At 52.1% G+C, this 136737-nt stretch overlaps 56 non-coding genes across 56 annotated transcripts; 37 read left to right on the top strand and 19 right to left on the bottom strand.

The window, feature by feature from the left end:
- The first annotated feature begins 1540 nt into the window (after positions 1-1540).
- On the top strand, positions 1541-1631 carry trnar-ucu (transfer RNA arginine (anticodon UCU)). The gene is given in 2 exon segments: positions 1541-1577; positions 1596-1631. It is a non-coding gene; the product is annotated as a tRNA-Arg (tRNA).
- A 417-nt stretch (positions 1632-2048) lies between these two features.
- On the top strand, positions 2049-2122 carry trnan-guu (transfer RNA asparagine (anticodon GUU)). Its single transcript has one exon. It is a non-coding gene; the product is annotated as a tRNA-Asn (tRNA).
- A 1397-nt stretch (positions 2123-3519) lies between these two features.
- On the top strand, positions 3520-3610 carry trnar-ucu (transfer RNA arginine (anticodon UCU)). The gene is given in 2 exon segments: positions 3520-3556; positions 3575-3610. It is a non-coding gene; the product is annotated as a tRNA-Arg (tRNA).
- A 1899-nt stretch (positions 3611-5509) lies between these two features.
- On the top strand, positions 5510-5600 carry trnar-ucu (transfer RNA arginine (anticodon UCU)). Its single transcript is given in 2 exon segments — positions 5510-5546; positions 5565-5600. It is a non-coding gene; the product is annotated as a tRNA-Arg (tRNA).
- A 417-nt stretch (positions 5601-6017) lies between these two features.
- Positions 6018-6091, top strand: trnan-guu (transfer RNA asparagine (anticodon GUU)). Its single transcript has one exon. It is a non-coding gene; the product is annotated as a tRNA-Asn (tRNA).
- Positions 6092-6176: 85 nt separating this feature from the next.
- Positions 6177-6250, top strand: trnat-agu (transfer RNA threonine (anticodon AGU)). Its single transcript has one exon. It is a non-coding gene; the product is annotated as a tRNA-Thr (tRNA).
- Positions 6251-7504: 1254 nt separating this feature from the next.
- trnar-ucu (transfer RNA arginine (anticodon UCU)) lies at positions 7505-7595 on the top strand. The gene is given in 2 exon segments: positions 7505-7541; positions 7560-7595. It is a non-coding gene; the product is annotated as a tRNA-Arg (tRNA).
- Positions 7596-8012: 417 nt separating this feature from the next.
- On the top strand, positions 8013-8086 carry trnan-guu (transfer RNA asparagine (anticodon GUU)). The gene has a single exon. It is a non-coding gene; the product is annotated as a tRNA-Asn (tRNA).
- Positions 8087-8171: 85 nt separating this feature from the next.
- On the top strand, positions 8172-8245 carry trnat-agu (transfer RNA threonine (anticodon AGU)). Its single transcript has one exon. It is a non-coding gene; the product is annotated as a tRNA-Thr (tRNA).
- A 1671-nt stretch (positions 8246-9916) lies between these two features.
- On the top strand, positions 9917-9990 carry trnan-guu (transfer RNA asparagine (anticodon GUU)). The gene has a single exon. It is a non-coding gene; the product is annotated as a tRNA-Asn (tRNA).
- Positions 9991-10076: 86 nt separating this feature from the next.
- On the top strand, positions 10077-10150 carry trnat-agu (transfer RNA threonine (anticodon AGU)). The gene has a single exon. It is a non-coding gene; the product is annotated as a tRNA-Thr (tRNA).
- Positions 10151-11404: 1254 nt separating this feature from the next.
- On the top strand, positions 11405-11495 carry trnar-ucu (transfer RNA arginine (anticodon UCU)). The gene is given in 2 exon segments: positions 11405-11441; positions 11460-11495. It is a non-coding gene; the product is annotated as a tRNA-Arg (tRNA).
- A 418-nt stretch (positions 11496-11913) lies between these two features.
- On the top strand, positions 11914-11987 carry trnan-guu (transfer RNA asparagine (anticodon GUU)). Its single transcript has one exon. It is a non-coding gene; the product is annotated as a tRNA-Asn (tRNA).
- An 86-nt stretch (positions 11988-12073) lies between these two features.
- trnat-agu (transfer RNA threonine (anticodon AGU)) lies at positions 12074-12147 on the top strand. The gene has a single exon. It is a non-coding gene; the product is annotated as a tRNA-Thr (tRNA).
- Positions 12148-14044: 1897 nt separating this feature from the next.
- Positions 14045-14118, top strand: trnat-agu (transfer RNA threonine (anticodon AGU)). The gene has a single exon. It is a non-coding gene; the product is annotated as a tRNA-Thr (tRNA).
- Positions 14119-21211: 7093 nt separating this feature from the next.
- On the top strand, positions 21212-21284 carry trnav-uac (transfer RNA valine (anticodon UAC)). The gene has a single exon. It is a non-coding gene; the product is annotated as a tRNA-Val (tRNA).
- Positions 21285-24554: 3270 nt separating this feature from the next.
- trnaf-gaa (transfer RNA phenylalanine (anticodon GAA)) lies at positions 24555-24627 on the bottom strand. The gene has a single exon. It is a non-coding gene; the product is annotated as a tRNA-Phe (tRNA).
- Positions 24628-26791: 2164 nt separating this feature from the next.
- trnaf-gaa (transfer RNA phenylalanine (anticodon GAA)) lies at positions 26792-26864 on the bottom strand. The gene has a single exon. It is a non-coding gene; the product is annotated as a tRNA-Phe (tRNA).
- Positions 26865-29010: 2146 nt separating this feature from the next.
- On the bottom strand, positions 29011-29084 carry trnaf-gaa (transfer RNA phenylalanine (anticodon GAA)). The gene has a single exon. It is a non-coding gene; the product is annotated as a tRNA-Phe (tRNA).
- A 3323-nt stretch (positions 29085-32407) lies between these two features.
- Positions 32408-32479, bottom strand: trnaq-cug (transfer RNA glutamine (anticodon CUG)). Its single transcript has one exon. It is a non-coding gene; the product is annotated as a tRNA-Gln (tRNA).
- Positions 32480-34555: 2076 nt separating this feature from the next.
- On the bottom strand, positions 34556-34627 carry trnaq-cug (transfer RNA glutamine (anticodon CUG)). Its single transcript has one exon. It is a non-coding gene; the product is annotated as a tRNA-Gln (tRNA).
- A 2054-nt stretch (positions 34628-36681) lies between these two features.
- trnaq-cug (transfer RNA glutamine (anticodon CUG)) lies at positions 36682-36753 on the bottom strand. The gene has a single exon. It is a non-coding gene; the product is annotated as a tRNA-Gln (tRNA).
- A 2076-nt stretch (positions 36754-38829) lies between these two features.
- trnaq-cug (transfer RNA glutamine (anticodon CUG)) lies at positions 38830-38901 on the bottom strand. The gene has a single exon. It is a non-coding gene; the product is annotated as a tRNA-Gln (tRNA).
- Positions 38902-40975: 2074 nt separating this feature from the next.
- Positions 40976-41047, bottom strand: trnaq-cug (transfer RNA glutamine (anticodon CUG)). The gene has a single exon. It is a non-coding gene; the product is annotated as a tRNA-Gln (tRNA).
- A 2079-nt stretch (positions 41048-43126) lies between these two features.
- trnaq-cug (transfer RNA glutamine (anticodon CUG)) lies at positions 43127-43198 on the bottom strand. The gene has a single exon. It is a non-coding gene; the product is annotated as a tRNA-Gln (tRNA).
- An 876-nt stretch (positions 43199-44074) lies between these two features.
- Positions 44075-44147, bottom strand: trnaf-gaa (transfer RNA phenylalanine (anticodon GAA)). Its single transcript has one exon. It is a non-coding gene; the product is annotated as a tRNA-Phe (tRNA).
- Positions 44148-46200: 2053 nt separating this feature from the next.
- On the bottom strand, positions 46201-46273 carry trnaf-gaa (transfer RNA phenylalanine (anticodon GAA)). Its single transcript has one exon. It is a non-coding gene; the product is annotated as a tRNA-Phe (tRNA).
- Positions 46274-50714: 4441 nt separating this feature from the next.
- On the top strand, positions 50715-50786 carry trnaa-agc (transfer RNA alanine (anticodon AGC)). The gene has a single exon. It is a non-coding gene; the product is annotated as a tRNA-Ala (tRNA).
- A 399-nt stretch (positions 50787-51185) lies between these two features.
- Positions 51186-51267, top strand: trnas-uga (transfer RNA serine (anticodon UGA)). Its single transcript has one exon. It is a non-coding gene; the product is annotated as a tRNA-Ser (tRNA).
- A 400-nt stretch (positions 51268-51667) lies between these two features.
- On the top strand, positions 51668-51739 carry trnam-cau (transfer RNA methionine (anticodon CAU)). The gene has a single exon. It is a non-coding gene; the product is annotated as a tRNA-Met (tRNA).
- Positions 51740-53290: 1551 nt separating this feature from the next.
- Positions 53291-53362, top strand: trnae-cuc (transfer RNA glutamic acid (anticodon CUC)). The gene has a single exon. It is a non-coding gene; the product is annotated as a tRNA-Glu (tRNA).
- Positions 53363-54100: 738 nt separating this feature from the next.
- On the top strand, positions 54101-54172 carry trnaa-agc (transfer RNA alanine (anticodon AGC)). The gene has a single exon. It is a non-coding gene; the product is annotated as a tRNA-Ala (tRNA).
- Positions 54173-54571: 399 nt separating this feature from the next.
- On the top strand, positions 54572-54653 carry trnas-uga (transfer RNA serine (anticodon UGA)). The gene has a single exon. It is a non-coding gene; the product is annotated as a tRNA-Ser (tRNA).
- Positions 54654-55053: 400 nt separating this feature from the next.
- Positions 55054-55125, top strand: trnam-cau (transfer RNA methionine (anticodon CAU)). Its single transcript has one exon. It is a non-coding gene; the product is annotated as a tRNA-Met (tRNA).
- Positions 55126-56682: 1557 nt separating this feature from the next.
- On the top strand, positions 56683-56754 carry trnae-cuc (transfer RNA glutamic acid (anticodon CUC)). Its single transcript has one exon. It is a non-coding gene; the product is annotated as a tRNA-Glu (tRNA).
- A 738-nt stretch (positions 56755-57492) lies between these two features.
- Positions 57493-57564, top strand: trnaa-agc (transfer RNA alanine (anticodon AGC)). Its single transcript has one exon. It is a non-coding gene; the product is annotated as a tRNA-Ala (tRNA).
- Positions 57565-57963: 399 nt separating this feature from the next.
- trnas-uga (transfer RNA serine (anticodon UGA)) lies at positions 57964-58045 on the top strand. The gene has a single exon. It is a non-coding gene; the product is annotated as a tRNA-Ser (tRNA).
- Positions 58046-58445: 400 nt separating this feature from the next.
- Positions 58446-58517, top strand: trnak-cuu (transfer RNA lysine (anticodon CUU)). The gene has a single exon. It is a non-coding gene; the product is annotated as a tRNA-Lys (tRNA).
- Positions 58518-60059: 1542 nt separating this feature from the next.
- Positions 60060-60131, top strand: trnae-cuc (transfer RNA glutamic acid (anticodon CUC)). Its single transcript has one exon. It is a non-coding gene; the product is annotated as a tRNA-Glu (tRNA).
- Positions 60132-60875: 744 nt separating this feature from the next.
- Positions 60876-60947, top strand: trnaa-agc (transfer RNA alanine (anticodon AGC)). The gene has a single exon. It is a non-coding gene; the product is annotated as a tRNA-Ala (tRNA).
- Positions 60948-61346: 399 nt separating this feature from the next.
- On the top strand, positions 61347-61428 carry trnas-uga (transfer RNA serine (anticodon UGA)). Its single transcript has one exon. It is a non-coding gene; the product is annotated as a tRNA-Ser (tRNA).
- Positions 61429-63498: 2070 nt separating this feature from the next.
- trnae-cuc (transfer RNA glutamic acid (anticodon CUC)) lies at positions 63499-63570 on the top strand. The gene has a single exon. It is a non-coding gene; the product is annotated as a tRNA-Glu (tRNA).
- A 744-nt stretch (positions 63571-64314) lies between these two features.
- On the top strand, positions 64315-64386 carry trnaa-agc (transfer RNA alanine (anticodon AGC)). The gene has a single exon. It is a non-coding gene; the product is annotated as a tRNA-Ala (tRNA).
- Positions 64387-64785: 399 nt separating this feature from the next.
- On the top strand, positions 64786-64867 carry trnas-uga (transfer RNA serine (anticodon UGA)). Its single transcript has one exon. It is a non-coding gene; the product is annotated as a tRNA-Ser (tRNA).
- A 399-nt stretch (positions 64868-65266) lies between these two features.
- Positions 65267-65338, top strand: trnam-cau (transfer RNA methionine (anticodon CAU)). The gene has a single exon. It is a non-coding gene; the product is annotated as a tRNA-Met (tRNA).
- Positions 65339-66981: 1643 nt separating this feature from the next.
- Positions 66982-67053, top strand: trnae-cuc (transfer RNA glutamic acid (anticodon CUC)). The gene has a single exon. It is a non-coding gene; the product is annotated as a tRNA-Glu (tRNA).
- Positions 67054-81312: 14259 nt separating this feature from the next.
- trnar-ucu (transfer RNA arginine (anticodon UCU)) lies at positions 81313-81403 on the bottom strand. The gene is given in 2 exon segments: positions 81313-81348; positions 81367-81403. It is a non-coding gene; the product is annotated as a tRNA-Arg (tRNA).
- A 1748-nt stretch (positions 81404-83151) lies between these two features.
- On the bottom strand, positions 83152-83225 carry trnat-agu (transfer RNA threonine (anticodon AGU)). Its single transcript has one exon. It is a non-coding gene; the product is annotated as a tRNA-Thr (tRNA).
- Positions 83226-83311: 86 nt separating this feature from the next.
- Positions 83312-83385, bottom strand: trnan-guu (transfer RNA asparagine (anticodon GUU)). The gene has a single exon. It is a non-coding gene; the product is annotated as a tRNA-Asn (tRNA).
- Positions 83386-83803: 418 nt separating this feature from the next.
- Positions 83804-83894, bottom strand: trnar-ucu (transfer RNA arginine (anticodon UCU)). The gene is given in 2 exon segments: positions 83804-83839; positions 83858-83894. It is a non-coding gene; the product is annotated as a tRNA-Arg (tRNA).
- A 1240-nt stretch (positions 83895-85134) lies between these two features.
- On the bottom strand, positions 85135-85208 carry trnat-agu (transfer RNA threonine (anticodon AGU)). Its single transcript has one exon. It is a non-coding gene; the product is annotated as a tRNA-Thr (tRNA).
- Positions 85209-85293: 85 nt separating this feature from the next.
- On the bottom strand, positions 85294-85367 carry trnan-guu (transfer RNA asparagine (anticodon GUU)). Its single transcript has one exon. It is a non-coding gene; the product is annotated as a tRNA-Asn (tRNA).
- Positions 85368-85785: 418 nt separating this feature from the next.
- trnar-ucu (transfer RNA arginine (anticodon UCU)) lies at positions 85786-85876 on the bottom strand. Its single transcript is given in 2 exon segments — positions 85786-85821; positions 85840-85876. It is a non-coding gene; the product is annotated as a tRNA-Arg (tRNA).
- Positions 85877-87349: 1473 nt separating this feature from the next.
- On the bottom strand, positions 87350-87459 carry trnal-caa (transfer RNA leucine (anticodon CAA)). Its single transcript has 2 exons — positions 87422-87459; positions 87350-87388 (listed from the first exon to the last, which is right to left on the bottom strand). It is a non-coding gene; the product is annotated as a tRNA-Leu (tRNA).
- A 5742-nt stretch (positions 87460-93201) lies between these two features.
- On the top strand, positions 93202-93275 carry trnan-guu (transfer RNA asparagine (anticodon GUU)). Its single transcript has one exon. It is a non-coding gene; the product is annotated as a tRNA-Asn (tRNA).
- Positions 93276-94629: 1354 nt separating this feature from the next.
- trnar-ucu (transfer RNA arginine (anticodon UCU)) lies at positions 94630-94720 on the top strand. Its single transcript is given in 2 exon segments — positions 94630-94666; positions 94685-94720. It is a non-coding gene; the product is annotated as a tRNA-Arg (tRNA).
- The last annotated feature ends 42017 nt before the right edge of the window (positions 94721-136737 follow it).

The raw sequence follows: 136737 nt of genomic DNA, 5'->3' as shown, positions 1-136737 counted from the left end.
TATTTTTGTACTGTCCAGTGTGCATTGACCAGCGCAAAACATACCCTGAACAGCTTTCACTCAGGGCATACACTCTATAGCCATATTTGTCAGGTTTATTCGGAGAGTAACATTTTAGTGAAGATCTCCCCTTGAAAGCTATTGTCATTTCATCTAAAGAAAGCTCCTTGATTGGACTGTAAACTGCTGCAAATTTGGGAATAATCAAATCTATTATTGGGCGGACTTTGAACAGTTTATCGTGCCCGGGCTCGCCTGTTCTCACATAATCATTATTGTTGACAAAATGAAAGAACGAAAGAATGATTTCAAATCTGTTTCTTGACATTACATTTCCAAATCCAGGCGTTTGTGTAAGCCAAAATGTTCCCCAGTAATCCTCGATTTCAGGTTTCTCAACAAGGCCCATGGAGAGATGCAAAGCGAAGAAAGCTTTCATTTCGGTGACTGATACATCATACCACTCAAGAAATCTTGAATGTGGCTTCAGAATCATAGGTGCCATACACTGATGTGCATATCTATTTGTCTCATCAGTAATGAAAGTCCAAAACTGATCGGTCAGAAAGAGTGACAGAATATCAAATGGATTAGCATCCGTCAGATCCATCTCTCCTGTGTAGCCAACTGGGTCTTCAAAAGGTTTGATCCATGCCTCAAATACCTCGACCTCTCTCAGCATGTCCCAGCTCTCATCCACCGGGCAAGTTTTACTGCAGCCACTGGTTCCACTGGTTCCTCGCCTCCGTCTGTCCTTTGCACCTGTCCGTTGTTTCGAAGTCCCTTCATCTCCACTTGGAAATCCATCGTCACTCTCGGGGAGATAATTTCCTTCAGAGTCAGAATCTGCTGTAAATTGTATGCCACGTGTACTTCCTCCAGCCATTTTCTTCCTTACCGGATCTGCCCTAGATCATACCTGGCTAATAAGAGGAAGTTGCACCGAACCGACCAATGACTGAAGTGATTCATTTTCTACTATTATTTCATAAATTTCCTTGTACGATAAAGTCGCATTTCTGCGACTTTGGTGCTTAAAGGGTTAACCCATTTTGCATTTGTGGCTGACAAAACTTTCCAAGAGATCACCACAAGTCTGAGTTCCACAACATGCTGCCTTTATGCATTGCCTACTAGATTTTTAAAGTCTATGGTGAGCAGTCTGTTGGCTCCAATCAATCAAAAAGTCAACATTTTGCTTGGATCTGGAATTTTCCCAAGATCCTTAAAACTGCAGTCATTAAGCCTCTCTTAAAGAAGAGCAGTCTTGATGCCACAGTGCTAAATAATTACCGGCCCATCTCAAACCTACTACTACTCAGTTGTCCATTCAAGCATGCAAATTATTTACAATGACAGAAAATGCGCTGCTGTTACAAATTGGAATAAGATGGAAAAGTCTCCCTGCACACACAGATTAACTGCACTCTTTTCACTTTTTGATTCTCAGTTTGTTGGCAAGGAATGACTGATATGGACCCATTTTGGATGAAAACCGTGTTTTGCGTTTGTGGAAATGAGCATCATGGAAGGATGTATGGGCTCTGTGGCGCAATGGATAGCGCATTGGACTTCTAGGCATAATTTGCAAGGGCATTCAAAGGTTGTGGGTTCGAGTCCCACCAGAGTCGCTAATGGTGAGAGAACATATTAGTTTTTTACAATGGAAAATCTGCTCGCTTTACTATCTGATGAAAGGCACTGCTGAACCAGGTTCAATTGCCAAGTGTGCTTGAAAAAGTAAGCAAATACATCGGCATTATGTCAAATAACATTATCTTGCAATTTTTCCTCAATATCCAGATTAACTACAGTATATTGAGTGCGCAATAAATTGGCGAGAGTCGATTGATTGAAAGACTTCCAGTTTTTTTATAGCTACATTGGTACAGGGGATTTAGCTCAAAGGTAGAAAGATTGATGCCCTCGCTCTCCATTAAACACAGTTGATTGGACAGGGGCTTAACTTTCGAATGTTGCTGGCTCGCTTTAAAAAAAAAGATATTGCGGCTTGTTGAGTCGCAAATATTTTATTGAGCGGGCTGTTTGTCTCTGTGGCGCAATTGGCCAGCGCGCTCGGCTGTTAACCGGGAGGTTGGTGGTTCGAGCCCACCCAGGGACGATTGGAAGAGCTATCGCAGGCAAAATCTATGAGGTAACATTGGTCACTGAATATCTAGCTGAAACAGGTTAAAGTAGCATTTATGAGGCGCTGTGTCTTAGATGGTCAAAGTGCCTGTCTAGTAAACAGAAGATCCTGTTCAAATCCCAGCAGTGCCTTCATGATAGCCTTTCAAGCAAATCAGTTGTTTACATGTACAGAAAAACTTATCACCCGAAAGAGCTCTTACATTTTGCAATTAGAGATTGAAAAGTATCCCTGAGTAAATGCACTCTTTTCACTCCTTGTTTCTCAGTTTGATGGTAAGGATTGATTGATTGATTGATTGATTGATGTAGACCGTTTTCGGATGACTGTTTTGCTTTTGTGAAAAAGGGGAATCAGACAAAAGTTGCAAAGGCATTCAAAGGCTGTGAGTTCGAGACCCACCAGAGTCACTGTTGTAACCCCTGTTATCTACATTGGTAAATAGGAAAGCCTGCTTGTGTTATTAACTGATGAAAGGAACTGCTAAACTTGGTTCAATTACCACAGAATCCCAGTGTGCTATAGGCTGGCCACTGCTTGGTAGGAGTTTCCCGTACGTGAGTGACTGTTCCTTCCTTCCTTCACGTCCCGCTCAACCTCGTCTTCTTCTAAAGAGTTTGGCGCTGTCCTCAGAAGCTTTGGTCTTACTCAGCACCTGAGTGGCCCCACCAAGGGGAAAGGGCACACTCTGGACCTGCTAATGACAAAGCGGGTTAATATTTCAAATTACAGTGTGGTAAATGTTACTTTGATGGTTTCTGTATTTCTCCAGGTGCAATGAGTTTGCAGTCTTCTTTGCAAGACTCAGTTCAGAACATTAAAAATACCATTATTTGCAGATAACAAGCACGCAGCCAGCTAGACAACTGGAGTTAACCCATTTTGCATTTGTGGCTGACAAAACTTTCCAAGAGATCACCACAAGTCTGAGTTCCACTACATGCTGCCTTTATGCATTGCCTACTAGATTTTTAAAGTCTATGGTGAGCAGTCTGTTGGCTCCAATCAATCAAAAAGTCAACATGTTGCTTGGATCTGGAATTTTCCCAAGATCCTTAAAACTGCAGTCATTAAGCCTGTCTTAAAGAAGAGCAGTCTTGATGCCACAGTGCTAAATAATTACCGGCCCATCTCAAACCTACTACTACTCAGTTGTCCATTCAAGCATGCAAATCATTTACAACGACAGAAAATGCGCTGCTGTTACAAATTGGAATAAGATGGAAAAGTATCCCTGCACACACAGATTAACTGCACTCTTTTCACTTTTTGATTCTCAGTTTGTTGGCAAGGAATGACTGATGTGGACCCATTTTGGATGAAAACCGTGTTTTGCGTTTGTGGAAATGAGCATCATGGAAGGATGTATGGGCTCTGTGGCGCAATGGATAGCGCATTGGACTTCTAGGCATAATTTGTAAGGGCATTCAAAGGTTGTGGGTTCGAGTCCCACCAGAGTCGCTAATGGTGAGAGAACATACTAGTTTTTTTACAATGGAAAATCTGCTCGCTTTACTATCTGATGAAAGGCACTGCTGAACGAGGTTCAATTGCCAAGTGTGCTTGAAAAAGTAAGCAATTACATCAGCATTATGTCAAATAACATTATCTTGAAATTTTTCCTCAATATCCAGATTAACTGCAGGATATTGAGTGCGCAATAAATTGGCGAGAGTCGATTGATTGAAAGACTTCCAGTTTTTTATAGCTACATTGGTACAGGGGATTTAGCTCAAAGGTAGAAAGATTGATGCCCTCGCTCTCCATTAAACACAGTTGATTGGACAGGGGCTGAACTTTCGAATGTTGCTGGCTCGCTTTAAAAAAAAAGATATTGCGGCTTGTCGACTCGCAAATATTTTATTGAGAGGGCTGTTTGTCTCTGTGGCGCAATTGGGCAGCACGCTCGGCTGTTAACCGGGAGGTTGGTGGTTCGAGCCCACCCAGGGACGATTGGAAGAGGTATAGCAGGCAAAATCTAGAGGTAATATTGGTCACTGAATATCTAGCTGAAACAGGTTGGAGCAGCTTTTAAGAGGCGCTGTGGCTTAGATGGTCAAAGTGCCTGTCTAGTAAACAGAAGATCCTGTTCAAATCCCAGCAGTGCCTTCATGATAGCCTTTCAAGCAAATCAGTTGTTTACATGTACAGAAAAACTTATCACCCGAAAGAGCTCTTACATTTTGCAATTAGAGATTGAAAAGTATCCCTGAGTAAATGCACTCTTTTCACTCCTTGTTTCTCAGTTTGATGGTAAGGATTGATTGATTGATTGATTGATTGATTGATTGATTGATGTAGACCGTTTTCGGATGACTGTTTTGCTTTTGTGAAAAAGGGGAATCAGACAAAAGTTGCAAAGGCATTCAAAGGCTGTGAGTTCGAGACCCACCAGAGTCACTGTTGTAACCCCTGTTATCTACATTGGTAAATAGGAAAGCCTGCTTGTGTTATTAACTGATGAAAGGAACTGCTAAACTTGGTTCAATTACCACAGAATCCCAGTGTGCTATAGGCTGGCCACTGCTTGGTAGGAGTTTCCCGTACGTGAGTGACTGTTCCTTCCTTCCTTCACGTCCCGCTCAACCTCGTCTTCTTCTAAAGAGTTTGGCGCTGTCCTCAGAAGCTTTGGTCTTACTCAGCACCTGAGTGGCCCCACCAAGGGGAAAGGGCACACTCTGGACCTGCTAATGACAAAGCGGGTTAATATTTCAAATTACAGTGTGGTAAATGTTACTTTGATGGTTTCTGTATTTCTCCAGGTGCAATGAGTTTGCAGTCTTCTTTGCAAGACTCAGTTCAGAACATTAAAAATACCATTATTTGCAGATAACAAGCACGCAGCCAGCTAGACAACTGGAGTTAACCCATTTTGCATTTGTGGCTGACAAAACTTTCCAAGAGATCACCACAAGTCTGAGTTCCACTACATGCTGCCTTTATGCATTGCCTACTAGATTTTTAAAGTCTATGGTGAGCAGTCTGTTGGCTCCAATCAATCAAAAAGTCAACATGTTGCTTGGATCTGGAATTTTCCCAAGATCCTTAAAACTGCAGTCATTAAGCCTGTCTTAAAGAAGAGCAGTCTTGATGCCACAGTGCTAAATAATTACCGGCCCATCTCAAACCTACTACTACTCAGTTGTCCATTCAAGCATGCAAATCATTTACAACGACAGAAAATGCGCTGCTGTTACAAATTGGAATAAGATGGAAAAGTATCCCTGCACACACAGATTAACTGCACTCTTTTCACTTTTTGATTCTCAGTTTGTTGGCAAGGAATGACTGATGTGGACCCATTTTGGATGAAAACCGTGTTTTGCGTTTGTGGAAATGAGCATCATGGAAGGATGTATGGGCTCTGTGGCGCAATGGATAGCGCATTGGACTTCTAGGCATAATTTATAAGGGCATTCAAAGGTTGTGGGTTCGAGTCCCACCAGAGTCGCTAATGGTGAGAGAACATACTAGTTTTTTTACAATGGAAAATCTGCTCGCTTTACTATCTGATGAAAGGCACTGCTGAACGAGGTTCAATTGCCAAGTGTGCTTGAAAAAGTAAGCAAATACATCGGCATTATGTCAAATAACATTATCTTGCAATTTTTCCTCAATATCCAGATTAACTGCAGGATATTGAGTGCGCAATAAATTGGCGAGAGTCGATTGATTGAAAGACTTCCAGTTTTTTATAGCTACATTGGTACAGGGGATTTAGCTCAAATGTAGTAAGATTGATGCCCTCGCTCTCCATTAAACACAGTTGATTGGACAGGGGCTGAACTTTCGAATGTTGCTGGCTCTCTTTAAAAAAAAAGATATTGCGGCTTGTCGACTCGCAAATATTTTATTGAGAGGGCTGTTTGTCTCTGTGGCGCAATTGGGCAGCGCGCTCGGCTGTTAACCGGGAGGTTGGTGGTTCGAGCCCACCCAGGGACGATTGGAAGACGTATAGCAGGCAAAATCTAGAGGTAATATTGGTCACTGAATATCTAGCTGAAACAGGTTGGAGCAGCTTTTAAGAGGCGCTGTGGCTTAGATGGTCAAAGTGCCTGTCTAGTAAACAGGAGATCCTGGGTTCAAATCCCAGCAGTGCCTTCATGATAGCCTTTCAAGCAAATCAGTTGTTTACATGTACAGAAAAACGTATCACCCGAAAGAGCTCTTTTACATTTTTTAATTAGAGATTGAAAAGTATCCCTGAATAAACAGAGTAAATGCACTCTTTTCACTCCTTGTTTCTCAGTTTGATGGTAAGGATTGATTGATTGATTGATTGATTGATTGATGTAGACCGTTTTTGGATGACTGTTTTGCTTTTGTGAAAAAGGGGAATCAGACAAAAGTTGCAAAGGCATTCAAAGGCTGTGAGTTCGAGACCCACCAGAGTCACTGTTGTAACCCCTGTTATCTACATTGGTAAATAGGAAAGCCTGCTTGTGTTATTAACTGATGAAAGGAACTGCTAAATTTGGTTCAATTACCACAGAATCCCAGTGTGCTATAGGCTGGCCACTGCTTGGTAGGAGTTTCCCGTACGTGAGTGACTGTTCCTTCCTTCCTTCACGTCCCGCTCAACCTCGTCTTCTTCTAAAGAGTTTGGCGCTGTCCTCAGAAGCTTTGGTCTTACTCAGCACCTGAGTGGCCCCACCAAGGGCAAAGGGCACACTCTGGACCTGCTAATGACAAAGCAGGTTAATATTTCAAATTACAGTGTGGTAAATGTTACTTTGATGGTTTCTGTATTTCTCCAGGTGCAATGAGTTTGCAGTCTTCTTTGCAAGACTCAGTTCAGAACATTAAAAATACCATTATTTGCAGATAACAAGCACGCAGCCAGCTAGACAACTGGAGTTAACCCATTTTGCATTTGTGGCTGACAAAACTTTCCAAGAGATCACCACAAGTCTGAGTTCCACTACATGCTGCCTTTATGCATTGCCTACTAGATTTTTAAAGTCTATGGTGAGCAGTCTGTTGGCTCCAATCAATCAAAAAGTCAACATGTTGCTTGGATCTGGAATTTTCCCAAGATCCTTAAAACTGCAGTCATTAAGCCTGTCTTAAAGAAGAGCAGTCTTGATGCCACAGTGCTAAATAATTACCGGCCCATCTCAAACCTACTACTACTCAGTTGTCCATTCAAGCATGCAAATCATTTACAACGACAGAAAATGCGCTGCTGTTACAAATTGGAATAAGATGGAAAAGTATCCCTGCACACACAGATTAACTGCACTCTTTTCACTTTTTGATTCTCAGTTTGTTGGCAAGGAATGACTGATGTGGACCCATTTTGGATGAAAACCGTGTTTTGCGTTTGTGGAAATGAGCATCATGGAAGGATGTATGGGCTCTGTGGCGCAATGGATAGCGCATTGGACTTCTAGGCATAATTTGTAAGGGCATTCAAAGGTTGTGGGTTCGAGTCCCACCAGAGTCGCTAATGGTGAGAGAACATACTAGTTTTTTTACAATGGAAAATCTGCTCGCTTTACTATCTGATGAAAGGCACTGCTGAACGAGGTTCAATTGCCAAGTGTGCTTGAAAAAGTAAGCAAATACATCGGCATTATGTCAAATAACATTATCTTGCAATTTTTCCTCAATATCCAGATTAACTGCAGGATATTGAGTGCGCAATAAATTGGCGAGAGTCGATTGATTGAAAGACTTCCAGTTTTTTATAGCTACATTGGTACAGGGGATTTAGCTCAAATGTAGTAAGATTGATGCCCTCGCTCTCCATTAAACACAGTTGATTGGACAGGGGCTGAACTTTCGAATGTTGCTGGCTCGCTTTAAAAAAAAAGATATTGCGGCTTGTCGACTCGCAAATATTTTATTGAGAGGGCTGTTTGTCTCTGTGGCGCAATTGGGCAGCGCGCTCGGCTGTTAACCGGGAGGTTGGTGGTTCGAGCCCACCCAGGGACGATTGGAAGACGTATAGCAGGCAAAATCTAGAGGTAATATTGGTCACTGAATATCTAGCTGAAACAGGTTGGAGCAGCTTTTAAGAGGCGCTGTGGCTTAGATGGTCAAAGTGCCTGTCTAGTAAACAGGAGATCCTGGGTTCAAATCCCAGCAGTGCCTTCATGATAGCCTTTCAAGCAAATCAGTTGTTTACATGTACAGAAAAACGTATCACCCGAAAGAGCTCTTTTACATTTTTTAATTAGAGATTGAAAAGTATCCCTGAATAAACAGAGTAAATGCACTCTTTTCACTCCTTGTTTCTCAGTTTGATGGTAAGGATTGATTGATTGATTGATTGATTGATTGATTGATTGATTGATTGATGTAGACCGTTTTTGGATGACTGTTTTGCTTTTGTGAAAAAGGGGAATCAGACAAAAGTTGCAAAGGCATTCAAAGGCTGTGAGTTCGAGACCCACCAGAGTCACTGTTGTAACCCCTGTTATCTACATTGGTAAATAGGAAAGCCTGCTTGTGTTATTAACTGATGAAAGGAACTGCTAAATTTGGTTCAATTACCACAGAATCCCAGTGTGCTATAGGCTGGCCACTGCTTGGTAGGAGTTTCCCGTACGTGAGTGACTGTTCCTTCCTTCCTTCACGTCCCGCTCAACCTCGTCTTCTTCTAAAGAGTTTGGCGCTGTCCTCAGAAGCTTTGGTCTTACTCAGCACCTGAGTGGCCCCACCAAGGGCAAAGGGCACACTCTGGACCTGCTAATGACAAAGCAGGTTAATATTTCAAATTACAGTGTGGTAAATGTTACTTTGATGGTTTCTGTATTTCTCCAGGTGCAATGAGTTTGCAGTCTTCTTTGCAAGACTCAGTTCAGAACATTAAAAATACCATTATTTGCAGATAACAAGCACGCAGCCAGCTAGACAACTGGAGTTAACCCATTTTGCATTTGTGGCTGACAAAACTTTCCAAGAGATCACCACAAGTCTGAGTTCCACTACATGCTGCCTTTATGCATTGCCTACTAGATTTTTAAAGTCTATGGTGAGCAGTCTGTTGGCTCCAATCAATCAAAAAGTCAACATGTTGCTTGGATCTGGAATTTTCCCAAGATCCTTAAAACTGCAGTCATTAAGCCTGTCTTAAAGAAGAGCAGTCTTGATGCCACAGTGCTAAATAATTACCGGCCCATCTCAAACCTACTACTACTCAGTTGTCCATTCAAGCATGCAAATCATTTACAACGACAGAAAATGCGCTGCTGTTACAAATTGGAATAAGATGGAAAAGTATCCCTGCACACACAGATTAACTGCACTCTTTTCACTTTTTGATTCTCAGTTTGTTGGCAAGGAATGACTGATGTGGACCCATTTTGGATGAAAACCGTGTTTTGCGTTTGTGGAAATGAGTCGCTAATGGTGAGAGAACATACTAGTTTTTTTACAATGGAAAATCTGCTCGCTTTACTATCTGATGAAAGGCACTGCTGAACGAGGTTCAATTGCCAAGTGTGCTTGAAAAAGTAAGCAAATACATCGGCATTATGTCAAATAACATTATCTTGCAATTTTTCCTCAATATCCAGATTAACTGCAGGATATTGAGTGCGCAATAAATTGGCGAGAGTCGATTGATTGAAAGACTTCCAGTTTTTTATAGCTACATTGGTACAGGGGATTTAGCTCAAAGGTAGAAAGATTGATGCCCTCGCTCTCCATTAAACACAGTTGATTGGACAGGGGCTGAACTTTCGAATGTTGCTGGCTCTCTTTAAAAAAAAAGATATTGCGGCTTGTCGACTCGCAAATATTTTATTGAGCGGGCTGTTTGTCTCTGTGGCGCAATTGGCCAGCGCGCTCGGCTGTTAACCGGGAGGTTGGTGGTTCGAGCCCACCCAGGGACGATTGGAAGAGGTATAGCAGGCAAAATCTATGAGGTAATATTGGTCACTGAATATGTAGCTGAAACAGGTTGGAGCAGCTTTTAAGAGGCGCTGTGGCTTAAATGGTCAAAGTGCCTGTCTAGTAAACAGGAGATCCTGGGTTCAAATCCTAGCAGTGCCTTCATGATAGCCTTTCAAGCAAATCAGTTGTTTACATGTACAGAAAAACGTATCACCCGAGAGAGCTCTTTTACATTTTTTAATTAGAGATTGAAAAGTATCCCTGAATAAACAGAGTAAATGCACTCTTTTCACTCCTTGTTTCTCAGTTTGATGGTAAGGATTGATTGATTGATTGATTGATTGATTGATGTAGACCGTTTTTGGATGACTGTTTTGCTTTTGTGAAAAAGGGGAATCAGACAAAAGTTGCAAAGGCATTCAAAGGCTGTGAGTTCGAGACCCACCAGAGTCACTGTTGTAACCCCTGTTATCTACATTGGTAAATAGGAAAGCCTGCTTGTGTTATTAACTGATGAAAGGAACTGCTAAATTTGGTTCAATTACCACAGAATCCCAGTGTGCTATAGGCTGGCCACTGCTTGGTAGGAGTTTCCCGTACGTGAGTGACTGTTCCTTCCTTCCTTCACGTCCCGCTCAACCTCGTCTTCTTCTAAAGAGTTTGGCGCTGTCCTCAGAAGCTTTGGTCTTACTCAGCACCTGAGTGGCCCCACCAAGGGCAAAGGGCACACTCTGGACCTGCTAATGACAAAGCAGGTTAATATTTCAAATTACAGTGTGGTAAATGTTACTTTGATGGTTTCTGTATTTCTCCAGGTGCAATGAGTTTGCAGTCTTCTTTGCAAGACTCAGTTCAGAACATTAAAAATACCATTATTTGCAGATAACAAGCACGCAGCCAGCTAGACAACTGGAGTTAACCCATTTTGCATTTGTGGCTGACAAAACTTTCCAAGAGATCACCACAAGTCTGAGTTCCACTACATGCTGCCTTTATGCATTGCCTACTAGATTTTTAAAGTCTATGGTGAGCAGTCTGTTGGCTCCAATCAATCAAAAAGTCAACATGTTGCTTGGATCTGGAATTTTCCCAAGATCCTTAAAACTGCAGTCATTAAGCCTGTCTTAAAGAAGAGCAGTCTTGATGCCACAGTGCTAAATAATTACCGGCCCATCTCAAACCTACTACTACTCAGTTGTCCATTCAAGCATGCAAATCATTTACAACGACAGAAAATGCGCTGCTGTTACAAATTGGAATAAGATGGAAAAGTATCCCTGCACACACAGATTAACTGCACTCTTTTCACTTTTTGATTCTCAGTTTGTTGGCAAGGAATGACTGATGTGGACCCATTTTGGATGAAAACCGTGTTTTGCGTTTGTGGAAATGAGCATCATGGAAGGATGTATGGGCTCTGTGGCGCAATGGATAGCGCATTGGACTTCTAGGCATAATTTGCAAGGGCATTCAAAGGTTGTGGGTTCGAGTCCCACCAGAGTCGCTAATAGTGAGAGAACATACTAGTTTTTTTACAATGGAAAATCTGCTCGCTTTACTATCTGATGAAAGGCACTGCTGAACGAGGTTCAATTGCCAAGTGTGCTTGAAAAAGTAAGCAAATACATCGGCATTATGTCAAATAACATTATCTTGCAATTTTTCCTCAATATCCAGATTAACTGCAGTATATTGAGTGCGCAATAAATTGGCGAGAGTCGATTGATTGAAAGACTTCCAGTTTTTTTATAGCTACATTGGTACAGGGGATTTAGCTCAAAGGTAGAAAGATTGATGCCCTCGCTCTCCATTCAACACAGTTGATTGGACAGGGGCTGAACTTTCGAATGTTGCTGGCTCTCTTTAAAAAAAAAGATATTGCGGCTTGTCGACTCGCAAATATTTTATTGAGCGGGCTGTTTGTCTCTGTGGCGCAATTGGGCAGCGCGCTCGGCTGTTAACCGGGAGGTTGGTGGTTCGAGCCCACCCAGGGACGATTGGAAGAGGTATAGCAGGCAAAATCTATGAGGTAATATTGGTCACTGAATATCTAGCTGAAACAGGTTGGAGCAGCTTTTAAGAGGCGCTGTGGCTTAGATGGTCAAAGTGCCTCTCTAGTAAACAGGAGATCCTGGGTTCAAATCCCAGCAGTGCCTTCATGATAGCCTTTCAAGCAAATCAGTTGTTTACATGTACAGAAAAACTTATCACCCGAAAGAGCTCTTTTACATTAGAGATTGAAAAGTATCCCTGAATAAACAGAGTAAATGCACTCTTTTCACTCCTTGTTTCTCAGTTTGATGGTAAGGATTGATTGATTGATGTAGACCGTTTTTGGATGACTGTTTTGCTTTGTGAAAAAGGGGAATCAGACAAAAGTTGCAAAGGCATTCAAAGGCTGTGAGTTCGAGACCCACCAGAGTCACTGTTGTAACCCCTGTTATCTACATTGGTAAATAGGAAAGCCTGCTTGTGTTATTAACTGATGAAAGGAACTGCTAAATTTGGTTCAATTACCACAGAATCCCAGTGTGCTATAGGCTGGCCACTGCTTGGTAGGAGTTTCCCGTACGTGAGTGACTGTTCCTTCCTTCCTTCACGTCCCGCTCAACCTCGTCTTCTTCTAAAGAGTTTGGCGCTGTCCTCAGAAGCTTTGGTCTTACTCAGCACCCGAGTGGCCCCACCAAGGGCAAAGGGCACACTCTGGACCTGCTAATGACAAAGCGGGTTAATATTTCAAATTACAGTGTGGTAAATGTTACTTTGATGGTTTCTGTATTTCTCCAGGTGCAATGAGTTTGCAGTCTTCTTTGCAAGACTCAGTTCAGAACATTAAAAATACCATTATTTGCAGATAACAAGCACGCAGCCAGCTAGACAACTGGAGTTAACCCATTTTGCATTTGTGGCTGACAAAACTTTCCAAGAGATCACCACAAGTCTGAGTTCCACTACATGCTGCCTTTATGCATTGCCTACTAGATTTTTAAAGTCTATGGTGAGCAGTCTGTTGGCTCCAATCAATCAAAAAGTCAACATGTTGCTTGGATCTGGAATTTTCCCAAGATCCTTAAAACTGCAGTCATTAAGCCTGTCTTAAAGAAGAGCAGTCTTGATGCCACAGTGCTAAATAATTACCGGCCCATCTCAAACCTACTACTACTCAGTTGTCCATTCAAGCATGCAAATCATTTACAACGACAGAAAATGCGCTGCTGTTACAAATTGGAATAAGATGGAAAAGTATCCCTGCACACACAGATTAACTGCACTCTTTTCACTTTTTGATTCTCAGTTTGTTGGCAAGGAATGACTGATGTGGACCCATTTTGGATGAAAACCGTGTTTTGCGTTTGTGGAAATAAGCATCAAGGAAGGATGTATGGCCTCTGTGGCGCAAAGGATAGCGCATTGGACTCATAGGCATGATTTGCAAGGGCATTCAAAGGTTGTGGGTTCGAGTCCCACCAGAGTCGCTAATGGTGAGAGAACATACTAGTTTTTTTACAATGGAAAATCTGCTCGCTTTACTATCTGATGAAAGGCACTGCTGAACGAGGTTCAATTGCCAAGTGTGCTTGAAAAAGTAAGCAAATACATCGGCATTATGTCAAATAACATTATCTTGCAATTTTTCCTCAATATCCAGATTAACTGCAGTATATTGAGTGCGCAATAAATTGGCGAGAGTCGATTGATTGAAAGACTTCCAGTTTTTTTATAGCTACATTGGTACAGGGGATTTAGCTCAAAGGTAGAAAGATTGATGCCCTCGCTCTCCATTAAACACAGTTGATTGGACAGGGGCTGAACTTTTGAATGTTGCTGGCTCTCTTTAAAAAAAAAAGATTGCGGCTTGTCGACTGGCAAATATTTTATTGAGCGGGCTGTTTGTCTCTGTGGCGCAATTGGGCAGCGCGCTCGGCTGTTAACCGGGAGGTTGGTGGTTTGAGCCCACCCAGGGACGATTGGAAGAGGTATTGCAGGCAAAATCTATGAGGTAATATTGGTCACTGAATATGTAGCTGAAACAGGTTGGAGCAGCTTTTAAGAGGCACTGTGGCTTAGATGGTCAAAGTGCCTGTCTAGTAAACAGGAAATCCTGGGTTTAAATCCCAGCAGTGCTTTCATAATAGCCTTTCAAGCAAATCAGTTGTTTACATGTACAGAAAAACTTATCACCCGAAAGAGCTCTTTTACAATTTGCAATTAGAGATTGAAAAGTATCCCTGAATAAGTACCCTGAAGAGTAAATGCACTCTTTTCACTCCTTGTTTCTCAGTTTTTTGGTAAGGAATGATTGATGTAGACCGTTTTCGGATGACTGTTTTGCTTTTGTGAAAAAGGGGAATCAGGCAAAAGTTGCAAAGGCATTCAAAGGCTGTGAGTTCGAGACCCACCGGAGTCACTGTTGTAACCCCTGTTATCTACATTGGTAAATAGGAAAGCCTGCTTGTGTTATTAACTGATGAAAGGAACTGCTAAACTTGGTTCAATTACCACAGAATCCCAGTGTGCTATAGGCTGGCCACTGCTTGGTAGGAGTTTCCCGTACGTGAGTGACTGTTCCTTTCTTCCTTCACGTCCCGCTCAACCTCGTCTTCTTCTAAAGAGTTTGGCGCTGTCCTCAGAAGCTTTGGTCTTACTCAGCACCTGAGTGGCCCCACCAAGGGGAAAGGGCACACTCTGGACCTGCTAATGACAAAGCGGGTTAATATTTCAAATTACAGTGTGGTAAATGTTACTTTGATGGTTTCTGTATTTCTCCAGGTGCAATGAGTTTGCAGTCTTCTTTGCAAGACTCAGTTCAGAACATTAAAAATACCATTATTTGCAGATAACAAGCACGCAGCCAGCTAGACAACTGGAGTTAACCCATTTTGCATTCGTGGCTGACAAAACTTTCCAAGAGATCACCACAAGTCTGAGTTCCACTACATGCTGCCTTTATGCATTGCCTACTAGATTTTTAAAGTCTATGGTGAGCAGTCTGTTGGCTCCAATCAATCAAAAAGTCAACATGTTGCTTGGATCTGGAATTTTCCCAAGAGCCTTAAAACTGCAGTCATTAAGCCTCTCTTAAAGAAGAGCAGTCTTGATGCCACAGTGCTAAATAATTACCGGCCCATCTCAAACCTACTACTACTCAGTTGTCCATTCAAGCATGCAAATCATTTACAACGACAGAAAATGCACTGCTGTTACAAATTGGAATAAGATGGAAAAGTATCCCTGCACACACAGATTAACTGCACTCTTTTCACTTTTTGATTCTCAGTTTGTTGGCAAGGAATGACTGATGTGGACCCATTTTGGATGAAAACCGTGTTTTGCGTTTGTGGAAATGAGCATCATGGAAGGATGTATGGGCTCTGTGGCGCAATGGATAGCGCATTGGACTTCTAGGCATAATTTGCAAGGCTCACCCTCACGCTGGACACAGCGCCAGATGATATATTTGGTCGGACTCCGGTCCCTTCCTCGTCTCTGAGTTTGTCAGCCGGCGCGAACCCCTGTGGTGAGTGCTGGGCCGTTCCCTTGGTACTCCAGTCAGAGTACCAAGGGCACGGACTTCCAAGGTATAGTACCAAGGGCACGGACCTCCAGGGGGCTGAACCAAGGGTGTGTAGCCCGTGTTGGGGTGCTTAAGTGTGGGTCCCCGGGTTCGAAGGGAGAGCCTGGTCCCCGGTGGTCATCCCCGGAGTCCCAGAGCCCGCGACCCGGAGAAGAGTGGCCCGTCCCCAGACTGAGTTTGGGGGAATGCGGGGTGCTCTGGAGGTGCTCCATGGGTTCCAGGGGGTATTCAGCGGAGGCCATGCCCGGCCGGAGTGGCCCTTCCCCGGGGTGAGTCTGGAGGAGTGGGGGGTGGCTCTGGAGGTGCTCCGGGGGCTCCAGGGGTTCCAGGGGGTGCTGCGGAGGCCACGCCCAGCCAGAGTTGCCCTTCCCCGGGGTGAGTCTGGAGGAGTGGGGGGTGGCTCTGGAGGTGCTCCGGGGGTTCCAGGGGGTGCTCAGTGGAGGCCATGCCCAGCCAGAGTGGCCCTTCCCCGGGGTGAGTCTGGAGGAGTGGGGGGGTGGCTCTGGAGGTGCTCCGGGGGCTCCAGGGGTTCAAGGGGGTGCTCAGTGGAGGTCATGAGTAGTCTGTTGGCTCCAATCAATCAAAAAGTCAACATGTTGCTTGGATCTGGAATTTTCCCAAGAGCCTTAAAACTGCAGTCATTAAGCCTCTCTTAAAGAAGAGCAGTCTTGATGCCACAGTGCTAAATAATTACCGGCCCATCTCAAACCTACTACTACTCAGTTGTCCATTCAAGCATGCAAATTATTTACAACGACAGAAAATGCGCTGCTGTTACAAATTGGAATAAGATGGAAAAGTATCCCTGCACACACAGATTAACTGCACTCTTTTCACTTTTTGATTCTCAGTTTGTTGGCAAGGAATGACTGATGTGGACCCATTTTGGATGAAAACCGTGTCTAGGCATAATTTGCAAGGGCATTAAAGGTTGTGTGTTCGCGTCCCACCAGAGTCGCTAATGGTGAGAGAACACATTTTTTTTTTACAATGGAAAATCTGCTCGCTTTACTATCTGATGAAAGGCACTGCTGAACGAGGTTCAATTGCCAAGTGTGCTTGAAAAAGTAAGCAAATACATCGGCATTATGTCAAATAACATTATTTTGCCATTTTTCCTCAATATCCAGATTAACTGCAGTATATTGAGTGCACAATAAATTGGCGAGAGTCGATTGATTGAAAGACTTCCAGTTTTTTATAGCTACATTGGTACAGGGGATTTAGCTCAAAGGTAGAAAGATTGATGCCCTCGCTCTCCATTAAACGCAGTTGATTGGACAGGGGCTGAACTTTCGAATGTTGCTGGCTCGCTTTAAAAAAAACATATTGCGGCTTGTCAAGGTGCAAATATTTTATTAACCGGGCTGTTTGTCTCTGTGGCGCAATTGGCCAGTGCGCTCGGCTGTTAACCGGGAGGTTGGTGGTTCGAGCCCACCCAGGGACGATTGGAAGAGCTATTGCACGCGCAAAATCTATGAAGTAACATTGGTCACTGAATATCTAGCTGAAACAGGTTAAAGTAGCATTTAAGAGGCGCTGTGGCTTAGATGGTTAAAGTGCCTGTCTAGTAAACAGGAAATTCTGGGTTTAAATCCCAGCAGGGCTTTCATAATAGCCTTTCAAGCAAATCAGTTGTTTACATGTACAGAAAAATTTATCACCCGAAAGAGCTCTTTTACAATTTGCAATTAGAGATTGAAAAGTATCCCTGAATAAGTACCCTGAAGAGTAAATGCACTCTTTTCACTCCTTGTTTCTCAGTTTTTTGGTAAGGAATGATTGATGTAGACCGTTTTCGGATGACTGTTTTGCTTTTGTGAAAAAGGGGAATCAGGCAAAAGTTGCAAAGGCATTCAAAGGCTGTGAGTTCGAGACCCACCAGAGTCACAGAATCAGAGACCCCCCCCACGGCCCATGGACAAGGGTGGGTGGGGGTGTATCACAGACCCCCCATCGACGAGGGACCCCCCGTAGATGGAGGCTTTGTATCGCTGACCCCCCCGTGGACGGAGGAGGGGTCTCGCTTTACTCTCTCTCTCTCTCTTTTTCTCTCTACTTCTTCATCATAAGGACACAATTGTTATATTTATTATTATTATTTTTTTCATCATTATTTAAAATAAAATAAAAATTGACACCATAGCAAGGCAAGGGCGGCAACGGCAGCGATCGTAAGGTCGACAGATACTTAGGTCCGAGCGCAGCGCGGGCAGTAGCTGAGGGCGCACTTGCCACACACGTGTACGAGGCACCCTCGGCACACGTTCGTCGTTTTAGTGTCCTTGCTCCTGGGGCATATTCGGCACCTCTTCTTCTTCGCGGGTACAGCCGCACGCGGGTTCTCTTCTTCCTCTCCCCCCCCTCTCTCCCCTCTCCTCTCCCCTCTCCCCTCTCTTCTTCCCTCTTCCGAGATGTCCCCGATGACGCCGGGGCGCGGGTCCTCCTCCCCCCTCCCGCGACGAGCGCGCTCCCCAGCTGCTCCATGAACAGCCTGCGTCTGTGGCGTTTGCCGACCATCCACGTCGGGTTCAGCTCCCGCCACAGGACGAAAGCGTTGTACGCGGACACGTCGATCATGTTGTGGAACAGGACGAGGGGCCAGCGGCAGGTTTTCCTCCTGCAGCTGTAGGTACCCGTCACCTTGTCCAGGTTGTCCACGCCTCCCTTGGTGCGATTGTAATGCAACACGGCCGCCGGTTTGCTCGGAGGATCGCCGTCTCCGTAGTTGGCGCGGCACCGTGGTGAGGATCAGCACGTTCTTGCTCTTCTTCGCCAGGTAGGACCGAGGGGACTCCGTTTGTCGCCGTAGCCGTGGAAGAGGTCCCCGGCGCGGTCTCGCCCAACGTGAACGCGAAGACGGAGGACGCGACCGCCCTGCGCTTCGTGTCGACCAGTTCCCGCGGGATCTCGCTCCTGTTGGCGCGCAGCGTCCCCAGCAGGGTGAGGCCGTCCCTCTCGAAGAATAGCCTTCGGGCGAGCTCGTACGAGGTGAAGAAGTTGTCGCACGTGACGTTGCGGCCCCCCCCGACCCCCAGTCCCAGTGCCTCGGAGAGATCGAGCATGACCCGCGTGGCCAGGCTCTTCTCCGGAGGCGCGCGCTTATCGGATTTCCCGGTGTAAACCTGCATCTTCCAGGCGTAACTGGACAGCGAGTCGCACGCGACCCACAGCTTGATTCCGTACTTCGCAGGCTTTGAGGGAAGGGGCAGCGACCTGTCGAAGAAGAAAGAAGAAAGAAGAAGAAAGAAGAAGAAGGGAAAAAAAAAAAAAAAATAATGAAGGAAAAACAAGAACACAAGATCAACAAATATTATTTAATTTGAATTTAATTTGTTATTAATTATGTATTTAATTATTCAATGATTTATTTAGTTTATCATTTCCATAAACAGTGCACCTGTGCCATCACGTATGTGTCTCCTCTGAACAACTGCAGGACCAACCGGTGGTTTGGGAGAAACAGACAGGTCAAAGAAGACACAGAAATGATCAGACAGAGCAACATTGATCACATTATCATTTGAAATATTTACCCCCTTTGTAAATATGAGATCTAGAGTGTGTCCTTTGCTGTGGGTGGGGCCTCTCACATGCTGAGTAAGACTGAAGGTTTCAAGGACAGCATCAAGCTCTTTAGCGTTTCTGTCACAAATATTATCAACATGCACATTGAAATCACCTGTAATGACCGAACCATCAAAGTCTGTGCATACGACTGAAAGCATCTCAGTAAAATCATCAATAAAACTTTGGCAGTGCTGGGGAGGCTTGTATAAAACAATGAAGAGAATGGATGGAGACCGTTTTAGCTCCATTTTAAAGGATACATACTCAAATGATGAAAACACCCTAAAAGACAACCTGCGGGTAATTATTTCATCTCTAAAGACAGCACAGACTCCACCCCCTTTTTGTTTTCTCGTGTTTCAGATTCAAACTTAAAGTTGGGTGGAGCAGATTCTATCAGAACTACATTTCCTGTGTTTTTGTCAAGCCATGTTTCAGTTAAAAACATAAAATCAAGATTATAAGAAGAAATAAAATTATTAATTAAGAGAGATTTGTTACATAAGGATCTGACATTTAGCACAGCAAGTTTCAGACTAGTTTCAGTGGGACTGGGCTTTATCTTTTCACAGGGAATATGAATCACATTTCTCAGATTGGGCCTGACTCGCATTTTGTTTTTCCATCTGTGTGATGATGTGACTACAGAAATAGCACTAGGGGGGGCTCTTTTTACATAGGGCCCTGGGTTGGTTTGCTTTTTAATGTGACAATAAGTCCCGGCAACGCTGAGACCCAGTGCATCCTAGCTATGGGAGATACCAGGTGAAAGGCGAGGTTGGATGGGTGGTGGGGCTTTTGTAGCCAAGGAGAGTTTGGGACCAGGTGAGAGGCGAGGGGGATGGGAGGTGGGGCTTTTGTTGGTGTAGTCGGCTTGTGCAGGGAAGAGTTGATAAGTTTTGACATAGCCCTTGCTATATTGGGCGTGAGTGGAGCCATCTTAATGCCTGATTTGATCAGACTTTCAAAATGGCTGGGAAGGCCCATGGGTGAGAGTGGAGATGAGAAGGAGAATGATGAATCTTTAGTGGGAGTAGATGTTGCAGGGGGAACCCAGGGCTGGTGTGAAGGCAGGGGCGTTGACAGGGATGTTGTTGGGCTTGTCACAGATGGGTCCAAGGCCTTTGAAAATTGTTCCTTTTCTGGAGGCGGTGGAGGTGAATGTGGAGCAGCTGGAGCTGAATCCTTTGCTGCTGGTGGTGGAGCAGCTGCTGATGAATCCTTTGGTGGAGGCTGAGGTTGTGGTGCTTTTGATGTTGAAACATTGGCTCGGTCTCTGGCTGATGGAGCAGGAATTCTTCTCTCATTCCTCTCTTCTCTAACTATCTGCTCAGGACCCTGTCCAGGCCCAGTCCAATGCCTCAGAGCGTGGAGCAGGTTCTCTGTCAGCACCCTCACTCCATCTCTGCATAGGTGGGGGCCATTTCTCTTAAACAGGTCCTCTCGTTTCCAGAAAAGATAGAAGTTCTCAATGTAGTGTAGTCCTCTCGGGGCACACTCTTTGGACAGCCATGTGTTCAGCTGAAGAAGCCGGCTAAACTTGTTTATCCTCCTGTCGATGTTTGGAATAGGCCCACTTATGAATGTTTTGATTTCCATTTCATCAAGCACGTCGAATAACTTCAAGAAGTCTTTTTTCAAAACTTCAGTCTGTTCCCGCCGCATGTCCACTGCACCCACGTGCACAATCAGCTGTTTAGCTCCTCCATGCTTAGCCATAATATTTGGAAGGAGTGACGTTATCTCAGAAACAGTGGCGCTTGGAAAAGAATGTGTGTTTATCTTTTCATGCGTCACGTGACTTATCGCGCCGTCTCCAACCAAAACAATCTGCGTGACCTTGGCTCCTGGCACAGATCCTCCTCGCTGTATTTTGGCCACGTCATCTTTCCTTTTTTCATTTGATTCCATCTCTGAAAGTGGTAAAAATCTGTTTGTGAGCTGTATTTTAGGTGACTTCACGTTATCTTTGTATCGTTTAGGCTTTGCTCCAAGTTTGTTCCAAGAAACAGCCAATTTACTCAACACGGCAAATCAAAGAGAGCAGCCATGTAGGATGCAGGCACATGCTCTGTGGTTTTATTGTGTAGAGGTCATCACATCTGCTTTACACGCAGAAGGTCCTGGGTTCGATCCCCAGTGAAACCAGCTGTGTGTTTCGTGCAAACTCTCATTGACTTTGAGCATGCTGTTGGTGCTTTAAAGCTCCATGACTTTACTGTGCCCCTCTTGCTTACTGAAATAAAAGCTTCATCTGTTGAGCTCATATTGTGTTCAATAGCTACAGCGTACCTATCTTTCATTCAGTCCTCTAATTCTTTCAACAAGGTTTAAAGAGGTGCTCAAAGTTCAAGTAGCCGCGGTGTGTGACCTAGCAAAGTCGATGTCAGACACTGTAATATTTTCTGGTCCCCTGCCCAATTGGATCAATGCTGAATTGTACAGCCGTCTCTCAGCATTCAACAACTGGTTATCCAGATGGTGCCCTCAAAACAACGTTGTCTTTATTGATAACTGCAGTGCGTTTTGGGGAAAGCCTGGGCTCATACGCAGGGATGGCATCCATCCGACTTCGGAGGGTACATCCCTATTAGTTCGGAATTTGACCGATACTCTTAGTCGTGTTAAGTGACCATCTAGGGATGAGCCCCGGGCGCAGAGCAGCAGTTTAAGACGCTCCTCTGTCGCTGAACTCTCGCCTGTTCTGTTACATGTGAAGTGTTCAGATTCAAGACAGATAGAGACTGTGTGTGTCCCTCGTGTTCCTCGTACAAATAATGCCAAAAAGTCACATCTCAGAAAAAATATTTCAGGCGTCAGACCAAATAACTTAAGGAAAATAACAATCACAAATGACACAAATATACAAATGAATAAACACGTAAAATATGGACTGCTAAACATTCGAGCAATTTCCTCCAAATCGCTCTTAGTTAATGAATTAATTAGTGACTATAACATAGATCTTCTAGCTCTAACTGAAACGTGGCTTCAACAAGACGACTACGTCAGACTAAATGAGTCCACCCCACCCACCCATGTTAACTTTCAGACTGCCAGGAGCACAGGCCGAGGTGGTGGTGTGGCAGTGATCTCACACTCAAGCCTACTCATGAGCCCTAAAACTAACAATGCATTTCACTCATTTGAAAGCCTTATGCTGTCGATCACATGTCCAAATATGAGAAACCAAAAAGGAGTTTTGTTCATAGTTATCTACCGACCTCCTGGTCCCTACTCAGAGTTTTTAACAGAGTTTTCTGACTTTATATCAAACTTAGTGTTAGCCTGGGATAAAATAGTTATAGCTGGAGACTTTAATATCCACGTGAACATGAGTGATGACGCTCTCAGTAATGCCTTCAGCGCCTTGTTAGACAGCATTGGTTTCACTCAGAATGTAAATAAACCGACTCACACTCACAAGAATACTCTGGATTAGTGACCTCATTGTCCTCCCTCAAAACCCTATATTGTCAGATCATTTCCTAATTACCTTTCAGTTTATTCTTAAAGATCATCCAGTCCCACAAAATAAAGTTATAATGAAAAGGACAATATCTGAAAAATCTATCTCAAAATTCAAAGAAATAATAGAGCCAATATTCAGTGACATGTCATGTGATCCTGCTGAGAACAGCTTTAGTCCCAGTTTAAGTGATCAATTTGTCGACTTGACCATGAATTCTCTGAAGTCTGCTCTTGACGTTGTCGCGCCGTTAAAACAGAAGGTCATTAGGCCAAAGCGCCTCCCCATGGTACAACCAAGAACTGCGTTCACATAAACAAAGAGTTAGAAAGTTAGAGGGATTATTTCGTCGCTCTCACACCGAAGAATCCCTAAAAGCATGGAAAAGTTGCCTGCTGTCCTATAAGCAGGCTCTGCGTAAGGCCCAAACCAGATATTATTCAAATCTAATAGAAGTCAACAAAAGTAACACTAAATTCCTTTTCAGCACTGTAGCTAGGCTAACAAACTGGTCAGACAAAACCAGGTTCACTTCTCGTTCCTATTGGTTTAGAATATACTTAGCAGAACGTTGTCCAGATTACCAATGCATTGAGATCATTTAGAAATGATTCCCCTCGCAAGTTCTGATTGATTGGCTTCAACGAAGATTACTGTCAGAGGATTATAGTGGTCATTTCTTTGTTTCATTTCTTGCTTATAATAAGTCCTATAAAAGTCCTGTCTCTCCAAGTCAAAGGATTCCTTCAACACGTCAATGCTTTTCATTTGAGTTTCTTTTGCAATGCGGTGAAACGTTTACGCCTTTTGTAATCCAGGCGTTGAATCATAAGCTTGGTCATGAGAAAACCAGCTCCAGATTTTAACAGCTTTGTTTAGTTTGTATGCTTTGGTTAGCTCCTTTCAGGGCGTAAGCACAGATTTTACCCAAAGATTCTTCATGTTTCTGCACTTTTTCAAAAGAGTAACGCTGCTCTCGGGGCACTCAAGGTTCCACTGAGATTTGAACTCGGATCGCTGGATTCAAAGTGTGCTAACCATTACACCATGGAACCGCAGACTTCTCCTTGGAAGGATAACGGTGATCCAAAGCTACAAGTCTTTACATCAATCATCCCTTGCCCAAAAAATGAGAAACAAGGAGTACAAACAGTGCAAACAATCTTGATGTGCAGCAATACTTTTCCCTCTCTTAATGCAAAGTGTAGCAGCAGTAAACTTGAGGGAGAAAGGTATGGGTTTGAGGGCTCTTCTTGTGGGCTTTACTGTCCTTGTAAATATTTTTCATAGACAAAAGAGTAGGCATTTCCTTTTTACTAAACAGGCCCTTTGACCAAGGAAGCCCCAGCGCCGTAATGATTTCCTTACATAATTACATACAGTGGTTACTTCTGGGATTGAATTTCTTGCTTGCTCTGGCAAGGTGAGCAGTCGTCCCTGGGTGGGCTCGAACCACCAAACTTTCGCCTACCAGCAGAATGCGCTAGCCGATTGCGCCACAGAGGCGAGAATCTTGACATACCCATAAAAGGGTTACACCTCTAATTGCAATTAGAAATGAAGAAAAACTCTGGATTCAGAGCGCTAACCGCTATACCGTTGAACCACACCTTTCTACAGGATGTCCTGTTTTGAAAATAAGTATGACATTTGATCATTGGGCTATATCAAAGAGAGCAGCATTGAAGTAGGCAAACTTCTGCTTCATGGTTTCATTGTGTGGTGGTCATCACATCTGCCCTACACGCAGAAGGTCTTGGGTACAACATTCAGCAAAACCAAACATGTTACCAAACATGTTCATGCTAACAATGTTCCAACGAAAGCATGCTGTTTATGTTTTATAGATCCTTTCCAGGCCATTTATGTCCTGATCTCGCAAAATATCCAAAAGACCCAGCATTCCTATTCATTGTATTTTTGAGCAAAGACTAACATTCAGGTACACCTGCCGAAACCCGGGATTGAACCAGGGACCTTTAGATCTTCAGTCTAACGCTCTCCCAACTGAGCTATTTCGGCTACTTTATTGACAAATTAGGCAAGGGAGCGAAACGTGTGGCATAACGTAGCGAGAAAATGAACTAGTTCTGTGTGTCCTTTTTTCTTTTCTTTCGATTAAACATAAGACAATACAGGACACGACCAGGGAGCAAAAATCGAAATAAAAAGAACATAAATGGCACTAAACATAAAATAAAAACAAAATCACATTTAAATGAAAATAGGGGTCCTACTTGGTCCAAAGTCGATCAAATTAGTGCTTATCCAAATTAAGCCTGAATGTCACTGTTTTCCATTCATCCAATGTCTAATGTCTGTTACTATGTCAGTCAAGTCTTTGATCGTTGGCGTGGTTGGTGTCGAGCATTTCTTTGTGATGGCCTTTTTCTCTACAGCCAAAAGTATGTTCCAAGGGTATCCATTTATTGTGTCCGTGGCAGGAGTGTTGAGGCCCAAGTACATAGTTTTAAATTTGAGTGGGATGGCAAAGTCAAAAACAGTCTGCAGTGCCCTGTGAATTTCAGTCCATTATTTTTGAGCAACAGCACAGCCCCAAAACACCTGATAGTGGTTTGCCTGCTGGGTTCTCCAGCAGTTAGCATTTCCTTGTGAATAATGGGCACTTTGACATGGTGTGGTGAAAAAAACATATTTTTCCCCTTCAGGCATGTGATTTTGTGGTCTTCCTCAGGGCTGTTCCTACATTTCCACACTCTTGGTCAGACAAAACCAGGTTCACTTCTCGTTCCTATTGGTTTAGAATATACTTAGCAGAACGTTGTCCGGATTACCAATGCATTGAGATCATTTAGAAATGATTCCCCTCGCAAGTTCTGATTGATTGGCTTCAACGAAGATTACTGTCAGAGGATTATAGTGGTCATTTCTTTGTTTCATTTCTTGCTTATAATAAGTCCTATAAAAGTCCTGTCTCTCCAAGTCAAAGGATTCCTTCAACACGTCAATGCTTTTCATTTGAGTTTCTTTTGCAATGCGGTGAAACGTTTACGCCTTTTGTAATCCAGGCGTTGAATCATAAGCTTGGTCATGAGAAAACCAGCTCCAGATTTTAACAGCTTTGTTTAGTTTGTATGCTTTGGTTAGCTCCTTTCAGGGCGTAAGCACAGATTTTACCCAAAGATTCTTCATGTTTCTGCACTTTTTCAAAAGAGTAGCGCTGCTCTCGGGGCACTCAAGGTTCCACTGAGATTTGAACTCGGATCGCTGGATTCAAAGTGTGCTAACCATTACACCATGGAACCGCAGACTGCTCCTTGGAAGGATAACGGTGATCCAAAGCTACAAGTCTTTACATCAATCATCCCTTGCCCAAAAAATTAGAAACAAGGAGTGCAAACAGTGCAAACAATCTTGATGTGCAGCAATACTTTTCCCTCTCTTAATGCAAAGTGTAGCAGCAGTAAACTTGAGGGAGAAAGGTATGGGTTTGAGGGCTCTTCTTGTGGGCTTTACTGTCCTTGTAGGCTTTACTGTCCTTGTAAATCTTTTTCATAGACAAAAGAGTAGGCATTTCCTTTTTACTAAACAGGCTCTTTGACCAAGGAAGCCCCAGCGCCGTAATGATTTCCTGGTTTCCTTACATAATTACATACAGTGGTTACTTCTGAGATTGTATCTCTTGCTTGCTCTGGCAAGGTGAGCAGTCAACCCTTGGTGGGCTCGAACCACCAACCTTTCGCCTATCAGCAGAACGCACTAGCCGATTGCGCCACAGAGGCGAGAATCTTGACATACCCATAAAAGGGTTACCCCTCTAATTGCAATTAGAAATGAAGAAAAACTCTGGATTCAGAGCGCTAACCGCTATACCGTTGAACCACACCTTTCTACAGGATGTCCTGTTTTGAAAATAAGTATGACATTTGATCATTGGGCTATATCAAAGAGAGCAGCATTGAAGTAGGCAAACTTCTGCTTCATGGTTTCATTGTGTGGTGGTCATCACATCTGCCCTACACGCAGAAGGTCTTGGGTACAACATTCAGCAAAACCAAACATGTTACCAAACATGTTCATGCTAACAATGTTCCAACGAAAGCATGCTGTTTATGTTTTATAGATCCTTTCCAGGCCATTTATGTCCTGATCTCGCAAAAGATCCAATAGACCCACCATTGCTATTCATTGTATTGTTGAACAACGACTAACGTTCAGGTACACCTGCCGAAACCCGGGATTGACCCAGGGACTTTTAGATCTTCAGTCTAACGCTCTCCCAACTGAGCTATTTCGGCTACTTTATAGACAAATTAGGCAAGGGAGGGAAACGTGTGGCATAACGTAGCGAGAAAATCAACTAGTTCTGTGTGTCCTTTTTTCTTTTCTTTCGATTAAACATAAAACAATACAGGACACGACCAGGGAGCAAAAATCGAAATAAAAAGAACATAAATGGCACTAAACATAAAATAAAAACAAAATCACATTTAAATGAAAATAGGGGTCCTACTTGGTCCAAAGTCGATCAAATTAGTGCTTATCCAAATTAAGCCTGAATGTCACTGTTTTCCATTCATCCAATGTCTAATGTCTGTTACTATGTCAGTCAAGTCTTTGATCGTTGGCGTGGTTGGTGTCGAGCATTTCTTTGTGATGGCCTTTTTCTCTACAGCCAAAAATATGTTCCAAGGGTATCCATTTATTGTGTCCATGGCAGGAGTGTTGAGGCCCAAGTACATAGTTTTAAATTTGAGTGGGATGGCAAAGTCAAAAACAGTCTGCAGTGCCCTGTGAATTTCAGTCCATTATTTTTGAGCAACAGCACAGCCCCAAAACACCTGATAGTGGTTTGCCTGCTGGGTTCTCCAGCAGTTAGCATTTCCTTGTGAATAATGGGCACTTTGACATGGTGTGGTGAAAAAAAACATATTTTTCCGCTTCAGGCATGTGATTATGTGGTCTTCCTCAGGGCTGTTCCTACATTTCCACACTCTTGGTCAGACAAAACCAGGTTAACTTCTCGTTCCCATTGGTTTAGAATATACTTAGCAGAACGTTGTCCAGATTACCAATGCATTGAGATCATTTAGAAATGATTCCCCTCGCAAGTTCTGATTGATTGGCTTCAACGAAGATTACTGTCAGAGGATTATAGTGGTCATTTCTTTGTTTCATTTCTTGCTTATAATAAGTCCTATAAAAGTCCTGTCTCTCCAAGTCAAAGGATTCCTTCAACACGTCAATACTTTTCATTTGAGTTTCTTTTGCAATGCGGTGAAACGTTTACGCCTTTTGTAATCCAGGCGTTGAATCATAAGCTTGGTCATGAGAAAACCAGCTCCAGATTTTAACAGCTTTGTTTAGTTTGTATGCTTTGGTTAGCTCCTTTCAGGGCGTAAGCACAGATTTTACCCAAAGATTCTTCATGTTTCTGCACTTTTTCAAAAGAGTAACGCTACTCTCGGGGCACTCAAGGTTCCACTGAGTTTGAACTCGGATCGCTGGATTCAAAGTGTGCTAACCATTACACCATGGAACCGCAGACTCCTCCTTGGAAGGATAACGGTGATCCAAAGCTAGAAGTCTTTACATCAATCATCCCTTGCCCAAAAAATTAGAAACAAGGAGTGCAAACAGTGCAAACAATCTTGATGTGCAGCAATACTTTTCCCTCTCTTAATGCAAAGTGTAGCAGCAGTAAACTTGAGGGAGAAAGGTATGGGTTTGAGGGCTCTTCTTGTGGGCTTTACTGTCCTTGTAAATATTTTTCATAGACAAAAGAGTAGGCATTTCCTTTTTACTAAACAGGCCCTTTGACCAAGGAAGCCCCAGCGACGTAATGATTTCCTGGTTTCCTTACATAATTACATACAGTGGTTACTTGTGGGATTGAATTTCTTGCTTGCTCTGGCAAGGTGAGCAGTCGTCCCTGGGTGGGCTCGAACCACCAAACTTTCGCCTACCAGCAGAACGCGCTAGCCAATTGCGCCAGAGAGGCTAGAATCTTGACACACCCATAAAAGGGTTACCCCTCTAATTGCAATTAGAAATGAAGAAAAACTCTGGATTCAGAGCGCTAACCGCTATACCGTTGAACAACACCTTTCTACAGGATGTCCTGTTTTGAAAATAAGTATGACATTTGATCATTGGGCTATATCAAAGAGAGCAGCATTGAAGTAGGCAAACTTCTGCTTCATGGTTTCATTGCGTGGTGGTCATCACATCTGCCCTACACGCAGAAGGTCTTGGGTACAACATTCAGCAAAACCAAACATGTTACCAAACATGTTCATGCTAACAATGTTCCAACGAAAGCATGCTGTTTATGTTTTATAGATCCTTTCCAGGCCATTTATGTCCTGATCTCGCAAAATATCCAATAGACCCAGCATTCCTATTCATTGTATTTTTGAGCATAGACTAACATTCAGGTACACCTGACGAAACCCGGGATTGAACCAGGGACCTTTAGATCTTCAGTCTAACGCTCTCCCAACTGAGCTATTTCTGCTACTTTACCGATGTATTAGGCAAGGGAGGGAAACGTGTGGCATAACGTAGCGAGAAAATGAACTAGTTCTGTGTGTCCTTTTTTCTTTTCTTTCGATTAAACATAAAACAATACAGGACACGACCAGAGAGCAAAAATCGAAATAAAAAGAACATAAATAGCACTAAACATAAAATAAATACAAAATCACATTTAAATGAAAATAGGGGTCCTACTTGGTCCAAAGTCGATCAAATTAGTGCTTATCAAAATTAAGCCTGAATGTCACTGTTTTCCATTCATCCAATGTCTAATGTCTGTTACTATGTCAGTCAAGTCTTTGATCGTTGGCGTGGTTGGTGTCGAGCATTTCTTTGTGATGGCCTTTTTCTCTACAGCCAAAAGTATGTTCCAAGGGTATCCATTTATTTTGTCCATGGCAGGAGTGTTGAGGCCCAAGTACATAGTTTTAAATTTGAGTGGGATGGCAAAGTCAAAAACAGTCTGCAGTGCCCTGTGAATTTCAGTCCATTATTTTTGAGCAACAGCACTGCCCCAAAACACCTGATAGTGGTTTCCCTGCTGGGTTCTCCAGCAGTTAGCATTTCCTTGTGAATAATGGGCACTTTGACATGGTTTGGTGAAAAAAACATATTTTTCCCCTTCAGGCATGTGATTTTGTGGTCTTCCTCAGGGCTGTTCCTACATTTCCACACTCTTGGTCAGACAAAACCAGGTTCACTTCTCGTTCCCATTGGTTTAGAATATACTTAGCAGAACGTTGTCCAGATTACCAATGCATTGAGATCATTTAGAAATGATTCCCCTCGCAAGTTCTGATTGATTGGCTTCAACGAAGATTACTGTCAGAGGATTATAGTGGTCATTTCTTTGTTTCATTTCTTGCTTATAATAAGTCCTATAAAAGTCCTGTCTCTCCAAGTCAAAGGATTCCTTCAACACATCAATGCTTTTCATTTGAGTTTCTTTTGCAATGCGGTGAAACGTTTACGCCTTTTGTAATCCAGGCGTTGAATCATAAGCTTGGTCATAAGAAAACCAGCTCCAGATTTTAACAGCTTTGTTTAGTTTGTATGCTTTGGTTAGCTCCTTTCAGGGCGTAAGCACAGATTTTACCCAAAGATTCTTCATGTTTCTGCACTTTTTCAAAAGAGTAACGCTACTCTCGGGGTACTCAAGGTTCCACTGAGATTTGAACTCGGATCGCTGGATTCAAAGTGTGCTAACCATTACACCATGGAACCGCAGACTGCTCCTTGGAAGGATAACGGTGATCCAAAGCTACAAGTCTTTACATCAATCATCCCTTGCCCAAAAAATGAGAAACAAGGAGTGCAAACAGTGCAAACAATCTTGATGTGCAGCAATACTTTTCCCTCTCTTAATGCAAAGTGTAGCAGCAGTAAACTTGAGGGAGAAAGGTATGGGTTTGAGGGCTCTTCTTGTGGGCTTTACTGTCCTTGTAAATCTTTTTCATAGACAAAAGAGTAGGCATTTCCTTTTTACTAAACAGGCCCTTTGACCAAGGAAGCCCCAGCACCGTAATGATTTCCTGGTTTCCTTACATAATTACATACAGTGGTTACTTCTGGGATTGTATCTCTTGCTTGCTCTGGCAAGGTGAGCAGTCGTCCCTGGGTGGGCTCAAACCACCAACCTTTCCCCTATCAGCAGAATGCGCTAGCCGATTGCGCCACAGAGGCGAGAATCTTAACATACCCATGAAAGGGTTACCCCTCTAATTGCAATTAGAAATGAAGAAAAACTCTGGATTCAGAGCGCTAACCGCTATACCGTTGAACCACACCTTTCTACAGGATGTCCTGTTTTGAAAATAAGTATGACATTTGATCATTGGGCTATATCAAAGAGAGCAGCATTGAAGTAGGCAAACTTCTGCTTCATGGTTTCATTGTGTGGTGGTCATCACATCTGCCCTACACGCAGAAGGTCTTGGGTACAACATTCAGCAAAACCAAACATGTTACCAAACATGTTCATGCTAACAATGTTCCAACGAAAGCATGCTGTTTATGTTTTATAGATCCTTTCCAGGCCATTTATGTCCTGATCTCGCAAAATATCCAATAGACCCAGCATTCCTATTCATTGTATTTTTGAGCAAAGACTAACATTCAGGTACACATGCCGAAACCCGGGATTGAACCAGGAATAACGTAGCGAGAAAATGAACTAGTTCTGTGTGTCCTTTTTTCTTTTCTTTTGATTAAACATAAAACAATACAGGACACGACCAGGGAGCAAAAATCGTAATTAAAAGAACTTAATAGTTACATAAAACATAACATAACATAAAATAAAATAAAAACAAAATCACATTTAAATGAAAATAAGGGTCCTACTTGGTCCAAGTCAATCAAATTAGTGCTTATCCAAGTTAAGCCTGAATGTCACTGTTTTCCATTCATCCAATGTCTAATGTCTGTTACTTTGTCAGTCAAGTCTTTGATCGTTGGCGTGGTTGGTGTCGAGCATTTCTTTGTGATGGCCTTTTTCTCTACAGCCAAAAGTATGTTCCAAGGGTATCCATTTATTGTGTCCATGGCAGGAGTGTTGAGGCCCAAGTACATAGTTTTAAATTTGAGTGGGATGGAAAAGTCAAAAACAGTCTGCAGTGCCCTGTGAATTTCAGTCCATTATTTTTGAGCAACAGCACAGCCCCAACACACCTGATAGTGGTTTGCCTGCTGGGTTCTCCAGCAGTTAGCATTTCCTTGTGAATAATGGGCACTTTGACATGGTGTGGTGAAAAAAACATATTTTTCCCCTTCAGGCATGTGATTTTGTGGTCTTCCTCAGGGCTGTTCCTACATTTCCACACTCTTGGTCAGACAAAACCAGGTTAACTTCTCGTTCCCATTGGTTTAGAATATACTTAGCAGAACGTTGTCCAGATTACCAATGCATTGAGATCATTTAGAAATGATTCCCCTCGCAAGTTCTGATTGATTGGTTTCAACAAAGATTACTGTCAGAGGATTATAGTGGTCATTTCTTTGTTTCATTTCTTGCTTATAATAAGTCCTATAAAAGTCCTGTCTCTCCAAGTCAAAGGATTCCTTCAACACATCAATGCTTTTCATTTGATTTTCTTTTGCAATGCAGTGAAACGTTTACGCCTTTTGTAATCCAGGCGTTGAATCATAAGCTTGGTCATAAGAAAACCAGCTCCAGATTTTAACAGCTTTGTTTAGTTTGTATGCTTTGGTTGGCTCCTTTCAGGGGGTAAGCACAGATTTTACCCAAAGATTCTTCTTGTTTCTGCACTTTTTCAAAAGAGTAGCGCTGCTCTCGGGGCACTCAAGGTTTCACCGAGATTTGAACTCGGATCGCTGGATTCAGAGTCCAGAGTGATAACCATTACACCATGGAACCGCAGACTCCTCCTTGGAATGATAACGGTCATCCAAAGCTACAAGTCTTTACGTCAATCATCCCTTGCCAAAAAAATGAGAAACAAGGAGTGAAAACAGTGCAAATAATCTTGATGTGCAGCAATACTTTTCCCTCTCTTAATGCAAAGTGTAGCAGCAGTAAACTTGAGGGAGAAAGGTATGGGTTTGAGGGCTCTTCTTGTGGGCTTTTCTGTCCTTGTAAATATTTTTCATAGACAAAAAGTAGGCATTTCCTGTTTAATAAACAGGCCCTTTGACCAAGGAAGCCGCAGCGCCATAACGATTTCCTGGTTTCCTTACATAATTACATACAGTGGTTACTTCTGGGATTGTATTTCTTGCTTGCTCTGGCAAGGTGAGCAGTCGTCCCTGGATGGGCTCGAACCACCAACCTTTCGGTTAACAACCGAACGCGCTAGCCGATTGCGCCACAGAGACGAGAATCTAGGCATATGCATAAAAGACTTGTGCATCTAATTGCAATAAGAAATGAAGAAAAACTCTGGATTCAGAGCGCTAACGGCTATACCGTTGAACCACACCTTTCTACAGGATGTCCTGTTTTGAAAATAAGTATGACATTTGATCATTGGGCTATATCAAAGAGAGCAGCATTGAAGTAGGCAAACTTCTGCTTCATGGTTTCATTGTGTGGTGGTCATCACATCTGCCCTACACGCAGAAGGTCTTGGGTACAACATTCAGCGAAACCAAACATGTTACCAAACATGTTCATGCTAACAATGTTCCAACGAAAGCATGCTGTTTATGTTTTATAGATCCTTTCCAGGCCATTTATGTCCTGATCTCGCAAAATATCCAATAGACCCAGCATTCCTATTCATTGTATTTTTGAGCAAAGACTAACATTCAGGTACGCATGCCGAAACCCGGGATTGAACCAGGAATAACGTAGCAAGAAAATGAACTTGTTCTGTGTGTCCTTTTTTCTTTTCTTTTGATTAAACATAAAACAATACAGGACACGACCAGGGAGCAAAAATTGTAATTAAAAGAACTTAATAGTTACATAAAACATAACATAACATAAAATAAAAACAAAATCACCTTTAAATGAAAATAGGGGTCCTACTTGGTCCAAAGTCGATCAAATTAGTGCTTATCCAAATTAAGCCTGAATGTCACTGTTTTCCATTCATCCAATGTCTAATGTCTGTTACTATGTCAGTCAAGTCTTTGATCTTTGGCGTGGTTGGTGTCGAGCATTTCTTTGTGATGGCCTTTTTCTCTACAGCCAAAAGTATGTTCCAAGGGTATCCATTTATTGTGTCCATGGCAGGAGTGTTGAGGCCCAAGTACATAGTTTTAAATTTGAGTGGGATGGCAAAGTCAAAAACAGTGTGCAATGCCCTGTGAATTTCAGTCCATTATTTTTGAGCAACAGCACAGCCCCAAAACACCTGATAGTGGTTTGCCTGCTGGGTTCTCCAGCAGTTAGCATTTCCTTGTGAATAATGGGCACTTTGACATGGTGTGGTGAAAAAAAACATATTTTTCCACTTCAGGCATGTGATTATGTGGTCTTCCTCAGGGCTGTTCCTACATTTCCACACTCTTGGTCAGACAAAACCAGGTTAACTTCTCGTTCCCATTGGTTTAGAATATACTTAGCAGAACGTTGTCCAGATTACCAATGCATTGAGATCATTTAGAAATGATTCCCCTCGCAAGTTCTGATTGATTGGTTTCAACAAAGATTACTGTCAGAGGATTATAGTGGTCGTTTCTTTGTTTCATTTCTTGCTTATAATAAGTCCTATAAAAGTCCTGTCTCTCCAAGTCAAAGGATTCCTTCAACACATCAATGCTTTTCATTTGATTTTCTTTTGCAATGCGGTGAAACGTTTACGCCTTTTGTAATCCAGGCGTTGAATCATAAGCTTGGTCATAAGAAAACCAGCTCCAGATTTTAACAGCTTTGTTTAGTTTGTATGCTTTGGTTGGCTCCTTTCAGGGGGTAAGCACAGATTTTACCCAAAGATTCTTCTTGTTTCTGCACTTTTTCAAAAGAGTAGCACTGCTCTCGGGGTACTCAAGGTTCCACCGAGATATGAACTCAGATCGCTGGATTCAGAGTCCAGAGTGCTAACCATTACACCATGGAACCGCAGACTCCTCCTTGGAGTCTTTACGTTAATCATCCCTTGCCAAAAAAATGAGAAACAAGGAGTGAAAACAGTGCAAATAATCTTGATGTGCAGCAATACTTTTCCCTCTCTTATTGCAAAGTGTAGCAGCAGTAAACTTGAGGGAGAAAGGTATGGGTTTGAGGGCTCTTCTTGTGGGCTTTTCTGTCCTTGTAAATATTTTTCATAGACAAAAGAGTAGGCATTTCCTGTTTACTAAACAGGCCCTTTGACCAAGGAAGCCGCAGCGCCATAATGATTTCCTGGTTTCCTTACATAATTACATACAGTGGTTACTTCTGGGATTGTATTTCTTGCTTGCTCTGGCAAGGTGAGCAGTCGTCCCTGGGTGGGCTCGAACCACCATCCTTTCGGTTAACAGCCGAACGCACTAGCCGATTGCGCCACAGAGACGAGAATCTAGGCATATCCATAAAAGATTTGTGCCTCTAATTGCAGTAAGAAATGAAGAAAAACTCTGGATTCAGAGCGCTAACCGCTATACCGTTGAACCACACCTTTCTACAGGATGTCCTGTTTTGAAAATAAGTATGACATTTGATCATTGGGCTATATCAAAGAGAGCAGCATTGAAGTAGGCAAACTTCTGCTTCATGGTTTCATTGTGTGGTGGTCATCACATCTGCCCTACACGCAGAAGGTCTTGGGTACAACATTCAGCGAAACCAAACATGTTACCAAACATGTTCATGCTAACAATGTTCCAACGAAAGCATGCTGTTTATGTTTTATAGATCCTTTCCAGGCCATTTATGTCCTGATCTCGCAAAATATCCAATAGACCCAGCATTCCTATTCATTGTATTTTTGAGCAAAGACTAACATTCAGGTACACATGCCGAAACCCGGGATTGAACCAGGAATAACGTAGCGAGAAAATGAACTAGTTCTGTGTGTCCTTTTTTCTTTTCTTTTGATTAAACATAAAACAATACAGGACACGACCAGGGAGCAAAAATCGTAATTAAAAGAACTTAATAGTTACATAAAACATAACATAACATAAAATAAAATAAAAACAAAATCACATTTAAATGAAAATAAGGGTCCTACTTGGTCCAAGTCAATCAAATTAGTGCTTATCCAAGTTAAGCCTGAATGTCACTGTTTTCCATTCATCCAATGTCTAATGTCTGTTACTATGTCAGTCAAGTCTTTGATCGTTGGCGTGGTTGGTGTCGAGCATTTCTTTGTGATGGCCTTTTTCTCTACAGCCAAAAGTATGTTCCAAGGGTATCCATTTATTGTGTCCATGGCAGGAGTGTTGAGGCCCAAGTACATAGTTTTAAATTTGAGTGGGATGGCAAAGTCAAAAACAGTCTGCAGTGCCCTGTGAATTTCAGTCCATTATTTTTGAGCAACAGCACAGCCCCAACACACCTGATAGTGGTTTGCCTGCTGGGTTCTCCAGCAGTTAGCATTTCCTTGTGAATAATGGGCACTTTGACATGGTGTGGTGAAAAAAACATATTTTTCCCCTTCAGGCATGTGATTTTGTGGTCTTCCTCAGGGCTGTTCCTACATTTCCACACTCTTGGTCAGACAAAACCAGGTTAACTTCTCGTTCCCATTGGTTTAGAATATACTTAGCAGAACGTTGTCCAGATTACCAATGCATTGAGATCATTTAGAAATGATTCCCCTCGCAAGTTCTGATTGATTGGTTTCAACAAAGATTACTGTCAGAGGATTATAGTGGTCATTTCTTTGTTTCATTTCTTGCTTATAATAAGTCCTATAAAAGTCCTGTCTCTCCAAGTCAAAGGATTCCTTCAACACATCAATGCTTTTCATTTGATTTTCTTTTGCAATGCAGTGAAACGTTTACGCCTTTTGTAATCCAGGCGTTGAATCATAAGCTTGGTCATAAGAAAACCAGCTCCAGATTTTAACAGCTTTGTTTAGTTTGTATGCTTTGGTTGGCTCCTTTCAGGGGGTAAGCACAGATTTTACCCAAAGATTCTTCTTGTTTCTGCACTTTTTCAAAAGAGTAGCGCTGCTCTCGGGGCACTCAAGGTTTCACCGAGATTTGAACTCGGATCGCTGGATTCAGAGTCCAGAGTGATAACCATTACACCATGGAACCGCAGACTCCTCCTTGGAATGATAACGGTCATCCAAAGCTACAAGTCTTTACGTCAATCATCCCTTGCCAAAAAAATGAGAAACAAGGAGTGAAAACAGTGCAAATAATCTTGATGTGCAGCAATACTTTTCCCTCTCTTAATGCAAAGTGTAGCAGCAGTAAACTTGAGGGAGAAAGGTATGGGTTTGAGGGCTCTTCTTGTGGGCTTTTCTGTCCTTGTAAATATTTTTCATAGACAAAAAGTAGGCATTTCCTGTTTAATAAACAGGCCCTTTGACCAAGGAAGCCGCAGCGCCATAACGATTTCCTGGTTTCCTTACATAATTACATACAGTGGTTACTTCTGGGATTGTATTTTTTGCTTGCTCTGGCAAGGTGAGCAGTCGTCCCTGGATGGGCTCGAACCACCAACCTTTCGGTTAACAACCGAACGCGCTAGCCGATTGCGCCACAGAGACGAGAATCTAGGCGTATGCATAAAAGACTTGTGCATCTAATTGCAATAAGAAATGAAGAAAAACTCTGGATTCAGAGCGCTAACCGCTATACCGTTGAACCACACCTTTCTACAGGATGTCCTGTTTTGAAAATAAGTATGACATTTGATCATTGGGCTATATCAAAGAGAGCAGCATTGAAGTAGGCAAACTTCTGCTTCATGGTTTCATTGTGTGGTGGTCATCACATCTGCCCTACACGCAGAAGGTCTTGGGTACAACATTCAGCGAAACCAAACATGTTACCAAACATGTTCATGCTAACAATGTTCCAACGAAAGCATGCTGTTTATGTTTTATAGATCCTTTCCAGGCCATTTATGTCCTGATCTCGCAAAATATCCAATAGACCCAGCATTCCTATTCATTGTATTTTTGAGCAAAGACTAACATTCAGGTACGCATGCCGAAACCCGGGATTGAACCAGGAATAACGTAGCAAGAAAATGAACTTGTTCTGTGTGTCCTTTTTTCTTTTCTTTTGATTAAACATAAAACAATACAGGACACGACCAGGGAGCAAAAATTGTAATTAAAAGAACTTAATAGTTACATAAAACATAACATAACATAAAATAAAAACAAAATCACCTTTAAATGAAAATAGGGGTCCTACTTGGTCCAAAGTCGATCAAATTAGTGCTTATCCAAATTAAGCCTGAATGTCACTGTTTTCCATTCATCCAATGTCTAATGTCTGTTACTATGTCAGTCAAGTCTTTGATCTTTGGCGTGGTTGGTGTCGAGCATTTCTTTGTGATGGCCTTTTTCTCTACAGCCAAAAGTATGTTCCAAGGGTATCCATTTATTGTGTCCATGGCAGGAGTGTTGAGGCCCAAGTACATAGTTTTAAATTTGAGTGGGATGGCAAAGTCAAAAACAGTGTGCAATGCCCTGTGAATTTCAGTCCATTATTTTTGAGCAACAGCACAGCCCCAAAACACCTGATAGTGGTTTGCCTGCTGGGTTCTCCAGCAGTTAGCATTTCCTTGTGAATAATGGGCACTTTGACATGGTGTGGTGAAAAAAAACATATTTTTCCGCTTCAGGCATGTGATTATGTGGTCTTCCTCAGGGCTGTTCCTACATTTCCACACTCTTGGTCAGACAAAACCAGGTTAACTTCTCGTTCCCATTGGTTTAGAATATACTTAGCAGAACGTTGTCCAGATTACCAATGCATTGAGATCATTTAGAAATGATTCCCCTCGCAAGTTCTGATTGATTGGTTTCAACAAAGATTACTGTCAGAGGATTATAGTGGTCGTTTCTTTGTTTCATTTCTTGCTTATAATAAGTCCTATAAAAGTCCTGTCTCTCCAAGTCAAAGGATTCCTTCAACACATCAATGCTTTTCATTTGATTTTCTTTTGCAATGCGGTGAAACGTTTACGCCTTTTGTAATCCAGGCGTTGAATCATAAGCTTGGTCATAAGAAAACCAGCTCCAGATTTTAACAGCTTTGTTTAGTTTGTATGCTTTGGTTGGCTCCTTTCAGGGGGTAAGCACAGATTTTACCCAAAGATTCTTCTTGTTTCTGCACTTTTTCAAAAGAGTAGCACTGCTCTCGGGGTACTCAAGGTTCCACCGAGATATGAACTCAGATCGCTGGATTCAGAGTCCAGAGTGCTAACCATTACACCATGGAACCACAGACTCCTCCTTGGAAGGATAACGGTCATCCAAAGCTACAAGTCTTACATCAATCATCCCTTGCCAAAAAAATGAGAAACAAGGAGTGAAAACAGTGCAAATAATCTTGATGTGCAGCAATACTTTTCCCTCTCTTAATGCAAAGTGTAGCAGCAGTAAACTTGAGGGAGAAAGGTATGGGTTTGAGGGCTCTTCTTGTGGGCTTTTCTGTCCTTGTAAATATTTTTCATAGACAAAAAGTAGGCATTTCCTGTTTAATAAACAGGCCCTTTGACCAAGGAAGCCGCAGCGCCATAACGATTTCCTGGTTTCCTTACATAATTACATACAGTGGTTACTTCTGGGATTGTATTTCTTGCTTGCTCTGGCAAGGTGAGCAGTCGTCCCTGGATGGGCTCGAACCACCAAACTTTCGGTTAACAACCGAACGCGCTAGCCGATTGCGCCACAGAGACGAGAATCTAGGCATATCCATAAAAGACTTGTGCATCTAATTGCAATAAGAAATGAAGAAAAACTCTGGATTCAGAGCGCTAACGGCTATACCGTTGAACCACACCTTTCTACAGGATGTCCTGTTTTGAAAATAAGTATGACATTTGATCATTGGGATATATCAAAGAGAGCAGCATTGAAGTAGGCAAACTTCTGCTTCATGGTTTCATTGTGTGGTGGTCATCACATCTGCCCTACACGCAGAAGGTCTTGGGTACAACATTCAGCGAAACCAAACATGTTACCAAACATGTTCATGCTAACAATGTTCCAACGAAAGCATGCTGTTTATGTTTTATAGATCCTTTCCAGGCCATTTATGTCCTGATCTCGCAAAATATCCAATAGACCCAGCATTCCTATTCATTGTATTTTTGAGCAAAGACTAACATTCAGGTACGCATGCCGAAACCCGGGATTGAACCAGGAATAACGTAGCAAGAAAATGAACTTGTTCTGTGTGTCCTTTTTTCTTTTCTTTTGATTAAACATAAAACAATACAGGACACGACCAGGGAGCAAAAATTGTAATTAAAAGAACTTAATAGTTACATAAAACATAACATAACATAAAATAAAAACAAAATCACCTTTAAATGAAAATAGGGGTCCTACTTGGTCCAAAGTCGATCAAATTAGTGCTTATCCAAATTAAGCCTGAATGTCACTGTTTTCCATTCATCCAATGTCTAATGTCTGTTACTATGTCAGTCAAGTCTTTGATCGTTGGCGTGGTTGGTGTCGAGCATTTCTTTGTGATGGCCTTTTTCTCTACAGCCAAAAGTATGTTCCAAGGGTATCCATTTATTGTGTCCATGGCAGGAGTGTTGAGGCCCAAGTACATAGTTTTAAATTTGAGTGGGATGGAAAAGTCAAAAACAGTCTGCAGTGCCCTGTGAATTTCAGTCCATTATTTTTGAGCAACAGCACAGCCCCAACACACCTGATAGTGGTTTGCCTGCTGGGTTCTCCAGCAGTTAGCATTTCCTTGTGAATAATGGGCACTTTGACATGGTGTGGTGAAAAAAACATATTTTTCCCCTTCAGGCATGTGATTTTGTGGTCTTCCTCAGGGCTGTTCCTACATTTCCACACTCTTGGTCAGACAAAACCAGGTTAACTTCTCGTTCCCATTGGTTTAGAATATACTTAGCAGAACGTTGTCCAGATTACCAATGCATTGAGATCATTTAGAAATGATTCCCCTCGCAAGTTCTGATTGATTGGTTTCAACAAAGATTACTGTCAGAGGATTATAGTGGTCATTTCTTTGTTTCATTTCTTGCTTATAATAAGTCCTATAAAAGTCCTGTCTCTCCAAGTCAAAGGATTCCTTCAACACATCAATGCTTTTCATTTGATTTTCTTTTGCAATGCGGTGAAACGTTTACGCCTTTTGTAATCCAGGCGTTGAATCATAAGCTTGGTCATAAGAAAACCAGCTCCAGATTTTAACAGCTTTGTTTAGTTTGTATGCTTTGGTTGGCTCCTTTCAGGGGGTAAGCACAGATTTTACCCAAAGATTCTTCTTGTTTCTGCACTTTTTCAAAAGAGTAGCACTGCTCTCGGGGTACTCAAGGTTCCACCGAGATATGAACTCAGATCGCTGGATTCAGAGTCCAGAGTGCTAACCATTACACCATGGAACCGCAGTCTCCTCCTTGGAAGGATAACGGTCATCCAAAGCTACAAGTCTTACATCAATCATCCCTTGCCAAAAAAATGAGAAACAAGGAGTGAAAACAGTGCAAATAATCTTGATGTGCAGCAATACTTTTCCCTCTCTTAATGCAAAGTGTAGCAGCAGTAAACTTGAGGGAGAAAGGTATGGGTCTGAGGGCTCTTCTTGTGGGCTTTACTGTCCTTGTAAATATTTTTCATAGACAAAAGAGTAGGCATTTCCTGTTTAATAAACAGGCCCTTTGACCAAGGAAGCCGCAGCGCCATAACGATTTCCTGGTTTCCTTACATAATTACATACAGTGGTTACTTCTGGGATTGTATTTCTTGCTTGCTCTGGCAAGGTGAGCAGTCGTCCCTGGATGGGCTCAAACCACCAACCTTTCGGTTAACAGCCGAACGCGCTAGCCGATTGCGCCACAGAGACGAGAATCTAGGCATATCCATAAAAGACTTGTGCATCTAATTGCAATAAGAAATGAAGAAAAACTCTGGATTCAGAGCGCTAACGGCTATACCGTTGAACCACACCTTTCTACAGGATGTCCTGTTTTGAAAATAAGTATGACATTTGATCATTGGGATATATCAAAGAGAGCAGCATTGAAGTAGGCAAACTTCTGCTTCATGGTTTCATTGTGTGGTGGTCATCACATCTGCCCTACACGCAGAAGGTCTTTGGTACAACATTCAGCGAAACCAAACATGTTACCAAACATGTTCATGCTAACAATGTTCCAACGAAAGCTTGCTGTTTATGTTTTATAGATCCTTTCCAGGCCATTTATGTCCTGATCTCGCAAAATATCCAATAGACCCAGCATTCCTATTCATTGTATTTTTGAGCAAAGACTAACATTCAGGTACACCTGCCGAAACCCAGGATTGAACCAGGAATAACGTAGCGAGAAAATGAACTAGTTCTGTGTGTCCTTTTTTCTTTTCTTTTGATTAAACATAAAACAATACAGGACACGACCAGGGAGCAAAAATCGTAATTAAAATAACTTAATAGTTACATAAAACATAACATAACATAAAATAAAATAAAAACAAAATCACATTTAAATGAAAATAAGGGTCCTACTTGGTCCAAGTCAATCAAATTAGTGCTTATCCAAATTAAGCCTGAATGTCACTGTTTTCCATTCATCCAATGTCTAATGTCTGTTACTATGTCAGTCAAGTCTTTGATCTTTGGCGTGGTTGGTGTCGAGCATTTCTTTGTGATGGCCTTTTTCTCTACATCCAAAAGTATGTTCCAAGGGTATCCATTTATTGTGTCCATGGCAGGAGTGTTGAGGCCCAAGTACATAGTTTTAAATTTGAGTGGGATGGAAAAGTCAAAAACAGTCTGCAGTGCCCTGTGAATTTCAGTCCATTATTTTTGAGCAACAGCACAGCCCCAAAACACCTGATAGTGGTTTGCCTGCTGGGTTCTCCAGCAGTTAGCATTTCCTTGTGAATAATGGGCACTTTGACATGGTGTGGTGAAAAAAACATATTTTTCCCCTTCAGGCATGTGATTTTGTGGTCTTCCTCAGGGCTGTTCCTACATTTCCACACTCTTGGTCAGACAAATCCAGGTTAACTTCTCGTTCCCATTGGTTTAGAATATACTTAGCAGAACGTTGTCCAGATTACCAATGCATTGAGATCATTTAGAAATGATTCCCCTCGCAAGTTCTGATTGATTGGTTTCAACAAAGATTACTGTCAGAGGATTATAGTGGTCATTTCTTTGTTTCATTTCTTGCTTATAATAAGTCCTATAAAAGTCCTGTCTCTCCAAGTCAAAGGATTCCTTCAACACATCAATGCTTTTCATTTGATTTTCTTTTGCAATGCGGTGAAACGTTTACGCCTTTTGTAATCCAGGCGTTGAATCATAAGCTTGGTCATAAGAAAACCAGCTCCAGATTTTAACAGCTTTGTTTAGTTTGTATGCTTTGGTTGGCTCCTTTCAGGGGGTAAGCACAGATTTTACCCAAAGATTCTTCTTGTTTCTGCACTTTTTCAAAAGAGTAGCGCTGCTCTCGGGGCACTCAAGGTTCCACCGAGATTTAAACTCGGATCGCTGGATTCAGAGTCCAGAGTGCTAACCATTACACCATGGAACCGCAGACTCCTCCTTGGAGTCTTTACGTCAATCATCCCTTGCCAAAAAAATGAGAAACAAGGAGTTAAAACAGTGCAAATAATCTTGATGTGCAGCAATACTTTTCCCTCTCTTAATGCAAAGTGTAGCAGCAGTAAACTTGAGGGAGAAAGGTATGGGTTTGAGGGCTCTTCTTGTGGGCTTTTCTGTCCTTGTAAATATTTTTCATACACAAAAGAGTAGGCATTTCCTGTTTACTAAACAGGCCCTTTGACCAAGGAAGCCGCAGCGCCATAACGATTTCCTGGTTTCCTTACATAATTACATACAGTGGTTACTTCTGGCATTGTATTTCTTGCTTGCTTTGGCAAGGTGAGCAGTCCTCCCTGGATGGGCTCGAACCACCAACCTTTCGGTTAACAGCCGAACGCGCTAGCCGATTGCGCCACAGAGACGAGAATCTAGGCATATCCATAAAAGACTTGTGCATCTAATTGCAATAAGAAATGAAGAAAAACTCTGGATTCAGAGCGCTAACGGCTATACCGTTGAACCACACCTTTCTACCGGATGTCCTGTTTTGAAAATAAGTATGACATTTGATCATTGGGCTATATCAAAGAGAGCAGCATTGAAGTAGGCAAACTTCTGCTTCATGGTTTCATTGTGTGGTGGTCATCACATCTGCCCTACACGCAGAAGGTCTTGGGTACAACATTCAGCGAAACCAAACATGTTACCAAACATGTTCATGCTAACAATGTTCCAACGAAAGCATGCTGTTTATGTTTTATAGATCCTTTCCAGGCCATTTATGTCCTGATCTCGCAAAATATTAAATAGACCCAGCATTCCTATTTATTGTATTTTTGAGCAAAGACTAACATTCAGGTACACCTGCCGAAACCCGGGATTGAACCAGGGACCTTTAGATCTTCAGTCTAACGCTCTCCCAACTGAGCTATTTCGGCTAATTTTTCAGCAAATTAGGCAAGGGAGCGAAACGTGTGGCATAAAGTAGCGAGAAAATTAACTAGTTCTGTGTGTCCTTTTTTCTTTTCTTTCGATTAAACATTAAACAATACAGGACACGACCAGGGAGCAAAAATCGAAATAAAAAGAACATAAATAGCACTAAACATAAAATAAAAACAAAATCACATTTAAATGAAAATAGGGGTCCTACTTGGTCCAAAGTCGATCAAATTAGTGCTTATCCAAATTAAGCCTGAATGTCACTGTTTTCCATTCATCCAATGTCTAATGTCTGTTACTATGTCAGTCAAGTCTTTGATCGTTGGCGTGGTTGGTGTCGAGCATTTCTTTGTGATGGCCTTTTTCTCTACAGCCAAAAGTGTGTTCCAAGGGTATCCATTTTTGTGTCCATGGCAGGAGTGTTGAGGCCCAAGTACATAGTTTTAAATTTGAGTTGGATGGCAAAGTCAAAAACAGTCTGCAGTGCCCTGTGAATTTCAGTCCATTATTTTTGAGCAACAGCACAGCCCCAAAACACCTGATAGTGGTTTGCCTGCTGGGTTCTCCAGCAGTTAGCATTTCCTTGTGAATAATGGGCACTTTGACATGGTGTGGTGAAAAAACATATTTTTCCCCTTCAGGCATGTGATTTTGTGGTCTTCCTCAGGGCTGTTCCCACATTTCCACACTCTTGGTCAGACAAAACCAGGTTCACTTCTCGTTCCCATTGGTTTAGAATATACTTAGCAGAACGTTGTCCAGATTACCAATGCATTGAGATCATTTAGAAATGATTCCCCTCGCAAGTTCTGATTGATTGGCTTCAACAAAGATTACTGTCAGAGGATTATAGTGGTCATTTCTTTGTTTCATTTCTTGCTTATAATAAGTCCTATAAAAGTCCTGTCTCTCCAAGTCAAAGGATTCCTTCAACACATCAATGCTTTTCATTTGATTTTCTTTTGCAATGCGGTGAAACGTTTACGCCTTTTGTAATCCAGGCGTTGAATCATAAGCTTGGTCATAAGAAAACCAGCTCCAGATTTTAACAGCTTTGTTTAGTTTGTATGCTTTGGTTGGCTCCTTTCAGGGGGTAAGCACAGATTTTACCCAAAGATTCTTCATGTTTCTGCACTTTTTCAAAAGAGTAACGCTACTCTCGGGGCACTCAAGGTTCCACTGAGATTTGAACTCGGATCGCTGGATTCAAAGTGTGCTAACCATTACACCATGGAACCGCAGACTGCTCCTTGGAAGGATAACGGTGATCCAAAGCTACAAGTCTTTACATCAATCATCCCTTGCCCAAAAAATGAGAAACAAGGAGTGCAAACAGTGCAAACAATCTTGATGTGCAGCAATACTTTTCCCTCTCTTAATGCAAAGTGTAGCAGCAGTAAACTTGAGGGAGAAAGGTATGGGTTTGAGGGCTCTTCTTGTGGGCTTTACTGTCCTTGTAAATATTTTTCATAGACAAAAGAGTAGGCATTTCCTGTTAACTAAACAGGCCCTTTGACCAAGGAAGCCCCAGCGCCGTAATGATTTCCTGGTTTCCTTACATAATTACATACAGTGGTTACTTCTGGGATTGTATTTCTTGCTTGCTCTGGCAAGGTGAGCAGTCGTCCCTGGGTAACACCTCTAATTGCAATTAGAAATGAAGAAAAACTCTGGATTCAGAGCGCTAGCTGCTATACCGTTGAACCACACCTTTCTACAGGATGTCCTGTTTTGAAAATAAGTATGACATTTGATCATTGGGCTATATCAAAGAGAGCAGCATTGAAGTACGCAAACTTCTGCTTCATGGTTTCATTGTGTGGTGGTCATCACATCTGCCCTACACGCAGAAGGTCTTGGGTACAACATTCAGCAAAACCAAACATGTTACCAAACATGTTCATGCTAACAATGTTCCAACGAAAGCATGCTGTTTATGTTTTATAGATCCTTTCCAGGCCATTTATGTCCTGATCTCGCAAAATATTAAATAGACCCAGCGTTCCTATTTATTGTATTTTTGAGCAAAGACTAACATTCAGGTACACCTGCCGAAACCCGGGATTGAACCAGGGACCTTTAGATCTTCAGTCTAACGCTCTCCCAACTGAGCTATTTCGGCTAATTTTTCAGCAAATTAGGCAAGGGAGCGAAACGTGTGGCATAAAGTAGCGAGAAAATGAACTATTTCTGTGTGTCCTTTTTTCTTTTCTTTCGATTAAACACTCTACACTCTTGGTCAGACAAAACCAGGTTCACTTCTCGTTCCCATTGGTTTATCTTCTTTACCATGAAATCAACTCTTACCTTCTCAAAGCCTTCCCATATGGTCTAGCGGTTAGGATTCCTGGCACTCATCCAGGGGCCAGCCGTGGATAGTGGGCGTAGAGCGCCAGCCAATCAGAATGAGCCTGTGTGCCATGTGCCACTGTGATGAAGGCCAACCAATCAGAATGCAGAGATTCGTGTTCGTTCACAAATTCATCTCAAGAAACCAGAGTTCAATTCCTGCTGTGCCCAGAAGAAGAGGAACGTTTCAAAGGATCAAAACATTAAATGTATAAAGTTTATGAGTTGGTGTGTCAGTTTGCACTTGTTAAAAGGTCAGATCATGAGAAGGACTCACATGCAGCTGCTGGTACTGATTTGCAATTTTAATAAAATCACAAATTGATCACAAATAGTGATTTCTGCTTCACCTTAAGAGATTTACCCACGTCACACCTTCTGCATAAATAAACTTGGAGTGGGTCAGAAAACTCCAGGTGTTTAGTCCGCAGGGGTCAGAGGTCACACTATCACATCTCTAACACTGCAGCACTGAACTGTACTATTGTGTTCAGTTTATGTTCTGCAGAGAAATAAAACAATGACTCATATTGTTAATGATATGATATCTCAATCATTTAAAGAATATTGTTGTATTGTTATATTGGAAAGAAAACACAAAAAAACATGTACTTTTAAGAATATTTATTGACAGGGAAAATACCAGAAATATTAAGTTTAATTTATTTACACTTCAGACAGCATTCATTACTTGACAGTAGTATTTACATTAAATATACAGATATATACAGTCCAGGGAAGTATGTGTGGATGTGAGGACTGTGCGGGGCCTGCTTCAGCACCAGTTTGCAGAACCTGCACGTTCTCCCTGGGGCAGAACCTGCACGTTCTCCCTGGGGCAGAACCTGCACGTTCTCCCTGGGGCAGGTGACTCCTCTCTCTTCCTCTTCTGTTGCTTCCTTTCCTCCTCTCTCTGTCTTGTGGCCTCCAGCTCCCTCTGGAAGAACTCTGTGTCCACAATGTCCTTAAAGGTGGTGTTTCTTCAGGGCTGCTGCTCAGGGCGTCCTGAGAAAGAGACGGTGATGGTCAGAGCTGTAGGAGACGAGGTGATGGTCGTGGTGACGACAGTTGTCGTGGTGACGACAGGCAGAGTTGTGGTGCTGCCAGAGTGTCTGTGTTTGCTCCAGCTTTTTCGGGCTGATGTTGAGTGAAGATGATGCATTTAATAATTTGATGTGATGATGATGTAATGACAAATATGTAGTTTTGTGGTCGGGTGTAGCGCGCTGTTGGCTGATTGGCTCAGGGGCAGTGGAGGGGGAGGCGGCCTGTTGTGACGACTGCGGCTGAAGCTTCACTGGAGGAGGAACTACAGAACAAAACAGATGAATGTTTTAGTGATAAGCAACACGTGTGCACATGAAATACAACACATGACACACATTTAGAACCACTGCACTGGCTGTGAAACTACAGTCAGCATGAAGCATTCATCTGTTCACTCTGTGATGGTTTGACTGAGACAGACACAGACACACATGGAGCATGAAGCATTCATCTGTTCACTCTGTGATGGTTTGACTGAGACAGACACAGACACACATGGAGCATGAAGCATTCATCTGTTCACTCTGTGATGGTTTGACTGAGACAGACACAGACACACATGGAGCATGAAGCATTCATCTGTTCACTCTGTGATGGTTTGACTGAGACAGACACAGACACACATGGAGCTCACTCACTTTGGGTTGTCTCTTCTCCAGGAGCATCAGATGCAGAATGTGTGGGACGAGCTGCATCTGAAACAACCAAAACACCACAATATAGGTTTATGTTTGTTTAGATTATTCTATTAAAATGTCAGACCTGGAGCTGAAGTACTTCCAGACTCGGGCAGAACAAACCTCAGCTCCTGTGGAAGTGGCACTGGAGGCTTAAGGGGCAGCACATCTGCAGCAGCTGAAGAGAGGAAAGAAATATATGATACGTTTGATCAACTTTGATCTTACAGTGAATAAGCAACAAGTAAAAGCTCTTACATCCTGTGGTTCCTCCAGAACAGTTGCTGTAAGAGAAGAAGAAGAATAATGAGTCATATTTAGCTGTTAGTAACAACGCACACTTACATTTGACCTGTTGTTTATATCATAAGTAAGTTTATATTGCTGTTTTATTTAGCAATGTTAGTGTGAATGAGCAGAAGAAGCTCTCACTCATTCATATTGAACACCAGATAATATGACTTACTCTCATCACAGGTGCATGAATTCAGAGCAGGACCTGAACAGGGTCAGGAACAACTGAACTCATGCACAGGACAGAACGTGTCCCAAAGTGTCTTTCATGGCAGGACATCTGTGTGTGAACTTCTGTAAACCTGAGGATGATGGAGCTCAGCAGCGACTGGTGCAGACACGGCTGGAATAAAAGACAAACCTTTTTAACACATGATAAATCCAAAATGGAGCTTAAGCGTTACAGACACATTACACACATCCACGTGTTGTTTGGACGGAGATGCTGAGCATTGTCCTCTCCAGCGCGTCCTCTTCAGCCACTACTAAAGGAAAAGACATGAAATGAAACAGAAGTGACTGCTCCTCTACACGGTGTGACTCTGTGTGACTCCACACAAACCAAGAACACATGATTTATGTAGTTATACTCACCCAAGGGCTCACGAGGAGAGGTGGTGGGGACACGAGTGGGTGGAAAAGAGGACAGGGCAGAGGAGGACAGGAGAGAGGAGGACAGGACAGAGGAGGACAGGGCAGAGGAGGACGGGGCAGAGGACAGGACAGAGGAGGATGGGGCAGAGGAGGACAGGAGGAATTGTTGAGTCATTCATATGGATTTTGGCTCTTGTTTACAGTCTGTTGCTAGGTAACAGTTGTGGAATGTCCTCCACATTAACATGAAGTGAAGGCATTTCCCCCATTGTGGGAAAAAGTCTCTCTTACTTGTGATGAATTGTTGAAGCTACAACTACTTTTATGCACAATAAGAGACAACACAACACACAGATCACGTAATATTGCACCTTATATAAAACTGCACAACTGCAAACCTTTAAATGTAATAAACTTTAACTTCACAGGGCTGAATATCACACAAAACTGACAGAAAAGTCGCGTTTAGTTGTTCAACAGAGACATGGAAGTAGCAGTGACTTTATGTGACTAAAAACACAGTTTCAAAAGTGCAAAACACAAGACGAACTTTACCTGAAAACGTCTTCAAATGCCCGTTATAAATGCCACAAAATACGAGTGTTCTGGGGCAGTAAAATGTCCATAAGAAGGTGAAAACAGGAGCAGATCTAGTGCTAAACTTGTCCAGGTCGCACTGAATGAATGACGTCACTCTGCATTCAAACATGGCGCGCTCTCGCCACAGCGCCGCCGCTGGCCAAAAGTATATTACATCCGTAGTGGTTTAACACTACCATAGGAAATGAATGGGATTCTGTTTAGGGCTGTTTAGCTAAAGAATCCAGGTGGCCCGGGTTCAACTCCCGGTATGGGAATATCTAGTCTGTCCTGCTGGAACACTTGTAGCTGCATTATGTACAAGACTCGCTGTGGTTACGAGTACATTCAAGCTGGACGGAGGTGAAGAGAGGCATAGCAACATGGTATCGATTTGGGCGCAGCATGCGAAAATTCGTAATCAACCTTTAGCTTTTCTATGCATCTATAGACTAGCAGGTTGGTTGGTGTTTCTTTTTGGAGCATTTCTCTTAGACAAAGTGGGTCAGCGGTAGAGCGCATACTTTGCTTCATTTGGGATCAGTCATGTTTTCCAGCAATTCTTGACTGGACAAGCATATCTTGATTTTTTTTTATTGGTCTCACGCTTTCACTGTAATTTTCCAAAGATGCAGTATTGTGGTGGCCAGGTGGTCAAGCTGATGGGCAAGAAATCCATTGGCATTGCTTCATATTTCTTAGAACCCTGCTGGAAACATACCTTTCTCTTCCCCCTGACCAGCAAAGGATGCCACCTGCTTAACAGTGCTTGATTTGTAAATATATAGGTACAGGAACACTTGTGGACTGGGTGATCAGGCCAAAAAAGTTACTGTAACACACAAAAAGTGACGCACATGTAAGTAAAGTAACAATGGGACAAACCTTTGTGTCACAACCAGTCAAATTGGAATTTAAAAAAAAAATCAAGAATTGAATTGTCTATCTGGTCACTGTTTCTGTTCTTTCTATTCTATCTGTTCTGTTTTTGTCCATTCTATCATTTAAGGCATTGTTACGGAAGGGGATGTAGCTCAGTGGTAGAGCGCATGCTTAGCATGTATGAGGTCCTGGGTTCAATTCCCAGCATCTCCAGGCGACACTGTAGTCTTTGCTAATTGCCAGATTACACTGCAGTGAATTTTAGAGACCTTCACTGAAATATTTCAAATCAGCACATGTGGTGATTCAGTGCAAGCTCCCAGTCCCGCATTACCTTTGAACCTTGCAGCACTTATAAAATTCAAACAATATTATTTCATCCATCCACACTACCTGCAGGAAGGTGAGACAAAGTGGCCCATTCAGGCAGCCTGGGCGACATTCCCAACTTCCAGTATAGGTATGTCTCTCCAAACCTGAGCTTAGAATGCTTAGTAAAACATGCTGTCTCCATGAATTCATGGAGAGTTAAATCTGGTAATGTAATTGCGCTAGTTTCAGAAAATAATGTGGGTAATTTTCACTTTCTTAAACACAGTTTAAAGGTGTCTTGTTGTTGTGGCCGAGAGGTTAAGGCGATGGACTTGAAATCCATTGGGGTTTCCCCGCGCAGGTTAGATTCCTGTCAGCAACGTGTGTTTAGCAGCACAGATTTTGAGATTTCGTTCTATTCTATAAACCAGCATGTTTGGTGATGTTTAATTTCGGAGCCATTCTTTCAGAACGAGGGCATGTATGAAATCCTTGTTTCAATCCCCTGCATCTCCATTCAATATTCTGTTGATGGCACAAAGTGAAAAGTGTTGACTCCAGGTCTTGCTTGGAAAATAATCATGACAGGCAAGAGATGGTTATGTAGCTCAGTGTTAGAGCGAAGTCTTTCGTAGCAAGATCCCAGTTCCACATTCCTTTAAAATTAGATTTCATATTTTGAAGCAATTTGAGTCTATTAGACGTATACAGCCCCATGGGCATTACGCACTGGCCTCTTGAACCAGGGATTGTGGGTTTGAGTCCCATGATCATAGCCATTCAGCAGAGTGGCGCAGCGGAAGCGTGCTGGGCCCATAACCCAGAGGTCGATGGATCGAAACCATCCTCTGCTAGATTTTTTTTACTTGCATTATTGCCATTGTCAATCCAAATTAACCAAGCTAGTCAGTAATGTGTTGGATGATGGAAGCCGATCTTCAGCGCAAGCTCCCAGTTCCACATTTGCTTTGAATCTAGCAGCACATTTCTTTTTTCCATCCTATATTGTTATTTCTTTTTTGGGGAAAAGGATAGCCGAGTAGTGAAAGAAGATGTAGGTCAAAAAAGACCCATGAATAGACATTTTGAAGCAATTTGAGTCTATTATGGGTACATAACCCCATAAGCAATATGCACAGGATACTAGCCTCCAAAATCCGGGATTGTGGATTTCAGGTCCATGGTCTAATAGGCTGAGCCACAAGGAAAATACTAATCACTAGACTTGTTGCACGTGGAATGGGCTTATATCTATTACATACAGAACTGTTCCTTAACTCTCAAGCATCAATGAGGCCTTCTTTATACGTCATAAGGCGCTGGTACAGCTAGCAGCCCGGTGTAAACGCTCTCTCTTTTTTCTCACACTTATTGTGCTTTATCTCCTATATTTTGTAAATATAGTTAGTATATTTTTTCTATTTTACTGTAGGATAGGGACACGCGCTGGAATCGTTTTTAATTCAACTGTTTTTGACTTTATTCGGCTGGATTGAGTGTTTTCGTCGTGTCGTGGCGATGTGTCTTGGCTCTGAGTCCCCCGGCTCCGGCCCCGCCCCCCGGCCGGCGCCGTACCGCGTTTACACAAAGGAGGAACTAATGAAACTGCGGAGAACAGTCGTCTTACCTGGAGATCGTCACGTTATCCCGGCGGACATCCTAAGGAAAACGCAACGAAGCAGACGGGCTGGACGTAAACTCCGAGAGAAGAGAGGGACAAACAGGAAGTCGGTTCCCGCCGTAGTCATGGGTAACGTGAGGTCCCTTCAAAATAAAATGACGAAAATAGCGAGCCTCATGCGGTCCCAGAGGATTTATAGGGACAGCAGTGTCTTGATTTTCACAGAGACCTGGTTAACAGCAGAAATGCCAGACTCTATTGTAGGTTTGGACAATTTTCATCTGCTGCGGGCGGACAGAACGAGAGAATGCGGGAAGAAAAGATATATTATCTGCCCCGGGAGTTCTCACATGTGATTTTGATCGCAGTCTATGTGGCCCCGTCTGCCAATGCTCAATATGCTTGTGAAGCACTGCTCTCCTGCACTTGTAGGCTGCAAACACAGCACCCACAGGCTCTCTCCCTCGTCTCTGGTGACTTTAACCACGCTTCTCCCTCTTCTGTTCTACCATCATACAACCAGTATGTTACCTGCCCCACCAGAAACAATAGAACATTGGACTTGTTTTTTGCCAACACCAAGGAGGCTTATTCCTCTTTCCCCCTCCCCCCCTGGGCAGCTCGGACCACAACCTTGTACATCTGGGGCCTGTGTATGAACCCATCGTGCCCATGTGGGACAATAAAGGAATATCTTATCTGATCTGATCTGATCTGATCTGATCTGATCTTATCTTATCTTATCTTATTTACCGTTAAATCAACTCTTACCTTCTTAAATCCTTCCCATATGGTCTAGCGGTTAGGATTCCTGGCTCTCATCCAGGTGGCCCGGGTTCAACTCCCGGTATGGGAATATCTAGTCTGTCCTGCTGGAACACTTGTAGCTGCATTATGTACAAGACTCGCTGTGGTTACGAGTACATTCAAGCTGGACGGAGGTGAAGAGAGGCATAGAAACATGGTTTGGGCGCAGCATGCGAAAATTTGTAATCAACCTTTAGCTTTTCTATGCATCTATAGACTAGCAGGTTGGTTGGTGTTTCTTTTTGGAGCATTTCTCTTAGACAAAGTGGGTCAGCGGTAGAGCGCATACTTTGCTTCATTTGGGATCAGTCATGTTTTCCAGCAATTCTTGACTGGACAAGCATATCTTGATTTTTTTTTATTGGTCTCACGCTTTCACTGTAATTTTCCAAAGATGCAGTATTGTGGTGGCCAGGTGGTCAAGCTGATGGGCAAGAAATCCATTGGCATTGCTTCATATTTCTTAGAACCCTGCTGGAAACATACCTTTCTCTTCCCCCTGACCAGCAAAGGATGCCACCTGCTTAACAGTGCTTGATTTGTAAATATATAGGTACAGGAACACTTGTGGACTGGGTGATCAGGCCAAAAAAGTTACTGTAACACACAAAAAGTGACGCACATGTAAGTAAAGTAACAATGGGACAAACCTTTGTGTCACAACCAGTCAAATTGGAATTTAAAAAAAAATCAAGAATTGAATTGTCTATCTGGTCACTGTTTCTGTTCTTTCTATTCTATCTGTTCTGTTTTTGTCCATTCTATCATTTAAGGCATTGTTACGGAAGGGGATGTAGCTCAGTGGTAGAGCGCATGCTTAGCATGTATGAGGTCCTGGGTTCAATTCCCAGCATCTCCAGGCGACACTGTAGTCTTTGCTAATTGCCAGATTACACTGCATTGAATTTTAGAGACCTTCACTGAAATATTTCAAATCAGCACATGTGGTGATTCAGTGCAAGCTCCCAGTCCCGCATTACCTTTGAACCTTGCAGCACTTATAAAATTCAAACAATATTATTTCATCCATCCACACTACCTGCAGGAAGGTGAGACAAAGTGGCCCATTCAGGCAGCCTGGGCGACATTCCCAACTTCCAGTATAGGTATGTCTCTCCAAACCTGAGCTTAGAATGCTTAGTAAAACATGCTGTCTCCATGAATTCATGGAGAGTTAAATCTGGTAATGTAATTGCGCTAGTTTCAGAAAATAATGTGGGTAATTTTCACTTTCTTAAACACAGTTTAAAGGTGTCTTGTTGTTGTGGCCGAGAGGTTAAGGCGATGGACTTGAAATCCATTGGGGTTTCCCCGCGCAGGTTAGATTCCTGTCAGCAACGTGTGTTTAGCAGCACAGATTTTGAGATTTCGTTCTATTCTATAAACCAGCATGTTTGGTGATGTTTAATTTCGGAGCCATTCTTTCAGAACGAGGGCATGTATGAAATCCTTGTTTCAATCCCCTGCATCTCCATTCAATATTCTGTTGATGGCACAAAGTGAAAAGTGTTGACTCCAGGTCTTGCTTGGAAAATAATCATGACAGGCAAGAGATGGTTATGTAGCTCAGTGTTAGAGCGAAGTCTTTCGTAGCAAGATCCCAGTTCCACATTCCTTTAAAATTAGATTTCATATTTTGAAGCAATTTGAGTCTATTAGACGTATACAGCCCCATGGGCATTACGCACTGGCCTCTTGAACCAGGGATTGTGGGTTTGAGTCCCATGATCATAGCCATTCAGCAGAGTGGCGCAGCGGAAGCGTGCTGGGCCCATAACCCAGAGGTCGATGGATCGAAACCATCCTCTGCTAGATTTTTTTTACTTGCATTATTGCCATTGTCAATCCAAATTAACCAAGCTAGTCAGTAATGTGTTGGATGATGGAAGCCGATCTTCAGCGCAAGCTCCCAGTTCCACATTTGCTTTGAATCTAGCAGCACATTTCTTTTTTCCATCCTATATTGTTATTTCTTTTTTGGGGAAAAGGATAGCCGAGTAGTGAAAGAAGATGTAGGTCAAAAAAGACCCATGAATAGACATTTTGAAGCAATTTGAGTCTATTATGGGTACATAACCCCATAAGCAATATGCACAGGATACTAGCCTCCAAAATCCGGGATTGTGGATTTCAGGTCCATGGTCTAATAGGCTGAGCCACAAGGAAAATACTAATCACTAGACTTGTTGCACGTGGAATGGGCTTATATCTATTACATACAGAACTGTTCCTTAACTCTCAAGCATCAATGAGGCCTTCTTTATACGTCATAAGGCGCTGGTACAGCTAGCAGCCCGGTGTAAACGCTCTCTCTTTTTTCTCACACTTATTGTGCTTTATCTCCTATATTTTGTAAATATAGTTAGTATATTTTTTCTATTTTACTGTAGGATAGGGACACGCGCTGGAATCGTTTTTAATTCAACTGTTTTTGACTTTATTCGGCTGGATTGAGTGTTTTCATCGTGTCGTGGCGATGTGTCTTGGCTCTGAGTCCCCCGGCTCCGGCCCCGCCCCCCGGCCGGCGCCGTACCGCGTTTACACAAAGGAGGAACTAATGAAACTGCGGAGAACAGTCGTCTTACCTGGAGATCGTCACGTTATCCCGGCGGACATCCTAAGGAAAACGCAACGAAGCAGACGGGCTGGACGTAAACTCCGAGAGAAGAGAGGGACAAACAGGAAGTCGGTTCCCGCCGTAGTCATGGGTAACGTGAGGTCCCTTCAAAATAAAATGACGAAAATAGCGAGCCTCATGCGGTCCCAGAGGATTTATAGGGACAGCAGTGTCTTGATTTTCACAGAGACCTGGTTAACAGCAGAAATGCCAGACTCTATTGTAGGTTTGGACAATTTTCATCTGCTGCGGGCGGACAGAACGAGAGAATGCGGGAAGAAAAGATATATTATCTGCCCCGGGAGTTCTCACATGTGATTTTGATCGCAGTCTATGTGGCCCCGTCTGCCAATGCTCAATATGCTTGTGAAGCACTGCTCTCCTGCACTTGTAGGCTGCAAACACAGCACCCACAGGCTCTCTCCCTCGTCTCTGGTGACTTTAACCACGCTTCTCCCTCTTCTGTTCTACCATCATACAACCAGTATGTTACCTGCCCCACCAGAAACAATAGAACATTGGACTTGTTTTTTTGCCAACACCAAGGAGGCTTATTCCTCTTTCCCCCTCCCCCCCTGGGCAGCTCGGACCACAACCTTGTACATCTGGGGCCTGTGTATGAACCCATCGTGCCCATGTGGGACAATAAAGGAATATCTTATCTGATCTGATCTGATCTGATCTGATCTGATCTGATCTTATCTTATCTTATCTTATTTACCGTTAAATCAACTCTTACCTTCTTAAATCCTTCCCATATGGTCTAGCGGTTAGGATTCCTGGCTCTCATCCAGGTGGCCCGGGTTCAACTCCCGGTATGGGAATATCTAGTCTGTCCTGCTGGAACACTTGTAGCTGCATTATGTACAAGACTCGCTGTGGTTACGAGTACATTCAAGCTGGACGGAGGTGAAGAGAGGCATAGAAACATGGTTTGGGCGCAGCATGCGAAAATTTGTAATCAACCTTTAGCTTTTCTATGCATCTATAGACTAGCAGGTTGGTTGGTGTTTCTTTTTGGAGCATTTCTCTTAGACAAAGTGGGTCAGCGGTAGAGCGCATACTTTGCTTCATTTGGGATCAGTCATGTTTTCCAGCAATTCTTGACTGGACAAGCATATCTTGATTTTTTTTTATTGGTCTCACGCTTTCACTGTAATTTTCCAAAGATGCAGTATTGTGGTGGCCAGGTGGTCAAGCTGATGGGCAAGAAATCCATTGGCATTGCTTCATATTTCTTAGAACCCTGCTGGAAACATACCTTTCTCTTCCCCCTGACCAGCAAAGGATGCCACCTGCTTAACAGTGCTTGATTTGTAAATATATAGGTACAGGAACACTTGTGGACTGGGTGATCAGGCCAAAAAAGTTACTGTAACACACAAAAAGTGACGCACATGTAAGTAAAGTAACAATGGGACAAACCTTTGTGTCACAACCAGTCAAATTGGAATTTAAAAAAAAATCAAGAATTGAATTGTCTATCTGGTCACTGTTTCTGTTGTTTCTATTCTATCTGTTCTGTTTTTGTCCATTCTATCATTTAAGGCATTGTTACGGAAGGGGATGTAGCTCAGTGGTAGAGCGCATGCTTAGCATGTATGAGGTCCTGGGTTCAATTCCCAGCATCTCCAGGCGACACTGTAGTCTTTGCTAATTGCCAGATTACACTGCATTGAATTTTAGAGACCTTCACTGAAATATTTCAAATCAGCACATGTGGTGATTCAGTGCAAGCTCCCAGTCCCGCATTACCTTTGAACCTTGCAGCACTTATAAAATTCAAACAATATTATTTCATCCATCCACACTACCTGCAGGAAGGTGAGACAAAGTGGCCCATTCAGGCAGCCTGGGCGACATTCCCAACTTCCAGTATAGGTATGTCTCGCCAAACCTGAGCTTAGAATGCTTAGTAAAACATGCTGTCTCCATGAATTCATGGAGAGTTAAATCTGGTAATGTAATTGCGCTAGTTTCAGAAAATAATGTGGGTAATTTCAACTTTCTTAAACACAGTTTAAAGGTGTCTTGTTGTTGTGGCCGAGAGGTTAAGGCGATGGACTTGAAATCCATTGGGGTTTCCCCGCGCAGGTTCGATTCCTGTCAGCAACGTGTGTTTAGCAGCACAGATTTTGAGATTTCGTTCTATTCTATAAACCAGCATGTTTGGTGATGTTTAATTTCGGAGCCATTCTTTCAGAACGAGGGCATGTATGAAATCCTTGTTTCAATCCCCTGCATCTCCATTCAATATTCTGTTGATGGCACAAAGTGAAAAGTGTTGACTCCAGGTCTTGCTTGGAAAATAATCATGACAGGCAAGAGATGGTTATGTAGCTCAGTGTTAGAGCACAGTCTTTCGTAGCAAGATCCCAGTTCCACATTCCTTTAAAATTAGATTTCATATTTTGAAGCAATTTGAGTCTATTAGACGTATACAGCCCCATGGGCATTACGCACTGGCCTCTTGAACCAGGGATTGTGGGTTTGAGTCCCATGATCATAGCCATTCAGCAGAGTGGCGCAGCGGAAGCGTGCTGGGCCCTTAACCCAGAGGACGATGGATCGAAACCATCCTCTGCTAGATTTTTTTTACTTGCATTATTGCGATTGTCAATCCAAATGAACCAAGCTAGTCAGTAATGTGTTGGATGATGGAAGCCGATCTTCAGCGCAAGCTCCCAGTTCCACATTTGCTTTGAATCTAGCAGCACATTTCTTTTTTCCATCCTACATTGTTATTTCTTTTTTGGGGAAAAGGATAGCTGAGTAGTGAAAGAAGATGTAGGTAAAAAAAGACCCATGATTAGACATTTTGAAGCAATTTGAGTCTATTATGGGTACATAACCCCATAAGCAATATGCACAGGATACTAGCCTCCAAAATCCGGGATTGTGGATTTCAGGTCCATGGTCTAATAGGCTGAGCCACAAGGAAAATACTAATCACTAGACTTGTTGCACGTGGAATGGGCTTATATCTATGACATACAGAACTGTTCCTTAACTCTCAAGCATCAATGAGGCCTTCTTTATACGTCATAAGGCGCTGGTACAGCTAGCAGCCCGGTGTAAACGCTCTCTCTTTTTTCTCACACTTATTGTGCTTTATCTCCTATATTTTGTAAATATAGTTAGTATATTTTTTCTATTTTACTGTAGGATAGGGACACGCGCTGGAATCGTTTTTAATTCAACTGTTTTTGACTTTATTCGGCTGGATTGAGTGTTTTCGTCGTGTCGTGGCGATGTGTCTTGGCTCTGAGTCCCCCGGCTCCGGCCCCGCCCCCCGGCCGGCGCCGTACCGCGTTTACACAAAGGAGGAACTAATGAAACTGCGGAGAACAGTCGTCTTACCTGGAGATCGTCACGTTATCCCGGCGGACATCCTAAGGAAAACGCAACGAAGCAGACGGGCTGGACGTAAACTCCGAGAGAAGAGAGGGACAAACAGGAAGTCGGTTCCCGCCGTAGTCATGGGTAACGTGAGGTCCCTTCAAAATAAAATGACGGAAATAGCGAGCCTCATGCGGTCCCAGAGGATTTATAGGGACAGCAGTGTCTTGATTTTCACAGAGACCTGGTTAACAGCAGAAATGCCAGACTCTATTGTAGGTTTGGACAATTTTCATCTGCTGCGGGCGGACAGAACGAGAGAATGCGGGAAGAAAAGATATGTTATCTGCCCCGGGAGTTCTCACATGTGATTTTGATCGCAGTCTATGTGGCCCCGTCTGCCAATGCTGAATATGCTTGTGAAGCACTGCTCTCCTGCACTTGTAGGCTGCAAACACAGCACCCACAGGCTCTCTCCCTCGTCTCTGGTGACTTTAACCACGCTTCTCCCTCTTCTGTTCTACCATCATACACCCAGTATGTTACCTGCCCCACCAGAAACAATAGAACATTGGACTTGTTTTTTGCCAACACCAAGGAGGCTTATTCCTCTTTCCCCCTCCCCCCCCTGGGCAGCTCGGACCACAACCTTGTACATCTGGGGCCTGTGTATGAACCCATCGTGCCCATGTGGGACAATAAAGGAATATCTTATCTGATCTGATCTGATCTGATCTTATCTTATCTTATCTTATTTACCATTAAATCAACTCTTACCTTCTTAAATCCTTCCCATATGGTCTAGCGGTTAGGATTCCTGGCTCTCATCCAGGTGGCCCGGGTTCAACTCCCGGTATGGGAATATCTAGTCTGTCCTGCTGGAACACTTGTAGCTGCATTATGTACAAGACTCGCTGTGGTTACGAGTACATTCAAGCTGGACGGAGGTGAAGAGAGGCATAGAAACATGGTATCGATTTGGGCGCAGCATGCGAAAATTCGTAATCAACCTTTAGCTTTTCTATGCATCTATAGACTAGCAGGTTGGTTGGTGTTTCTTTTTGGAGCATTTCTCTTAGACAAAGTGGGTCAGCGGTAGAGCGCATACTTTGCTTCATTTGGGATCAGTCATGTTTTCCAGCAATTCTTGACTGGACAAGCATATCTTGATTTTTTTTTATTGGTCTCACGCTTTCACTGTAATTTTCCAAAGATGCAGTATTGTGGTGGCCAGGTGGTCAAGCTGACGGGCAAGAAATCCATTGGCATTGCTTCATATTTCTTAGAACCCTGCTGGAAACATACCTTTCTCTTCCCCCTGACCAGCAAAGGATGCCACCTGCTTAACAGTGCTTGATTTGTAAATATATAGGTACAGGAACACTTGTGGACTGGGTGATCAGGCCAAAAAAGTTACTGTAACACACAAAAAGTGACGCACATGTAAGTAAAGTAACAATGGGACAAACCTTTGTGTCACAACCAGTCAAATTGGAATTTTAAAAAAAATCAAGAATTGAATTGTCTATCTGGTCACTGTTTCTGTTGTTTCTATTCTATCTGTTCTGTTTTTGTCCATTCTATCATTTAAGGCATTGTTACGGAAGGGGATGTAGCTCAGTGGTAGAGCGCATGCTTAGCATGTATGAGGTCCTGGGTTCAATTCCCAGCATCTCCAGGCGACACTGTAGTCTTTGCTAATTGCCAGATTACACTGCATTGAATTTTAGAGACCTTCACTGAAATATTTCAAATCAGCACATGTGGTGATTCAGTGCAAGCTCCCAGTCCCGCATTACCTTTGAACCTTGCAGCACTTATAAAATTCAAACAATATTATTTCATCCATCCACACTACCTGCAGGAAGGTGAGACAAAGTGGCCCATTCAGGCAGCCTGGGCGACATTCCCAACTTCCAGTATAGGTATGTCTCGCCAAACCTGAGCTTAGAATGCTTAGTAAAACATGCTGTCTCCATGAATTCATGGAGAGTTAAATCTGGTAATGTAATTGCGCTAGTTTCAGAAAATAATGTGGGTAATTTCCACTTTCTTAAACACAGTTTAAAGGTGTCTTGTTGTTGTGGCCGAGAGGTTAAGGCGATGGACTTGAAATCCATTGGGGTTTCCCCGCGCAGGTTCGATTCCTGTCAGCAACGTGTGTTTAGCAGCACAGATTTTGAGATTTCGTTCTATTCTATAAACCAGCATGTTTGGTGATGTTTAATTTCGGAGCCATTCTTTCAGAACGAGGGCATGTATGAAATCCTTGTTTCAATCCCCTGCATCTCCATTCAATATTCTGTTGATGGCACAAAGTGAAAAGTGTTGACTCCAGGTCTTGCTTGGAAAATAATCATGACAGGCAAGAGATGGTTATGTAGCTCAGTGTTAGAGCACAGTCTTTCGTAGCAAGATCCCAGTTCCACATTCCTTTAAAATTAGATTTCATATTTTGAAGCAATTTGAGTCTATTAGACGTATACAGCCCCATGGGCATTACGCACTGGCCTCTTGAACCAGGGATTGTGGGTTTGAGTCCCATGATCATAGCCATTCAGCAGAGTGGCGCAGCGGAAGAGTGCTGGGCCCATAACCCAGAGGACGATGGATCGAAACCATCCTCTGCTAGATTTTTTTTACTTGCATTATTGCGATTGTCAATCCAAATGAACCAAGCTAGTCAGTAATGTGTTGGATGATGGAAGCCGATCTTCAGCGCAAGCTCCCAGTTCCACATTTGCTTTGAATCTAGCAGCACATTTCTTTTTTCCATCCTACATTGTTATTTCTTTTTTGGGGAAAAGGATAGCTGAGTAGTGAAAGAAGATGTAGGTAAAAAAAGACCCATGATTAGACATTTTGAAGCAATTTGAGTCTATTATGGGTACATAACCCCATAAGCAATATGCACAGGATACTAGCCTCCAAAATCCGGGATTGTGGATTTCAGGTCCATGGTCTAATAGGCTGAGCCACAAGGAAAATACTAATCACTAGACTTGTTGCACGTGGAATGGGCTTATATCTATTACATACAGAACTGTTCCTTAACTCTCAAGCATCAATGAGGCCTTCTTTATACGTCATAAGGCGCTGGTACAGCTAGCAGCCCGGTGTAAACGCTCTCTCTTTTTTCTCACACTTATTGTGCTTTATCTCCTATATTTTGTAAATGTAGTTAGTAATTTTTTTTCTATTTTACTGTAGGATAGGGACACGCGCTGGAATCGTTTTTAATTCAACTGTTTTTGACTTTATTCGGCTGGATTGAGTGTTTTCGTCGTGTCGTGGCGATGTGTCTTGGCTCTGAGTCCCCCGGCTCCGGCCCCGCCCCCCGGCCGGCGCCGTACCGCGCTTACACAAAGGACGAACTAATGAAACTGCGGAGAACAGTCGTCTTACCCGGAGATCGTCACGTTATCCCGGCGGACATCCTAAGGAAAACGCAACGAAGCAGACGGGCTGGACGTAAACTCCGAGAGAAGAGAGGGACAAACAGGAAGTCGGTTCCCGCCGTAGTCATGGGTAACGTGAGGTCCCTTCAAAATAAAATGACGGAAATAGCGAGCCTCATGCGGTCCCAGAGGATTTATAGGGACAGCAGTGTCTTGATTTTCACAGAGACCTGGTTAACAGCAGAAATGCCAGACTCTATTGTAGGTTTGGACAATTTTCATCTGCTGCGGGCGGACAGAACGAGAGAATGCGGGAAGAAAAGATATATTATCTGCCCCGGGAGTTCTCACATGTGATTTCGATCGCAGTCTATGTGGCCCCGTCTGCCAATACTGAATATGCTTGTGAAGCACTGCTCTCCTGCACTTGTAGGCCGCAAACACAGCACCCACAGGCTCTCTCCCTCGTCTCTGGTGACTTTAACCACGCTTCTCCCTCTTCTGTTCTACCAACATACACCCAGTATGTTACCTGCCCCACCAGAAACAATAGAACATTGGACTTGTTTTTTGCCAACACCAAGGAGGCTTATTCCTCTTTCCCCCTCCCTCCCCTGGGCAGCTCGGACCACAACCTTGTACATCTGGGGCCTGTGTATGAACCCATCGTGCCCATGTGGGACAATAAAGGAATATCTTATCTTATCTGATCTGATCTGATCTGATCTGATCTGATCTTATCTTATCTTATCTTATCTTATCTTATCTTATCTTATCTTATCTTATCTTATCTTATTTACCATTAAATCAACTCTTACCTTCTTAAATCCTTCCCATATGGTCTAGCGGTTAGGATTCCTGGCTCTCATCCAGGTGGCCCGGGTTCAACTCCCGGTATGGGAATATCTAGTCTTTCCTGCTGGAACACTTGTAGCTGCATTATGTACAAGACTCGCTGTGGTTACGAGTACATTCAAGCTGGACGGAGGTGAAGAGAGGCAGAGAAACATGGTATCGATTTGGGCGCAGCATGCGAAAATTCGTAATCAACCTTTAGCTTTTCTATGCATCTATAGACTAGCAGGTTGGTTGGTGTTTCTTTTTGGAGCATTTCTCTTAGACAAAGTGGGTCAGCGGTAGAGCGCATACTTTGCTTCATTTGGGATCAGTCATGTTTTCCAGCAATTCTTGACTGGACAAGCATATCTTGATTTTTTTTTATTGGTCTCACGCTTTCACTGTAATTTTCCAAAGATGCAGTATTGTGGTGGCCAGGTGGTCAAGCTGATGGGCAAGAAATCCATTGGCATTGCTTCATATTTCTTAGAACCCTGCTGGAAACATACCTTTCTCTTCCCCCTGACCAGCAAAGGATGCCACCTGCTTAACAGTGCTTGATTTGTAAATATATAGGTACAGGAACACTTGTGGACTGGGTGATCAGGCCAAAAAAGTTACTGTAACACACAAAAAGTGACGCACATGTAAGTAAAGTAACAATGGGACAAACCTTTGTGTCACAACCAGTCAAATTGGAATTTAAAAAAAAATCAAGAATTGAATTGTCTATCTGGTCACTGTTTCTGTTGTTTCTATTCTATCTGTTCTGTTTTTGTCCATTCTATCATTTAAGGCATTGTTACGGAAGGGGATGTAGCTCAGTGGTAGAGCGCATGCTTAGCATGTATGAGGTCCTGGGTTCAATTCCCAGCATCTCCAGGTGACACTGTAGTCTTTGCTAATTGCCAGATCACACTGCAGTGAATTTTAGAGACCTTCACTGAAATATTTCAAATCAGCACATGTGGTGATTCAGTGCAAGCTCCCAGTCCCGCATTACCTTTGAACCTTGCAGCACTTATAAAATTCAAACAATATTATTTCATCCATCCACACTACCTGCAGGAAGGTGAGACAAAGTGGCCCATTCAGGCAGCCTGGGCGACATTCCCAACTTCCAGTATAGGTATGTCTCGCCAAACCTGAGCTTAGAATGCTTAGTAAAACATGCTGTCTCCATGAATTCATGGAGAGTTAAATCTGGTAATGTAATTGCGCTAGTTTCAGAAAATAATGTGGATAATTTCCACTTTCTTAAACACAGTTAAGAGGTGTATTGTTGTTGTGGCCGAGAGGTTAAGGCGATGGACTTGAAATCCATTGGGGTTTCCCCGCGCAGGTTCGATTCCTGTCAGCAACGTGTGTTTAGCAGCACAGATTTTGAGATTGCGTTCTATTCTATAAACCAGCATGTTTGGTGATGTTTAATTTCGGAGCCATTCTTTCAGAACGAGGGCATGTATGAAATCCTTGTTTCAATCCCCTGCATCTCCATTCAATATTCTGTTGATGGCACAAAGTGAAAAGTGTTGACTCCAGGTCTTGCTTGGAAAATAATCATGACAGGCAAGAGATGGTTATGTAGCTCAGTGTTAGAGCACAGTCTTTCGTAGCAAGATCCCAGTTCCACATTCCTTTAAAATTAGATTTCATATTTTGAAGCAATTTGAGTCTATTAGACGTATACAGCCCCATGGGCATTACGCACTGGCCTCTTGAACCGGGATTGTGGGTTTGAGTCCCATGATCATAGCCATTCAGCAGAGTGGCGCAGCGGTAGCGTGCTGGGCCCATAACCCAGAGGTCGATGGATCGAAACCATCCTCTGCTAGATTTTTTTTACTTGCATTATTGCGATTGTCAATCCAAATGAACCAAGCTAGTCAGTAATGTGTTGGATGATGGAAGCCGATCTTCAGCGCAAGCTCCCAGTTCCACATTTGCTTTGAATCTAGCAGCACATTTCTTTTTTCCATCCTATATTGTTATTTCTTTTTTGGGGAAAAGGATAGCTGAGTAGTGAAAGAAGATGTAGGTCAAAAAAGACCCATGAATAGACATTTTGAAGCAATTTGAGTCTATTATGGGTACATAACCCCATAAGCAATATGCACAGGATACTAGCCTCCAAAATCCGGGATTGTGGATTTCAGGTCCATGGTCTAATAGGCTGAGCCACAAGGAAAATACTAATCACTAGACTTGTTGCACGTGGAATGGGCTTATATCTATTACATACAGAACTGTTCCTTAACTCTCAAGCATCAATGAGGCCTTCTTTATACGTCATAAGGCGCTGGTACAGCTAGCAGCCCGGTGTAAACGCTCTCTCTTTTTTCTCACACTTATTGTGCTTTATCTCCTATATTTTGTAAATATAGTTAGTAATTTTTTTTCTATTTTACTGTAGGATAGGGACACGCGCTGGAATCGTTTTTAATTCAACTGTTTTTGACTTTATTCGGCTGGATTGAGTGTTTTCGTCGTGTCGTGGCGATGTGTCTTGGCTCTGAGTCCCCCGGCTCCGGCCCCGCCCCCCGGCCGGCGCCGTACCGCGCTTACACAAAGGACGAACTAATGAAACTGCGGAGAACAGTCGTCTTACCTGGAGATCGTCACGTTATCCCGGCGGACATCCTAAGGAAAACGCAACGAAGCAGACGGGCTGGACGTAAACTCCGAGAGAAGAGAGGGACAAACAGGAAGTCGGTTCCCGCCGTAGTCATGGGTAACGTGAGGTCCCTTCAAAATAAAATGACGGAAATAGCGAGCCTCATGCGGTCCCAGAGGATTTATAGGGACAGCAGTGTCTTGATTTTCACAGAGACCTGGTTAACAGCAGAAATGCCAGACTCTATTGTAGGTTTGGACAATTTTCATCTGCTGCGGGCGGACAGAACGAGAGAATGCGGGAAGAAAAGATATATTATCTGCCCCGGGAGTTCTCACATGTGATTTCGATCGCAGTCTATGTGGCCCCGTCTGCCAATACTGAATATGCTTGTGAAGCACTGCTCTCCTGCACTTGTAGGCCGCAAACACAGCACCCACAGGCTCTCTCCCTCGTCTCTGGTGACTTTAACCACGCTTCTCCCTCTTCTGTTCTACCAACATACACCCAGTATGTTACCTGCCCCACCAGAAACAATAGAACATTGGACTTGTTTTTTGCCAACACCAAGGAGGCTTATTCCTCTTTCCCCCTCCCTCCCCTGGGCAGCTCGGACCACAACCTTGTACATCTGGGGCCTGTGTATGAACCCATCGTGCCCATGTGGGACAATAAAGGAATATCTTATCTTATCTGATCTGATCTGATCTGATCTGATCTGATCTGATCTGATCTGATCTGATCTGATCTTATCTGATCTGATCTTATCTTATCTTATCTTATCTTATCTTATCTTATCTTATCTTATCTTATCTTATCTTATCTTATTTACCATTAAATCAACTCTTACCTTCTTAAATCCTTCCCATATGGTCTAGCGGTTAGGATTCCTGGCTCTCATCCAGGTGGCCCGGGTTCAACTTCCGGTATGGGAATATCTAGTCTGTCCTGCTGGAACACTTGTAGCTGCATTATGTACAAGACTCGCTGTGGTTACGAGTACATTCAAGCTGGACGGAGGTGAAGAGAGGCATAGCAACATGGTATCGATTTGGGCGCAGCATGTGAAAATTTGTAATCAACCTTTAGCTTTTCTATGCATCTATAGACTAGCAGGTTGGTTGGTGTTTCTTTTTGGAGCATTTCTCTTAGACAAAGTGGGTCAGCGGTAGAGCGCATACTTTGCTTCATTTGGGATCAGTCATGTTTTCCAGCAATTCTTGACTGGACAAGCATATCTTGATTTTTTTTATTGGTCTCATGCTTTCACTGTAATTTTCCAAAGATGCAGTATTGTGGTGGCCAGGTGGTCAAGCTGATGGGCAAGAAATCCATTGGCATTGCTTCATATTTCTTAGAACCCTGCTGGAAACATACCTTTCTCTTCCCCCTGACCAGCAAAGGATGCTACCTGCTTAACCCTTTAGGCGCCAGAGATTATGGATGAAATAAATGTATAAATAAAAAACTTCCTGAGATACAGAGAACTGAAGCCGGGGCACAGCTCTGGGTCGGCAGTGCCCCTGGAGGCCCGTAGAAGCTCCACACTCCAGTTGATTCTTGGATAAAAGGCCCTCACCGGGCCCCGAACTCGGCTGCCGGACGCAGTGCAGTGCCTCATGGATAAAAGGGCACCCAGCCGGTCTCGAACTCGCGTGAGGCAGAGCAGGGATCATCCACCCCGCACACGGCCAGACTTTGCCCAGCCAGGGAGCACCTTCTGCGGGTCGGAGGCTCCGGGTCGGAGCCCCTGGAGCCTGGAGCCCTCACCGGGCCCCGAACTCAGCTGCCGGAGGCAGTGCAGTGCCTCATGGATAAAAGGGCACCCAGCCGGTCTCGAACTCGCGTGAGGTGGAGCAGGGATCATCCACCCCGCACACGGCCAGACTTTGCCCGGCCAGGAAGCACCTTCTGCGGGTCGGAGGCTCCGGGTCGGAGCCCCTGGAGCCTGGAGCCCTCACCGGGCCCCGAACTCGGCTGCCGGAGGCAGTGCAGTGCCTCATGGATAAAAGGGCACCCAGCCGGTCTCGAACTCGCGTGAGGCGGAGCAGGGATCATCCACCCCGCACACGGCCAGACTTTGCCCGGCCAGGGAGCACCTTCTGCGGGTCGGAGGCTCCGGGTCGGAGCCCCTGGAGCCTGGAGCCCTCACCGGGCCCCGAACTCGGCTGCCGGAGGCAGTGCAGTGCCTCATGGATAAAAGGGCACCCAGCCGGTCTCAAACTCTCGTGAGGCGGAGCAGGGATCATCCACCCCGCACACGGCCAGACTTTGCCCGGCCAGGGAGCACCTTCTGCGGGTCGGAGGCTCCGGGTCGGAGCCCCTGGAGCCTGGAGCCCTCACCGGGCCCCGAACTCGGCTGCCGGAGGCAGTGAAGTGCCTCATGGATAAAAGGGCACCCAGCCGGTCTCGAACTCGCGTGAGGCGGAGCAGGGATCATCCACCCCGCACACGGCCAGACTTTGCCCGGCCAGGGAGCACCTTCTGCGGGTTGGAGGCTCCGGGTCGGAGCCCCTGGAGCCTGGAGCCCTCACCGGGCCCCGAACTCGGCTGCCGGAGGCAGTGCAGTGCCTCATGGATAAAAGGGCACCCAGCCGGTCTCGAACTCGCGTGAGGCGGAGCAGGGATCATCCACCCCGCACACGGCCAGACTTTGCCCGGGGAAGGGCCACTCTGGCTGGGCATGGCCCCCACTGAGCACCCCCTGGAACCCCTGGAGCCCCCGGAGCACCTCCAGAGCCACCCCCCACTCCTCCAGACTCTGCCCGGGGAAGGGCCACTCAGGCTGGGCATGGCCTCCACTGAGCACCCCCTGGAGCCCCCAGAGCACCTCCAGAGCAGCCCCCCACTCTCCCCAGACTATGCCCGGGGAAGGGCCACTCTGGCTGGGCATGGCCTCCGCCGAGCACCCCCTGGAACCCCTGGAGCTCCTCCAGAGCCACCCCCCACTCCTCCAGACTCACCCCGGGGAAGGGCCACTCTGGCTGGGCATGGCCTCCACTGAGCACCCCCTGGAGCCCCCGGAGCACCTCCAGAGCCACCCCCCACTCTCCCCAGACTATGCCCGGGGAAGGGCCACTCTGGCTGGGCATGGCCTCCGCCGAGCACCCCCTGGAACCCCTCCAGAGCCACCCCCCACTCCTCCAGACTTTGCCCGGGGAAGGGCCACTCTGGCTGGGCATGGCCCCCACTGAGCACCCCCTGGAACCCCTGGAGCCCCCGGAGCACCTCCAGAGCCACCCCCCACTCCTCCAGACTCTGCCCGGGGAAGGGCCACTCTGGCTGGGCATGGCCTCCACTGAGCACCCCCTGGAGCCCCCGGAGCACCTCCAGAGCCACCCCCCACTCCTCCAGACTCACCCCGGGGAAGGGCCACTCTGGCTGGGCATGGCCCCCACTGAGCACCCCCTGGAACCCCTGGAGCCCCCGGAGCACCTCCAGAGCCACCCCCCACTCCTCCAGACTCTGCCCGGGGAAGGGCCACTCTGGCTGGGCATGGCCTCCGCTGAGCACCCCCTGGAACCCCTGGAGCCCCCGGAGCACCTCCAGAGCCACCCCCCACTCCTCCAGACTCTGCCCGGGGAAGGGCCACTCTGGCTGGGCATGGCCTCCACTGAGCACCCCCTTGAGCCCCCGGAGCACCTCCAGAGCCACCCCCCACTTCTCCAGACTCTGCCCGGGGAAGGGACACTCTGGCTGGGCATGGCCTCCACTGAGCACCCCCTGGAGCCCCCGGAGCACCTCCAGAGCCACCCCCCACTCTCCCCAGACTATGCCCGGGGAAGGGCCACTCTGGCTGGGCATGGCCTCCGCCGAGCACCCCCTGGAACCCCTCCAGAGCCACCCCCCACTCCTCCAGACTTTGCCCGGGGAAGGGCCACTCTGGCTGGGCATGGCCCCCACTGAGCACCCCCTGGAACCCCTGGAGCCCCCGGAGCACCTCCAGAGCCACCCCCCACTCCTCCAGACTCTGCCCGGGGAAGGGCCACTCTGGCTGGGCATGGCCTCCACTGAGCACCCCCTGGAGCCCCCGGAGCACCTCCAGAGCCACCCCCCACTCCTCCAGACTCAACCCGGGGAAGGGCCACTCTGGCTGGGCATGGCCCCCACTGAGCACCCCCTGGAACCCCTGGAGCCCCCGGAGCACCTCCAGAGCCACCCCCCAGTCTCCCCAGATTCTGCCCGGGGAAGGGCCACTCTGGCTGGGCATGGCCTCCACTGAGCACCCCCTGGAGCCCCCGGAGCACCTCCAGAGCCACCCCCCACTCCTCCAGACTCTGCCCGGGGAAGGGCCACTCTGGCTGGGCATGGCCTCCACTGAGCACCCCCTGGAGCCCCCGGAGCACCTCCAGAGCCACCCCCCACTCCTCCAGACTCTGCCCGGGGAAGGGCCACTCTGGCTGGGCATGGCCTCCGCTGAGCACCCCCTGGAACCCCTGGAGCCCCCGGAGCACCTCCAGAGCCACCCCCCACTCCTCCAGACTCTGCCCGGGGAAGGGACACTCTGGCTGGGCATGGCCTCCGCTGAGCACCCCATGGAACCCCTGGAGCCCCCGGAGCACCTCCAGAGCCACCCCCCACTCTTCCAGACTCTCCCCGGGGAAGGGACACTCTGGCTGGGCATGGCCTCCACTGAGCACCCCCTGGAGCCCCCGGAGCACCTCCAGAGCCACCCCCCACTCTCCCCAGACTATGCCCGGGGAAGGGCCACTCTGGCTGGGCATGGCCTCCGCCGAGCACCCCCTGGAACCCCTCCAGAGCCACCCCCCACTCCTCCAGACTTTGCCCGGGGAAGGGCCACTCTGGCTGGGCATGGCCCCCACTGAGCACCCCCTGGAACCCCTGGAGCCCCCGGAGCACCTCCAGAGCCACCCCCCACTCCTCCAGACTCTGCCCGGGGAAGGGACACTCTGGCTGGGCATGGCCTCCACTGAGCACCCCCTGGAGCCCCCGGGGCACCTCCAGAGCCACCCCCCACTCCTCCAGACTCACCCCGGGGAAGGGCCACTCTGGCTGGGCATGGCCCCCACTGAGCACCCCCTGGAACCCCTGGAGCCCCCGGAGCACCTCCAGAGCCACCCCCCACTCCTCCAGACTCTGCACGGGGAAGGGCCACTCTGGCTGGGCATGGCCTCCACTGAGCACCCCCTGGAGCCCCCGGAGCACCTCCAGAGCCACCCCCCACTCCTCCAGACTCACCCCGGGGAAGGGCCACTCTGGCTGGGCATGGCCTCCACTGAGCACCCCCTGGAGCCCCCGGAGCACCTCCAGAGCCACCCCCCACTCTCCCCAGATTCTGCCCGGGGAAGGGCCACTCTGGCTGGGCATGACCTCCACTTAGCACCCCCTTGAGCCCCCGGAGCACCTTCAGAGCCACCCCCCACTCCTCCAGACTCTGCCCGGGGAAGGGCCACTCTGGCTGGGCATGGCCTCCGCTGAGCACCCCCTGGAACCCCTGGAGCCCCCGGAGCACCTCCAGAGCCACCCCCCACTCCTCCAGACTCTGCCCGGGGAAGGGACACTCTGGCTGGGCATGGCCTCCGCTGAGCACCCCCTGGAACCCCTGGAGCCCCCGGAGCACCTCCAGAGCCACCCCCCACTCCTCCAGACTCTGCCCGGGGAAGGGCCACTCTGGCTGGGCATGGCCTCCATTGAGCACCCCCTGGAGCCCCCGGAGCACCTCCAGAGCCACCCCCCACTCCTCCAGACTCACCCCGGGGAAGGGCCACTCTGGCTGGGCATGGCCTCCACTGAGCACCCCCTTGAGCCCCCGGAGCACCTCCAGAGCCACCCCCCACTCCTCCAGACTCTGCCCGGGGAAGGGCCACTCTGGCTGGGCATGGCCTCCGCTGAGCACCCCCTGGAACCCCTGGAGCCCCCGGAGCACCTCCAGAGCCACCCCCCACTCCTCCAGACTCTGCCCGGGGAAGGGACACTCTGGCTGGGCATGGCCTCCGCTGAGCACCCCCTGGAACCCCTGGAGCCCCCGGAGCACCTCCAGAGCCACCCCCCACTCCTCCAGACTCTGCCCGGGGAAGGGACACTCTGGCTGGGCATGGCCTCCACTGAGCACCCCCTGGAGCCCCCGGAGCACCTCCAGAGCCACCCCCCACTCTCCCCAGACTATGCCCGGGGAAGGGCCACTCTGGCTGGGCATGGCCTCCGCCGAGCACCCCCTGGAACCCCTCCAGAGCCACCCCCCACTCCTCCAGACTTTGCCCGGGGAAGGGCCACTCTGGCTGGGCATGGCCCCCACTGAGCACCCCCTGGAACCCCTGGAGCCCCCGGAGCACCTCCAGAGCCACCCCCCACTCCTCCAGACTCTGCCCGGGGAAGGGCCACTCTGGCTGGGCATGGCCTCCACTGAGCACCCCCTGGAGCCCCCGGAGCACCTCCAGAGCCACCCCCCACTCCTCCAGACTCACCCCGGGGAAGGGCCACTCTGGCTGGGCATGGCCCCCACTGAGCACCCCCTGGAACCCCTGGAGCCCCCGGAGCACCTCCAGAGCCACCCCCCACTCTCCCCAGATTCTGCCCGGGGAAGGGCCACTCTGGCTGGGCATGGCCTCCACTGAGCACCCCCTGGAGCCCCCGGAGCACCTCCAGAGCCACCCCCCACTCCTCCAGACTCTGCCCGGGGAAGGGCCACTCTGGCTGGGCATGGCCTCCGCTGAGCACCCCCTGGAACCCCTGGAGCCCCCGGAGCACCTCCAGAGCCACCCCCCACTCCTCCAGACTCTGCCCGGGGAAGGGCCACTCTGGCTGGGCATGGCCTCCGCCGAGCACCCCCTGGAACCCCTGGAGCCCCTCCAGAGCCACCCCCCACTCCTCCAGACTCACCCCGGGGAAGGGCCACTCTGGCTGTGCATGGCCCCCACTGAGCACCCCCTGGAACCCCTGGAGCACCTCCAGAGCCACCCCCCACTCTCCCCAGACTATGCTCGGGGAAGGGCCACTCTGGCTGGGCATGGCCTCCGCCGAGCACCCCCCTGGAACCCCCGGAGCACCTCCAGAGCCACCCCGCATTCCCCCAAACTCAGTATGGGGACGGGCCACTCTTCCCCGGGTTGCAGGCTCTGGGACTCCGGGGATGACCACCGGGGACCAGGCCCTCCCTTCGAACCCGGGGACCCACACTTAAGCACCCCCACACGGGCTACACACCCTTGTTTCAGCCCCCTGGAGGTCCGTGCCCTTGGTACTATACCATGGAAGTCCGTGCCCTTGGTACTCCGACTGGAGTACCAAGGGAACGGCCCAGCACTCACCACAGAGGCTCGCGCCGGCCCCGGCCCACCTTTCGTCCCCGGGTACCCACACTTAAGCACCCCAACACGAGCTACACACCCTTGGTGCAGCCCCCTGGAAGTCCGTGCCCTTGGTACTCTGAGCCACTTTAAAAGATAAAAAGCACCAGGACCCCAAGGCCCTGGCTCCCCTGTCCCCTACACCACACTTGGAGGCAGGGCCCTTGCCCTCCACTGGCTGCCCCCGCGCCCAATGTACTCCATAACCGAAGAAGAGAGGGGGACCCGGAGGCCGGCCTACTAGGGTAACAGGTTTAATTTAGAGCCGGGGCTCTGGACCACAAATGCCAACAACCCCGCAGTGCGCAGGAGCCTTCGAAGCTGGATGAAACCAGAACGGGGCCCTACGATGGCGGTGACCAGCCAGTTGATAGCAAAGTGAGCCCTGGACAGGAGCTGCATTTGACAAACTCAGAGACGAGGAAGGGACCGGAGTCGGACCAAATATATCATCTGGCGCTGTGTCCAGCGTGAGGGTGAGCCAGCGCAAATCAGGACCACAAATGCCAACAACCCCGCAGTGCGCAGGAGCCTTCGAAGCTGGATGAAACCAGAACGGGGCCCTACGATGGCGGTGACCAGCCAGTTGATAGCAAAGTGAGCCCTGGACAGGAGCTGCATTTGACAAACTCAGAGACGAGGAAGGGACCGGAGTCGGACCAAATATATCATCTGGCGCTGTGTCCAGCGTGAGGGTGAGCCAGCGCAAATCAGGACCACAAATGCCAACAACCCCGCAGTGCGCAGGAGCCTTCGAAGCTGGATGAAACCAGAACGGGGCCCTACGATGGCGGTGACCAGCCAGTTGATAGCAAAGTGAGCCCTGGACAGGCGCTGCATTTGACAAACTCAGAGACGAGGAAGGGACCGGAGTCGGACCAAATATATCATCTGGCGCTGTGTCCAGCGTAAGGGTGAGCCAGCGCAAATCAGGACCACAAATGCCAACAACCCCGCAGTGCGCAGGAGCCTTCGAAGCTGGATGAAACCAGAACGGGGCCCTACGATGGCGGTGACCAGCCAGTTGATAGCAAAGTGAGCCCTGGACAGGCGCTGCATTTGACAAACTCAGAGACGAGGAAGGGACCGGAGTCGGACCAAATATATCATCTGGCGCTGTGTCCAGCGTAAGGGTGAGCCAGCGCAAATCAGGACCACAAATGCCAACAACCCGCAGTGCGCAGGAGCCTTCGAAGCTGGATGAAACCAGAACGGGGCCCTACGATGGCGGTTACCAGCCAGTTGATAGCAAAGTGAGCCCTGGACAGGCGCTGCATTTGACAAACTCAGAGACGAGGAAGGGACCGGAGTCGGACCAAATATATCATCTGGCGCTGTGTCCAGCGTAAGGGTGAGCCAGCGCAAATCAGGACCACAAATGCCAACAACCCCGCAGTGCGCAGGAGCCTTCGAAGCTGGATGAAACCAGAACGGGGCCCTACGATGGCGGTGACCAGCCAGTTGATAGCAAAGTGAGCCCTGGACAGGCGCTGCATTTGACAAACTCAGAGACGAGGAAGGGACCGGAGTCGGACCAAATATATCATCTGGCGCTGTGTCCAGCGTAAGGGTGAGCCAGCGCAAATCAGGACCACAAATGCCAACAACCCCGCAGTGCGCAGGAGCCTTCGAAGCTGGATGAAACCAGAACGGGGCCCTACGATGGCGGTGACCAGCCAGTTGATAGCAAAGTGAGCCCTGGACAGGCGCTGCATTTGACAAACTCAGAGACGAGGAAAGGACCGGAGTCGGACCAAAAATATGCGCCGGCCCTGCCCCCCGCCCCGCGCAGAGCCATCGGACACGTTGAGGCTGAAGGGGACTGGCGCAGAGCCCTTGGGCCCAGGGGCTAAGCGCAGCCATCATCCTTCAAGCCGCGCCTCCTGCTGCGCGGGGGTGAGTGACAATGGGCTCGGACTGTGGTTCCGTCGGACGCGTTGAGGCTGAAGGAGACTGGCGCAGAGCCCCTGTAACAGGGGCTAAGCGCAGCCATCATCCTCCAAGCCGCGCGTCCTTCAGTGCGGGGGTGAGTGACAGTGGGCCTGGACTGTTGTTCCACCGGACGCGTTGAGGCTGAAGGGGACTGGTGCAGAGCCCCTGTGCCAGGGGCTAAGCGCAGCCATCATCCTCCAAGCCGCGCGTCCTTCTGCGCAGGGGTGAGTGACAGTGGACCCGGACTGTGTTCCCACCGGACGCGTTGAGGCTGAAGGGGACTGGCTCAGAGCCCCTGGCACAGGGGCTAAGCACAGCCATCATCCTTCAAGCCGCGCGTCCTTCAGTGCGGGGGTGAGTGACAGAGGGCCTGGACTGTTGTTCCACCGGATGCGTTGAGGCTGAAGGGGACTGGTGCAGAACCCCTGTGCCAGGGGCTAAGCGCAGCCATCATCCTCCAAGCCGCGCGTCCTTCTGCGCAGGGGTGAGTGACAATGGACCCGGACTGTGTTCCCACCGGACGCGTTGAGGCTGAAGGGGACTGGCTCAGAGCCCCTGGCACAGGGGCTAAGCGCAGCCATCATCCTTCAAGCCGCGCGTCCTTCAGTGCGGGGGTGAGTGACGGTCCCATCTCCGGAGACAAGGGGCCAGGCGCGGGGGAAGCCAGTCAGACTGAAGCCCCGCGCCTGGTGGGACCTCTGTCTCGGCCTCGCTTCCAACGTGTCCGGCGTGAGGTTAGCCGGAGCAAACCACAGCCGCAAAATGTAAACAAACCCGCAGTGCGCAGGAGCCTTCGAAGCTGGATAAAACCAGAACGGGGCCCTACGATGGCGGGTCTTGAGTGCCAATAGACCAAGCTCTTTGTCTGGTATACATAGAACCATGATTTGTACCATTTTCATGGTTGATTCATGGATGATCCCTGCTCCGCCTCACGCGAGTTGGACGGCTGGGTGCCTTTTATCCATGAGGCACTGCACTGCCTCCGGCAGCCGAGTTCGGGGCCCGGTGAGGGCTCCAGGCTCCAGGGGCTCCGACCCGGAGCCTCCGACCCGCAGAAGGTGCTCCCTGGCCGGGCAAAGTCTGGCCGTGTGCGGGGTGGATGGCCCTGGGTCTGGGCGGCGCTAAGATCACGGAGCGGGTCACCTCCGCGTACAGCCCGTGGTCAGCGTGACACCGTGCTCTGCCCCGAGCAATCAGAGCAAACAGGAAGCTTCTGGAAGTGCCCGGGAGTCTGGTAAAATCAAGCCGAAAATAGACCCTCTCATGCCGGGTCTGAGCGGCGCTTAGAGCCCGGAGGAGCGCGGAGCGCGGGGCTCCATTCAGAGCCTCCGTGATCCGCCTTACAACCAGCTCTCACCTCCGCGTACAGCCCGTGGTCAGCGTGACACCGTGCTCTGCCCCGAGCAATCAGAGCAAACAGGAAGCTTCTGGAAGTGCCCGGGAGTCTGGTAAAATCAAGCCGAAAATAGACCCTCTCATGCCGGGTCTGAGCGGCGCTTAGAGCCCGGAGGAGCGCGGAGCGCGGGGCTCCATTCAGAGCCTCCGTGATCCGCCTTACAACCAGCTCTCACCTCCGCGTACAGCCCGTGGTCAGCGTGACACCGTGCTCTGCCCCGAGCAATCAGAGCAAACAGGAAGCTTCTGGAAGTGCCCGGGAGTCTGGTAAAATCAAGCCGAAAATAGACCCTCTCATGCCGGGTCTGAGCGGCGCTTAGAGCCCGGAGGAGCGCGGGGCTCCATTCAGAGCCTCCGTGATCCGCCTTACAACCAGCTCTCACCTCCACGTACAGCCCGTGGTCAGCGTGACACCGTGCTCTGCCCCGAGCAATCAGAGCAAACAGGAAGCTTCTGGAAGTGCCCGGGAGTCTGGTAAAATCAAGCCGAAAATAGACCCTCTCATGCCGGGTCTGAGCGGCGCTTAGAGCCCGGAGGAGCGCGGAGCGCGGGGCTCCATTCAGAGCCTCCGTGATCCGACGCTCACCTCCGCACCTCCGAACCATGACTTGACATTACGGCTGTGAAGGAGCCTTGGAAGCTGGATAAAACCAGAACGGGGCCCATCGATCGCGGTTCTCGTGTGCCCGTCAAACGAGCTCATTGCCCGGTAGCCGCACAACCAGGAAATGTACCTGTTTCGATTGCGAAAAACGTCATTCTCAAAAACCGCCCGCCCCTCCCTCCCAGCATTACCATTTTGCACATTCCGCCTGAGAGCAGCGTAAGAATTTCTCGGGAGCAGCGTGATTTAGCCCGGGAATCTTGAGCTGAACGCTTATTCCCACGAGCCCAAAAAACGACTAAGTCCAACGGTATATAGTGTACTATTGCCGAAAAACGACAGAGTCGCTCGGGTATAGTGTACTATTGCCGAAAAATGACAGAGTCTTTTCAGGTATAGTGTACTATTTCGGTTTTTACTCTAAGTCCCTCAGGGGCATATGGTGCTATACTATGATGGTCAGATCACCTCCAGGCCCCAGGGGAGTGCTTTTCTGGGGGCAAACAGTGCACTGATGATGGGGGATTATTTCATTTTGCTCATTTTGGTGTTTTTTCACATTTTAACCCATTTTCACCCTTTTGCTCACAACTTCATACTACGGCCCGGAAAAACGACAGAGTCGCTCGGGTATAGTGTACTATTGCCGAAAAATGACAGAGTCTTTTCAGGTATAGTGTACTATTTCGGTTTTTACTCTAAGTCCCTCAGGGGCATATGGTGCTATACTCTGATGGTCAGATCACCTCCCTGCCCCAGGGGAGTGCTTTTCTGGGGGCAAACAGTGCACTGATGATGGGGGATTATTTCATTTTGCTCATTTTGGTGTTTTTTCACATTTTAACCCATTTTCACCCCTTTTGCTCACAACTTCATACTACGGCCCGGAAAAACTACAGAGTCCCTCGGGTATAGTGTACTATTGCCGAAAAACGACAGAGTCCCTCGGGTATAGTGTACTATTGCCGAAAAACGACAGAGTCCCTCGGGTATAGTGTACTATTGCCGAAAAACGACAGAGTCCCTCGGGTATAGTGTACTATTGCCGAAAAACGACAGAGTCCCTCGGGTATAGTGTACTATTGGCTGGAAGCTCGGTTTTTTTTCTAAGTCCAGCAGGGGTATATGGTACTATATTCTGGTGGTCAGATCACCTCCAGGCCCCAGGGGAGTGCTTTTCTGGGGGCAAACTGTGCACTGATGATGGGGGATTATTTCATTTTGCTCATTTTGGTGTTTTTTCACATTTTAACCCATTTTCACCCCTTTTGCTCACATCTTCAAACTCGGGCCCTGATTACAAGTTCTGACCAAATGATGACAAACACGGTTTTTATTATGTATTTTTTTCATTTTTTTTTATTTTTCCAACTTATACATCCATCATTGGTGCCAGGCAGGTTGTGGAGAAAGCAGTGAAGAAAGGAGAGAGCCATCACAGAAAAGATGTCCATCCAGGGTCAAGGTACCCTGCACTTTTACATATCCAAATGACAGCATTTAAAGTTTTTTAGCGTATGGTATCTCTCGTTGCATGGAACCGCACAGAGGCCAACGCCACACTGACGGCACCTGTACTTTGTTTGCCGCCTGCCTTTGGTACGAGAGCGGTCAGAGCACACGGCGCAGTCTGGACGTCCCTCTGCTTGACAAAGCCAATGACGCTCTGTGAGTCTCTGTGGCATTTCACTTTCCGGTCTTGAGCGCCTTTCTTGTTTTTTGGAGTGATCAGCCAGTAATGCATCAATAATGTTCTGAATGTAAACCTTTAAAGGTTTGTGTGGGCCTGGAGTGGATTTGGTGTATATGATGTGTGAGTTGACAATACTTATGCTTATAATGGCATTGAATATGCGATGATACCATTTCCGGGACCTGTGTGGAAAGAGGTATGTCTTCATCCTCTGGTCAGCAGTGTCCACTCCACCCATGTAGGCGTTGTACTGGTCGACACATACAGGTCTTTTGATGTCACGGAAGCCAGTGTCATCTGTCTTGGATCGGATCCTCCTCTGAACACAATCATTTCCATGGACTGTGGACAACATGGTGAGACGTTTAGTATCGTGCCAAGCACAAGCCAGGAGTTTTCCCTTTCTGCAAAAAACTGGGTCATCTCCTTTTTTCAGCTGTAAGACACTTTTACCAAGGCATTTTGGCATCCCCAACCTGGTAATCCTTACCGTCCCACACAGTCCAGTTTCCAAATCTGCTAATTCATTTGCAATTACAGGCGAGGTATAGTAACTGTCCATGTAAATCTCGTGTCCTTTGCCCGTAAAGGGAGAAACCAACTCACGGACAACTGCGTGTGTTGCACTGATGTTGCTTGCATTATTTTTGTACTGTCCAGTGTGCATTGACCAGCGCAAAACATACCCTGAACAGCTTTCACTCAGGGCATACACTCTATAGCCATATTTGTCAGGTTTATTCGGAGAGTAACATTTTAGTGAAGATCTCCCCTTGAAAGCTATTGTCATTTCATCTAAAGAAAGCTCCTTGATTGGACTGTAAACTGCTGCAAATTTGGGAATAATCAAATCTATTATTGGGCGGACTTTGAACAGTTTATCGTGCCCGGGCTCGCCTGTTCTCACATAATCATTATTGTTGACAAAATGAAAGAACGAAAGAATGATTTCAAATCTGTTTCTTGACATTACATTTCCAAATCCAGGCGTTTGTGTAAGCCAAAATGTTCCCCAGTAATCCTCGATTTCAGGTTTCTCAACAAGGCCCATGGAGAGATGCAAAGCGAAGAAAGCTTTCATTTCGGTGACTGATACATCATACCACTCAAGAAATCTTGAATGTGGCTTCAGAATCATAGGTGCCATACACTGATGTGCATATCTATTTGTTTCATCAGTAATGAAAGTCCAAAACTGATCGGTCAGAAAGAGTGACAGAATATCAAATGGATTAGCATCCGTCAGATCCATCTCTCCTGTGTAGCCAACTGGGTCTTCAAAAGGTTTGATCCATGCCTCAAATACCTCGACCTCTCTCAGCATGTCCCAGCTCTCATCCACCGGGCAAGTTTTACTGCAGCCACTGGTTCCACTGGTTCCTCGCCTCCGTCTGTCCTTTGCACCTGTCCGTTGTTTCGAAGTCCCTTCATCTCCACTTGGAAATCCATCGTCACTCTCGGGGAGATAATACCCTTCAGAGTCAGAATCTGCTGTAAATTGCATGCCACGTGTACTTCCTCCAGCCATTTTTTTCCTTACCGGATCTGCCCTGGATCATACCTGGCTAATAAAGGGAAGTTGCACCGAACCGACCAATGACTGAAGTGATTCATTTTCTACTATTATTTCATTAATTTCCTTGTACGGTAAAGTTGCATTTCTGAGACTTTGGGGCTTAAAGGGTTAGAAGCTACTCCAACCTGTTTCAGCTAGATATTCAGTGACCAATATTACCTCATAGATTTTGCCTGCTATACCTCTTCCAATCGTCCCTGGGTGGGCTCGAACGACCAACCTCCCGGTTAACAGCCGAGCGCGCTGGCCAATTGCGCCACAGAGACAAACAGCCCGCTCAATAAAATATTTGCGAGTCGACAAGCCGCAATATCTTTTTTTTTAAAGAGAGCCAGCAACATTCGAAAGTTCAGCCCCTGTCCAATCAACTGTGTTTAATGGAGAGCGAGGGCATCAATCTTTCTACCTTTGAGCTAAATCCCCTGTACCAATGTAGCTATAAAAAAACTGGAAGTCTTTCAATCAATCGACTCTCGCCAATTTATTGCGCACTCAATATCCTGCAGTTAATCTGGATATTGAGGAAAAATTGCAAGATAATGTTATTTGACATAATGCCGATGTATTTGCTTACTTTTTCAAGCACACTTGGCAATTGAACCTCGTTCAGCAGTGCCTTTCATCAGATAGTAAAGCGAGCAGATTTTCCATTGTAAAAAAAGTAGTATGTTCTCTCACCATTAGCGACTCTGGTGGGACTGGAACCCACAACCTTTGAATGCCCTTACAAATTATGCCTAGAAGTCCAATGCGCTATCCATTGCGCCACAGAGCCCATACATCCTACCATGATGCTCATTTCCACAAACGCAAAACACGGTTTTCATCCAAAATAGGTCCACATCAGTCATTCCTTGCCAACAAACTGAGAATCAAAAAGTGAAAAGAGTGCAGTTAATCTGTGTGTGCAGGGATACTTTTCCATCTTATTCCAATTTGTAACAGCAGCGCATTTTCTGTCGTTGTAAATGATTTGCATGCTTGAATGGACAACTGAGTAGTAGTAGGTTTGAGATGGGCCGGTAATTATTTAGCACTGTGGCATCAAGACTGCTCTTCTTTAAGACAGGCTTAATGACTGCAGTTTTAAGGATTGTAATGGCAGAAAATGGGTCATGTCATGTCATTCTAATGTTGTTTTAGGCCATGACATGTCACGGAATTAATATCTTTGTTGTTCTCCTGTGTGCAGATGGGATAAGAATATGAGGTCCTGATTATACTGAATAACTACTGTCCGGCGCCTCTTAATCATCAATTAATGCGTCAGGACCGGATTCAGTGTGGAAATGGTCTTTGATTAAACCTCTGAAGAGAGAGCTGAACCGTCACGGACGTGATAGTCTGGTCTATCTCTTTTTGAGCTGATTTGGGTTGTGATTATGTTATGTTTGTTACCACCTATAAAAGGTGTACTTTGTAACTTGTAAAGTTAGGTAGGGACAGAACGAACTTGTCTTAGGGAAAGTGAGGGTGTTTATCCACTGTGCACGTGAATAAACTTCCACCTTTTGAGAGAGACCGAGAGACTCTGTTTCTGCTTCAAGTTATTGCCTGGTTACTCTTTACTTGATCATTGTTTACAGGAAACTGCCGTAACAGGATCTTGGGAAAATTCCAGATCCAAGCAACATGTTGACTTTTTGATTGATTGGAGCCAACAGACTGCTCACCATAGACTTTAAAAATCTAGTAGGCAATGCATAAAGGCAGCATGTAGTGGAACTCAGACTTGTGGTGATCTCTTGGAAAGTTTTGTCAGCCACAAATGCAAAATGGGTTAACTCCAGTTGTCTAGCTGGCTGCGTGCTTGTTATCTGCAAATAATGGTATTTTTAATGTTCTGAACTGAGTCTTGCAAAGAAGACTGCAAACTCATTGCACCTGGAGAAATACAGAAACCATCAAAGTAACATTTACCACACTGTAATTTGAAATATTAACCCGCTTTGTCATTAGCAGGTCCAGAGTGTGCCCTTTGCCCTTGGTGGGGCCACTCAGGTGCTGAGTAAGACCAAAGCTTCTGAGGACAGCGCCAAACTCTTTAGAAGAAGACGAGGTTGAGCGGGACGTGAAGGAAGGAGGGAACAGTCACTCACGTACGGGAAACTCCTACCAAGCAGTGGCCAGCCTATAGCACACTGGGATTCTGTGGTATTTGAACCAAATTTAGCAGTTCCTTTCATCAGTTAATAACACAAGCAGGCTTTCCTATTTACCAATGTAGATAACAGGGGTTACAACAGTGACTCTGGTGGGTCTCGAACTCACAGCCTTTGAATGCCTTTGCAACTTTTGTCTGATTCCCCTTTTTCACAAAAGCAAAACAGTCATCCAAAAACGGTCTACATCAATCAATCAATCCTTACCATCAAACTGAGAAACAAGGAGTGAAAAGAGTGCATTTACTCTGTTTATTCAGGGATACTTTTCAATCTCTAATTAAAAAATGTAAAAGAGCTCTTTCAGTGATAAGTTTTTCTGTACATGTAAACAACTGATTTGCTTGAAAGGCTGTCATGAAGGCACTGCTGGGATTTGAACCCAGGATCTCCTGTTTACTAGACAGGCACTTTGACCATCTAAGCCACAGCGCCTCTTAAAAGCGACTCCAACCTGTTTCAGCTAGATATTCAGTGACCAATATTACCTCATAAATTTTGCCTGCTATACCTCTTCCAATCGTCCCTGGGTGGGCTCGAACCACCAACCTCCCGGTTAACAGCCGAGCGCGCTGGCCAATTGCGCCACAGAGACAAACAGCCCGCTCAATAAAATATTTGCGAGTCGACAAGCCGCAATATCTTTTTTTTTAAAGAGAGCCAGCAACATTCGAAAGTTCAGCCCCTGTCCAATCAACTGTGTTTAATGGAGAGCGAGGGCATCAATCTTTCTACCTTTGAGCTAAATCCCCTGTACCAATGTAGCTATAAAAAAACTGGAAGTCTTTCAATCAATCGACTCTCGCCAATTTATTGCGCACTCAATATCCTGCAGTTAATCTGGATATTGAGGGAAAATTGCAAGATAATGTTATTTGACATAATGCCGATGTATTTGCTTACTTTTTCAAGCACACTTGGCAATTGAACCTCGTTCAGCAGTGCCTTTCATCAGATAGTAAAGCGAGCAGATTTTCCATTGTAAAAAAACTAGTATGTTCTCTCACCATTAGCGACTCTGGTGGGACTCGAACCCACAACCTTTGAATGCCCTTGCAAATTATGCCTAGAAGTCCAATGCGTTATCCATTGCGCCACAGAGCCCATACATCCTTCCATGATGCTCATTTCCACAAACGCAAAACACAGTTTTCATCCAAAATGGGTCCACATCAGTCATTCCTTGCCAACAAACTGAGAATCAAAAAGTGAAAAGAGTGCAGTTAATCTGTGTGTGCAGGGATACTTTTCCATCTTATTCCAATTTGTAACAGCAGCGCATTTTCTGTCGTTGTAAATAATTTGCATGCTTGAATGGACAACTGAGTAGTAATAGGTTTGAGATGGGCCGGTAATTATTTAGCACTGTGGCATCAAGACTGCTCTTCTTTAAGACAGGCTTAATGACTGCAGTTTTAAGGATCTTGGGAAAATTCCAGATCCAAGCAACATGTTGACTTTTTGATTGATTGGAGCCAACAGACTGCTCACCATAGACTTTAAAAATCTAGTAGGCAATGCATAAAGGCAGCATGTAGTGGAACTCAGACTTGTGGTGATCTCTTGGAAAGTTTTGTCAGCCACAAATGCAAAATGGGTTAACTCCAGTTGTCTAGCTGGCTGCGTGCTTGTTATCTGCAAATAATGGTATTTTTAATGTTCTGAACTGAGTCTTGCAAAGAAGACTGCAAACTCATTGCACCTGGAGAAATACAGAAACCATCAAAGTAACATTTACCGCACTGTAATTTGAAATATTAACCCGCTTTGTCATTAGCAGGTCCAGAGTGTGCCCTTTGCCCTTGGTGGGGCCACTCAGGTGCTGAGTAAGACCAAAGCTTCTGAGGACAGCGCCAAACTCTTTAGAAGAAGACGAGGTTGAGCGGGACGTGAAGGAAGGAAGGAACAGTCACTCACGTACGGGAAACTCCTACCAAGCAGTGGCCAGCCTATAGCACACTGGGATTCTGTGGTAATTGAACCAAATTTAGCAGTTCCTTTCATCAGTTAATAACACAAGCAGGCTTTCCTATTTACCAATGTAGATAACAGGGGTTACAGCAGTGACTCTGGTGGGTCTCGAACTCACAGCCTTTGAATGCCTTTGCAACTTTTGTCTGATTCCCCTTTTTCACAAAAGCAAAACAGTCATCCAAAAACGGTCTACATCAATCAATCAATCAATCCTTACCATCAAACTGAGAAACAAGGAGTGAAAAGAGTGCATTTACTCTGTTTATTCAGGGATACTTTTCAATCTCTAATTAAAAAATGTAAAAGAGCTCTTTCAGTGATAAGTTTTCTGTACATGTAAACAACTGATCTGCTTGAAAGGCTATCATGAAGGCACTGTTGGGATTTGAACCCAGGATCTCCTGTTTACTAGACAGGCACTTTGACCATCTAAGCCACAGCGCCTCTTAAAGCTACTCCAACCTGTTTCAGCTAGATATTCAGTGACCAATATTACCTCATAGATTTTGCCTGCTATACCTCTTCCAATCGTCCCTGGGTGGGCTCGAACCACCAACCTCCCGGTTAACAGCCGAGCGCGCTGGCCAATTGCGCCACAGAGACAAACAGCCCGCTCAATAAAATATTTGCGAGTCGACAAGCCGCAATATCTTTTTTTTTAAAGAGAGCCAGCAACATTCGAAAGTTCAGCCCCTGTCCAATCAACTGTGTTTAATGGAGAGTGAGGGCATCAATCTTTCTACCTTTGAGCTAAATCCCCTGTACCAATGTAGCTATAAAAAAACTGGAAGTCTTTCAATCAATCGACTCTCGCCAATTTATTGCGCACTCAATATCCTGCAGTTAATCTGGATATTGAGGGAAAATTGCAAGATAATGTTATTTGACACAATGCCAATGTATTTGCTTACTTTTTCAAGCACACTTGGCAATTGAACCTCGTTCAGCAGTGCCTTTCATCAGATAGTAAAGCGAGCAGATTTTCCATTGTAAAAAAACTAGTATGTTCTCTCACCATTAGCGACTCTGGTGGGACTCGAACCCACAACCTTTGAATGCCCTTGCAAATTATGCCTAGAAGTCCAATGCGTTATCCATTGCACCACAGAGCCCATACATCCTTCCATGATGCTCATTTCCACAAACGCAAAACACGGTTTTCATCCAAAATGGGTCCACATCAGTCATTCCTTGCCAACAAACTGAGAATCAAAAAGTGAAAAGAGTGCAGTTAATCTGTGTGTGCAGGGATACTTTTCCATCTTATTCCAATTTGTAACAGCAGCGCATTTTCTGTCGTTGTAAATAATTTGCATGCTTGAATGGACAACTGAGTAGTAGTAGGTTTGAGATGGGCCGGTAATTATTTAGCACTGTGGTATCAAGACTGCTCTTCTTTAAGAGAGGCTTAATGACTGCAGTTTTAAGGATCTTGGGAAAATTCCAGATCCAAGCAACATGTTGACTTTTTGATTGATTGGAGCCAACAGACTGCTCACCATAGACTTTAAAAATCTAGTAGGCAATGCATAAAGGCAGCATGTAGTGGAACTCAGACTTGTGGTGATCTCTTGGAAAGTTTTGTCAGCCACAAATGCAAAATGGGTTAACTCCAGTTGTCTAGCTGGCTGCGTGCTTGTTATCTGCAAATAATGGTATTTTTAATGTTCTGAACTGAGTCTTGCAAAGAAGACTGCAAACTCATTGCACCTGGAGAAATACAGAAACCATCAAAGTAACATTTACCACACTGTAATTTGAAATATTAACCCGCTTTGTCATTAGCAGGTCCAGAGTGTGCCCTTTGCCCTTGGTGGGACCACTCAGGTGCTGAGTAAGACCAAAGCTTCTGAGGACAGCGCCAAACTCTTTAGAAGAAGACGAGGTTGAGCGGGACGTGAAGGAAGGAAGGAACAGTCACTCACGTACGGGAAACTCCTACCAAGCAGTGGCCAGCCTATAGCACACTGGGATTCTGTGGTAATTGAACCAAGTTTAGCAGTTCCTTTCATCAGTTAATAACACAAGCAGGCTTTCCTATTTACCAATTTAGATAACAGGGGTTACAACAGTGACTCTGGTGGGTCTCGAACTCACAGCCTTTGAATGCCTTTGCAACTTTTGTCTGATTCCCCTTTTTCACAAAAGCAAAACAGTCATCCAAAAACGGTCTACATCAATCAATCAATCCTTACCATCAAACTGAGAAACAAGGAGTGAAAAGAGTGCATTTACTCTGTTTATTCAGGGATACTTTTCAATCTCTAATTAAAAAATGTAAAAGAGCTCTTTCAGAAAACCCAGAATTTTTCAGTTCTAAGTCTGGTAAATTAATCACTTTAATTTCTCAGTGAGTGGTCACAATTACAGTATAAGACATATGATACAGTTCACTTTGAATGTACTCAATGCTTTGACAGTACAGCATCTACGTAGTAGATTGGCCATCACAATTCATCATCGGAAGTAACACTTCATTTGAAATCTTAAGCCAATACGACAAGTTTTCAGTCCATTGTCACACATATGTGCTTGTAATTTAGGATGTAAAAATGGCTTCCTTTCCAAAGGAAATATTATTTTTTTGTCAGGAGTGGGATTTGAACCCACGCCGCCATTCAGAGAACAGAATCCCCTGTGGCGAGGAAGGAGTTTACCTTGAGTCTGGCGCCTTAGACCGCTCGGCCATCCTGACACTTTATTTGTGTGAACTGTGAGTATACAGAATCAGATCCGTTATTACAGTAGCACAAATGACCGTACCTATACTTTGGTAAAAAAACACATCAAACTGCTGTCTCTTTTTAAAGGAGTTTGATGTGGTTGTTGTCACATCAAACTACTGCGTCCTTTAAAAGTCCACATCAAGCTAATGCTTCTTTTTAAAGTCTATTGCAATTGAGATGTCAGTCGAGAGCCGTAACAGCAGTAGTGCATCCAAGAAAGCTGTGTAGTGAATGGATATAGAACCTTTAGTGAAGCAGGAGCCAACAGGCTATTCACATCCTTGTGTAGGGTCTCAAACTACAGGTATTCAGTTTACGATTAAGGAAGATTTCTTAGCAGAAACGAGACAAGACGGGGCACCAGGGTAAAACCCAAAAAGCTAAGATACGGTCCTTAATCGCGCTCGTTAAAAGGTCTGAAGGGTGTTTCACGATTCAGGGACTTACGCATAGTCTAATCAAACAAACAATAGTCAATAACTCTTTCGTGTAGTTTATTTATCAAAAGGGCAATCAAAAAGGGCACCGGAGCAGAAATGCGCACAGGTAAATCACAGGTGATGTTATATCAGATTTAACAGCAGATTTCATGCAGATAATGTTAAACCAGGGTTTTGCCTTTGATAATCAAACGTGTCTATAATAATCTATATCAAAAAGAGGGAAAGTGAGAAGCTAAGGGAGGAGGAACAGCTGAGTTCTACCCAAATCACGCCACAAAAGAACCGCACACTGAAGTCGGCTTACGATTTTGTAGAACTCGGTCCGGCTGGTCCTTGTCCGCGGACGAGATCCGTGGCGAGGCAGCGGCGTGGAGCGGTGTGGCGGGCGAAGGCAGTGGCGTGCCGCGATATCCGTGACGCGGGGCGGCAGCGGTGGCGCGAGACGGCGCGTAGAGCGGTGTGGCGGGCGAAGGCAGTGGCGTGCCGAGATGTCCGTGACGCGGGGCGGCAGCGGTGGCGCGAGGTGGCGCGTGGCGATGTCCGGGAGTTCCTTTGCGGTAGAACGCTTTAGCGGCGTGTTAGCTCCTCACGCGGCCTTTACTCAGATGAGAACGTAGCGCTGATCCACGTAAACGGCGTAGATTACTTCAAAAATAGGAGAAGCGAAGTAGAAAAGAAAGTCTCTGTCCGGTTTAGCGCTTAAGCTTAGTTCCAGGTGTTTCCAGGTGTTTTCAGAGTTCAGGGGGGCGATGAGGCTGGCCTAGTCTTGTCGACCCACGTGGCGGACGCTTTGTTGAGACAAAGGAAAAGTAAACAGGCTCGTCCGTGGAGACGGCTTCAAAGAGATAGACAAAGGCTTGAACAAAAAAAAAAGAAGAAGAGAGCAAGAAGAGAAGAGAGGAGAAGAGAGCGTTCCAAGCTCGGAGCGTCTTTTTGTCACCAGGGCACGCTGGGAGCGTAGATACATTTTACATCTTCTTTCACCTGTGATGGGCACTCGAGTTAAAGCATTGGGAATATAAAACTCTTAATCTCAGGGTCGTGGGTTCGAGCCCCACGTTGGGCGGAGTTGATTTTAAGCTTTATGGACTGCTTGCCTTTACAACCCGTGAAATCTTGGTCATAAATTTTCTTCTGTTGGAACCGAAAGAAGAATTATTAAACCCTCTGTAACAATGAGATTTCAACTATTTCACTCAATTCTCATCACCTGTTAAAGTCATCTCTTTATATGGACTGTACATAATTGGAAAGACTTCATCTAGTGTAAGGTTGCCAAAGCATTTACTTTGTACTGATTTTTGGAACGTTATCTTTGAGATAAGGGAGCTCAATGTCAGCATCGCTGAAATGTCCAAGGTGTCAGGGTCAAGGTAAACTCCTACCTAAGCGTAAGCTAATTTGGTCTACAAGTGGAGGAATGGGTTCTAATCCCACTCCTGACAATCGGTTTGTCCTATATTTGAACTCATTGCAAGTGTAGGGGAATGGAGATGGACATTCCACGGCCAGATAACAGAAAATCTCTCTTTGAACATTGGGGGGTTTTCTTTCTCCCTCTCTCCCTCACCGCAGGGAGCCGCTGTGACTTTGGCGATAACAGACCTTCTCCCCCACAGTCTTACAGGAGGACGCCCCGATGAAAACTATGTTTTATGTGATTATGCCATGAATGTTTGTCCGAATCAACTCCGTACACCGCATGTTTCACCTTGTGTTACGTATTTTTCCACTGTTTAAGGTTTTATATTCCCAATGCTTTAACTCGAGTGCCCATCACAGGTGAAAGAAGATGTAAAATGTATCTACCTCAAGAAATAATGTGCACAAACTGCCAAAAGTGTTTAAAGTGTCGTCGCAGTAGCGCCCGCCCCTTTCGCTCCCAGCGTGCCCTGCGGCGCTAGGTGACAAAAAGACGCTCCGAGCTTGGAACGCTCTCTTCTCCTCTCTTCTCTTCTTGCTCTCTTCTTCTTTTTTTTTTTGTTCAAGCCTTTGTCTATCTCTTTGAAGCCGTCTCCACGGACGAGCCTGTTTACTTTTCCTTTGTCTCAACAAAGCGTCCGCCACGTGGGTCGACAAGACTAGGCCAGCCTCATTGCCCCCCTGAACTCTGAAAACACCTGGAAACACCTGGAACTAAGCTTAAGCGCTAAACCGGACAGAGACTTTCTTTTCTACTTCGCTTCTCCTATTTTTGAAGTAATCTACGCCGTTTACGTGGATCAGCGCTACGTTCTCATCTGAGTAAAGGCCGCGTGAGGAGCTAACACGCCGCTAAAGCGTTCTACCGCAAAGGAACTCCCGGACATCGCCACGCGCCACCTCGCGCCACCGCTGCCGCCCCGCGTCACGGACATCTCGGCACGCCACTGCCTTCGCCCGCCACACCGCTCTACGCGCCGTCTCGCGCCACCGCTGCCGCCCCGCGTCACGGACATCGCGGCACGCCACTGCCTTCGCCCGCCACACCGCTCCACGCCCCTGCCTCGCCACGGATCTCGTCCGCGGACAAGGACCAGCCGGACCGAGTTCTACAAAATCGTAAGCCGAGTTCAGTGTGCGGTTCTTTTGTGGCGTGATTTGGGTAGAACTCAGCTGTTCCTCCTCCCTTAGCTTCTCACTTTCCCTCTTTTTGATATAGATTAGCACAGACACGTTTGATTATCAAAGGCAAAACCCTGGTTTAACATTATCTGCATGAAATCTGTTGTTAAATCTGATATAACATCACCTGTGATTTACCTGTGCGCATTTCTGCTCCGGTGCCCTTTTTGATTGCCCATTTGATAAATAAACTACACGAAAGAGTTATTGACTATTGTTTGTTTGATTAGACTATGCGTAAGTCCCTGAATCGTGAAACCCACCAGAGTCGCTAATGGTGAGAGAACATATTAGTTTTTTACAATGGAAAATCTGCTCGCTTTACCATCTGATGAAAGACACTGCTGAACGAGGTTCAATTGCCAAGTGTGCTTGAAAAAGTAAGCAAATACATTGGCATTATGTCAAATAACATTATCTTGCGATTTTTCCTCAATATCCAGATTAACTGCAGTATATTGAGTGCGCAATAAATTGGCGAGAGTCGATTGATTGAAAGACTTCCAGTTTTTTTATAGCTACATTGGTACAGGGGATTTAGCTCAAAGGTAGAAAGATTGATGCCCTCCCTCTCCATTAAACACAGTTGATTGGACAGGGGCTGAACTTTCGAATGTTGCTGGCTCGCTTTAAAAAAAAAGATATTGCGGCTTGTCGAGTCGCAAATATTTTATTTAGCGGGCTGTTTGTCTCTGTGGCGCAATTGGCCAGCGCGCTCGGCTGTTAACCAGGAGGTTGGTGGTTCGAGCCCACCCAGGGACCATTGGAAGAGGTATAGCAGGCAAAATCTACGAGGTAATATTGGTCACTGAATATCTAGCTGAAACAGGTTAGAGTAGCATTTAAGAGGCGCTTAGATGGTCAAAGTGCCTGTCTAGTAAACAGGAGATCCTGGGTTCAAATCTCAGCAGTGCCTTCATGATAGCCTTTCAAGCAAATCATTTGTTTACATGTACAGAAAAACGTATCACCCGAAAGAGCTCTTTTACATTTTTTAATTAGAGATTGAAAAGTATCCCTGAATAAACAGAGTAAATGCACTCTTTTCACTCCTTGTTTCTCAGTTTGATGGTAAGGATTGATTGATTGATGTAGACCGTTTTTGGATGACTGTTTTGCTTTTGTGAAAAAGGGGAATCAGACAAAAGTTGCAAAGGCATTCAAAGGCTGTGAGTTCGAGACCCACCAGAGTCACTGTTGTAACCCCTGTTATCTACATTGGTAAATAGGAAAGCCTGCTTGTGTTATTAACTGATGAAAGGAACTGCTAAACTTGGTTCAATTACCACAGAATCCCAGTGTGCTATAGGCTGGCCACTGCTTGGTAGGAGTTTCCCGTACGTGAGTGACTGTTCCTTCCTTCCTTCACGTCCCGCTCAACCTCGTCTTCTTCTAAAGAGTTTGGCGCTGTCCTCAGAAGCTTTGGTCTTACTCAGCACCTGAGTGGTCCCACCAAGGGCAAAGGGCACACTCTGGACCTGCTAATGACAAAGCGGGTTAATATTTCAAATTACAGTGTGGTAAATGTTACTTTGATGGTTTCTGTATTTCTCCAGGTGCAATGAGTTTGCAGTCTTCTTTGCAAGACTCAGTTCAGAACATTAAAAATACCATTATTTGCAGATAACAAGCACGCAGCCAGCTAGACAACTGGAGTTAACCCATTTTGCATTTGTGGCTGACAAAACTTTCCAAGAGATCACCACAAGTCTGAGTTCCACTACATGCTGCCTTTATGCATTGCCTACTAGATTTTTAAAGTCTATGGTGAGCAGTCTGTTGGCTCCAATCAATCAAAAAGTCAACATGTTGCTTGGATCTGGAATTTTCCCAAGATCCTTAAAACTGCAGTCATTAAGCCTCTCTTAAAGAAGAGCAGTCTTGATACCACAGTGCTAAATAATTACCGGCCCATCTCAAACCTACTACTACTCAGTTGTCCATTCAAGCATGCAAATTATTTACAACGACAGAAAATGCGCTGCTGTTACAAATTGGAATAAGATGGAAAAGTATCCCTGCACACACAGATTAACTGCACTCTTTTCACTTTTTGATTCTCAGTTTGTTGGCAAGGAATGACTGATGTGGGCCCATTTTGGATGAAAACCGTGTTTTGCGTTTGTGGAAATGAGCATCATGGAAGGATGTATGGGCTCTGTGGCGCAATGGATAGTGCATTGGACTTCTTGGCATAATTTGCAAGGGCATTCAAAGGTCTTGGGTTCGAGTCCCACCAGAGTCGCTAATGGTGAGAGAACATACTAGTTTTTTTACAATGGAAAATCTGCTCGCTTTACTATCTGATGAAAGGCACTGCTGAACGAGGTTCAATTGCCAAGTGTGCTTGAAAAAGTAAGCAAATACATCGGCATTATGTCAAATAACATTATCTTGCAATTTTTCCTCAATATCCAGATTAACTGCAGTATATTGAGTGCGCAATAAATTGGCGAGAGTCGATTGATTGAAAGACTTCCAGTTTTTTTAATAGCTACATTGGTACAGGGGATTTAGCTCAAAGGTAGAAAGACTGATGCACTTGCTCTCCATTAAACACAGTTGATTGGACAGGGGCTGAACTTTCGAATGTTGCTGGCTCGCTTTAAAAAAAAAGATATTGCGGCTTGTCGAGTCACAAATATTTTATTGAGCGGGCTGTTTGTCTCTGTGGCGCAATTGGCCAGCGCGCTCGGCTGTTAACCGGGAGGTTGGTGGTTCGAGCCCACCCAGGGACGATTGGAAGAGGTATAGCAGGCAAAATCTATGAGGTAATATTGGTCACTGAATATCTAGCTGAAACAGGTTAGAGTAGCTTGTAAGAGGAGCTGTGGCTTAGATGGTCAAAGTGCCTTCATGATAGCCTTTCAAGCAAATCAGTTGTTTACATGTACAGAAAAACTTATCACCCGAAAGAGCTCTTTTACATTTTTTAATTAGAGATTGAAAAGTATCCCTGAATAAACAGAGTAAATGCACTCTTTTCACTCCTTGTTTCTCAGTTTGATGGTAAGGATTGATTGATTGATGTAGACCGTTTTTGGATGACTGTTTTGCTTTTGTGAAAAAGGGGAATCAGACAAAAGTTGCAAAGGCATTCAAAGGCTGTGAGTTCGAGACCCACCAGAGTCACTGTTGTAACCCCTGTTATCTACATTGGTAAATAGGAAAGCCTGCTTGTGTTATTAACTGATGAAAGGAACTGCTAAACTTGGTTCAATTACCACAGAATCCCAGTGTGCTATAGGCTGGCCACTGCTTGGTAGGAGTTTCCCGTACGTGAGTGACTGTTCCTTCCTTCCTTCACGTCCCGCTCAACCTCGTCTTCTTCTAAAGAGTTTGGCGCTGTCCTCAGAAGCTTTGGTCTTACTCAGCACCTGAGTGGCCCCACCAAGGGCAAAGGGCACACTCTGGACCTGCTAATGACAAAGCGGGTTAATATTTCAAATTACAGTGTGGTAAATGTTACTTTGATGGTTTCTGTATTTCTCCAGGTGCAATGAGTTTGCAGTCTTCTTTGCAAGACTCAGTTCAGAACATTAAAAATACCATTATTTGCAGATAACAAGCACGCAGCCAGCTAGACAACTGGAGTTAACCCATTTTGCATTTGTGGCTGACAAAACTTTCCAAGAGATCACCACAAGTCTGAGTTCCACTACATGCTGCCTTTATGCATTGCCTACTAAATTTTTAAAGTCTATGGTGAGCAGTCTGTTGGCTCCAATCAATCAAAAAGTCAACATGTTGCTTGGATCTGGAATTTTCCCAAGATCCTTAAAACTGCAGTCATTAAGCCTGTCTTAAAGAAGAGCAGTCTTGATGCCACAGTGCTAAATAATTACCGGCCCATCTCAAACCTACTACTACTCAGTTGTCCATTCAAGTGTGCAAATTATTTACAACGACAGAAAATGCGCTGCTGTTATGAATTGGAATAAGATGGAAAAGTATCCCTGCACACACAGATTAACTGCAGTCTTTTCACTTTTTGATTCTCAGTTTGTTGGCAAGGAATGACTGATGTGGACCCATTTTGGATGAAAACCGTGTTTTGCGTTTGTGGAAATGAGCATCATGGAAGGATGTATGGGCTCTGTGGCGCAATGGATAGTGCATTGGACTTCTAGGCATAATTTGCAAGGGCATTCAAAGGTTGTGGGTTTGAGTCCCACCAGAGTCGCTAATGGTGAGAGAACATACTAGTTTTTTTACAATGGAAAATCTGCTCGCTTTACTATCTGATGAAAGGCACTGCTGAACGAGGTTCAATTGCCAAGTGTGCTTGAAAAAGTAAGCAAATACATTGGCATTATGTCAAATAACATTATCTTGCAATTTTTCCTCAATATCCAGATTAACTGCAGTATATTGAGTGCGCAATAAATTGGCGAGAGTCGATTGATTGAAAGACTTCCAGTTTTTTTAATAGCTACATTGGTACAGGGGATTTAGCTCAAAGGTAGAAAGAATGATGCCCTCGCTCTCCATTAAACACAGTTGATTGGACAGGGGCTGATTTTTCGAATGTTGCTGGCTCGCTTTAAAAAAAAAGATATTGCGGCTTGTCGAGTCGCAAATATTTTATTGAGCGGGCTGTTTGTCTCTGTGGCGCAATTGGCCAGCGCGCTCGGCTGATAACCCTTTAGGCGCCAGAGATTATGGATGAAATAAATGTATAAATAAAAAACTTCCTGAGATACAGAGAACTGAAGCCGGGGCACAGCTCTGGGTCGGCAGTGCCCCTGGAGGCCCGTAGAAGCTCCACACTCCAGTTGATTCTTGGATAAAAGTGCACCCAGCCGGTCTCGAACTCGCGTGAGGCGGAGCAGGGTTCACCCACCCCGCACACGGCCAGACTTTGCCCGGCCAGGGAGCACCTTCTGCGGGTCGGAGGCTCCGGGTCGGAGCCCCTGGAGCCTGGAGCCCTCACTGGGCCCCGAACTCGGCTGCCGGAGGCAGTGCAGTGCCTCATGGATAAAGGTGCACCCAGCCGGTCTCGAACTCGCGTGAGGCGGAGCAGGGTTCACCCACCCCGCACACGGCCAGACTTTGCCCGGCCAGGGAGCACCTTCTGCGGGTCGGAGGCTCCGGGTCGGAGCCCCTGGAGCCTGGAGCCCTCACTGGGCCCCGAACTCGGCTGCCGAAGGCAGTGCAGTGCCTCATGGATAAAGGTGCACCCAGCCGGTCTCGAACTCGCGTGAGGTGGAGCAGGGTTCACCCACCCCGCACACGGCCAGACTTTGCCCGGCCAGGGAGCACCTTCTGCGGGTCGGAGGCTCCGGGTCGGAGCCCCTGGAGCCTGGAGCCCTCACTGGGCCCCGAACTCGGCTGCCGGAGGCAATGCAGTGCCTCATGGATAAAGGTGCACCCAGCCGGTTTCGAACTCGCGTGAGGCGGAGCAGGGTTCACCCACCCCGCACACGGCCAGACTTTGCCCGGCCAGGGAGCACCTTCTGCGGGTCGGAGGCTCCGGGTCGGAGCCCCTGGAGCCTGGAGCCCTCACTGGGCCCCGAACTCGGCTGCCGGAGGCAGTGCAGTGCCTCATGGATAAAGGTGCACCCAGCCGGTCTCGAACTCGCGTGAGGCGGAGCAGGGTTCACCCACCCCGCACACGGCCAGACTTTGCCCGGCCAGGGAGCACCTTCTGCGGGTCGGAGGCTCCGGGTCGGAGCCCCTGGAGCCTGGAGCCCTTACTGGGCCCCAAACTCGGCTGCCGGAGGCAGTGCAGTGCCTCATGGATAAAGGTGCACCCAGCCGGTCTCGAACTCGCGTGAGGCGGAGCAGGGTTCACCCACCCCGCACACGGCCAGACTTTGCCCGGGGAAGGGCCACTCTGGCTGGGCATGGCCTCCACTGAGCACCCCCTGGAGCCCCCGGAGCACCTCCAGAGCCACCCCCCACTCTCCCCAGATTCTGCCCGGGGAAGGGCCACTCTGGCTGGGCATGGCCTCCACTGAGCACCCCCTGGAGCCCCCGGAGCACCTCCAGAGCCACCCCCCACTCTCCCCAGATTCTGCCCGGGGAAGGGCCACTCTGGCTGGGCATGGCCTCCACTGAGCACCCCCTGGAGCCCCCGGAGCACCTCCAGAGCCACCCCCCACTCTCCCCAGACTCTGCCCGGGGAAGGGCCACTCTGGCTGGGCATGGCCTCCGCCGAGCACCCCCTGGAACCCCTGGAGCCCCTCCAGAGCCACCCCCCACTCCTCCAGACTCACCCCGGGGAAGGGCCACTCTGGCTGGGCATGGCCCCCACTGAGCACCCCCTGGAACCCCTGGAGCCCCCGGAGCACCTCCAGAGCCACCCCCCACTCTCCCCAGATTCTGCCCGGGGAATGGCCACTCTGGCTGGGCATGGCCTCCGCCGAGCACCCCCTGGAACCCCTGGAGCCCCTCCAGAGCCACCCCGCATTCCCCCAAATTCAGTCTGGGGACGGGCCACTCTGGCTGGGCATGGCCTCCGCCGAGCACCCCCTGGAACCCCTGGACCCCCTCCAGAGCCACCCCGCATTCCCCCAAACTCAGTCTGGGGACGGGCCACTCGGGCTGGGCATGGCCTCCGCCGAGCACCCCCTGGAACCCCTGGAGCCCCTCCAGAGCCACCCCGCATTCCCCCAAACTCAGTCTGGGGACGGGCCACTCTGGCTGGGCATGGCCTCCACTGAACACCCCCTGGAACCCCTGGAGCCCCCGGAGCACCTCCAGAGCCACCCCCCACTCTCCCCAGATTCTGCCCGGGGAAGGGCCACTCTGGCTGGGCATGGCCTCCGCCGAGCACCCCCTGGAACCCCTGGAGCCCCTCCAGAGCCACCCCGCATTCCCCCAAACTCAGTCTGGGGACGGGCCACTCGGGCTGGGCATGGCCTCCGCCGAGCACCCCCTGGAACCCCTGGAGCCCCTCCAGAGCCACCCCGCATTCCCCCAAACTCAGTCTGGGGACGGGCCACTCTGGCTGGGCATGGCCCCCACTGAGCACCCCTGGAACCCCTGGAGCCCCCGGAGCACCTCCAGAGCCACCCCCCACTCTCCCCAGATTCTGCCCGGGGAAGGGCCACTCTGGCTGGGCATGGCCTCCGCCGAGCACCCCCTGGAACCCCTGGAGCCCCTCCAGAGCCACCCCGCATTCCCCCAAACTCAGTCTGGGGACGGGCCACTCTGGCTGGGCATGGCCTCCGCCGAGCACCCCCTGGAACCCCTGGAGCCCCTCCAGAGCCATCCCGCATTCCCCCAAACTCAGTCTGGGGACGGGCCACTCGGGCTGGGCATGGCCTCCGCCGAGCACCCCCTGGAACCCCTGGAGCTCCTCCAGAGCCACCCCGCATTCCCCCAAACTCAGTCTGTGGACGGGCCACTCTGGCTGGGCATGGCCTCCACTGAACACCCCCTGGAAGCCCTGGAGCCCCCGGAGCACCTCCAGAGCCACCCCCCACTCTCCCCAGATTCTGCCCGGGGAAGGGCCACTCTGGCTGGGCATGGCCTCCGCCGAGCACCCCCTGGAACCCCTGGAGCCCCTCCAGAGCCACCCCGCATTCCCCCAAACTCAGTCTGGGGACGGGCCACTCTGGCTGGGCATGGCCCCCACTGAGCACCCCCTGGAACCCCTGGAGCCCCCGGAGCACCTCCAGAGCCACCCCCCACTCTCCCCAGATTCTGCCCGGGGAAGGGCCACTCTGGCTGGGCATGGCCTACGCCGAGCACCCCCTGGAACCCCTGGAGCCCCTCCAGAGCCACCCCGCATTCCCCCAAACTCAGTCTGGGGACGGGCCACTCTGGCTGGGCATGGCCTCCGCCGAGCACCCCCCGGAACCCCTGGAGCCCCTCCAGAGCCACCCCGCATTCCCCCAAACTCAGTCTGGGGACGGGCCACTCGGGCTGGGCATGGCCTCCGCCGAGCACCCCCTGGAACCCCTGGAGCCCCTCCAGAGCCACCCCGCATTCCCCCAAACTCAGTCTGGGGACGGGCCACTCTGGCTGGGCATGGCCTCCACTGAACACCCCCTGGAACCCCTGGAGCCCCCGGAGCACCTCCAGAGCCACCCCCCATTCTCCCCAGATTCTGCCCGGGGAAGGGCCACTCTGGCTGGGCATGGCCTCCGCCGAGCACCCCCTGGTACCCCTGGAGCCCCTCCAGAGCCACCCCGCATTCCCCCAAACTCAGTCTGGGGACGGGCCACTCTGGCTGGGCATGGCCCCCACTGAGCACCCCCTGGAACCCCTGGAGCCCCCGGAGCACCTCCAGAGCCACCCCCCACTCTCCCCAGATTCTGCCCGGGGAAGGGCCACTCTGGCTGGGCATGGCCTCCGCCGAGCACCCCCTGGAACCCCTGGAGCCCCTCCAGAGCCACCCCGCATTCCCCCAAACTCAGTCTGGGGACGGGCCACTCGGGCTGGGCATGGCCTCCGCCGAGCACCCCCTGGAACCCCTGGAGCCCCTCCAGAGCCACCCCGCATTCCCCCAAACTCAGTCTGGGGACGGGCCACTCTGGCTGGGCATGGCCCCCACTGAGCACCCCTGGAACCCCTGGAGCCCCCGGAGCACCTCCAGAGCCACCCCCCACTCTCCCCAGATTCTGCCCGGGGAAGGGCCACTCTGGCTGGGCATGGCCTCCGCCGAGCACCCCCTGGAACCCCTGGAGCCCCTCCAGAGCCACCCCGCATTCCCCCAAACTCAGTCTGGGGACGGGCCACTCTGGCTGGGCATGGCCTCCGCCGAGCACCCCCTGGAACCCCTGGAGCCCCTCCAGAGCCATCCCGCATTCCCCCAAACTCAGTCTGGGGACGGGCCACTCGGGCTGGGCATGGCCTCCGCCGAGCACCCCCTGGAACCCCTGGAGCCCCTCCAGAGCCACCCCGCATTCCCCCAAACTCAGTCTGTGGACGGGCCACTCTGGCTGGGCATGGCCTCCACTGAACACCCCCTGGAACCCCTGGAGCCCCCGGAGCACCTCCAGAGCCACCCCCCACTCTCCCCAGATTCTGCCCGGGGAAGGGCCACTCTGGCTGGGCATGGCCTCCGCCGAGCACCCCCTGGAACCCCTGGAGCCCCTCCAGAGCCACCCCGCATTCCCCCAAACTCAGTCTGGGGACGGGCCACTCTGGCTGGGCATGGCCCCCACTGAGCACCCCCTGGAACCCCTGGAGCCCCCGGAGCACCTCCAGAGCCACCCCCCACTCTCCCCAGATTCTGCCCGGGGAAGGGCCACTCTGGCTGGGCATGGCCTCCGCCGAGCACCCCCTTGAACCCCTGGAGCCCCTCCAGAGCCACCCCGCATTCCCCCAAACTCAGTCTGGGGACGGGCCACTCTGGCTGGGCATGGCCTCCGCCGAGCACCCCCTGGAACCCCTGGAGCCCCTCCAGAGCCACCCCGCATTCCCCCAAACTCAGTCTGGGGACGGGCCACTCGGGCTGGGCATGGCCTCCGCCGAGCACCCCCTGGAACCCCTGGAGCCCCTCCAGAGCCACCCCGCATTCCCCCAAACTCAGTCTGGGGACGGGCCACTCTTCCCCGGGTTGCAGGCTCTGGGACTCCGGGGATGACCACCGGGGACCAGGCCCTCCCTTCGAACCCGGGGACCCACACTTAAGCACCCCCACACGGGCTACACACCCTTGGTTCAGCCCCCTGGAGGTCCGTGCCCTTGGTACTATACCATGGAAGTCCGTGCCCTTGGTACTCTGACTGGAGTACCAAGGGAACGGCCCAGCACTCACCACAGAGGCTCGCGCCGGCCCCGGCCCACCTTTCGTCCCCGGGTACCCACACTTAAGCACCCCCACACGAGCTACACACCCTTGGTGCAGCCCCCTGGAAGTACGTGCCCTTGGTACTCTGAGCCACTTTAAAAGATAAAAAGCACCAGGACCCCAAGGCCCTGGCTCCCCTGTCCCCTACACCACACTTGGAGGCGGGGCCCTTGCCCTCCACTGGCTGCCCCCGCGCCCAATGTACTCCATAACCGAAGAAGAGAGGGGGGACCCGGAGGCCGGCCTACTAGGGTAACAGGTTTAATTTAGAGCCGGGGCTCTGGACCACAAATGCCTACAACCCCGCAGTGCGCAGGAGCCTTCGAAGCTGGATGAAACCAGAACGGGGCCCTACGATGGCGGTGACCAGCCACAGTTGATAGCAAAGTGAGCCCTGGACAGGCGCTGCATTTGACAAACTCAGAGACAAGGAAGGGACCGGAGTCGGACCAAATATATCATCTGGCGCTGTGTCCAGCGTGAGGGTGAGCCAGCGCAAATCAGGACCACAAATGCCTACAACCCCGCAGTGCGCAGGAGCCTTCGAAGCTGGATGAAACCAGAACGGGGCCCTACGATGGCGGTGACCAGCCACAGTTGATAGCAAAGTGAGCCCTGGACAGGCGCTGCATTTGACAAACTCAGAGACGAGGAAGGGACCGGAGTCGGACCAAAAGTATGCGCCGGCCCTGCCCCCCGCCCCGCGCAGAGCCATCGGACACGTTGAGGCTGAAGGGGACTGGCGCAGAGCCCTTGGGCCCAGGGGCAAAGCGCAGCCATCATCCTTCAAGCCGCGCCTCCTGCTGCGCGGGGGTGAGTGACAATGGGCCCGGATTGTGGTTCCGTCGGACGCGTTGAGGCTGAAGGAGACTGGCGCAGAGCCCCTGTAACAGGGGCTAAGCGCAGCCATCATCCTCCAAGCCGCGCGTCCTTCAGTGCGGGGGTGAGTGACAGTGGGCCTGGACTGTTGTTCCACCGGACGCGTTGAGGCTGAAGGGGACTGGTGCAGAGCCCCTGTGCCAGGGGCTAAGCGCAGCCATCATCCTCCAAGCCGCGCGTCCTTCTGTGCAGGGGTGAGTGACAGTGGACCCGGACTGTGTTCCCACCGGACGCGTTGAGGCTGAAGGGGACTGGCTCAGAGCCCCTGGCACAGGGGCTAAGCACAGCCATCATCCTTCAAGCCGCGCGTCCTTCAGTGCGGGGGTGAGTGACAGAGGGCCTGGACTGTTGTTCCACCGGACGCGTTGAGGCTGAAGGGGACTGGTGCAGAGCCCCTGTGCCAGGGGCTAAGCGCAGCCATCATCCTCCAAGCCGCGCGTCCTTCTGCGCAGGGGTGAGTGACAATGGACCCGGACTGTGTTCCCACCGGACGCGTTGAGGCTGAAGGGGACTGGCTCAGAGCCCCTGGCACAGGGGCTAAGCACAGCCATCATCCTTCAAGCCGCGCGTCCTTCATTGCGGGGGTGAGTGACGGTCCCATCTCCGGAGACAAGGGGCCAGGCGCGGCGGAAGCCAGTCAGACTGACGCCCCGCGCCTGGTGGGACCTCTGTCTCGGCCTCGCTTCCAACGTGTCCGGCATGAGGTTAGCCGGAGCAAACCACAGCCGCAAAATGTAAACAAACCCGCAGTGCGCAGGAGCCTTCGAAGCTGGATAAAACCAGAACGGGGCCCTACTATGGCGGGTCATGTGTGCCCGTCGACCAAGCTCCTTGTCTGGTATACATAGAACCATGATTTGTACTATTTTCATGGTACACGCGAGTTCGAGACCGGCTGGGTGCACTTTTATCCATGAGGCACTGCACTGCCTCCGGCAGCCGAGTTCGGGGCCCGGTGAGGGCTCCAGGCTCCAGGGGCTCCGACCCGGAGCCTCCGACCCGTAGAAGGTGCTCCCTGGCCGGGCAAAGTCTGGCCGTGTGCGGGGTGGATGGCCCTGGGTCTGGGCGAAGCTAAGATCACGGAGCGGGTCACCTCCGCGTACAGCCCGTGGTCAGCGTGACACTGTGCTCTGCCCCGAGCAATCAGAGCAAACAGCAAGCTTCTGGAAGTGCCCGCAAGTCTGGTAAAATCAAGCCGAAAATAGACCCTCTCATGCCGGGTCTGAGCGGCGCTTAGAGCGCGGAGGAGCGCGGAGCGTGGGGCTCCATTCAGAGGCTCCGTGATCCGCCTTACAACCAGCTCTCACCTCCGCGTACAGCCCGTGGTCAGCGTGACACTGTGCTCTGCCCCGAGCAATCAGAGCAAACAGCAAGCTTCTGGAAGTGCCCGGGAGTCTGGTAAAATCAAGCCGAAAATAGACCCTCTCATGCCCGGTCTGAGCGGCGCTTAGAGCGCGGAGGAGCGCGGAGCGTGGGGCTCCATTCAGAGGCTCCGTGATCCGCCTTACAACCAGCTCTCACCTCCACGTACAGCCCGTGGTCAGCGTGACACTGTGCTGTGCCCCGAGCAATCAGAGCAAACAGCAAGCTTCTGGAAGTGCCCGGGAGTCTGGTAAAATCAAGCCGAAAATAGACCCTCTCATGCCCGGTCTGAGCGGCGCTTAGAGCGCGGAGGAGCGCGGAGGGCGGGGCTCCATTCAGAGGCTCCGTGATCCGCCTTACAACCAGCTCTCACCTCCACGTACAGCCCGTGGTCAGCGTGACACTGTGCTCTGCCCCGAGCAATCAGAGCAAACAGCAAGCTTCTGGAAGTGCCCGCGAGTCTGGTAAAATCAAGCCGAAAATAGACCCTCTCATGCCGGGTCTGAGCGGCGCTTAGAGCGCGGAGGAGCGCGGAGGAGCGCGGAGCGTGGGGCTCCATTCAGAGGCTCCGTGATCCGCCTTACAACCAGCTCTCACCTCCACGTACAGCCCGTGGTCAGCGTGACACTGTGCTCTGCCCCGAGCAATCAGAGCAAACAGCAAGCTTCTGGAAGTGCCCGGGAGTCTGGTAAAATCAAGCCGAAAATAGACCCTCTCATGCCGGGTCTGAGCGGCGCTTAGAGCGCGGAGGAGCGCGGAGGGCGGGGCTCCATTCAGAGGCTCCGTGATCCGACGCTCACCTCCGCACCTCCGAACCATGACTTGAGATTACGGCTGTGAAGGAGCCTTGGAAGCTGGATAAAACCAGAACGGGGCCCATCGATCGCGGTTCTCGTGTGCCCGTCAAACGAGCTCCTTGCCCGGTAGCCGCACAACCAGGAAATGTACCTGTTTCGATTGCGAAAAACGTCATTCTCAAAAACCGCCCGCCCGTCCCTCCCAGCATTACCATTTTGCACATCCCGCGTGAGAGCAGCGTAGGAATTTCTCGGGAGCAGCGTGATTTAGCCCTGGACTCTTGAGCTGAACGCTTATTTCCACGAGCCCAAAAAACGACTAAGTCCAACGGTATATAGTGTACTATTGCCGAAAAACGACAGAGTCTTTAGGTATAGTGTACTATTTCGGTTTTTACTCTAAGTCCCTCAGGGGCATATGGTGCTATACTATGATGGTCAGATCACCTCCAGGCCCCAGGGGAGTGCTTTTCTGGGGGTAAACAGTGCACTGATGATGGGGGATTATTTCATTTTGCTCATTTTGGTGTTTTTTCACATTTTAACCCATTTTCACCCCTTTTGCTCACAACTTCATACTACGGCCCGGAAAAACGACAGAGTCGCTCGGGTATAGTGTACTATTGCCGAAAAATGACAGAGTCTTTTCAGGTATAGTGTACTATTTCGGTTTTTACTCTAAGTCCCTCAGGGGCATATGGTGCTATACTATGATGGTCAGATCACCTCCAGGCCCCAGGGGAGTGCTTTTCTGGGGGCAAACAGTGCACTGATGATGGGGGATTATTTCATTTTGCTCATTTTGGTGTTTTTTCACATTTTAACCCATTTTCACCCCTTTTGCTCACAACTTCATACTACGGCCCGGAAAAACGACAGAGTCGCTCGGGTATAGTGTACTATTGCCGAAAAATGACAGAGTCTTTTCAGGTATAGTGTACTATTTCGGTTTTTACTCTAAGTCCCTCAGGGGCATATGGTGCTATACTATGATGGTCAGATCACCTCCAGGCCCCAGGGGAGTGCTTTTCTGGGGGCAAACAGTGCACTGATGATGGGGGATTATTTCATTTTGCTCATTTTGGTGTTTTTTCACATTTTAACCCATTTTCACCCCTTTTGCTCACAACTTCATACTACGGCCCGGAAAAACGACAGAGTCGCTCGGGTATAGTGTACTATTGCCGAAAAATGACAGAGTCTTTTCAGGTATAGTGTACTATTTCGGTTTTTACTCTAAGTCCCTCAGGGGCATATGGTGCTATACTATGATGGTCAGATCACCTCCAGGCCCCAGGGGAGTGCTTTTCTGGGGGCAAACAGTGCACTGATGATGGGGGATTATTTCATTTTGCTCATTTTGGTGTTTTTTCACATTTTAACCCATTTTCACCCCTTTTGCTCACAACTTCATACTACGGCCCGGAAAAACGACAGAGTCGCTCGGGTATAGTGTACTATTGCCGAAAAATGACAGAGTCCCTCGGGTATAGTGTACTATTGCCGAAAAACGACAGAGTCCCTCGGGTATAGTGTACTATTGGCTGGAAGCTCGGTTTTTTTTCTAAGTCCAGCAGGGGTATATGGTACTATATTCTGGTGGTCAGATCACCTCCAGGCCCCAGGGGAGTGCTTTTCTGGGGGCAAACAGTGCACTGATGATGGGGGATTATTTCATTTTGCTCATTTTGGTGTTTCTTTCACATTTTAACCCATTTTCACCCCTTTTGCTCACATCTTCAAACTCGGGCCCTGATTACAAGTTCTGACCAAATGATGACAAACACGGTATTTATTATGTATTTTTTTCATTTTTTTTATTTTTCCAACTTATACATCCATCATTGGTGCCAGGCAGGTTGTGGAGAAAGCAGTGAAGAAAGGAGAGAGCCATCACAGAAAAGATGTCCATCCAGGGTCAAGGTACCCTGCACTTTTACATATCCAAATGACAGCATTTAAAGTTTTTTAGCGTATGGTATCTCTCGTTGCATGGAACCGCACAGAGGCCAACGCCACACTGACGGCACCTGTACTTTGTTTGCCGCCTGCCTTTGGTACGAGAGCGGTCAGAGCACACGGCGCAGTCTGGACGTCCCTCTGCTTGACAAAGCCAATGACGCTCTGTGAGTCTCTGTGGCATTTCACCCTCCGGTCTTGAGCGCCTCTCTTGTTTTTTGGAGTGATCAGCCAGTAATGCATCAATAATGTTCTGAATGTAAACCTTTAAAGGTTTGTGTGGGCCTGGAGTGGATTTGGTGTATATGATGTGTGAGTTGACAATACTTATGCTTATAATGGCATTGAATATGCGATGATACCATTTCCGGGACCTGTGTGGAAAGAGGTATGTCTTCATCCTCTGGTCAGCAGTGTCCACTCCACCCATGTTGGCGTTGTACTGGTCGACACATACAGGTCTTTTGATGTCACGGAAGCCAGTGTCATCTGTCTTGGATCGGATCCTCCTCTGAACACAATCATTTCCATGGACTGTGGACAACATGGTGAGACGTTTAGTATCGTGCCAAGCACAAGCCAGGAGTTTTCCCTTTCTGCAAAAAACTGGGTCATCTCCTTTTTTCAGCTGTAAGACACTTTTACCAAGGCATTTTGGCATCCCCAACCTGGTAATCCTTACCGTCCCACACAGTCCAGTTTCCAAATCTGCTAATTCATTTGCAATTACAGGCGAGGTATAGTAACTGTCCATGTAAATCTCGTGTCCTTTGCCCGTAAAGGGAGAAACCAACTCACGGACAACTGCGTGTGTTGCACTGATGTTGCTTGCATTATTTTTGTACTGTCCAGTGTGCATTGACCAGCACAAAACATACCCTGAACAGCTTTCACTCAGGGCATACACTCTATAGCCATATTTGTCAGGTTTATTCGGAGAGTAACATTTTAGTGAAGATCTCCCCTTGAAAGCTCTTGTCATTTCATCTAAAGAAAGCTCCTTGATTGGACTGTAAACTGCTGCAAATTTGGGAATAATCAAATCTATTATTGGGCGGACTTTGAACAGTTTATCGTGCCCGGGCTCGCCTGTTCTCACATAATCATTATTGTTGACAAAATGAAAGAACGAAAGAATGATTTCAAATCTGTTTCTTGACATTACATTTCCAAATCCAGGCGTTTGTGTAAGCCAAAATGTTCCCCAGTAATCCTCGATTTCAGGTTTCTCAACAAGGCCCATGGAGAGATGCAAAGCGAAGAAAGCTTTCATTTCGGTGACTGATACATCATACCACTCAAGAAATCTTGAATGTGGCTTCAGAATCATAGGTGCCATACACTGATGTGCATATCTATTTGTCTCATCAGTAATGAAAGTCCAAAACTGATCGGTCAGAAAGAGTGACAGAATATCAAATGGATTAGCATCCGTCAGATCCATCTCTCCTGTGTAGCCAACTGGGTCTTCAAAAGGTTTGATCCATGCCTCAAATACCTCGACCTCTCTCAGCATGTCCCAGCTCTCATCCACCGGGCAAGTTTTACTGCAGCCACTGGTTCCACTGGTTCCTCGCCTCCGTCTGTCCTTTGCACCTGTCCGTTGTTTCGAAGTCCCTTCATCTCCACTTGGAAATCCATCGTCACTCTCGGGGAGATAATTTCCTTCAGAGTCAGAATCTGCTGTAAATTGCATGCCACGTGTACTTCCTCCGGCCATTTTTTCCTTACCGGATCTGCCCTAGATCATACCTGGCTAATAAGAGGAAGTTGCACCGAACCGACCAATGACTGAAGTGATTCATTTTCTACTATTATTTCATAAATTTCCTTGTACGGTAAAGTCGCATTTCTGCGACTTTGGCGCTTAAAGGGTTAGAATACAGAGTTTTTGGTTTCAATACCTTATCATCTGCTGCCATCTTCTGTATTTTTTGTAAATAAAGGTGGACAAAAATAAATAAATATTTGACAAACGCCAAGCCTAGCCCCAAGCCCCAAGGACTGATAACCCTTTAGGCGCCAGAGATTATGGATGAAATAAATGTATAAATAAAAAACTTCCTGAGATACAGAGAACTGAAGCCGGGGCACAGCTCTGGGTCGGCAGTGCCCCTGGAGGCCCGTAGAAGCTCCACACTCCAGTTGATTCTTGGATAAAAGTGCACCCAGCCGGTCTCGAACTCGCGTGAGGCGGAGCAGGGTTCACCCACCCCGCACACGGCCAGACTTTGCCCGGCCAGGGAGCACCTTCTGCGGGTCGGAGGCTCCGGGTCGGAGCCCCTGGAGCCTGGAGCCCTCACTGGGCCCCGAACTCGGCTACCGGAGGCAGTGCAGTGCCTCATGGATAAAGGTGCACCCAGCCAGTCTCGAACTCGCGTGAGGCGGAGCAGGGTTCACCCACCCCGCACACGGCCAGACTTTGCCCGGCCAGGGAGCACCTTCTGCGGGTCGGAGGCTCCGGGTCGGAGCCCCTGGAGCCTGGAGCCCTCACTGGGCCCCGAACTCGGCTGCCGGAGGCAGTGCAGTGCCTCATGGATAAAGGTGCACCCAGCCGGTCTCGAACTCGCGTGAGGCGGAGCAGGGTTCACCCACCCCGCACACGGCCAGACTTTGCCCGGCCAGGGAGCACCTTCTGCGGGTCGGAGGCTCCGGGTCGGAGCCCCTGGAGCCTGGAGCCCTTACTGGGCCCCGAACTCGGCTGCCGGAGGCAGTGCAGTGCCTCATGGATAAAGGTGCACCCAGCCGGTCTCGAACTCGCGTGAGGCGGAGCAGGGTTCACCCACCCCGCACACGGCCAGACTTTGCCCGGGGAAGGGCCACTCTGGCTGGGCATGGCCTCCACTGAGCACCCCCTGGAGCCCCCGGAGCACCTCCAGAGCCACCCCCCACTCTCCCCAGATTCTGCCCGGGGAAGGGCCACTCTGGCTGGGCATGGCCTCCACTGAGCACCCCCTGGAGCCCCCGGAGCACCTCCAGAGCCACCCCCCACTCTCCCCAGATTCTGCCCGGGGAAGGGCCACTCTGGCTGGGCATGGCCTCCACTGAGCACCCCCTGGAGCCCCCGGAGCACCTCCAGAGCCACCCCCCACTCTCCCCAGATTCTGCCCGGGGAAGGGCCACTCTGGCTGGGCATGGCCTCCACTGAGCACCCCCTGGAGCCCCCGGAGCACCTCCAGAGCCACCCCCCACTCTCCCCAGACTCTGCCCGGGGAAGGGCCACTCTGGCTGGGCATGGCCTCCGCCGAGCACCCCCTGGAACCCCTGGAGCCCCTCCAGAGCCACCCCCCACTCCTCCAGACTCACCCCGGGGAAGGGCCACTCTGGCTGGGCATGGCCCCCACTGAGCACCCCCTGGAACCCCTGGAGCCCCCGGAGCACCTCCAGAGCCACCCCCCACTCTCCCCAGATTCTGCCCGGGGAAGGGCCACTCTGGCTGGGCATGGCCTCCGCCGAGCACCCCCTGGAACCCCTGGAGCCCCTCCAGAGCCACCCCCCACTCCTCCAGACTCACCCCGGGGAAGGGCCACTCTGGCTGGGCATGGCCCCCACTGAGCACCCCCTGGAACCCCTAGAGCCCCCGGAGCACCTCCAGAGCCACCCCCCACTCTCCCCAGATTCTGCCCGGGGAAGGGCGACTCTGGCTGGGCATGGCCTCCGCCGAGCACCCCCTGGAACCCCTGGAGCCCCTCCAGAGCCACCCCCCACTCTCCCCAGATTCTGCCCGGGGAAGGGCCACTCTGGCTGGGCATGGCCTCCGCCGAGCACCCCCTGGAACCCCTGGAGCCCCTCCAGAGCCATCCCGCATTCCCCCAAACTCAGTCTGGGGACGGGCCACTCGGGCTGGGCATGGCCTCCGCCGAGCACCCCCTGGAACCCCTGGAGCCCCTCCAGAGCCACCCCGTATTCCCCCAAACTCAGTCTGGGGACGGGCCACTCTGGCTGGGCATGGCCTCCACTGAACACCCCCTGGAACCCCTGGAGCCCCCGGAGCACCTCCAGAGCCACCCCCCACTCTCCCCAGATTCTGCCCGGGGAAGGGCCACTCTGGCTGGGCATGGCCTCCGCCGAGCACCCCCTTGAACCCCTGGAGCCCCTCCAGAGCCACCCCGCATTCCCCCAAACTCAGTCTGGGGACGGGCCACTCTGGCTGGGCATGGCCTCCGCCGAGCACCCCCTGGAACCCCTGGAGCCTCTCCAGAGCCACCCCGCATTCCCCCAAACTCAGTCTGGGGACGGGCCACTCGGGCTGGGCATGGCCTCCGCCGAGCACCCCCTGGAACCCCTGGAGCCCCTCCAGAGCCACCCCGCATTCCCCCAAACTCAGTCTGGGGACGGGCCACTCTGGCTGGGCATGGCCTCCACTGAACACCCCCTGGAACCCCTGGAGCCCCCGGAGCACCTCCAGAGCCACCCCCCACTCTCCCCAGATTCTGCCCGGGGAAGGGCCACTCTGGCTGGGCATGGCCTCCGCCGAGCACCCCCTGGAACCCCTGGAGCCCCTCCAGAGCCACCCCGCATTCCCCCAAACTCAGTCTGGGGACGGGCCACTCTGGCTAGGCATGGCCCCCACTGAGCACCCCCTGGAACCCCTGGAGCCCCCGGAGCACCTCCAGAGCCACCCCCCACTCTCCCCAGATTCTGCCCGGGGAAGGGCCACTCTGGCTGGGCATGGCCTCCGCCGAGCACCCCCTGGAACCCCTGGAGCCCCTCCAGAGCCACCCCGCATTCCCCCAAACTCAGTCTGGGGACGGGCCACTCTGGCTGGGCATGGCCCCCACTGAGCACCCCCTGGAACCCCTGGAGCCCCCGGAGCACCTCCAGAGCCACCCCCCACTCTCCCCAGATTCTGCCCGGGGAAGGGCCACTCTGGCTGGGCATGGCCTCCGCCGAGCACCCCCTGGAACCCCTGGAGCCCCTCCAGAGCCACCCCGCATTCCCCCAAACTCAGTCTGGGGACGGGCCACTCGGGCTGGGCATGGCCTCCGCCGAGCACCCCCTGGAACCCCTGGAGCCCCTCCAGAGCCACCCCGCATTCCCCCAAACTCAGTCTGGGGACGGGCCACTCGGGCTGGGCATGGCCTCCGCCGAGCACCCCCTGGAACCCCTGGAGCCCCTCCAGAGCCACCCCGCATTCCCCCAAACTCAGTCTGGGGACGGGCCACTCGGGCTGGGCATGGCCTCCGCCGAGCACCCCCTGGAACCCCTGGAGCCCCTCCAGAGCCACCCCGCATTCCCCCAAACTCAGTCTGGGGACGGGCCACTCTGGCTGGGCATGGCCTCCACTGAACACCCCCTGGAACCCCTGGAGCCCCCGGAGCACCTCCAGAGCCACCCCCCACTCTCCCCAGATTCTGCCCGGGGAAGGGCCACTCTGGCTGGGCATGGCCTCCGCCGAGCACCCCCTGGAACCCCTGGAGCCCCTCCAGAGCCACCCCGCATTCCCCCAAACTCAGTCTGGGGACGGGCCACTCTGGCTGGGCATGGCCCCCACTGAGCACCCCCTGGAACCCCTGGAGCCCCCGGAGCACCTCCAGAGCCACCCCCCACTCTCCCCAGATTCTGCCCGGGGAAGGGCCACTCTGGCTGGGCATGGCCTCCGCCGAGCACCCCCTTGAACCCCTGGAGCCCCTCCAGAGCCACCCCGCATTCCCCCAAACTCAGTCTGGGGACGGGCCACTCTGGCTGGGCATGGCCTCCGCCGAGCACCCCCTGGAACCCCTGGAGCCCCTCCAGAGCCACCCCGCATTCCCCCAAACTCAGTCTGGGGACGGGCCACTCGGGCTGGGCATGGCCTCCGCCGAGCACCCCCTGGAACCCCTGGAGCCCCTCCAGAGCCACCCCGCATTCCCCCAAACTCAGTCTGGGGACGGGCCACTCTGGCTGGGCATGGCCTCCACTGAACACCCCCTGGAACCCCTGGAGCCCCCGGAGCACCTCCAGAGCCACCCCCCACTCTCCCCAGATTCTGCCCGGGGAAGGGCCACTCTGGCTGGGCATGGCCTCCGCCGAGCACCCCCTGGAACCCCTGGAGCCCCTCCAGAGCCACCCCGCATTCCCCCAAACTCAGTCTGGGGACGGGCCACTCTGGCTGGGCATGGCCCCCACTGAGCACCCCCTGGAACCCCTGGAGCCCCCGGAGCACCTCCAGAGCCACCCCCCACTCTCCCCAGACTCTGCCCGGGGAAGGGCCACTCTGGCTGGGCATGGCCTCCGCCGAGCACCCCCTGGAACCCCTGGAGCCCCTCCAGAGCCACCCCCCACTCCTCCAGACTCACCCCGGGGAAGGGCCACTCTGGCTGGGCATGGCCCCCACTGAGCACCCCCTGGAACCCCTGGAGCCCCCGGAGCACCTCCAGAGCCACCCCCCACTCTCCCCAGATTCTGCCCGGGGAAGGGCCACTCTGGCTGGGCATGGCCTCCGCCGAGCACCCCCTGGAACCCCTGGAGCCCCTCCAGAGCCACCCCCCACTCCTCCAGACTCACCCCGGGGAAGGGCCACTCTGGCTGGGCATGGCCCCCACTGAGCACCCCCTGGAACCCCTGGAGCCCCCGGAGCACCTCCAGAGCCACCCCGCACTCTCCCCAGATTCTGCCCGGGGAAGGGCCACTCTGGCTGGTCATGGCCTCCGCCGAGCACCCCCTGGAACCCCTGGAGCCCCTCCAGAGCCACCCCCCACTCTCCCCAGATTCTGCCCGGGGAAGGGCCACTCTGGCTGGGCATGGCCTCCGCCGAGCACCCCCTGGAACCCCTGGAGCCCCTCCAGAGCCATCCCGCATTCCCCCAAACTCAGTCTGGGGACGGGCCACTCGGGCTGGGCATGGCCTCCGCCGAGCACCCCCTGGAACCCCTGGAGCCCCTCCAGAGCCACCCCGCATTCCCCCAAACTCAGTCTGGGGACGGGCCACTCTGGCTGGGCATGGCCCCCACTGAGCACCCCCTGGAACCCCTGGAGCCCCCGGAGCACCTCCAGAGCCACCCCCCACTCTCCCCAGATTCTGCCCGGGGAAGGGCCACTCTGGCTGGGCATGGCCTCCGCCGAGCACCCCCTGGAACCCCTGGAGCCCCTCCAGAGCCACCCCGCATTCCCCCAAACTCAGTCTGGGGACGGGCCACTCTGGCTGGGCATGGCCTCCGCCGAGCACCCCCTGGAACCCCTGGAGCCCCTCCAGAGCCACCCCGCATTCCCCCAAACTCAGTCTGGGGACGGGCCACTCGGGCTGGGCATGGCCTCCGCCGAGCACCCCCTGGAACCCCTGGAGCCCCTCCAGAGCCACCCCGCATTCCCCCAAACTCAGTCTGGGGACGGGCCACTCTGGCTGGGCATGGCCCCCACTGAGCACCCCCTGGAACCCCTGGAGCCCCCGGAGCACCTCCAGAGCCACCCCCCACTCTCCCCAGATTCTGCCCGGGGAAGGGCCACTCTGGCTGGGCATGGCCTCCGCCGAGCACCCCCTGGAACCCCTGGAGCCCCTCCAGAGCCACCCCGCATTCCCCCAAACTCAGTCTGGGGACGGGCCACTCTGGCTGGGCATGGCCTCCGCCGAGCACCCCCTGGAACCCCTGGAGCCCCTCCAGAGCCACCCCGCATTCCCCCAAACTCAGTCTGGGGACGGGCCACTCGGGCTGGGCATGGCCTCCGCCGAGCACCCCCTGGAACCCCTGGAGCCCCTCCAGAGCCACCCCGCATTCCCCCAAACTCAGTCTGGGGACGGGCCACTCTGGCTGGGCATGGCCTCCACTGAACACCCCCTGGAACCCCTGGAGCCCCCGGAGCACCTCCAGAGCCACCCCCCACTCTCCCCAGATTCTGCCCGGGGAAGGGCCACTCTGGCTGGGCATGGCCTCCGCCGAGCACCCCCTGGAACCCCTGGAGCCCCTCCAGAGCCACCCCGCATTCCCCCAAACTCAGTCTGGGGACGGGCCACTCGGGCTGGGCATGGCCTCCACCGAGCACCCCCTGGAACCCCTGGAGCCCCTCCAGAGCCACCCCGCATTCCCCCAAACTCAGTCTGGGGACGGGCCACTCTGGCTGGGCATGGCCTCCACTGAACACCCCCTGGAACCCCTGGAGCCCCCGGAGCACCTCCAGAGCCACCCCCCACTCTCCCCAGATTCTGCCCGGGGAAGGGCCACTCTGGCTGGGCATGGCCTCCGCCGAGCACCCCCTGGAACCCCTGGAGCCCCTCCAGAGCCACCCCGCATTCCCCCAAACTCAGTCTGGGGACGGGCCACTCTGGCTGGGCATGGCCCCCACTGAGCACCCCCTGGAACCCCTGGAGCCCCCGGAGCACCTCCAGAGCCACCCCCCACTCTCCCCAGATTCTGCCCGGGGAAGGGCCACTCTGGCTGGGCATGGCCTCCGCCGAGCACCCCCTGGAACCCCTGGAGCCCCTCCAGAGCCATCCCGCATTCCCCCAAACTCAGTCTGGGGACGGGCCACTCGGGCTGGGCATGGCCTCCGCCGAGCACCCCCTGGAACCCCTGGAGCCCCTCCAGAGCCACCCCGCATTCCCCCAAACTCAGTCTGGGGACGGGCCACTCTGGCTGGGCATGGCCCCCACTGAACACCCCCTGGAACCCCTGGAGCCCCCGGAGCACCTCCAGAGCCACCCCCCACTCTCCCCAGATTCTGCCCGGGGAAGGGCCACTCTGGCTGGGCATGGCCTCCGCCGAGCACCCCCTGGAACCCCTGGAGCCCCTCCAGAGCCACCCCGCATTCCCCCAAACTCAGTCTGGGGACGGGCCACTCTGGCTGGGAATGGCCCCCACTGAGCACCCCTGGAACCCCTGGAGCCCCCGGAGCACCTCCAGAGCCACCCCCCACTCTCCCCAGATTCTGCCCGGGGAAGGGCCACTCTGGCTGGGCATGGCCTCCGCCGAGCACCCCCTGGAACCCCTGGAGCCCCTCCAGAGCCACCCCGTATTCCCCCAAACTCAGTCTGGGGACGGGCCACTCTGGCTGGGCATGGCCTCCGCCGAGCACCCCCTGGAACCCCTGGAGCCCCTCCAGAGCCACCCCGCATTCCCCCAAACTCAGTCTGGGGACGGGCCACTCGGGCTGGGCATGGCCTCCGCCGAGCCCCCCCTGGAACCCCTGGAGCCCCTCCAGAGCCACCCCGCATTCCCCCAAACTCAGTCTGGGGACGGGCCACTCTGGCTGGGCATGGCCTCCACTGAACACCCCCTGGAACCCCTGGAGCCCCCGGAGCACCTCCAGAGCCACCCCCCACTCTCCCCAGATTCTGCCCGGGGAAGGGCCACTCTGGCTGGGCATGGCCTCCGCCGAGCACCCCCTTGAACCCCTGGAGCCCCTCCAGAGCCACCCCGCATTCCCCCAAACTCAGTCTGGGGACGGGCCACTCTGGCTGGGCATGGCCTCCGCCGAGCACCCCCTGGAACCCCTGGAGCCTCTCCAGAGCCACCCCGCATTCCCCCAAACTCAGTCTGGGGACGGGCCACTCGGGCTGGGCATGGCCTCCGCCGAGCACCCCCTGGAACCCCTGGAGCCCCTCCAGAGCCACCCCGCATTCCCCCAAACTCAGTCTGGGGACGGGCCACTCTGGCTGGGCATGGCCTCCACTGAACACCCCCTGGAACCCCTGGAGCCCCCGGAGCACCTCCAGAGCCACCCCCCACTCTCCCCAGATTCTGCCCGGGGAAGGGCCACTCTGGCTGGGCATGGCCTCCGCCGAGCACCCCCTGGAACCCCTGGAGCCCCTCCAGAGCCACCCCGCATTCCCCCAAACTCAGTCTGGGGACGGGCCACTCTGGCTAGGCATGGCCCCCACTGAGCACCCCCTGGAACCCCTGGAGCCCCCGGAGCACCTCCAGAGCCACCCCCCACTCTCCCCAGATTCTGCCCGGGGAAGGGCCACTCTGGCTGGGCATGGCCTCCGCCGAGCACCCCCTGGAACCCCTGGAGCCCCTCCAGAGCCACCCCGCATTCCCCCAAACTCAGTCTGGGGACGGGCCACTCTGGCTGGGCATGGCCCCCACTGAGCACCCCCTGGAACCCCTGGAGCCCCCGGAGCACCTCCAGAGCCACCCCCCACTCTCCCCAGATTCTGCCCGGGGAAGGGCCACTCTGGCTGGGCATGGCCTCCGCCGAGCACCCCCTGGAACCCCTGGAGCCCCTCCAGAGCCACCCCGCATTCCCCCAAACTCAGTCTGGGGACGGGCCACTCGGGCTGGGCATGGCCTCCGCCGAGCACCCCCTGGAACCCCTGGAGCCCCTCCAGAGCCACCCCGCATTCCCCCAAACTCAGTCTGGGGACGGGCCACTCGGGCTGGGCATGGCCTCCGCCGAGCACCCCCTGGAACCCCTGGAGCCCCTCCAGAGCCACCCCGCATTCCCCCAAACTCAGTCTGGGGACGGGCCACTCGGGCTGGGCATGGCCTCCGCCGAGCACCCCCTGGAACCCCTGGAGCCCCTCCAGAGCCACCCCGCATTCCCCCAAACTCAGTCTGGGGACGGGCCACTCTGGCTGGGCATGGCCTCCACTGAACACCCCCTGGAACCCCTGGAGCCCCCGGAGCACCTCCAGAGCCACCCCCCACTCTCCCCAGATTCTGCCCGGGGAAGGGCCACTCTGGCTGGGCATGGCCTCCGCCGAGCACCCCCTGGAACCCCTGGAGCCCCTCCAGAGCCACCCCGCATTCCCCCAAACTCAGTCTGGGGACGGGCCACTCTGGCTGGGCATGGCCCCCACTGAGCACCCCCTGGAACCCCTGGAGCCCCCGGAGCACCTCCAGAGCCACCCCCCACTCTCCCCAGATTCTGCCCGGGGAAGGGCCACTCTGGCTGGGCATGGCCTCCGCCGAGCACCCCCTTGAACCCCTGGAGCCCCTCCAGAGCCACCCCGCATTCCCCCAAACTCAGTCTGGGGACGGGCCACTCTGGCTGGGCATGGCCTCCGCCGAGCACCCCCTGGAACCCCTGGAGCCCCTCCAGAGCCACCCCGCATTCCCCCAAACTCAGTCTGGGGACGGGCCACTCGGGCTGGGCATGGCCTCCGCCGAGCACCCCCTGGAACCCCTGGAGCCCCTCCAGAGCCACCCCGCATTCCCCCAAACTCAGTCTGGGGACGGGCCACTCTGGCTGGGCATGGCCTCCACTGAACACCCCCTGGAACCCCTGGAGCCCCCGGAGCACCTCCAGAGCCACCCCCCACTCTCCCCAGATTCTGCCCGGGGAAGGGCCACTCTGGCTGGGCATGGCCTCCGCCGAGCACCCCCTGGAACCCCTGGAGCCCCTCCAGAGCCACCCCGCATTCCCCCAAACTCAGTCTGGGGACGGGCCACTCTGGCTGGGCATGGCCCCCACTGAGCACCCCCTGGAACCCCTGGAGCCCCCGGAGCACCTCCAGAGCCACCCCCCACTCTCCCCAGACTCTGCCCGGGGAAGGGCCACTCTGGCTGGGCATGGCCTCCGCCAAGCACCCCCTGGAACCCCTGGAGCCCCTCCAGAGCCACCCCCCACTCCTCCAGACTCACCCCGGGGAAGGGCCACTCTGGCTGGGCATGGCCCCCACTGAGCACCCCCTGGAACCCCTGGAGCCCCCGGAGCACCTCCAGAGCCACCCCCCACTCTCCCCAGATTCTGCCCGGGGAAGGGCCACTCTGGCTGGGCATGGCCTCCGCCGAGCACCCCCTGGAACCCCTGGAGCCCCTCCAGAGCCACCCCCCACTCCTCCAGACTCACCCCGGGGAAGGGCCACTCTGGCTGGGCATGGCCCCCACTGAGCACCCCCTGGAACCCCTGGAGCCCCCGGAGCACCTCCAGAGCCACCCCGCACTCTCCCCAGATTCTGCCCGGGGAAGGGCCACTCTGGCTGGTCATGGCCTCCGCCGAGCACCCCCTGGAACCCCTGGAGCCCCTCCAGAGCCACCCCCCACTCTCCCCAGATTCTGCCCGGGGAAGGGCCACTCTGGCTGGGCATGGCCTCCGCCGAGCACCCCCTGGAACCCCTGGAGCCCCTCCAGAGCCATCCCGCATTCCCCCAAACTCAGTCTGGGGACGGGCCACTCGGGCTGGGCATGGCCTCCGCCGAGCACCCCCTGGAACCCCTGGAGCCCCTCCAGAGCCACCCCGCATTCCCCCAAACTCAGTCTGGGGACGGGCCACTCTGGCTGGGCATGGCCCCCACTGAGCACCCCCTGGAACCCCTGGAGCCCCCGGAGCACCTCCAGAGCCACCCCCCACTCTCCCCAGATTCTGCCCAGGGAAGGGCCACTCTGGCTGGGCATGGCCTCCGCCGAGCACCCCCTGGAACCCCTGGAGCCCCTCCAGAGCCACCCCGCATTCCCCCAAACTCAGTCTGGGGACGGGCCACTCTGGCTGGGCATGGCCTCCGCCGAGCACCCCCTGGAACCCCTGGAGCCCCTCCAGAGCCACCCCGCATTCCCCCAAACTCAGTCTGGGGACGGGCCACTCGGGCTGGGCATGGCCTCCGCCGAGCACCCCCTGGAACCCCTGGAGCCCCTCCAGAGCCACCCCGCATTCCCCCAAACTCAGTCTGGGGACGGGCCACTCTGGCTGGGCATGGCCCCCACTGAGCACCCCCTGGAACCCCTGGAGCCCCCGGAGCACCTCCAGAGCCACCCCCCACTCTCCCCAGATTCTGCCCGGGGAAGGGCCACTCTGGCTGGGCATGGCCTCCGCCGAGCACCCCCTGGAACCCCTGGAGCCCCTCCAGAGCCACCCCGCATTCCCCCAAACTCAGTCTGGGGACGGGCCACTCTGGCTGGGCATGGCCTCCGCCGAGCACCCCCTGGAACCCCTGGAGCCCCTCCAGAGCCACCCCGCATTCCCCCAAACTCAGTCTGGGGACGGGCCACTCGGGCTGGGCATGGCCTCCGCCGAGCACCCCCTGGAACCCCTGGAGCCCCTCCAGAGCCACCCCGCATTCCCCCAAACTCAGTCTGGGGACGGGCCACTCTGGCTGGGCATGGCCTCCACTGAACACCCCCTGGAACCCCTGGAGCCCCCGGAGCACCTCCAGAGCCACCCCCCACTCTCCCCAGATTCTGCCCGGGGAAGGGCCACTCTGGCTGGGCATGGCCTCCGCCGAGCACCCCCTGGAACCCCTGGAGCCCCTCCAGAGCCACCCCGCATTCCCCCAAACTCAGTCTGGGGACGGGCCACTCGGGCTGGGCATGGCCTCCACCGAGCACCCCCTGGAACCCCTGGAGCCCCTCCAGAGCCACCCCGCATTCCCCCAAACTCAGTCTGGGGACGGGCCACTCTGGCTGGGCATGGCCTCCACTGAACACCCCCTGGAACCCCTGGAGCCCCCGGAGCACCTCCAGAGCCACCCCCCACTCTCCCCAGATTCTGCCCGGGGAAGGGCCACTCTGGCTGGGCATGGCCTCCGCCGAGCACCCCCTGGAACCCCTGGAGCCCCTCCAGAGCCACCCCGCATTCCCCCAAACTCAGTCTGGGGACGGGCCACTCTGGCTGGGCATGGCCCCCACTGAGCACCCCCTGGAACCCCTGGAGCCCCCGGAGCACCTCCAGAGCCACCCCCCACTCTCCCCAGATTCTGCCCGGGGAAGGGCCACTCTGGCTGGGCATGGCCTCCGCCGAGCACCCCCTGGAACCCCTGGAGCCCCTCCAGAGCCATCCCGCATTCCCCCAAACTCAGTCTGGGGACGGGCCACTCGGGCTGGGCATGGCCTCCGCCGAGCACCCCCTGGAACCCCTGGAGCCCCTCCAGAGCCACCCCGCATTCCCCCAAACTCAGTCTGGGGACGGGCCACTCTGGCTGGGCATGGCCCCCACTGAACACCCCCTGGAACCCCTGGAGCCCCCGGAGCACCTCCAGAGCCACCCCCCACTCTCCCCAGATTCTGCCCGGGGAAGGGCCACTCTGGCTGGGCATGGCCTCCGCCGAGCACCCCCTGGAACCCCTGGAGCCCCTCCAGAGCCACCCCGCATTCCCCCAAACTCAGTCTGGGGACGGGCCACTCTGGCTGGGAATGGCCCCCACTGAGCACCCCTGGAACCCCTGGAGCCCCCGGAGCACCTCCAGAGCCACCCCCCACTCTCCCCAGATTCTGCCCGGGGAAGGGCCACTCTGGCTGGGCATGGCCTCCGCCGAGCACCCCCTGGAACCCCTGGAGCCCCTCCAGAGCCACCCCGTATTCCCCCAAACTCAGTCTGGGGACGGGCCACTCTGGCTGGGCATGGCCTCCGCCGAGCACCCCCTGGAACCCCTGGAGCCCCTCCAGAGCCACCCCGCATTCCCCCAAACTCAGTCTGGGGACGGGCCACTCGGGCTGGGCATGGCCTCCGCCGAGCCCCCCCTGGAACCCCTGGAGCCCCTCCAGAGCCACCCCGCATTCCCCCAAACTCAGTCTGGGGACGGGCCACTCTGGCTGGGCATGGCCTCCACTGAACACCCCCTGGAACCCCTGGAGCCCCCGGAGCACCTCCAGAGCCACCCCCCACTCTCCCCAGATTCTGCCCGGGGAAGGGCCACTCTGGCTGGGCATGGCCTCCGCCGAGCACCCCCTTGAACCCCTGGAGCCCCTCCAGAGCCACCCCGCATTCCCCCAAACTCAGTCTGGGGACGGGCCACTCTGGCTGGGCATGGCCTCCGCCGAGCACCCCCTGGAACCCCTGGAGCCTCTCCAGAGCCACCCCGCATTCCCCCAAACTCAGTCTGGGGACGGGCCACTCGGGCTGGGCATGGCCTCCGCCGAGCACCCCCTGGAACCCCTGGAGCCCCTCCAGAGCCACCCCGCATTCCCCCAAACTCAGTCTGGGGACGGGCCACTCTGGCTGGGCATGGCCTCCACTGAACACCCCCTGGAACCCCTGGAGCCCCCGGAGCACCTCCAGAGCCACCCCCCACTCTCCCCAGATTCTGCCCGGGGAAGGGCCACTCTGGCTGGGCATGGCCTCCGCCGAGCACCCCCTGGAACCCCTGGAGCCCCTCCAGAGCCACCCCGCATTCCCCCAAACTCAGTCTGGGGACGGGCCACTCTGGCTAGGCATGGCCCCCACTGAGCACCCCCTGGAACCCCTGGAGCCCCCGGAGCACCTCCAGAGCCACCCCCCACTCTCCCCAGATTCTGCCCGGGGAAGGGCCACTCTGGCTGGGCATGGCCTCCGCCGAGCACCCCCTGGAACCCCTGGAGCCCCTCCAGAGCCACCCCGCATTCCCCCAAACTCAGTCTGGGGACGGGCCACTCTGGCTGGGCATGGCCCCCACTGAGCACCCCCTGGAACCCCTGGAGCCCCCGGAGCACCTCCAGAGCCACCCCCCACTCTCCCCAGATTCTGCCCGGGGAAGGGCCACTCTGGCTGGGCATGGCCTCCGCCGAGCACCCCCTGGAACCCCTGGAGCCCCTCCAGAGCCACCCCGCATTCCCCCAAACTCAGTCTGGGGACGGGCCACTCGGGCTGGGCATGGCCTCCGCCGAGCACCCCCTGGAACCCCTGGAGCCCCTCCAGAGCCACCCCGCATTCCCCCAAACTCAGTCTGGGGACGGGCCACTCGGGCTGGGCATGGCCTCCGCCGAGCACCCCCTGGAACCCCTGGAGCCCCTCCAGAGCCACCCCGCATTCCCCCAAACTCAGTCTGGGGACGGGCCACTCGGGCTGGGCATGGCCTCCGCCGAGCACCCCCTGGAACCCCTGGAGCCCCTCCAGAGCCACCCCGCATTCCCCCAAACTCAGTCTGGGGACGGGCCACTCTGGCTGGGCATGGCCTCCACTGAACACCCCCTGGAACCCCTGGAGCCCCCGGAGCACCTCCAGAGCCACCCCCCACTCTCCCCAGATTCTGCCCGGGGAAGGGCCACTCTGGCTGGGCATGGCCTCCGCCGAGCACCCCCTGGAACCCCTGGAGCCCCTCCAGAGCCACCCCGCATTCCCCCAAACTCAGTCTGGGGACGGGCCACTCTGGCTGGGCATGGCCCCCACTGAGCACCCCCTGGAACCCCTGGAGCCCCCGGAGCACCTCCAGAGCCACCCCCCACTCTCCCCAGATTCTGCCCGGGGAAGGGCCACTCTGGCTGGGCATGGCCTCCGCCGAGCACCCCCTTGAACCCCTGGAGCCCCTCCAGAGCCACCCCGCATTCCCCCAAACTCAGTCTGGGGACGGGCCACTCTGGCTGGGCATGGCCTCCGCCGAGCACCCCCTGGAACCCCTGGAGCCCCTCCAGAGCCACCCCGCATTCCCCCAAACTCAGTCTGGGGACGGGCCACTCGGGCTGGGCATGGCCTCCGCCGAGCACCCCCTGGAACCCCTGGAGCCCCTCCAGAGCCACCCCGCATTCCCCCAAACTCAGTCTGGGGACGGGCCACTCTGGCTGGGCATGGCCTCCACTGAACACCCCCTGGAACCCCTGGAGCCCCCGGAGCACCTCCAGAGCCACCCCCCACTCTCCCCAGATTCTGCCCGGGGAAGGGCCACTCTGGCTGGGCATGGCCTCCGCCGAGCACCCCCTGGAACCCCTGGAGCCCCTCCAGAGCCACCCCGCATTCCCCCAAACTCAGTCTGGGGACGGGCCACTCTGGCTGGGCATGGCCCCCACTGAGCACCCCCTGGAACCCCTGGAGCCCCCGGAGCACCTCCAGAGCAACCCCCCACTCTCCCCAGACTCTGCCCGGGGAAGGGCCACTCTGGCTGGGCATGGCCTCCGCCGAGCACCCCCTGGAACCCCTGGAGCCCCTCCAGAGCCACCCCCCACTCCTCCAGACTCACCCCGGGGAAGGGCCACTCTGGCTGGGCATGGCCCCCACTGAGCACCCCCTGGAACCCCTGGAGCCCCCGGAGCACCTCCAGAGCCACCCCCCACTCTCCCCAGATTCTGCCCGGGGAAGGGCCACTCTGGCTGGGCATGGCCTCCGCCGAGCACCCCCTGGAACCCCTGGAGCCCCTCCAGAGCCACCCCCCACTCCTCCAGACTCACCCCGGGGAAGGGCCACTCTGGCTGGGCATGGCCCCCACTGAGCACCCCCTGGAACCCCTGGAGCCCCCGGAGCACCTCCAGAGCCACCCCCCACTCTCCCCAGATTCTGCCCGGGGAAGGGCCACTCTGGCTGGGCATGGCCTCCGCCGAGCACCCCCTGGAACCCCTGGAGCCCCTCCAGAGCCACCCCGCATTCCCCCAAACTCAGTCTGGGGACGGGCCACTCTGGCTGGGCATGGCCTCCGCCGAGCACCCCCTGGAACCCCTGGAGCCCCTCCAGAGCCACCCCGCATTCCCCCAAACTCAGTCTGGGGACGGGCCACTCGGGCTGGGCATGGCCTCCGCCGAGCACCCCCTGGAACCCCTGGAGCCCCTCCAGAGCCACCCCGCATTCCCCCAAACTCAGTCTGGGGACGGGCCACTCTGGCTGGGCATGGCCCCCACTGAGCACCCCCTGGAACCCCTGGAGCCCCCGGAGCACCTCCAGAGCCACCCCCCACTCTCCCCAGATTCTGCCCGGGGAAGGGCCACTCTGGCTGGGCATGGCCTCCGCCGAGCACCCCCTGGAACCCCTGGAGCCCCTCCAGAGCCACCCCGCATTCCCCCAAACTCAGTCTGGGGACGGGCCACTCTGGCTGGGCATGGCCTCCGCCGAGCACCCCCTGGAACCCCTGGAGCCCCTCCAGAGCCACCCCGCATTCCCCCAAACTCAGTCTGGGGACGGGCCACTCGGGCTGGGCATGGCCTCCGCCGAGCACCCCCTGGAACCCCTGGAGCCCCTCCAGAGCCACCCCGCATTCCCCCAAACTCAGTCTGGGGACGGGCCACTCTGGCTGGGCATGGCCTCCACTGAACACCCCCTGGAACCCCTGGAGCCCCCGGAGCACCTCCAGAGCCACCCCCCACTCTCCCCAGATTCTGCCCGGGGAAGGGCCACTCTGGCTGGGCATGGCCTCCGCCGAGCACCCCCTGGAACCCCTGGAGCCCCTCCAGAGCCACCCCGCATTCCCCCAAACTCAGTCTGGGGACGGGCCACTCGGGCTGGGCATGGCCTCCACCGAGCACCCCCTGGAACCCCTGGAGCCCCTCCAGAGCCACCCCGCATTCCCCCAAACTCAGTCTGGGGACGGGCCACTCTGGCTGGGCATGGCCTCCACTGAACACCCCCTGGAACCCCTGGAGCCCCCGGAGCACCTCCAGAGCCACCCCCCACTCTCCCCAGATTCTGCCCGGGGAAGGGCCACTCTGGCTGGGCATGGCCTCCGCCGAGCACCCCCTGGAACCCCTGGAGCCCCTCCAGAGCCACCCCGCATTCCCCCAAACTCAGTCTGGGGACGGGCCACTCTGGCTGGGCATGGCCCCCACTGAGCACCCCCTGGAACCCCTGGAGCCCCCGGAGCACCTCCAGAGCCACCCCCCACTCTCCCCAGATTCTGCCCGGGGAAGGGCCACTCTGGCTGGGCATGGCCTCCGCCGAGCACCCCCTGGAACCCCTGGAGCCCCTCCAGAGCCATCCCGCATTCCCCCAAACTCAGTCTGGGGACGGGCCACTCGGGCTGGGCATGGCCTCCGCCGAGCACCCCCTGGAACCCCTGGAGCCCCTCCAGAGCCACCCCGCATTCCCCCAAACTCAGTCTGGGGACGGGCCACTCTGGCTGGGCATGGCCCCCACTGAACACCCCCTGGAACCCCTGGAGCCCCCGGAGCACCTCCAGAGCCACCCCCCACTCTCCCCAGATTCTGCCCGGGGAAGGGCCACTCTGGCTGGGCATGGCCTCCGCCGAGCACCCCCTGGAACCCCTGGAGCCCCTCCAGAGCCACCCCGCATTCCCCCAAACTCAGTCTGGGGACGGGCCACTCTGGCTGGGAATGGCCCCCACTGAGCACCCCTGGAACCCCTGGAGCCCCCGGAGCACCTCCAGAGCCACCCCCCACTCTCCCCAGATTCTGCCCGGGGAAGGGCCACTCTGGCTGGGCATGGCCTCCACCGAGCACCCCCTGGAACCCCTGGAGCCCCTCCAGAGCCACCCCGTATTCCCCCAAACTCAGTCTGGGGACGGGCCACTCTGGCTGGGCATGGCCTCCGCCGAGCACCCCCTGGAACCCCTGGAGCCCCTCCAGAGCCACCCCGCATTCCCCCAAACTCAGTCTGGGGACGGGCCACTCGGGCTGGGCATGGCCTCCGCCGAGCCCCCCCTGGAACCCCTGGAGCCCCTCCAGAGCCACCCCGCATTCCCCCAAACTCAGTCTGGGGACGGGCCACTCTGGCTGGGCATGGCCTCCACTGAACACCCCCTGGAACCCCTGGAGCCCCCGGAGCACCTCCAGAGCCACCCCCCACTCTCCCCAGATTCTGCCCGGGGAAGGGCCACTCTGGCTGGGCATGGCCTCCGCCGAGCACCCCCTTGAACCCCTGGAGCCCCTCCAGAGCCACCCCGCATTCCCCCAAACTCAGTCTGGGGACGGGCCACTCTGGCTGGGCATGGCCTCCGCCGAGCACCCCCTGGAACCCCTGGAGCCTCTCCAGAGCCACCCCGCATTCCCCCAAACTCAGTCTGGGGACGGGCCACTCGGGCTGGGCATGGCCTCCGCCGAGCACCCCCTGGAACCCCTGGAGCCCCTCCAGAGCCACCCCGCATTCCCCCAAACTCAGTCTGGGGACGGGCCACTCTGGCTGGGCATGGCCTCCACTGAACACCCCCTGGAACCCCTGGAGCCCCCGGAGCACCTCCAGAGCCACCCCCCACTCTCCCCAGATTCTGCCCGGGGAAGGGCCACTCTGGCTGGGCATGGCCTCCGCCGAGCACCCCCTGGAACCCCTGGAGCCCCTCCAGAGCCACCCCGCATTCCCCCAAACTCAGTCTGGGGACGGGCCACTCTGGCTAGGCATGGCCCCCACTGAGCACCCCCTGGAACCCCTGGAGCCCCCGGAGCACCTCCAGAGCCACCCCCCACTCTCCCCAGATTCTGCCCGGGGAAGGGCCACTCTGGCTGGGCATGGCCTCCGCCGAGCACCCCCTGGAACCCCTGGAGCCCCTCCAGAGCCACCCCGCATTCCCCCAAACTCAGTCTGGGGACGGGCCACTCTGGCTGGGCATGGCCCCCACTGAGCACCCCCTGGAACCCCTGGAGCCCCCGGAGCACCTCCAGAGCCACCCCCCACTCTCCCCAGATTCTGCCCGGGGAAGGGCCACTCTGGCTGGGCATGGCCTCCGCCGAGCACCCCCTGGAACCCCTGGAGCCCCTCCAGAGCCACCCCGCATTCCCCCAAACTCAGTCTGGGGACGGGCCACTCGGGCTGGGCATGGCCTCCGCCGAGCACCCCCTGGAACCCCTGGAGCCCCTCCAGAGCCACCCCGCATTCCCCCAAACTCAGTCTGGGGACGGGCCACTCGGGCTGGGCATGGCCTCCGCCGAGCACCCCCTGGAACCCCTGGAGCCCCTCCAGAGCCACCCCGCATTCCCCCAAACTCAGTCTGGGGACGGGCCACTCGGGCTGGGCATGGCCTCCGCCGAGCACCCCCTGGAACCCCTGGAGCCCCTCCAGAGCCACCCCGCATTCCCCCAAACTCAGTCTGGGGACGGGCCACTCTGGCTGGGCATGGCCTCCACTGAACACCCCCTGGAACCCCTGGAGCCCCCGGAGCACCTCCAGAGCCACCCCCCACTCTCCCCAGATTCTGCCCGGGGAAGGGCCACTCTGGCTGGGCATGGCCTCCGCCGAGCACCCCCTGGAACCCCTGGAGCCCCTCCAGAGCCACCCCGCATTCCCCCAAACTCAGTCTGGGGACGGGCCACTCTGGCTGGGCATGGCCCCCACTGAGCACCCCCTGGAACCCCTGGAGCCCCCGGAGCACCTCCAGAGCCACCCCCCACTCTCCCCAGATTCTGCCCGGGGAAGGGCCACTCTGGCTGGGCATGGCCTCCGCCGAGCACCCCCTTGAACCCCTGGAGCCCCTCCAGAGCCACCCCGCATTCCCCCAAACTCAGTCTGGGGACGGGCCACTCTGGCTGGGCATGGCCTCCGCCGAGCACCCCCTGGAACCCCTGGAGCCCCTCCAGAGCCACCCCGCATTCCCCCAAACTCAGTCTGGGGACGGGCCACTCGGGCTGGGCATGGCCTCCGCCGAGCACCCCCTGGAACCCCTGGAGCCCCTCCAGAGCCACCCCGCATTCCCCCAAACTCAGTCTGGGGACGGGCCACTCTGGCTGGGCATGGCCTCCACTGAACACCCCCTGGAACCCCTGGAGCCCCCGGAGCACCTCCAGAGCCACCCCCCACTCTCCCCAGATTCTGCCCGGGGAAGGGCCACTCTGGCTGGGCATGGCCTCCGCCGAGCACCCCCTGGAACCCCTGGAGCCCCTCCAGAGCCACCCCGCATTCCCCCAAACTCAGTCTGGGGACGGGCCACTCTGGCTGGGCATGGCCCCCACTGAGCACCCCCTGGAACCCCTGGAGCCCCCGGAGCACCTCCAGAGCCACCCCCCACTCTCCCCAGACTCTGCCCGGGGAAGGGCCACTCTGGCTGGGCATGGCCTCCGCCGAGCACCCCCTGGAACCCCTGGAGCCCCTCCAGAGCCACCCCCCACTCCTCCAGACTCACCCCGGGGAAGGGCCACTCTGGCTGGGCATGGCCCCCACTGAGCACCCCCTGGAACCCCTGGAGCCCCCGGAGCACCTCCAGAGCCACCCCCCACTCTCCCCAGATTCTGCCCGGGGAAGGGCCACTCTGGCTGGGCATGGCCTCCGCCGAGCACCCCCTGGAACCCCTGGAGCCCCTCCAGAGCCACCCCCCACTCCTCCAGACTCACCCCGGGGAAGGGCCACTCTGGCTGGGCATGGCCCCCACTGAGCACCCCCTGGAACCCCTGGAGCCCCCGGAGCACCTCCAGAGCCACCCCGCACTCTCCCCAGATTCTGCCCGGGGAAGGGCCACTCTGGCTGGTCATGGCCTCCGCCGAGCACCCCCTGGAACCCCTGGAGCCCCTCCAGAGCCACCCCCCACTCTCCCCAGATTCTGCCCGGGGAAGGGCCACTCTGGCTGGGCATGGCCTCCGCCGAGCACCCCCTGGAACCCCTGGAGCCCCTCCAGAGCCATCCCGCATTCCCCCAAACTCAGTCTGGGGACGGGCCACTCGGGCTGGGCATGGCCTCCGCCGAGCACCCCCTGGAACCCCTGGAGCCCCTCCAGAGCCACCCCGCATTCCCCCAAACTCAGTCTGGGGACGGGCCACTCTGGCTGGGCATGGCCCCCACTGAGCACCCCCTGGAACCCCTGGAGCCCCCGGAGCACCTCCAGAGCCACCCCCCACTCTCCCCAGATTCTGCCCGGGGAAGGGCCACTCTGGCTGGGCATGGCCTCCGCCGAGCACCCCCTGGAACCCCTGGAGCCCCTCCAGAGCCACCCCGCATTCCCCCAAACTCAGTCTGGGGACGGGCCACTCTGGCTGGGCATGGCCTCCGCCGAGCACCCCCTGGAACCCCTGGAGCCCCTCCAGAGCCACCCCGCATTCCCCCAAACTCAGTCTGGGGACGGGCCACTCGGGCTGGGCATGGCCTCCGCCGAGCACCCCCTGGAACCCCTGGAGCCCCTCCAGAGCCACCCCGCATTCCCCCAAACTCAGTCTGGGGACGGGCCACTCTGGCTGGGCATGGCCCCCACTGAGCACCCCCTGGAACCCCTGGAGCCCCCGGAGCACCTCCAGAGCCACCCCCCACTCTCCCCAGATTCTGCCCGGGGAAGGGCCACTCTGGCTGGGCATGGCCTCCGCCGAGCACCCCCTGGAACCCCTGGAGCCCCTCCAGAGCCACCCCGCATTCCCCCAAACTCAGTCTGGGGACGGGCCACTCTGGCTGGGCATGGCCTCCGCCGAGCACCCCCTGGAACCCCTGGAGCCCCTCCAGAGCCACCCCGCATTCCCCCAAACTCAGTCTGGGGACGGGCCACTCGGGCTGGGCATGGCCTCCGCCGAGCACCCCCTGGAACCCCTGGAGCCCCTCCAGAGCCACCCCGCATTCCCCCAAACTCAGTCTGGGGACGGGCCACTCTGGCTGGGCATGGCCTCCACTGAACACCCCCTGGAACCCCTGGAGCCCCCGGAGCACCTCCAGAGCCACCCCCCACTCTCCCCAGATTCTGCCCGGGGAAGGGCCACTCTGGCTGGGCATGGCCTCCGCCGAGCACCCCCTGGAACCCCTGGAGCCCCTCCAGAGCCACCCCGCATTCCCCCAAACTCAGTCTGGGGACGGGCCACTCGGGCTGGGCATGGCCTCCACCGAGCACCCCCTGGAACCCCTGGAGCCCCTCCAGAGCCACCCCGCATTCCCCCAAACTCAGTCTGGGGACGGGCCACTCTGGCTGGGCATGGCCTCCACTGAACACCCCCTGGAACCCCTGGAGCCCCCGGAGCACCTCCAGAGCCACCCCCCACTCTCCCCAGATTCTGCCCGGGGAAGGGCCACTCTGGCTGGGCATGGCCTCCGCCGAGCACCCCCTGGAACCCCTGGAGCCCCTCCAGAGCCACCCCGCATTCCCCCAAACTCAGTCTGGGGACGGGCCACTCTGGCTGGGCATGGCCCCCACTGAGCACCCCCTGGAACCCCTGGAGCCCCCGGAGCACCTCCAGAGCCACCCCCCACTCTCCCCAGATTCTGCCCGGGGAAGGGCCACTCTGGCTGGGCATGGCCTCCGCCGAGCACCCCCTGGAACCCCTGGAGCCCCTCCAGAGCCATCCCGCATTCCCCCAAACTCAGTCTGGGGACGGGCCACTCGGGCTGGGCATGGCCTCCGCCGAGCACCCCCTGGAACCCCTGGAGCCCCTCCAGAGCCACCCCGCATTCCCCCAAACTCAGTCTGGGGACGGGCCACTCTGGCTGGGCATGGCCCCCACTGAACACCCCCTGGAACCCCTGGAGCCCCCGGAGCACCTCCAGAGCCACCCCCCACTCTCCCCAGATTCTGCCCGGGGAAGGGCCACTCTGGCTGGGCATGGCCTCCGCCGAGCACCCCCTGGAACCCCTGGAGCCCCTCCAGAGCCACCCCGCATTCCCCCAAACTCAGTCTGGGGACGGGCCACTCTGGCTGGGAATGGCCCCCACTGAGCACCCCTGGAACCCCTGGAGCCCCCGGAGCACCTCCAGAGCCACCCCCCACTCTCCCCAGATTCTGCCCGGGGAAGGGCCACTCTGGCTGGGCATGGCCTCCGCCGAGCACCCCCTGGAACCCCTGGAGCCCCTCCAGAGCCACCCCGTATTCCCCCAAACTCAGTCTGGGGACGGGCCACTCTGGCTGGGCATGGCCTCCGCCGAGCACCCCCTGGAACCCCTGGAGCCCCTCCAGAGCCACCCCGCATTCCCCCAAACTCAGTCTGGGGACGGGCCACTCGGGCTGGGCATGGCCTCCGCCGAGCCCCCCCTGGAACCCCTGGAGCCCCTCCAGAGCCACCCCGCATTCCCCCAAACTCAGTCTGGGGACGGGCCACTCTGGCTGGGCATGGCCTCCACTGAACACCCCCTGGAACCCCTGGAGCCCCCGGAGCACCTCCAGAGCCACCCCCCACTCTCCCCAGATTCTGCCCGGGGAAGGGCCACTCTGGCTGGGCATGGCCTCCGCCGAGCACCCCCTTGAACCCCTGGAGCCCCTCCAGAGCCACCCCGCATTCCCCCAAACTCAGTCTGGGGACGGGCCACTCTGGCTGGGCATGGCCTCCGCCGAGCACCCCCTGGAACCCCTGGAGCCTCTCCAGAGCCACCCCGCATTCCCCCAAACTCAGTCTGGGGACGGGCCACTCGGGCTGGGCATGGCCTCCGCCGAGCACCCCCTGGAACCCCTGGAGCCCCTCCAGAGCCACCCCGCATTCCCCCAAACTCAGTCTGGGGACGGGCCACTCTGGCTGGGCATGGCCTCCACTGAACACCCCCTGGAACCCCTGGAGCCCCCGGAGCACCTCCAGAGCCACCCCCCACTCTCCCCAGATTCTGCCCGGGGAAGGGCCACTCTGGCTGGGCATGGCCTCCGCCGAGCACCCCCTGGAACCCCTGGAGCCCCTCCAGAGCCACCCCGCATTCCCCCAAACTCAGTCTGGGGACGGGCCACTCTGGCTAGGCATGGCCCCCACTGAGCACCCCCTGGAACCCCTGGAGCCCCCGGAGCACCTCCAGAGCCACCCCCCACTCTCCCCAGATTCTGCCCGGGGAAGGGCCACTCTGGCTGGGCATGGCCTCCGCCGAGCACCCCCTGGAACCCCTGGAGCCCCTCCAGAGCCACCCCGCATTCCCCCAAACTCAGTCTGGGGACGGGCCACTCTGGCTGGGCATGGCCCCCACTGAGCACCCCCTGGAACCCCTGGAGCCCCCGGAGCACCTCCAGAGCCACCCCCCACTCTCCCCAGATTCTGCCCGGGGAAGGGCCACTCTGGCTGGGCATGGCCTCCGCCGAGCACCCCCTGGAACCCCTGGAGCCCCTCCAGAGCCACCCCGCATTCCCCCAAACTCAGTCTGGGGACGGGCCACTCGGGCTGGGCATGGCCTCCGCCGAGCACCCCCTGGAACCCCTGGAGCCCCTCCAGAGCCACCCCGCATTCCCCCAAACTCAGTCTGGGGACGGGCCACTCGGGCTGGGCATGGCCTCCGCCGAGCACCCCCTGGAACCCCTGGAGCCCCTCCAGAGCCACCCCGCATTCCCCCAAACTCAGTCTGGGGACGGGCCACTCGGGCTGGGCATGGCCTCCGCCGAGCACCCCCTGGAACCCCTGGAGCCCCTCCAGAGCCACCCCGCATTCCCCCAAACTCAGTCTGGGGACGGGCCACTCTGGCTGGGCATGGCCTCCACTGAACACCCCCTGGAACCCCTGGAGCCCCCGGAGCACCTCCAGAGCCACCCCCCACTCTCCCCAGATTCTGCCCGGGGAAGGGCCACTCTGGCTGGGCATGGCCTCCGCCGAGCACCCCCTGGAACCCCTGGAGCCCCTCCAGAGCCACCCCGCATTCCCCCAAACTCAGTCTGGGGACGGGCCACTCTGGCTGGGCATGGCCCCCACTGAGCACCCCCTGGAACCCCTGGAGCCCCCGGAGCACCTCCAGAGCCACCCCCCACTCTCCCCAGATTCTGCCCGGGGAAGGGCCACTCTGGCTGGGCATGGCCTCCGCCGAGCACCCCCTTGAACCCCTGGAGCCCCTCCAGAGCCACCCCGCATTCCCCCAAACTCAGTCTGGGGACGGGCCACTCTGGCTGGGCATGGCCTCCGCCGAGCACCCCCTGGAACCCCTGGAGCCCCTCCAGAGCCACCCCGCATTCCCCCAAACTCAGTCTGGGGACGGGCCACTCGGGCTGGGCATGGCCTCCGCCGAGCACCCCCTGGAACCCCTGGAGCCCCTCCAGAGCCACCCCGCATTCCCCCAAACTCAGTCTGGGGACGGGCCACTCTGGCTGGGCATGGCCTCCACTGAACACCCCCTGGAACCCCTGGAGCCCCCGGAGCACCTCCAGAGCCACCCCCCACTCTCCCCAGATTCTGCCCGGGGAAGGGCCACTCTGGCTGGGCATGGCCTCCGCCGAGCACCCCCTGGAACCCCTGGAGCCCCTCCAGAGCCACCCCGCATTCCCCCAAACTCAGTCTGGGGACGGGCCACTCTGGCTGGGCATGGCCCCCACTGAGCACCCCCTGGAACCCCTGGAGCCCCCGGAGCACCTCCAGAGCCACCCCCCACTCTCCCCAGACTCTGCCCGGGGAAGGGCCACTCTGGCTGGGCATGGCCTCCGCCGAGCACCCCCTGGAACCCCTGGAGCCCCTCCAGAGCCACCCCCCACTCCTCCAGACTCACCCCGGGGAAGGGCCACTCTGGCTGGGCATGGCCCCCACTGAGCACCCCCTGGAACCCCTGGAGCCCCCGGAGCACCTCCAGAGCCACCCCCCACTCTCCCCAGATTCTGCCCGGGGAAGGGCCACTCTGGCTGGGCATGGCCTCCGCCGAGCACCCCCTGGAACCCCTGGAGCCCCTCCAGAGCCACCCCCCACTCCTCCAGACTCACCCCGGGGAAGGGCCACTCTGGCTGGGCATGGCCCCCACTGAGCACCCCCTGGAACCCCTGGAGCCCCCGGAGCACCTCCAGAGCCACCCCGCACTCTCCCCAGATTCTGCCCGGGGAAGGGCCACTCTGGCTGGTCATGGCCTCCGCCGAGCACCCCCTGGAACCCCTGGAGCCCCTCCAGAGCCACCCCCCACTCTCCCCAGATTCTGCCCGGGGAAGGGCCACTCTGGCTGGGCATGGCCTCCGCCGAGCACCCCCTGGAACCCCTGGAGCCCCTCCAGAGCCATCCCGCATTCCCCCAAACTCAGTCTGGGGACGGGCCACTCGGGCTGGGCATGGCCTCCGCCGAGCACCCCCTGGAACCCCTGGAGCCCCTCCAGAGCCACCCCGCATTCCCCCAAACTCAGTCTGGGGACGGGCCACTCTGGCTGGGCATGGCCCCCACTGAGCACCCCCTGGAACCCCTGGAGCCCCCGGAGCACCTCCAGAGCCACCCCCCACTCTCCCCAGATTCTGCCCGGGGAAGGGCCACTCTGGCTGGGCATGGCCTCCGCCGAGCACCCCCTGGAACCCCTGGAGCCCCTCCAGAGCCACCCCGCATTCCCCCAAACTCAGTCTGGGGACGGGCCACTCTGGCTGGGCATGGCCTCCGCCGAGCACCCCCTGGAACCCCTGGAGCCCCTCCAGAGCCACCCCGCATTCCCCCAAACTCAGTCTGGGGACGGGCCACTCGGGCTGGGCATGGCCTCCGCCGAGCACCCCCTGGAACCCCTGGAGCCCCTCCAGAGCCACCCCGCATTCCCCCAAACTCAGTCTGGGGACGGGCCACTCTGGCTGGGCATGGCCCCCACTGAGCACCCCCTGGAACCCCTGGAGCCCCCGGAGCACCTCCAGAGCCACCCCCCACTCTCCCCAGATTCTGCCCGGGGAAGGGCCACTCTGGCTGGGCATGGCCTCCGCCGAGCACCCCCTGGAACCCCTGGAGCCCCTCCAGAGCCACCCCGCATTCCCCCAAACTCAGTCTGGGGACGGGCCACTCTGGCTGGGCATGGCCTCCGCCGAGCACCCCCTGGAACCCCTGGAGCCCCTCCAGAGCCACCCCGCATTCCCCCAAACTCAGTCTGGGGACGGGCCACTCGGGCTGGGCATGGCCTCCGCCGAGCACCCCCTGGAACCCCTGGAGCCCCTCCAGAGCCACCCCGCATTCCCCCAAACTCAGTCTGGGGACGGGCCACTCTGGCTGGGCATGGCCTCCACTGAACACCCCCTGGAACCCCTGGAGCCCCCGGAGCACCTCCAGAGCCACCCCCCACTCTCCCCAGATTCTGCCCGGGGAAGGGCCACTCTGGCTGGGCATGGCCTCCGCCGAGCACCCCCTGGAACCCCTGGAGCCCCTCCAGAGCCACCCCGCATTCCCCCAAACTCAGTCTGGGGACGGGCCACTCGGGCTGGGCATGGCCTCCACCGAGCACCCCCTGGAACCCCTGGAGCCCCTCCAGAGCCACCCCGCATTCCCCCAAACTCAGTCTGGGGACGGGCCACTCTGGCTGGGCATGGCCTCCACTGAACACCCCCTGGAACCCCTGGAGCCCCCGGAGCACCTCCAGAGCCACCCCCCACTCTCCCCAGATTCTGCCCGGGGAAGGGCCACTCTGGCTGGGCATGGCCTCCGCCGAGCACCCCCTGGAACCCCTGGAGCCCCTCCAGAGCCACCCCGCATTCCCCCAAACTCAGTCTGGGGACGGGCCACTCTGGCTGGGCATGGCCCCCACTGAGCACCCCCTGGAACCCCTGGAGCCCCCGGAGCACCTCCAGAGCCACCCCCCACTCTCCCCAGATTCTGCCCGGGGAAGGGCCACTCTGGCTGGGCATGGCCTCCGCCGAGCACCCCCTGGAACCCCTGGAGCCCCTCCAGAGCCATCCCGCATTCCCCCAAACTCAGTCTGGGGACGGGCCACTCGGGCTGGGCATGGCCTCCGCCGAGCACCCCCTGGAACCCCTGGAGCCCCTCCAGAGCCACCCCGCATTCCCCCAAACTCAGTCTGGGGACGGGCCACTCTGGCTGGGCATGGCCCCCACTGAACACCCCCTGGAACCCCTGGAGCCCCCGGAGCACCTCCAGAGCCACCCCCCACTCTCCCCAGATTCTGCCCGGGGAAGGGCCACTCTGGCTGGGCATGGCCTCCGCCGAGCACCCCCTGGAACCCCTGGAGCCCCTCCAGAGCCACCCCGCATTCCCCCAAACTCAGTCTGGGGACGGGCCACTCTGGCTGGGAATGGCCCCCACTGAGCACCCCTGGAACCCCTGGAGCCCCCGGAGCACCTCCAGAGCCACCCCCCACTCTCCCCAGATTCTGCCCGGGGAAGGGCCACTCTGGCTGGGCATGGCCTCCGCCGAGCACCCCCTGGAACCCCTGGAGCCCCTCCAGAGCCACCCCGTATTCCCCCAAACTCAGTCTGGGGACGGGCCACTCTGGCTGGGCATGGCCTCCGCCGAGCACCCCCTGGAACCCCTGGAGCCCCTCCAGAGCCACCCCGCATTCCCCCAAACTCAGTCTGGGGACGGGCCACTCGGGCTGGGCATGGCCTCCGCCGAGCCCCCCCTGGAACCCCTGGAGCCCCTCCAGAGCCACCCCGCATTCCCCCAAACTCAGTCTGGGGACGGGCCACTCTGGCTGGGCATGGCCTCCACTGAACACCCCCTGGAACCCCTGGAGCCCCCGGAGCACCTCCAGAGCCACCCCCCACTCTCCCCAGATTCTGCCCGGGGAAGGGCCACTCTGGCTGGGCATGGCCTCCGCCGAGCACCCCCTTGAACCCCTGGAGCCCCTCCAGAGCCACCCCGCATTCCCCCAAACTCAGTCTGGGGACGGGCCACTCTGGCTGGGCATGGCCTCCGCCGAGCACCCCCTGGAACCCCTGGAGCCTCTCCAGAGCCACCCCGCATTCCCCCAAACTCAGTCTGGGGACGGGCCACTCGGGCTGGGCATGGCCTCCGCCGAGCACCCCCTGGAACCCCTGGAGCCCCTCCAGAGCCACCCCGCATTCCCCCAAACTCAGTCTGGGGACGGGCCACTCTGGCTGGGCATGGCCTCCACTGAACACCCCCTGGAACCCCTGGAGCCCCCGGAGCACCTCCAGAGCCACCCCCCACTCTCCCCAGATTCTGCCCGGGGAAGGGCCACTCTGGCTGGGCATGGCCTCCGCCGAGCACCCCCTGGAACCCCTGGAGCCCCTCCAGAGCCACCCCGCATTCCCCCAAACTCAGTCTGGGGACGGGCCACTCTGGCTAGGCATGGCCCCCACTGAGCACCCCCTGGAACCCCTGGAGCCCCCGGAGCACCTCCAGAGCCACCCCCCACTCTCCCCAGATTCTGCCCGGGGAAGGGCCACTCTGGCTGGGCATGGCCTCCGCCGAGCACCCCCTGGAACCCCTGGAGCCCCTCCAGAGCCACCCCGCATTCCCCCAAACTCAGTCTGGGGACGGGCCACTCTGGCTGGGCATGGCCCCCACTGAGCACCCCCTGGAACCCCTGGAGCCCCCGGAGCACCTCCAGAGCCACCCCCCACTCTCCCCAGATTCTGCCCGGGGAAGGGCCACTCTGGCTGGGCATGGCCTCCGCCGAGCACCCCCTGGAACCCCTGGAGCCCCTCCAGAGCCACCCCGCATTCCCCCAAACTCAGTCTGGGGACGGGCCACTCGGGCTGGGCATGGCCTCCGCCGAGCACCCCCTGGAACCCCTGGAGCCCCTCCAGAGCCACCCCGCATTCCCCCAAACTCAGTCTGGGGACGGGCCACTCGGGCTGGGCATGGCCTCCGCCGAGCACCCCCTGGAACCCCTGGAGCCCCTCCAGAGCCACCCCGCATTCCCCCAAACTCAGTCTGGGGACGGGCCACTCGGGCTGGGCATGGCCTCCGCCGAGCACCCCCTGGAACCCCTGGAGCCCCTCCAGAGCCACCCCGCATTCCCCCAAACTCAGTCTGGGGACGGGCCACTCTGGCTGGGCATGGCCTCCACTGAACACCCCCTGGAACCCCTGGAGCCCCCGGAGCACCTCCAGAGCCACCCCCCACTCTCCCCAGATTCTGCCCGGGGAAGGGCCACTCTGGCTGGGCATGGCCTCCGCCGAGCACCCCCTGGAACCCCTGGAGCCCCTCCAGAGCCACCCCGCATTCCCCCAAACTCAGTCTGGGGACGGGCCACTCTGGCTGGGCATGGCCCCCACTGAGCACCCCCTGGAACCCCTGGAGCCCCCGGAGCACCTCCAGAGCCACCCCCCACTCTCCCCAGATTCTGCCCGGGGAAGGGCCACTCTGGCTGGGCATGGCCTCCGCCGAGCACCCCCTTGAACCCCTGGAGCCCCTCCAGAGCCACCCCGCATTCCCCCAAACTCAGTCTGGGGACGGGCCACTCTGGCTGGGCATGGCCTCCGCCGAGCACCCCCTGGAACCCCTGGAGCCCCTCCAGAGCCACCCCGCATTCCCCCAAACTCAGTCTGGGG

The sequence above is a fragment of the Eucyclogobius newberryi genome, unplaced genomic scaffold (genome assembly GCF_026437365.1).
Source record: "Eucyclogobius newberryi isolate DKJ021-1_F unplaced genomic scaffold, fEucNew1.0.hap1 SCAF_103, whole genome shotgun sequence".
Classification (NCBI taxonomy): domain Eukaryota; kingdom Metazoa; phylum Chordata; class Actinopteri; order Gobiiformes; family Gobiidae; genus Eucyclogobius; species Eucyclogobius newberryi.
The sequence above is the reverse complement of the archived record's forward strand: the minus strand, read 5'-3'. Positions and strand labels throughout refer to the sequence as shown.